Here is a 135315-nt window from a genome sequence, read left to right as displayed (position 1 = left end):
TTTTTAAAGGAATCTTTTCTTCCTCCCTACCTCCCAAAATCAATATGTGAATCTAATGCACACAAGTCCATTTTATTCCACTGTCCTTATTCAGTTATCTTGCTTGCACAATGCAAAAGACTCCTAGCTCCTTTCTTCATGCTCCAATTCATCTACCAATCTGCCACTCTAATTTTCTTTTGGAAACCCAGATCTGACTATTTTAATCTCTAGCTTTTGTGGGCTGCCCAACTACATGCAAAGTGGCACTGAAAATTGCTTATAATATTGCCCTTTCTGGACAGTTTCCCTTTCTGTTCCTCATTATATGGAATCCTCTATAATTATCACTTTTCTATGCTTCTCATTACATCTTTGCCTAAAGTGTACCTTCTTTCCCATTTGAAAACTTCATTTTTCACAGCCCCGTTTAAATTTCTTTTCCTCAGTAAAGCCTTTCCCGACCTCATGCACATATATTTATCACACTAAATATGTAGGACTGAAATAGGACAAGCTGAATCAGAAGATCTCACTTTTTAAAAATCTCATTAGTTATTGTGTGGTCCAATACAAGTCACAAAACCTATCTTAGCCTTAGTTATTTCATTGTAGAATTATTATAAAAACAATTATAATTACAATATTGGTGGATTTTGAGTACCTTGAGTGCAAAGCCACTGTCTGGTTGTCTTTCCTTTCTCCCTAGCATAGTGCTTATGCCTGCCTGTTCCATAGATTGGCTTATAACAAAAGTTACCATTTTGGGAAAAATTTATTTTCCTATTTTTTTCAGTTAAGCCTCTTAATCAATTTTCTGCAATGTTTCTTTAAAAGCCATCCATGAATCTTCATTTCTATTTGTAATTGTTTATTGTCTATGATTGGTCACATAAAAGTCTCTGAAGAAAATTTTGCTGGGCACTGGTGGCTCATGCCTGTGATCCTAGCTACTCAGGAGGCTGAGAAATACGGATCACAATTCAAAGCCAGCCAGGGCAGGAAAGTCAATGAGACACCTTATCTTCAATTAGCCACCAAAAAGCTAGAAGTGGTGCTGTGGTTCAAGTGGTAGAACACTAGACTGGAGGGGTCCAGACCCTGAGTTCAAGCCCTAAGGACTCACACACACACACAAAACTGTAAAGCAATAAGTGTTCAAGGTATGGCTCAAGTTGTGGAAGCACCTCAGTTCAAACCTCAGTATTGTCCAAGAAACAAACTATAGAGCCATTATATGCCCACCTGTCTTCTAGGCACTTGGCCATACAATGCTGAATAAAAATCTTAAGACTTGTATTACGGTGGAGACAATAATCACAAATCAAGATCATAATATACATAGTTACAGAGTATTGTAAATAGCAGAATGGTGATAGGAAACTGGAGTGGTAAGGGTAAGCTTCTCAGAAGCAGCAGCATATGAGCATCACAGATACAAGAGGTTGCACCCAAAAATCAGGTGGAAGAACATTCCAGGCAAAGGGATCGTCACTGACAAAGTCCCTGAGGCAAGAGCAGGAACTCTGGAATAAGGCCTTTATTGGAGGAAGCCTGAGTGATAATAAAAGAAATAGATGGGGCCATGTAGGGTTTTGAAGGTCAGTGAAGAGTTTGAATTTTATTCTGGTTGTAATAGGAAGGCTTTGAAGAGCAGGGATATGGTATGATTTGATTTTTCTAACCATGTAGGAAGAATGCATTCTGGGGGCAATGGAACAGGATTAGAAGGCAGACCAAAGGCTTTGGTCCATCCTACTAATATGGGTGTTCAGGAATGGGTGGTGGAGCTAAAAATGATTTCAAGATCTGTTTTCCAAGGAAAACTGAGACATCTTACTAACTGGTTTAATGAGGGTGAAGGAAAGTTATTAAAGATGAGTAATTAGATGGTTGAAAGCTCAGTGTATAGAGTACCAGTTCCATGCTAGGCACTGTGCTAGACTCAGAATAAAACTCACTGAGTAAAACACTGTTCATGCACTCAAAAGCTCACAACTATAGTCCCAGTACTCAGGAGGCTGAGACAGAAGGACCACAAGTTAAAAACCTGAGCCCCAAAATTAAACAAAATTTCAAATGCAGACTAGTAGGAAAGATTGCATCGTCACTAATTTCCATGGAATGCTTCAAGTATGATGATAAAACTGAGAGCATCAAGAAGGAAGCACTATGGGCACTTGTGGCTCACGCCTGTAATCTGAGCTATTCAGGAGGCTGAGATCTGAGGGTTAAGGTTCAAAGTCAGTCAAGGCAGGAAAATCTGTGAAACTCTTACCTCCAGTTAAGCACCAGAAAACTGGAAGTGGTGCTGTGGCTCAAAGTAGTAGAGTGCTAGAGCAAAAGAGCTCTGAGACCATTCCCAGGTTTCAAATTCAAGACCCAAGACTGGAGGAGGGGGGAAAAAAAGGAAGCACTAGTTCATTCCAGTGAAGTGGCCAGGAGCCCAGCTTGTTGGGAAGATAACAAATGAAGTTTCTTGATAGCCACTTTAGGTAAAGCTTTAACTTTAAAGGAATAAATGAAGTATGACCATTGGCGGCAGCATCTTCAGGCTCTCTGTCTTATTTATTTTAGAGAAGAGAAGAAGATGGAAAAATAGCCAGGGCATTCAAGGGAGTGGACAGAGTCAAAGTGTTCAGCTAAAGAGAACAAGAGTCAATAAGATGTGGTGGACATGTCCCACAAGTGCCTACTTGAACACTATGAATAGGATCCCTTTAGTTGAGCATTGACTTAGGCTTTTGGTTTTTGTTTTTGTTGGTCATGGGGTTTGAACTCTGGGACTGGGCACTGTCCTTGTGCTCTTCAGCTCAAGGCTAGCACTCTACCACTTGAACTACAATGCTACTTCCAGTTTTCTAGTGGTTAATTGGAGATAAGAGTTTCACGGACCTTTCTGCCCAGGCTTGCTTTGAATTGAGATCCTCAGATCTCAGCCTTCTGAATAGCTAGGATTACAGGCGTGAGCCACCACTTCCTGACTTGACTTGGTTTAAAAAAAAAAATTAATAGTACAACTTTTTTGAAATGACCATATGACTCTTGAATGACTTCTCTCAAGATGTTGTATTTTTTAGTATGCATTTACATATGATCAACTGATAAACGCTCCTGCTTTACAAATCAAAACAAAATTAAAAGCTGCAGAGTGAAGTCTCTTCCAACCTGCCCACAGCTCTCACTCAGTTCTTACTACCTTCTTAGATGGACAACTGTTTAAACTGGTTTCTCTCTCTGTATATATACTTTCCAGCATGACTTCAAGCAAATACAAACAATTCTTATATATTTTCTCTTCCCTCCTTACATAAGAGGTAGAATACTGAGGCCTCTGATCTGCATTTTGCTGCTTGCTGCTAATGCTGTTGTCACTGCTGCTGCTTCTTCCTTTTAAGCTTCTTCTTCCTCTTCCTCCTCCATCTTCCTTTTCTTCTCCCCTGTTTCCTCCTTATCCTCTTCCTCCTCCTCCTTCTTCTCTTTCTTTATCCTCCTGTACTAACAGAGCTTCCTCATTCTTCTAAACAGCTGTAGAGTGTTACACTTTGCAGGATATGCTACATTTTATTTAACCATTCCATCAGTGACCTCTTGGGTCGTGTCCAGTCTTTGCTGTTTATTCCAAATAATGCTGTAATGAATAAACAGGCATGTATGTAAGCAAAAATATCCTTAGAATAAATTCCCAGAAGTCTCTCACACTTTAATAAACTTTAATAAAAACCTTTCAGAGACTCCTTTGGAATGTTCTAAGATGGTGTGATCAGGTTTCCAAATTAGAACCTCAGCTTTCCAAGGATTAACTTTCACATTCCGTCAAGAATAGTTCCTCATTCTTGGCCTGCAAGTGACTTCTTTTTATTTCCAATAATTTTTTTCTTATATTTTATCTGCCTCTCCAGCAACCAACAAAAGTTGGAACAGTGCTTTTAAAAAAAGAAAAAATAAAATTGTATCTCAGTTAATAAATTGCAAGTTCTAGAAAATACTGAAATTTTCTTAATTCATCATGGAGAAACATCTCTAGAATTAAGCGTAAGTGATGATGGGTTACAATTGAGAACTTGTGAGAGGAACCCTGATCCAAACAGCACTAATTCTGCCCTTCCTCTGGGGTCACTTACACGTTGGACATTCTTTTATTGTCACACTTTTTCATTTCCACTAGTTCTTTATTTTTTCATAGCTGCTTTTGGAAAATAGGCAAAGGGATTTGGTAAGATGGGTAGACTATTGTACAATTTTTGTATCTGAACTATGTAGAGTAGGTATTCTGTCTTTATACTCTTTATGCCCCCCACTTCAAATGACCTTTTCTTATTTATTAGATTCTGGATTTTTTGAACACAATGGAAGACTCAGAGGGCAGTAAATTAACATGAGATCTTTGGGAAGGAGGAAGAGGTTAAATGAAGATGTGTAAATCCAAACTAGTGATGTGGCAGTGAGAACTGCTACTTAAAAAATAAATACAGGGGCTGGGAAGGTGGCTCAGTGGTAGAGTGCTTGCCTAGCATGCATGAAGCCTGTGTTCCATTCCTTAGCACCACATAAACAGAAAAAGCCAGAAGTGGTGCTGTGGCTCAAGTTGCTAGCCTTGAACACAGGGAGGTTCTAGGACAGTGCCCAGGCCCTGAGTTCAAGCTCCAGGACAGAGAGAGAGAGAGAGAAAGACAGAGAGAGAGAGAGAGAGAGAGAGAGAGAGAGAGAGAGAGAGAGAGAGAGAGAGAGAGAGAGAGAGAGAGAGAGAGAGAGAGAGAGAGAGAGAGAATAAATAAATACAGGGACAGCATCCAGGCCCTGGGTTCAAGCCCCAAGACTGGCAAAAATAAATACATCTTAAAAAAGCTACCTCAGGGGCTGGGAAGGTGGCCCAGTGGTAGAGTGCTTGCCTTGCATGCATGAGGCCCTGGGTTCGATTCCTCAGCACCACATAAGCAAAAAGCCGGAAGTGGCACTGTGGCTCAAGTGGTAGAGCGCTAGCCTTGAGCTGAAGAGCTGAGGGACAGCGCCCAGGCCCAGAGTTCAGGCCCCACAACCGGACCCAAAAAAAAAAAAAAAAAAAAAAAAAAAAAAAAGCTACCTCAGCCACAGTCCTATTATTTAAAAAAAAAAAATCTTTGCATTAAATTTCCCTTTGGTTCCATTCTTTGTCTGTAGGGTTTCTGTTTTGTTTTATTTTTCTTGTTTAATTATAGAATAAGTGTGTTCATTTTTTTCATGCCTGGAAGAAAAAGATTTGTTTTGGCTCATGGTTTCATGTATTTCTGTTCATGATCAGCTTGCTTTGGGCTTGTGGCAAGCCAGAAACGTCATGGTGGAAGGGGATGGTAGAGGAAAGCTGCTTATCTCATGGTAGCAAAGGAGCACTGACAGACACGAAAAGTTCTTCAGAGGCATAACTACTTCCTCCAATCAAGCCCTGCCTCCTAATAGCCTATTCAGATATAAACCATCAATGACAGAATCTGTTTAGGAAAGTAGCACCCTCATGAGACAATTACCTCTCAAGAACACCATTAGCTGAATATTGAGCCTTCAGTACAAGTCTTTTGGGAGAACACTTCAACCTATAGCAGTAAGTGAAAATACTTAAAAATAGAACATGAAATTAACAAGGTACATCAAATAGCCTCAGAAACACCACTAGAAGAGACACCTTTGTAAGTATAATTGTTTTTATTATAATTCTATATTCTCACAAAATTGATCATTTGTAGAACTATCCAAACTCTGAAGAATATCTAGTCCTAGCTGCAGTACTTCTTCCATTTTAAAAGTGTCTTCTTTGAAGATGCTAGTCTCACTTTTGGACTCCAACCTTAAGATATGTCCAGAATTCTTTCTTAGGTGGAAAATTATATTTGATAAATATTATTTGTGCTCCTAGTCCCTCAGTGCCTGTAGCAAACAGCTGTCTTCTGACTATACTTTTATTTTCTTCTGGGAACTATGATCTCTTTATTTTCAGCCCATGAACTTGAGGAAGTCAGTGGTATCCCAGTCCAAGCCCCCATCTCCCTTCTTTAGTGGGTAAAGCGTGTGATCTTAGTTAGACTGTCTAGAATATTCTATTCCCTGGGCATAGTAATTGATTCTAGGATTGTTAGAAAAAGTCAGCTTTGGATTTGGACCTATATATTAAGAGCCCTTAAATCAGCTTGCATCTTATTGGACACAGAGGGAGCTTGCCTAAGAAAGGAACTAATATAGAAGATGCTTAATTGAGAAATGTTTAAAAATAGGACTAATACTAAAGATGCTGAATTGAAATATTCAGAGAGTGAATTAAAGTCCTGGGTTGTTTAACACTAGATCAAGGTTTACCTGAGGCAGATAATCTAAATTATTCAGTTCTGTGGGCCAATAAATTTATCTTACTGATTAAACTAGTCTGGATTATACTTTTTCTCTTTGGCAATTAAAAGACTTTAGTTGATACAGTATTATTAATCAAAATTAGAGAAACCCCACTTATGTTTTTCCCATGGTTTAACTAATGATTTTCTCCATTAATTGCCTGAATTCTCTGTTCTTGGTATGGGTGATATTACCATTGTACTATACCTGTGGACTGATCATCAACCCAGAGTTTTTCTCCTTATCCCTGAAGACTCACCTAGTCTAGTCTATGCTTAAGTCTTAGCCCACTGGTGAAGTTAAGAAGGAAGAGAACAGATAACAATTTGAACTAATCAAGCCCATTTATATTGAGGGTAACAATTTACTTAAAATGAAGTTGTTGGAATCCATTTACTCCCTCTCCTTTTTCTTCTTTTTGTGCCACTATTAGGGCTTGAAGAGCTTGGGCACTGTCCCTTAGTTTCTTCTCCTAAGGCTGGTGCTCTATCACTTGAGCAACAGCTCCACTTCTGGCTATTTAGAGAGTTCATAGACTTTCTGTTCAGGCTTGCTTCAAACTGAAATATTTTCGATCTTGGCCTCATGAGTAGCTAGGATTATAGGCATGAGCCACTGGTGCCTGGCTTGAATTAATTTCTGGTTCAAGTCTGTAATCATCTGAATTGATTCAAAGTTCACATGGGAAATGTATTTGGAGGGTTACAGTTCCATTGAAAGAACTATGCAATGTGGAATCAATACACCTGTCTTATTAGGCCTTTTGTACTATAAAAGGTAGCATATGGGATGGAAGTAAGGGGAGGTTGTTTAATAATATTCTTGACACTAAAAAGTTGTTCTAGGCAGCATCCAAAATGAGCAGTATCATAAAGCTTCATCTTGGATTTGCTTTTAATGTTTTTAGTTCATGTTAGCACATTGAAACACATAGTGTCTACCAAGTTACTAAGATATAGGTTAATATGATGTAATTTTTACCTCTTTTAAAACAAGTCCTTTTGTAGGCAAAACCTTTATGACCTCTATTTGAAAATTATTTCCCATTAGAGTGGTATTCCAGTAATATCTTAAGGCCTTAAGACTAAAGTGATGCTCTTAGAACCAAATTATCCTCTGGAAAATGACAAGCTCCCGATGGGCACTCATGGCTCATGCCTGTAATCCTAGCTACTCAGGAGGCTGAGATCTGAGAATTACAGTTCAAAACCAGCCCAGGCAGGAAAGCCCTTGAGACTCTTACTCCAATTCACCACCAAAAGAAGCTGGAAGTGGAGCTGTGGCTCAAGTTTTACAGCACTAGCTTTTAACACAAAAGCTCATGGGAAGGCCCTACATTCAAACCCCAGGACCTCCTCCCCCAATACACACACACGCACACACACACACACACACACACACACACACAGGTATATATACATATAAATATATACATACATGTGTGTATGTATATATGTATATAATATGCTCAAAATAAGAATAGCAACTGGACCATTTTAAAAATTCTTTTGAGTGAACTAATGGATATGCTCTGATATGAATATTATTTGTACCATGCTTGTACAATTTTTTCATTTCAAGACAAAATGCTCAGCTTGTTCTAGGATTTTTTTGTGTGTAGGTTGTATGCAAACAAAGATAGAGTGACAGATGTCATCTGTGTTGTATAACAACACCTCTTGCTTAGGCATGTTTAAGCAGAGTCGGATGCATATGGCAGGATGAAAAGAGAAGTCTTATACAGGTGGCACGTGTGAACAGGACAAATCTTCCAAATTGATTGAGTCATAAAAGCATTGTCATGAACATCATATATACCCATTGTATCTTTTCTTCTGCAAAGAAATTCCTACTTGTTAATGTGTCCAGATCTTCAGAATCAGATCCTGAGGTTCAATAAGCTCATTTCAATTTTCCATTTCCATTTAAGAGAGACTAGATTTAGTTTTAAGAGAAACTAGAGCCACCTGTGCTTCTTCAGAGACTTTTTTTGAGTGTTTGTGTCTGTGTTGTGCTGAGGCTTGAACTCAGGATCTTGTGCTTTTGTTCAGCTTTTTACTCATGACTGGTGCTCTATCACAATGAGCCACACCTCCAGCCTGGAGAACTTTTCTGCCTGGTCTCAGCCTCCTGAGTAGCCAGAATTATAGAGTGAGTCACCAGCATTCTGCCTGAGACTTTAATATTTCTCTGACTCTGCTATTCAAAGCTAACATTTAAGATATAAATCCTTTACTTGCTCTCTGCAAAAAAAAAAAAAATTAATCTTAATAGGATCAAAATCATTGGCAATATGCTTTGGAGGAAATAAATTCATGTTCTGCAAAAGAGCTTGGATATACGGAATTTCAATGCTCAAAATGATGTAATTTTCTATAATATTTAGCCTGCCATTTTTAGTTTAGTATTTGGATAATAGGAAACTTCGAAGAAAAAGCTAAAGAGAGGCTAATCTGCCTGGTAGTGCTTCTGTTCTTTTGTTCTTTTAAAATCTAAAATTAACCAACATCTGCAATGTCAACAAGGACTCCATATGGCATTCAAGCTTGTACTTTTCCAAAATAATGCATTTGAGACAATCGGAGAGGAATTACAAGATAATAATGAATAGAATGTCTTATATAGCACTTTATAGTTTCACAATGATTTAGCAATGAGTACCTTAACTTGAGCCTCACAACCTTGTTAAGAGGCAAAGAGATTAGGTATTTTTCTATTCCTCCTTGACCAGATAACAGAGGTCTAAAGTGTTAGAAATTTAACCATTACCACGAACCTGGTATCAGTGTCACAATAAAACCTAGGCCATCTGGTTGCTACACACCACCTTTCTTTTTACCAGGAACAAATAATTTATAGCACATATTAAAATAATATGTTTTTAAAAGAATAGATTCCACATACAGTTCTGTAAAAAAAAACCATAAAATCTCAATATTAGAAAACATAATAACCCTACGTTTGAATTTCAAAAGTTTAATGGATCTTATTTGTTCCACTAGTTTAAATAACTTATCTAATAACATCTACAGAAGTTCATCTATTTACTCTTTCGTTCTTTATGATACCTCCAAATCAAAAGGTTTTTTTCAAAATACTTATTTTTTTCTTGTGAAATTATACTTAACAAACCTTTATTAGTCATATCTAGAATATCAGAAGTCTTTCCTGTAAGAAATGTTGCAACCAAGAGTGGTTTCCTCAGAGTAATAAATATAATTTATGGCTACCTGAGTTTTGAAATATTTTGTTTCAGTTTGAACTTCTGTAAATTTCTTCATCATAGCAATCATTCCAAAATTCTGGGACAAAACCCACAGTGGTTTGAAGTTAGAGAATGTATTAGAAACATAGTTTGAGATTACTACACAGGCATAAATTTGGAACCCAATCTTAAAAGCATAGTGTTATTCACAGTCTTTATAGAAATTTCTAGCTATATAATATTTCTTCTTTAAAAAGCAGTGAAATCCAATTGTTTCCATTTCTTGAAAATTTGAGGTTTAAAAATTTATGAATGCTGACATTCTTGAAGTGGGACATTGTGAATTTGTAATATCAGAAAGGTGCTGGCGTTCTCCAAATTAACAAACTGTTGTATTTCCAACAAGTAGAAGCACAGGACTGTACTGGCAAAGAGAGCCACCGGCAAGAATTTTAATCCTGATTTGGCCCAGTTTATGCTGGTTCTGTGGAGGCTTCACAAAAGTACATCTTAAGGAAGTATCTTCTACCAAATGGAAAGCTGGCAAGAGGCAGCATTCAATGTTTGCTGACAGCAGAGCAACCAGAGCTCACTTAAAAATATTTTCCATTAGTTGTTTGGATAAGTCTCAAAGAATCACAAACAAAAAAGCAATATTTAAATTTGATGCTGTCCAAACATTCTTGTGACTTTAATAGTCATCCTACCCTGTGTTGGGAATTTGTGGAAATATACTAAAATATTCTTAAAAAGTTCATCTAGAATGTTCTCTCTCTACACAGGTGCATACCTAGACAAAGGAAGTTATTTTAAAAAAAGGCAGCAGAGAGAAAAAGACAAAGAGAATAATGTAGAGTGTACAGGTAAAGGGGGCAGTGGCCATTGGAGACTTGGAATAAGAATGCCTTGAAGAAAGAGATTGAAATCACTTATAAAGGCAGTGGAATCTGCGAGCAGCCATGATGACAGAAGAGAGTGGCAACTTGCAGCGGTAGTGTGACCACATAGAGATAGTGATTGCAGAGTCAGGAGCAGCAGCACAAGGAAGAACAGCACCCATGGCACTGTGAGGACTTGCACTGGGCGACTTCACTTCTTTCACCTCCTCCATCTTTGTCAGACCTCTGTGCTTCACTGTACGAGAAGTCTGTGTATAGAAGCCTGAATTTAACTTAGGCCTTATTTATCCACTGAATCATTTGTGGATTTGAGGACTAGTGGTCATTAATTAGCTAGCAATGACTTCAGCATTAATCCATCAGTGTTGGAATGATAGGACTTTGTGCACATTCACAACCACAGATCTCTTTGTGCTACAGTGAAGCAACATGGGTCCATTGGCTATTCTGCTGTTAGTGGAATGGATGGAAAAATGTTGGAAAAGTTGCTCAAGTTGCTCATGCAACTTCTACAATAGTCCAACACTTTGCTGCCAGGTTGGCTAGTGACCAAAAAAAGAAAAAAGCAGCTAATTATGTCAAATCAAATTAGATAATTCTTGTGTTATCATTTTGGATTGAATTATAAAACAGTGGTACATCCTGTTCTCTTGTGGCTCCTTACTAGAAGAATGAGTATGAGAAAATACTAGGTCATGCTTATATTGTACAAAAAAAATTAGACAGCCCAGCATTCTCTGAATTAGACATTTGAACATGTCATTAATTATTTTCAAAGTTAGATGCAAGCCGGGCTCCAGTGGCTTACACCTGTAATCCTAGCTACTCAGGAGGCTGAGATCTGAGCGTTGTGGTTCAAAGCTAGCCAGGGCAGGAAAGTTTGTGAGATTCTTATCTCCAATAAACCATCAGAAAACCAGCAGTGACACTGTGGCTCAAATGGTAGAGTGCTAGCCTTGAGCTGAAGAGCTGAGGGACAGTGCCCAGGCCCAGAGTTCAAGCCCTACAACCGACACACACAAAAAAGTTAGATGCAATAGTACTCCCTCTTCCCCTCCTGGAGATCTTAGAAGGACATGGCCTTGTCAGCTGATGCTGAAAAAGAACAGAGACTCAAATACACTCAAATAGTTCATTTAACCTTCTTTGCCCCAAATGCCATAGTCCATGTGTATCATCACCACAGGAAGAGTCAGTTTCCCAAAGGCCATCATGGGGATTTCTGTGGAGAGCAGCTAGACTCCTAGAACTTTGCTTTGGACCCTCATGGCCTTTTGGAGCCTGTGCATCCCCAGAAATCTGATTTCTCCTGTGTCAAAGTATTATGATTAAGAATGAAACAGGCACTGGGCGTCGGTGGCACTCCTGTAATCCTAGCTACTCAGGAAGCTGAGAGCTGAGGGTCATTCAAAGCCAGCCCAGGCAGGAAAGTCCATGAGACTCTTCAATAAACCACTCAGAAAACCAGAATTGGCGCTGTGGCTCAAGTGGTAGAGCGCTCGCCTTGAGCTGAAGAACTGAGGGATAGTGTCCAGGCCCAGAGTTCAAGCCCTATGACCAACAAAAAAAAAAAAAAAGGAAACAGGCTGGGCACTGGTAGATCATACTTTTAATCCTGACTACTAAGGAGGCTGAGAGCTGAGGATCACTGTTGAAATCCAACTGGCAGAAAAGTCCCTGAGACACTTTCTTCTAATTAACCACCAAAAAGTTGGAAGTAGAGCTGTGACTCAAGTGATAAGAGTGCTAGCCTTTAGCAAAAGAGCTCAAGTCCGGAGTTCAAGCCTCAGGACCTCCCCTCCCCTCAAAAAAAAAAGAAAGATAAAACACGGTATGAGTTATTCTTGAATTCTTGTCATGCTGGACATGTTCCAGGGTAGAGTAATCCTTTTTTATCAACGTGTTTAAAATGTATTTCCAAATATAATCCAAAACTCAAGGTGCAGAGAGTTAAGTCTTAATTAACTATAACAGGTTGGAAACTTAAAAAGAAAAAAGTAGAAAGAGCCAGCCTATGTAACTAGTTGTGTGCTTTTGAGTGACCACATTTTAGTTGTGTCAACTCTAAAATGGGACTACAATGAAAGGAATTTCATTTTAGAAAAGGCATAGTAGAAAACCGTTTGAAAGGGCTGGGAAGGTGGCTCAGTGGTAGATTGCTTGCTTTGCATGCATGAGGCCCTGGGTTCAATTCCTCAGCACCACATAAGCAGAAAAAGCCAAAAGTGGCATTGTGACTCAAGCAAGTGGTAGAATGCTAGCCTTGAGCTGAAGAGCTGAGAGACAGTGCCCAGACCCAGAGTGCAGGCCCCACGACTGATAACAAAAACAAAATAAACAAAAAACCTGAGATAGGGACTTATGTTCTCTCTCCCCTTTTCCTTTTCCATTCTAGCTGACTTAAGTGCTGCAGGAAAGGCTTGTAGCTCAACTTCACAAATCTCTCTCTCTGTTTTCTTTTTGGTCCAGTCGTGGAGCCTGAACTCTGGGCTTGGGCACTGTCCCTCAGCTCTTTTACTTAAGGCTAGCGCTCTACCACTTGAGCCACAGCGCCACTTCCTGTTTTTTTCTTTTTGCTTATGTGGTGCTGAGGAATAGAACCCAGAGCCTCATGCATGCAAGGCAAGTGCTCAACCACTGAGCCACCTTCCCAGCCCCTCTCTCTCCGTTTTTTTAGGACAAAAAAAAATGTATAGTTTGTTCTGTTATTCCTTTTTATTTATTTATTTATTTATTTTTGCTAGTCCTATGGTTTGAACTCAGGGCCTGGGCACTGTCCTTAAACTTTTTTGCTCAAGATAGCAGCTCCATTTCTGTCTTGGTTAACCAGAGACACGAATTCTCAGACTTTGCTGCCCAGGCTGGCTTTGAACCACCATCCTCAGCTCTCGGCCTCCTGAGTAGCTAGGATTATAGACATGAGCCATGGGCCTCTAGCTCCTAATTCTTTTTATAAAAAATTTATTTTAGGGGGGGTATAATTGTGTGGGGGGAGGGGGGAGTCTGGGAAGGGATGTGAAGGGTAAACAAAGGAGGAGGCTGCAATGCTTGGTAAGAAATGTATGCATTATCCTGCCCATGTAATTGTAGCCCCTCTGTACAGTATGTTCTCAAATAAAATAAAATAATATTAAAAAAATTTATTTTAGGGCTAGGAAGGTGGACTCAGTGGTAGAGTGCTTGCCTTGCATTCATGAAGTTCGATTCCTCAGCACCAAATAAGTAGAAAAAGCCAGAAGTGGCATTGTGGCTCAAAGTGGTAGAGCACTAGCACTAGCTTGGGACAGCACCCAGGACAAGAGTTCAGGCCCTATAACCAATCAAAAAAATAAAAGATTTATTTTACTAGCATATGTTAATTGTTCAAGGTAGGTTTCACTGTGACATTTTTATACATGTACATAAACCACTTCAAATTCAGACTTTTGGTCTTGCTAGCACAATATTCTAGTATCTTCTGTATACAAAACAAGTTTCCTGTTCATGTTATAGAAGCTGGGATTTTTTTGATCATCAGCTACTATGTTACTCATTTTCCCTCTTACCCTCCCTCCTCCTTTTCTTTCCTCCTTCTCTTCCTCCCTCCCTCTTGCTCTTAAAAATTTTAAATTAGAATGCATTAGTTGTATAAGGGGGATTTCACTGTAACTTTTCTATATATATCCCCATCCTATCATTTTCCCCATCCCTGTCATTTTCCCATCCCTTTCCCCTTCTTAAAACAAATTCAATTCAGTTTCATGTTATGCATCTGCAGATGCATTTCAAGTATCATATTCACCCTCATTTACCTCTCTATTTACCTTCCTCCCATCCCCCCAACAGAGTGTTTTACTCTCCTGTTCTTTTTTTTAAGTACCAATGGGCTTCACTATGGTATTACACACACACACACACACACACACACACACACACACACACACACACACACACACACACACACACACACACACACACACACACACACACACACACACACACACACACACAAAATATCAGAATAATCCTCTCAATTGCTCTCTTAACCTATCCCATACACCTCTTTATTGTGAAAGACTGTATTCTTGATTCAGTCAAAATCTTTGGGTCACTTTGTATTTCATGCCGAACAGGCTTCCTGAAAACTTGCAAACAATGTAAAAGGGTATCCTCAATCTTACCCTTTTTTTGAAAATGTGAAAAACTCATTGCCAAAATTAATATATATATATATATATATATATATATATATATATTTAAGAATCTACTCAGAACTATGAGCCTTCTGCATCAAGGTCTACACTTTGTGGAAGAAATTGAGAAAAGCAAAGTGACACAGATGAGTAATCTACTCCATTGCAGATATGCTCCCAAAGTACATAGCTTGCTTTGTATGGTCTACTTCCAAAGGAGAATGATGGCTCAGTTTACCCGTATTACAGTTACTTATAACTGCTGTGTAACAAAACCCAGAATTCAGTGCTTCATACAACAGCTTTCATTGTTCTTTCTGCCAGGTGCCGCTTGGCTGGCCCCTCCCACTGAGTATTGAGCTCTTTTGTAGGGTTATAAATCAGTAAGTTGCCTTAAGGGTCAGTTGAATCCATTACCCAGCTCCCATAAGGTTTTCAGTCCCCCTTAGCCTGTGAGCTTAATTTCTCAATTCTCATTGGCTATTGGCCAGAGGCTGCCACAGTTCTGTCTACTGCCATGAAGGCCACACCCCAGCTTCCAGGTATATTGCAACTGGCTTCTCTCCAAGCAAGCCTGAGAGAGAAAACCAAGAGAGAGTAGAAGGCTGGTAGAAGTCTTAGTCTTTTTGTAACCTTATCTCCAAATTGTCATGCCATCACTTTCACTGTTTTATTAGAATTAAATTACTAAGACAAGTTCACACTCAAGGAGAGGGGAGTTTATAGGGAAATAAATACCAGGAAGTGGTCATTGGGAACAATTGGCAAGACATCCTGTCATATCAACTGTAGTTTTATAGCTCAGAAATAATAAACTTCTGTCACAAGATCAAAATTATCTTTGAAGGCTGGAGGCCTAGCTCAAGTGATAGAGCACTTGCCTAGCAAGCACAGGGCCCTAAGTTCAAACTCCAGTACCATAAAGCAAAACAAAATATATCTCCTATTTTCATTATCAAGTGGCTTTGTTTACTTATATGATTCAGACATCAGTGAAAAGTTCAGAGCATCGTAACTCTGAACAAAATATTTGAAAACAAATATTTGAAAAGGTTATTCTCACCTGCTGTATGAGGACAGGAGCTTTATTTTTGTCATTTTGTGTTCTCTTCAGTACTTGACAAAAGGTTTCATATATAGTAGATATTCAACCAGTTTATTTTAAATTAAATGAAGTGCTTCAACTATAATTATTGTAGATCTACTATATGCTGTGTATTTGACTACATGCCCTTAAAAATAGAGCATCAGAAATAGCTGGGGAAGAAAGACATGTTTGGGACTTGAGGGTTCCAAAAGCAAACCCAGCCAGTTACGAATTTTGTAACAACTCAGGGCTTCTAATAAAAGAAGTGCTAACTCCATTTTCTCATAATGGGATAATGGCCTGTTGTCCTTGCAGATCTTACTTCCTGTGGCCTATCATTCATTGACTAAAATGCCTGCAAAGGGCCATAAATTAAAAATAAAATTTAAACCTGTATTTAAGAAATTATAAAAATAAAAATATACTTTAAAAAAGTATAAAATCAGACAATTCTCACCCTTTGCCTTCATCCCAAGTACTATTTTACTCCAAAGGTAGTTTAACACTTTTTTTTTTTGGTCAGTCGTAGGGCTTGAACTCGGCCTGAGTACTATCCCTCAGCTCTTCAGCTCAAGGCTAGCGCTCTACCACTTGAGCCACAGTGCCACTTCCTGTTTTCGGGTAGTTTATTGGAGATAACAGTTTCACGGACTTTCCTGTCCAGGCTGGCTTTTGACCACGATCCTCAGATCTCAGCCTCCTCAGTAGGATTACAGAGCCACCAGTGCCCGGCCTAGTTGAACACTTTCTTAGGTAGCTTTTAAGATATTTTCTATACAAATACAAAATATAGTTTTTCTTTACACATTTGGTATTATAACAGTATATACCTTGTTCTTTTTATAATTATCATTTAGTAATATGTAGACCTATTCTAATTTTCAGTGGTTGCATTATTTTTTATTCTGCAGGTATACCATGATCTACATAGTTGTCATCTTCTAATAGACACTTTTTCCATCCCTTGCCAATTCCTTAGCTATTAAAAACATTGCTACAATGGGCATGCCTATTTTGAGTATTTTAATGAATCTGTCTAATAGACAAATCCCAGTTGTGAAATTGGCGGGTCAAAGAATATACACATTATTTCTTTTAAAGACTCTTTGTATTATAAAATAAAACACAAATGCAGAAAACAAAACACCATTTTAATCATCAGCCAGATCAAGACAGAACTCTTGAAACTAGATCAGAAGCCTTCCATGAGCTCTGTGGAGATCACAACTGTTCCCTTCTGCCAGGAAGTAACCACTATACAGACTTAAGAAAGAACTTCTATATCCTTGTGGCTTTGCTCCAATTAGGGTTCCTAAAATAATAGTGCTGGTGGCTCATGCTTGTAATCCTATCCAGGAGGCTGAGATCTGAAGTTCAAGGTTCAAAGCCAGCTTGGGCAGGAAAATCCATGAGAATCTTATTTCCAGAAAACTGGAAGTGGAGCCATGGCTTAAAGTGTAGAGTGCTAGCCTTGAGCAAAAAAGCTCAGAGACAATGTCCAGGTCCTAAGTTCAGACCTCAGGACTGGCATCAAAACCAACAACAACAAAACACCATTAATATGACTTTTAAGTCTCTTTAAATTTACATTTTCCTTCCAAACTTTTCTATACATCTGGTCTGTTGAAGTCAGAGTGTTTGACCTATAGTTTTCTTCAGTCTGGATTTGGCAGATTGCTTATTCCTGACTCACTCAACATGTTCTACTGTCCTCCATATTTCCTGCATACTGGCAGCTGTATTTGGAGCTTTGGTGAAACTAAGCTTTGATCCTTTCGGCACAACCATGATGGATAGTACATAAGAGGTTCAACATATGTGGTTGTCTCTTCTTTTTGATGAGGCATAGAGGTCTCTGTTTTAAGATTTTTGTGAAGTGTTTAAAGATGTGGTGGCTAGCTTCGTGACATTTCCTAGCTCTGCTCTCTACCTTTATTTGAAATTCCTCTTTCTGTTGCTCTAGTCTAGCTCAGTTTTGAGCCTACTGCCAAAAATTTTTCCTTAGCACCAGCTTGGGTCCTGTCCTTAAAAAAGTGCCTAGCTTCTCAGCTTCCTGAATTCAAAGGGATTAGACTGTCTGAACCTCTCAGTCCTTACCGTAGGCTGCATGTACTGGCCTACTATTGAAAAGGCCAAAATTCTTCCAGATTAAACTACTCTTATCACATTGGCCAGTGTGCTAAATATCTTGGCTTATCTGGGGGCTTTCCTGTTCCCAGATCAACTAAATACATTCTTCCTTCCCTTTGCTTTTTCCTGTATGGGCATCAGTGACACTTATGTCTTGTGCCTTTCTCCTCCTAGTGTTTGGAAGATCCTCGATGTACATTGTTACCTATTTTTATCATAAGTATTTCCCAGAAAGTCTGGCTTTCTTATATTCAGTTATTCTTTTGTGAAGAATTCTCAGCACATTTCAAACAATGCTTCTTCTGCCACGTTCAAAATCTTCTTTTCAGTTTAAAATTTGATAGGTATGCATTTCCACATACTCCAGAGACCATGGTTAACCCTTGTATGAGGCATATCAAGATCAAGAGTGAAGCAATTATAGTAGTGCCTCCAGTGTGTGAACGTGAACAATGTAGAGTGAATATTACCTAATTCTGCCTTCATGCAAGTACAGATTTAGCAGATTGGTCAAAGAAAAGTCATGTATGAAAAAGAGGCAAAAAGAGCAAGAAGATTGAAAAGATGAAAGCTGAACATGGTGAGAATTATGCCATTAAGAAGCAGGCAGAGCCTGGGCATTGGTGGCTTGTAATCCTAGAGGCTAAGATTTGAGGATCTCAGTTTGAAGCTAGCTTGGATAGAAAAATCCACGTAATTTTGATCTCATCAAGCAAAAAGACAAGTGGGTCAGGCGTGGGTGGCTCACGCCTATAATCCTAGCTATTCAGGAGGCTGAGATCTGAAGGATTGTGTTTCAGAGCCATCTGCAGGAAAGGCCATGAGACTCTTATCTCAATAAATTACCAAAAAAAACAAAAAACAAAAAACCTGGCAGTGGCACCATGGCTCAAATGGTAAGAGCACTAGCCTTAACCAAAAGAAGCTCAGGGACAGCTCCCTGGCCCAGAGTTCAAGCCCCAGGACTGGTCAGCAAAACAAAACAAAAAGTGGAGCCTTGAGAAAAAAAACTGAGGGTCAGCACCCAAGTCCCAAATTCAAGCCCCAGGACTAGTGTGCACACATGAGCACATACACAAATCCTGCAAGAGTCCCACATGAAGATTTCACATTTCCAGTTCAGGTTAGAAACTACATATACCGATCTTCAGCAGATATTAGAAGGTGAGAATGACTTGGAAGAAGCTGAGGAACATAAAAGAGCATGTTTGGTACTGGATTCAGTGAAGGTAGGAGACTGAAAGTTATCTGTAGAGTTTTTGTGTAAAATCCTGGGGTCCATTTTACAATTCATTCTTTTTAACCACCACTGTGTCTTTAAGTAATATGAAAATGATTCTATGACTTATGCAAATATGCAAATGTTAGATAACTAAATTAATCTAATTTTGTATTTTACAAAAATTTTAATTAACCTTTTATCATTTAATACATTTTTGACAAGTAAAAGAAATTGAAAAGCATTACCAAATTTCTTTGAGGCTGATATGCCTCTCAAAGGCCTTTAAATGGATAGACTTCCTATTTCTAAACAGCAAAAGGACAACAGAAGAGGTTGCATATCTTATGCATTCTTGGTCTGAATCAAAAGTCAATTAGCAGGTATCAAAGTGTTTTGTAAATGAAAATTGGTGAGATCTAAAATTCTGTAGAATCTTTACAGGCTGCTCTGAAATGGTTAATGCAGTTGGAGAACAGCAAAACACCGTGACTTTGCATATCCAATTAGAATACAGATTCATCTGAATCTGCAGGCCTCTGTTGGGCCCAGTTTGGATCCAAATATTCTGGGAGAGTTTATTTGAGCATTTCTCAAACCACAGGTCACATGTCTGTGTTTCTTCAGATTTCCTCAAAAATCAAGTCATCTAGGAAGGACAGTTGGTTTTTATTTACTTCTCTCTTTCAACAGGCTTCTTGTTAACAAGCAGCTTCTAATAGGGACTTCTACATGTGTTCTAAAAACATTTGCTTTTTTTTCATATCTCATGTTTAGTTTATGCTTATATAATAAAAATGAATTCAAGGCCTCTAAAATTAGTAACTGACATAGTACTATATCCAGTCAGTTGTTGATACCTAAGGTAGAAAAAGGAAAAATTACGTATTTGACTTGTCTTTCCATACTGGGATATAGACCAAGCCCTAATCATTGTCTAATTGTGTGTTTTAGAGTATTAGCTTTCAGCAGTCTTCTTCTTTGAGTCAATATTTATCCTTGAGAATTTCGTGTTCACTGAAAAGTGATCCCACCTACTCAATGGCCAAATCACATAAAGGCAAGGTTCCCATCTACCTCTCCATTTATCCCTTTCTGACATTGAATCTGTCAGAAAACTCAGGACAAAAGAAATCCCAGAGACTTTTTCTGGGAAGTTCTAGGTCAGTGATGATTCTCTAGATTAGATTGACAGAATGTAGAGTGGACCAATTTAGTAAAAGATTGAAGACCCTCTGGAGTTTTGTACCCACCGCTATCAGTTTTCATCTTTTTGTTGTTGTAGTTGTTAGCTTCTTCTGAGTGAATTAGTGTGATGGCGCTTATTTTGAAGATACACCAATGAAACCCTAAAAAGCATCATTTTATTATTGTTATAAAAGTGATGCACAGAGGGATTATAGTTACATAAATTAGGAAACGAGTACATTTCTTTTTGAACAATGTTACCCCTTCTCTTGCTGTCTTCCAGTTTTTCCCTTCCATCCCTACTCACAAGTTACATAGTTAATTTTCAACATAGTTTCTATTGAGTACCACAAAAGCATCATTTTTTTTAGAGAACTCAAATATATATTGCTGTTAGATTCAAATGAATTCAGCATAATACTAGCATATAATCTAAGTGGCTCTAAAAGGACTATTACCTCATAAAAATTTAAAGTGTATACCCTCTGTCACATTTCTCTAAACTCATTCATCCATTGAAAACATCTGTAGAGCTAAGCAAACTCCTGCAAGACATCTGTACTAAGCCCAACCTAAAGGACGGTGAAACATAGTAAAGTTTAAAACATCTTTACTATATATCAAGCATTTACCTCCACACAAGATAGCATGATAAATCACGCCCAACATTGTGGAGTATAGTTTAAAGTAATTATTGCTAAATACACTACCATTTGTAGAGTATGAAATGTCAATAAAAAACAAAAACCAACATGTTAAAGTTCCCTAAAAGAGATACTGTTATTGTTGAAGTTTATTTTGTGTAAGAGATCTATTTACTCCACATTGCATTAGCTACATATTAGTTGGACAATGGGACGTGTATTCTTATTGTCATATTTTAACATATACCAGAGAGAGGGAGCAGGGAGGAAAGGGACAGAGAGTGAGAGCCCAAAGAGGTTAGAAAATTAAATGAGGTTTAGTAGAAATAGGGTAAAGAGAAAATACAGAAATATAGAGTATAAGGAGAAGATTTGTTGTTTTCAGCCTTGCGGGATGAAATAATATATTGTACTTTGCTTTCTGTGTTTTGCTGTTGTTTGTTTTTGTTTTTGTTTTTGTCACCAATATGATTAAGAATAGAGAGAGGCAAACTTAAGAAAGTGCAACAGTAGACTGGGGGTTTATTTTTTATTTTATTAAATAAAAAATAAATGTCACGTGAGCCAGTCTCCTACCTTTTTAACTTTAAACATCTCTTAGATTTTTTTCTATTCAGGCTGACTTCTCAGCCTCCTGAGTAGCTAGAATTGCAGGCATGAGTCACTGGTGCCCAGAGAGAAGAAGTTTTAAAGGAATGTTCTAGCTAGACATTTGCTGTAAGAGGGCTGTTTTGTTTTTCCAATAAAGAGCATCATCAGAAAGAGTAAAAGAAACATAGATGAAAGAAATCCTGACTTATGATTTCTTAGAAGATTACATAGGCATCAACCTAGATGCTATAGATCATAGTATTCTATGTCTTGAATTTTTATTGTCCACTCTTCTGATAACTAAATATATCAATGAAAACAGAACTAGAAAAGTCCCATACCAGCCTTAGACATGACTCATAGACTTAGACTTACTGTAGCAGATAAAGCACTGTAGATGGAAGATTGAGCAGGAACACCATTAAGTTTGCTAAGACAATGTTGAAACTAAAGAGAAGAAGGAGTCCTTGAACTTTGAAAGAAGTAATTTTAAAACATAAAAATATATTTTACTTTACTCTTGAGTTATAAGTACATCACCAAAAGCCATGATCAAAATAAATGCTTCAGGAATTTTGATAATTGCATGGATAAACTACTCACAATGAGTTGTTAAAGGGAATTAGAGCTATTTACGATACTCCCATACTTCATCAGGCTGATGTACTGAATATTAATTTTACTCTGCCACCAGACATTTCAGAGTAGTCTTCTAAAAGAAACATACAAATCTCATATTGTGACACCCTAGCATAGTATGTGGTGGGCAGTAGGCTTTTAGGCTTTACTTGATTTATTGAGTTCCTTTTGTTAAGAAGTATTGCCTTCCAAAAATTTGATATTATTGACCCAATATCTAATACTTAATTTGGATGAGGAAGTTATTTGAACAACATGTATAATTCTCATTATTAAACAAACACATGGAATGAATGCTATTAGCAATGGGATATTAATGTATAGTATAAGAAATTGGGTTAAAAATCTTGGGTTCTGTTACAGCTTCTGCTACCAACCAGTGAATGGTTCATTCCCTTTGGTAGGTAAATGGACACAGATGGACAAAGTTGGACAAAGACAGCTGTCTTAATAGGCCAGTTTGGTATTACTTCAAACCTATATTATTTAAATATGTGCCTATTATTTACTTAAAGACATCCTGAATAGCCTGAGGGAAGAAAGATAGGATCAGTCCCTTCTCTGCTAGCTTGAACAGGCTGGCTCTGATACAAACTTGGACCCTCTGTCATCAGAACAAGACCTCTGTAGTTAACCATACCTAACCCTCTTTAAAAGGTAGGTGAGTGAAAGGCCTTTGTTGCTTGAAACCCCTGGGGACCCTCAGCCTCCCCCCTGCTTCCTAAGATGTTCCTAGGAAGCCTGTTTGTCTCTTTCATCACATTTCATTATATTGACTGAGTCAGTAACTACAGCTTCAGTGTATACATTTACAGAATAAAACTTGGAGTTCTACCCTTAACTTAGTTCTTTAGCTAAAACAAAAAGTGGGAAATTTTTTTTCTCTAAATTTGAGTTTTTTTCTTAAATTGTTCTTTTGGCAGGAATGGTCTCTAGGTTGGCACTGCAAGGGTAGAGATTTTGTGTTACTTCCATATAGCTCAGTGTGGACAGACAGTGCTTATGGGAATGATTAGAAAAATGGTTGAAAGAAGATAACACACTATGTATGGTTGGAAGGGGATTGCTCATTTCAGGGTAGCCAACAACATGGACAGAAATTTAGTTTTTCAAGTCCAACCATTGAAACTGTTCTTTTTTTTCTGAAGGCTCAGTCTGCATTGGGTTAAATTTATTTTTATTTTATTTATTTATTTTTTTTGGGTCCGGGCATGGGGCTTGAACTCTGGGCCTGGGCGCTGTCCCTCAGCTCTTCAGCTCAAGGCTAGCACTCTACCACTTGAGCCACAGTGCCACTTCCGGCTTTTTTCTTTTTGCTTATGTGGTGCTGAGGAATCAAACCCAGGGCCTCATGCATGCAAGGCAAGTACTCTACCACTGAGCCACCTTCCCAGCCCTGGGTTAAATTTAAATAGCCTGCATTCATCCACGTTGAGCCTCCAGAGAACCTCATCATATGGAAGCTGCGTTGCTCTTGGCACAGCCTTGTGGAAGAACATGGAGGTCAGAATCTGGAATTCTGAATTCAAGTCTCAATAGCATGCAACTTTGAAGAAACTACTTACCTTCTCCATGTTTCATTTACCGATTCAATAACATTATATTTATAACAAATGCAAGGCTCTGGAGAACTCTAAAACACCCAAAACACAATTATTTCCCTCTTCATCTATGAAACACTATTATCCAAGACCAAGCACAATGGCGATGGCATCATAGTTACTTTTTTTTTTCTCCTTTAACAGCCTCTGAGCAAGATAAATTACTTCCTGCTACAATAATCAGGAAGACCATGTAGAAGAGAAGACAGTTGAGTTTAGGATTAAAGGATGATTAAATTTCTTGGATAAGCTTGGCTCAAGTAAGTAATAGTGCAGGAGCAAAGTGTGTAGCTGGACAACACAGTGTTATCATGGAATGGCTAGACAGATGGCTTGTTGTAGGAGGCTGTAGGAGATAAGATTAGAAGCCTGCCTCTTCTATGGAGACTGTAGTAAGGACCTTAAACTTTACTTTCTGCATTGGATAAATGGAAAATCAGGAAGATTGATAGCAAGTACTCAGAAATGCTGAAAAAGGAGCCCAGATGTCACCTTTGTCACCAATTCTTTTTTAGACATGTTGCTAGGAGTTTGAATTGTCTTCCATTGCCACATGAAGGGAATTTGATGTCATAAGAATTGTAGTCCTCACGTAGAAGCCTCCTGGTGTCGTTCCAGTTTGACACAGTCCCCTAGCTCCACCAGCTTATGAGCAGCACAGGTTGCCCATGTAGATCAGGGAGAAGCCCTGTCAAGACTTATCTAAGCCAGTCTTGGCATCTGGCCACCATGGCAGGAAGGGTGTGCTTCCCCCATGACTTCTTGGATAAATCTTGCTATTTTCAGTTAACTTTCCCTCATGTCTTAGATTCCAGGGTGGATTCTTCCAGAACAGCTCTTCATTTTCCTAGCAAAAATTGGTTTCACAGAATCTCCTTTGCTGACATAATCAGGTCAGATGACTGCTGAAACATCCCTGTGCAGGTTCTAGAGACTGACTTCTTTTGGTTTTCATCAGTCAATGGGTATGAATAGGCTACCAGGTAGACAGATCTGTCCATGAGGCACAACCATCAAACCCGCAGGGAAGCATAGCAGTTTTCTAGGATTTTGCTTTAACACTCCTGATCAGAGTCACTGTCACCTGTCAAGTCAGTGACCACATAAACTTGTTCAATGAGTTTTCCTAGAAAATTAGGGCCTAACCCTGGGAGGCAAAGCCTCCAAAACTCTTGATTCTGTCACAGAGTAGTTCCCCTGGCTTCTGTTTTCTTTTTTTCTTTGGTTTTCTGGCATCTGTTTTCTAAGCAAACACTAGAGTCTCCATTTTAGGTAGAGTTCATGGACAGTTGTAGAAAAGGAAGTGAAGATGTGGTGGCCATGGAATTTGGGGCTAGGCAGAGATGCATCTTCCTACACTATATGTCACAACAGGCTCTGTTCTAATTAGGCAAGGTATTAGGGGGCAGTCTCAGGTGTCTCCTGGAGATCCCGTGATTCCACAACTGAGCTAGGCCATTTTTTAGGAAAGCAAGAGTCAGAGGAAATATCCATCCATAGTGGGGAAGTAACTAGTATCATGTAGAGGAACAGTGCTGCTGTTCCCCAGGTATAGACAAGATAAGGACAGCAAGAATTGCTCCACTGGAAAAACAACAACAACTATTGTCCCACATATGGTAGCACATGCCTGTAATTCTTGAGGTTGCATCGTAAGAACCTTTGTCAAAGTAGAGAGAGAGGCAGAGACAGAGTGGAGACTACAGCAGAGCAACACTTATCTAGATCCTTTTACTGGCTCCCTAAAAATTCAGATGAGAAAGAAACATCAAGTTAAGGAAAATTCTCTACCATACAAGTCTCCAGGATTGGAAAGCACTATTAAAACACCTTCATTTTAATCTGTAGGTCAAAAATACTTGTCATGATGGGAGGGAAGGGATGGTAGGGGGGAAAAAAAGGAGAAGGCAACAATGTTTGATAAGAAATGTACTCATTACCTTGCTCATGTGGTTGTAACCCCTCTGTACAGTATTTTCATAATAAAAAACTTATTTAAAAACATACCTGCCATTTCCTTGAGTGCCTGTGACTTAAACAATATTATTTCAGAAGGATTGGTGGGTGTTCAAGACATGTTTCTGCTACCACAAGGTGGATGAGTTTCAGAAGAGCATTGTTCATAGTTTCTGAAAGTCGGTTCATGATCTATTATAGTAAATGATAGTAGAGGTTAGTTGAGAAGAAAACCCAAGGGTTGAACTATGAACATGACTGATACTTCACAATCAAGATCAACATAGATCAATACTACCCTGGTTTACAGCCGGGAGTTAAAGGAGTTGTTTGGAAGTGAAGACAAGCCTTTATCAAGAGGGGTGAGGATCTGAGCCTTGAACTTACAGATAGCATGGTGAGATATACAGGAAGACCTGGGCTAATTTAGGTCTCTGGGTAATGAGGATAACCATGTAATCTTATGAGTCTAAAGACATTAAGTAGTTAGGACAGGGTAAACAGATATGCTGCATAGGAATATGTTACTATTGTTTGCAGTCTGCTGATGTATACTTTTTATATTCATGGATTGTTTCTGAATAATGATATTTACACCAGACATTTATTTTTTATTTTTAAGTAAGTTTTTTATTGTGAAAATACTGTACAGAGGAGGGGTTACAGTTACATGAGCAAGGTAATGAGTACATTTCTTATCAAGCATTGTTGCCTCCTCCTTTGTTTTTCTACCATCCCTTCCCTCCCATCTCCACAACTCCACAACTCCACTCCCCCTCCACCTAAATTGTAAAGTTCGTTTTTTGACATAGTGTCTTGTGCATCTCAACCTGTATCCCTATTTAAACAATTTGTTTTTTTCCCTTCCCCTCCCCAAATTACACCAATATCAGATACAACACACCAGACATTTATATACTAAATGTCACTACTTCCTCTTAGTATGGACCAGTATAACAATCTCAGGAAATATATTTTATACTATGGCTGGTAGTTCATGAAGTTGGAATATGCTCAGTCATCCACACTTATCTTCAGGATATATATATATGTGTGTTAATATTTCATATTCATATATATATATATATTCATGGATGTACTGGGGACAGCAGAGCTTTATATCCTGGAATGGATGGCACTATATTTCATTGCAGAATCGGGAGTTGTTTCTGGATTTTGTCATTTTTAGACCTTAGTTGACAATGGAGAAGAAGGGACTACGACATATGTAAGATAACTTTAGCTTCGGGAGAATAATAGGATACATAAGATTTTAGTGTTCCGATACTTGCTCTCGTACCTTTCAGTGGCTCTAATATGCCATTTTTAGATGTGTGTCCAATAACATTTCATTAAAGTATAGTTCAAAAGCAGCAGAGTTGAAATTGGGATAGATTTGGATAGACCTGGATTTCCTTTGTATTTGACTTTTGGGAAGGAAAGCATCTTCTCATTTAGGAACTTTTTTTTCCCCTCCAAATGACCCCAACCTGATACATTCACTCCTTCACTGTGTGCCTTCCATATTTATGGACTCTTCTACCTTGAAATTGCTTAGCACCTGCTGTGTTGTGATTATGCCTTTCCGGGTGAGCCAGATGCTCCCAGCACTGGGACCTGCTGCCTCATCAGCCACAATTTATTTGTTAAAGAGCAGGGAAGATTTCTTTCCCATTCAAACATGGAAACTGATGGGGGAGAGGCTCCTCCTGCATCTCCCAACATACGTGCTTTGGAGAAGAGGCCACTGTGAGCTGACTGAACTCAGGTTGTCATCTAGCCAACTGGTTGTGAAAGGGACTTTGGGCAAGTAGGCCCACTGTTCACTGTTTTTTGTTTGTTCATTTGTTGTTTTTAAATCATGACAAGAGGAGATTCACACAAGTGTCTACCGGGGATTTCCAAGTGGCTCAGGAATCTGTTTCTTCTCTCTTCTTTCTCACATATTCTTGTCCCTTTTTTGATACATGCTAATTTTTTTTTATAACCTAGTCTGCCAGCCTTGAACATGGAAGAAAATCTTCCACATCTGCCTTGTATATTTTGCACAGGCTAAAATAAAACCAAACAGCAAAAATATATTGCAAAGTCCTGGCATTGCCCTGGAGTCTCTGTTCTTAGTGGTGTCATTGCTAGCACGTGAAGCTGGGGAGTAGGGGAAATGACTGGATTCCTATTAGGTGGTTTTAAAGCTCCTTTTCTGAGCTTTTACCATATCATATAGCCCCAAATGATTTTGGATCCATTTGGGGGCAACTGCTTGGCCTGGAATTGTCCCCCAAGTGCTTCTTTGTTTTGTTTTTTAAATGAATTGGCTCTATTTAGCAGAGTAGAGTTAATGTTTTTAATAGCTTGAAAAATGATATCCAGATGCTCAACACAAAGAAGGAGGCCCTTCCCTCTAACTGTAAAGCCTGCCACTGAGATCCTTAGCCTAGTCCCTCCCATCTGGATAGCTGCCTTGAGCCCCCTGGGGGGCTACCTTGGGAGACTGCCTGGGAGCTCCAACTGGCCTCAAACCCAACTCAGGCAGCAAACCATCTGGAATGTATTGTCCAAACTGGCTCTGCACTGCCCAGGCACCCTGACAGCTTCTTGGGTCCATGTGAGGCTTGGATTCAATCCATTAGGCCACTCCAGACAGAGGCCTCCAGACTTCTCTTTGACTCTTTCCAGAATTTGGATTCCACAGAGGCACAATTAGATCTGCTAGTCACTTCCAAACTTTGCTTTCTCAGGAAAAAGACCAAGGTGTACTTCGAGAGACACTTGTGCGTAGCTCTTGGCCTAGGAACAAATGAAGAAGAGAATGGTTTCGGCAGGAGCCTCTCCTCACCTCCCTTTATTTCCACTGCAACATCCCAACTGACTGCTACTCCAGCCACCATGATTGACACCTCCTTGGAAAAGAGACAGAAAACATATCCCAGTCCAGGATGCTTTGGGGAGTCTGAGAAATGGCAACCTGGCCTTCCATTTTCTTTCCACATTATGTGAGTCTGCTTGGGAGAAATAAGGGAATAAAATCTAGGAGGAAGAAGAGATTGGGAAGAGATTTTAGAGCTATTCTAAAATCAAATTGTAAAAAGAGAAGGATTGAAAGCTTAAATTTTTCCCCTTTAAAACTATAAGCCCTAAAAAATGGTCAGTAGGTTTACTGTAAATTAGTTTCTCTATGGTGATAAACACTTCATTAGTATGCAAAAAGTCCTAAATTGTTTCCTTAGAAAGTTTAAACCTTAGAAAGTTTAAACATTTTTTCTACCTTCTTGTTGCTACTCTATATTTTGTTAATAGGCAAGAAAAAAAAAAAGATAATTCCCCTTGCCCCAATTCCTAACCAGGGGAACAGATTCCAAGTTAATGGTATCTAAGTTAATGAGAACCTACTGTTTCTCCTGTCAGACTAGTTCTTTCTAGAATGGTGGTAAGTCTCAGAAACACCCAATACTATCATCTCTGAGTTGCCTTTGAAGCCTCCAGTATTCATGGCACATGGGTATGTTCCATATCCTCACCCAAGTCAGCTTAGCAGGCAGTTGTATCAAGTGCTCCACTCCGAATTTTCCCACAGCACTTTGAACCACTGGTCACTATGCTGATGTTTACCACCTGGAACTAGCACACTAGTTAGCTAGCAGGCTAGCTAGCTGGCCTAGAACAGAGATACAACACTAGTAGCTACACACAAGTCTCAGCAGAGGTAAGCGGAGCAGGTCACATTTTTGTATGCTACCTTGTTCTCTTACCCACTGCCACCTTCACAAAAACTGTTTGGGTATATCCAGATGTGGAGAAGGAAGAGTCTATCTAGTCCCCCAGCAGACAATTTAACAGGGATAGTCTTCTAGCCACTCCTTATAATCTCCTATTGTCTCCCTTCCTCACCTCTGTGTCCCTCCACACTACTATGAACTTCTCTAACTTCTCTAGGATCCACTCTGTTATCTCTAGTATCCATGAGTTTTGGATACAAAATGATTTAGGTGGTTCTGTCTTCTTTCAGACCACTACTTTCCATTTATGTTAGGTTTTTAAAAAAGAGGTAGCCGAGTAAGAACTGCACCACATACGTGGTATTCAGGTAAGGGGTAGGTTTATTCATTGTTCAGGCTGGCACCAGGCCATCTTGGTCCTCCACACGGTGGGGAAAGGCCTGGGAAAGAGAGAGAGAGAGAGAGAGAGAGAGAGAGAGAGAGAGAGAGAGAGAGAGAGAGAGAGAGAGAGAGAGAGAGAGAGAGAGAGAGAGAGAGAGAGAGAGAGAGCTGGGGAAAAGAGCTAAGAGAACTAGAAAAGAGAGAAAATAGCTAGAAAAGAGAAGAGCTAGAAAAGAGCAGAGAGAGAGCTAGAAAAGAGAAGGGAGCTGGGAAAGAGAAGAGAAGGAGAGAGCTGAGAAAGCTGTAGGTGGGTCCAGCTTATCTCTTTCTTCCTCTAGGGAAAATCACTTGAAGCAACTTATCCTCTGTAGGACATCTTAAGCCAGATGTCCCTGGAAAAATAAAAGAGTGTGGCTCGGATGAGATGGGGCTGGGGACAGATCCAGTGCAGAAACTGACCCTGGAAGTGTCTGTGCCAGGTAAACAAGAAGCTTAATACCAAGTTGAGCCTGAGGTTTCCTATATGGTAGGCAGAACATAACTCCAGAGAATTCAAGAGGCAGCCCAGGGTTCAGAAGATCCCCCTGAGGAAAGACATTATGTGGGAGATTGTCTGTGGGTTGTAGGACCTAGCACCAGGTTTGAATCTAGGTGAACACTCCAGTTAGAAATAAGAACCATAGAAGTATAGTCTGCACCATGGGTGCTCCTTCAAAGTGGAGTCTTGTCTTCATAAGAGGCAGCACATTGAAATGAAATGCCAAACAAGTCCAAAGTCTCCAGTGAACATGGAGGATATAGAAATAATTATAACTCGGGGCCAGTATGCATGCCCAGTGGTCTCAGCAGAAGCCTCAGATCTAGCCCCCGATCTAGCCCTCAGATCAGAAACCCCAGTATCTAGCAAAGATACTAGGGCAGTAAAGTAGACACAAGGCTCTTTGGAATGAGTACCCAGCTGTGCAAACATGATCTGATTCTAAGCCCCACTGAGTGGTGGGTTAATGGATTGGGTTGGGCTATTTAAGTATTAAGGGAGCCAGACCAGTTATGTTGGACTAGGGAAGGCAGAGGAAGAGGAAACAGCGTGGTGACAGGTCCTCCTCAGTTACAAGAAGAGCATGTTTATTATTAGAATAGCACCTCCCTGGCATCCTGGTCTTGTGCCAGACTGAAGTATGAGTGAAAACACCAGAACTTGAGTCTAGGAGTCTCTGGTCTAGTCTGGCTGTAGCCAGTAACCAGATGTGGCTATTTGGATATGTATTTTCATCAACTATTAGGTTTCAGGTCAGTTATTTGTGAAATCAAGAGGTGGGGCTAAATTCATAATTTCAAAATGTGGTCCTGAGACTGGCAGCATCAGTATCATCAATGGCTTACAAGAAATACAAATTCTTAGGCCCTACCCTGGCTCTACTGAATCAGACTCACTGGGAGTAGAGCCCAGAAGTGTGTGCTCTCACAAGCTTCCAGTGTTTCTGATGGAAAATAAGTCCGAGAAGCAAAGGCTAAATCATTTCTAAGTCTTTGAATGCTTACATGCCTTTTGATTTACTAGAAGAAAAGACTGTGTGTGTGTACACATGTGCATGTGTGTGCACACGTGCGTGCATGTGTGTCTGTGTCTGCTGTGTCTATCTTTTGTCTGTGTCTCTCTGTGTCTGTCTCCCTCTTTCTCCTCCCCCCCCCCCACACATTCTGTATGCTGGTAAAAAACAACCCACTTCTCTTTCATAGTTCAAAGCTTCCTTGAGCAAGTCAGTAATATTCCAGAGCCGTAAGACACAGCTTCTTTCTCCCCAGCTTGTCACTAAAACCACAGTTGCCTCTGCAAGGGATACATTAATGTTCTACTCAGCAGGTGGCAAATTGTACAATAAATTCATGTCTCCTTTGCCTCCTGCCCAATTAGCCAGAGGTAAGATAGGAAGATTTACTTTCTCTCCACAAGTGAGGTCACAACCTGAAGTCGTCATAGAAGCCAGTTACACCCCAGTCTCCTGAGGCTGTGGCAGTGGATTGGTTAGTAGGCAGATGGCTCTGCCTGGTAGCAGGGATTTAATAGGCAAGGCGATGCAGGGAGGAGAACCAAAGGAGAAGAATAGCTGTGCTAAGCCTGTTGCCTTCTGCTTTAAAAAAAAATTTATAGATCTATTTATAACCTTGCTCCACAAAGGATTTCAGCGGCCGCTTTCCTTGTTGGAAAATCGTTGATGCTAATACTTGGCATATGAGACCATGTACTTCCTAGCCCAGAGCAAGGGGCCAAGTCTTGGTTCACAAGGCCTCTGCAGTACTCTAGGCTGTTCTGTTTCAGAATATCCATCTTCCTGTATCTCTCTTCCCCCTGTCTCCATGGGGAAAATGTAGTCACCACGATTCTAATCCTCTGTGCATTTGTTTTTAAATGGCACAAACAACTGGGCTCCTGGCTTTATATTTTTTTATTTGGGTCAAATAAACAAGTCAAAAGGAAAGTGCCTCAATATACAGTTTGAGGAGTGGTTGTCAAAGGTCTATATGAAAGGAATTCATTAAGCTCTGCTCAGTGAATTCCTCAGTGAATAAGTTGGATACATAACTAGAGGTGATTGCAGTTGGAATAGTATTTACGTTAGATAATATGTTTCGGGCATAAAAGAGAGCCAGGCTTAAGTAAATTCTTGATAATCATTACCTTAAATAAATACAATACACCCCAGTAAAAGACATATATTTGAACTAGAAACACTTATATATACTCTTTGGGAGAAAAGGGGTTGGTATTGTGACCTACCTAGGCCTTTCTCCTTATGGTGCTGAGTCTTAAGTCCATTTTCATATCTCCTTAACTTAGTGCAGTATTTGACAAATCATTCCTGCTTTTTGTTTTGTTTTGCTTCTTTCAGAACAAATAATTTCAGTTTCTTAATAAACATCCCCAAAGGAAGCTTCGTACTTTTGTGATATCCTTGGACCCCTGGGCTCCACTGCAAGTAGAGACAGCGACAAACCATTCTTTGACATTGGCTCTGCTTTCCTGTAGAGGATGGCCATGTTATGGCTCCTGGAGACATTGGTTACTGGGCCTCAAAAATGCCTGGTTGTAGCAAGTGCTTAAAAACTGCATTTTCTGAGAAACACGGACTCCTTATTTGTTTGTGCTCACAAATTAACTAAAAGCAGGAAGGAAGCTACGTTTCTTTGCTGCTTCCATTTTGTCTCAGAGTTCTGAGCCTTTTTAATTGTTTTGTTTTTGTAATCTTATAGCCATCCTGGAACCAAGGAAGGACCAGACTACCTGCCAGTTGTCCATGACTTATTTATCCTCTCCAGGCTGCTACCCACAAATGATGAAGTGACAACTCTTTTTGCAACCCCTCCCAATTCAAGGCTTAAGAAAATGACCACCAGAACACATCTGTGCCTGGGACTGTTTATGCATGCCTCTCACCTCCTGCCCCCCAATCTCTCTATTTAACCTAAGGAAAGTGTCTGTGCAGAGAAGAATGTAGAAGATGAGCTCAAGCATTTACTTCCCATGAGTGCCCAGTATCTTTAATAGACCTTATTTCTCCACCCTTCACCATCTTTTATTTGGCAAGTTGGGGTGAGTGGCTGGACTTGACCTTTGAAACATAGGAATTTGGGCCTGGGCCCTAAAATCTCCTGAAAAGTGGTCTCTGACAGCAGTTGTTGTGGTTTAGAACCCATTCTTCACCAGTGTCATTGTTCTGCATTTGGTGTTCATCGCCAGCCTTCCGTTTCCCTGTGACACATGTTTTTGGAATCTAAGAACTGAGAACATTTCATAGGAAAGGGCTAAGAACAAAAAATACACAGATACTGATAAAAGATCTCTTCCGATAACAATACGGCATATGTAGTGATAGAAATTAGAACTGTTAATAGGGAAGGGATATATTAATATATATAAATATACACAGTGATAGAAGAGTCGACACAGGAACAAACTATAGTACTCAGAGAAGACACTGAGAATAGCCAATGAGAACAACAGTCCATTCAGTAAGTGGCCCGAGAACCTTGGTTTCCATGAAGATGGAAAACTAGAATGAATTCCTATCATAAGCTAATAAAGCAAAATTTGAAATGCATAATTTTAAATGAATTTCTAAAAAAAACCCTGCGGAGTAACTTCATAAACTCCTAAGAATGAATGTCTTGGATAATTACATGAGCCATACACCAAATGATTCATGTACTTTTCTGTACTAAAATTTTAAACATACTCATCAGAATTTATCATGAAGTTAGTGAAAAGATCTGCCACAATCTGGGAAAAATATTTACAACATATGTAACCGACTAAAGACTAGTATTCAAAATATATGAAAAATATATTAAAATATATTCAAAATATCTAGAGACCAATGAATCAATAAGAAAACAGAAGCAGCCTAGTAAGAAAGTGGACAAAAGATATAAACAGAGCTGGACACCAGTGGTTCATGCCTATAATCTAAACTACTCCGGAGGCTGAGATCTGAGGATTGCAGTTCAATGCCAGTCCAGGCAGGGAAGTCTGTGAGAGTCTTGTCCAATTAATTACCAAAAAAGAAATGGAGCAGTGGCTCAAGTGGTAGAGTAATTGCCTTGAGCAAAACAGTCGGGGATAGTGCTTAGGCTCTGAGTTCAAGTTCTAGCACCAGCTCTTTAAAAAAAAAGGTATTCACACATAATCAATAAGTAACTAAAATAGTGCTTGTCAGTAATAAGCAAAATGAGAGTCTACAATGAGATGCTTTTTTCATACCTTCCAGATTGGCAAAAATTATGTCTGACAACAAATGCTGGGAAAAACATGAAGCAACTGTATTTCTTGAACACTATTGATGTGAGTATTAATTGGTATCAGTACAGGAAAACAACCAGGCATTTCCTGATACAAAGAAGAGAAGGCATGACCTTTAACCTGGTAGCAATTCTGCTACCAGCTCTATCTTGAGTGCTGCTGCACTGGTATCCTTTCACAGGTTTGATCCTGATTGAAAATCAAGATAATTATACTCTCCTCAGATGGTTGTTATGGTTAACAGAAATTATATACAGGATATAGAATCATGTGGTACACTAGCTAAAGCAAAGACAAAGTTCCTTTCTTCTTTTCTATTCTATCTATTTAGTACTATGTCTTCTTGTTTATTCCTTTGCCAATTTCTATGTTCTGACAGCCTTACCTTGCTTGGTCCTTCATCCAGACAGGAGCCCAGGCCTGGTCCTTCCAAATAACCGGCCTGGCCTAAGCTCCACCACTGTAGGATGCTCAGCACAATGTCTGAGTAGGTCCTTGAAATTTTTTAATTTTAAAAATATATTATTTTAAGTAATTGTACAAAGATGCTAGTAAAAATAGGAATTAAAGCCTTAATCCTGGTTACTCAAGAGGCTGAGATCTGAGGATTTCAGTTCAGAGCCAGCCTGGGCTGGAAATTATGTGAGAATCTTATCTCTAATTAACCACCAGAAAACTAGAAGTAGAACTGTGGCTCAAAGTAGTAGAGCACTAGCCTTGAGCAAAAGAGCTCAGCTACAGTGTCCAGGCCCCAAGTTCAAGCCCATGACCAATAAAAATAAAATGCTATCACAGAATTTCTCACTAAATGTAATTGCAACTATAGTAGTTCCTTATCCTAGTGGATAAGATCACGTATAATACACCTTGTAAATAAGAATGTTCTTTTCCTATGTATACATACCTGTAATATCATTTAATTTGTAGACACAGAAAAAAATTAACATCTACAAACAATAAAATAACACAGTTAGGATAATACTTATAGATTGTTTATTTCTGGAATTTTCCCTTTAATATTTTTAGATGCAGTTGACATCTGGCAATTAAAACAGAGAAAAGCTAAACTACAGCTAAAAGGGATTACTGTATTTTTAATTGAAAAAGTAGTGCAGATTATAGTAATTACTAATAGCCCACCCCCTGCTTAGAAAAAGAAAAAAATGGAAGGGAAGGGAAGGGAAGGGGAAGAAATGAGAGAGGAAAGAAAGGAGAGGAGAAGGGAAGAGTGGGGAAAGGGGGAGGGAGGAAAAAGGAAGGGAGGAGAAGAGAAGGAAAGGAAGGAAGAAAGGAGGGAAGGAAGGAAAAATGGGGGGGGGAAGGGAAGAACAAAGGGAATGGAAAGGAAAGATACCTGCCTTCAGCATATTACTTACAACAGCGGAGTGTGGTGGGACAGGCCTATAATCCTAGCATTCAAGAGACTGAGGTAGGAACATCAAGAATTCAAGGCCAATTTAGGCTACAGTACTGAGATCTTATCTCAAAAATTCAAAACAAACAAGTGGAACAAACAAACTTAAAATACACAGGTGTGCATTTCTTTGCCAGTCTTTGGATGAAAGCCCAAGCCACCATCTTTCTCGAAGTGCTCTAGTTTCTGTCAGGTGGAGCAGGAACATGATCACTGAAGAAGCCCAAGGTCACAGAGCTTGCAACCGACCTGATACCAGAATGACTGTATTCCTAACACAGTGCCAAGCAATGTAGTACTCTATAAATTTAGTTGAATTGCACAAAGCTGCTTGGCTGAGTCCCCAAGGAGAGTTGGGATAGAAACTAGAGGGTAAGATGCTGAGAGCCAAAGAACTTGACCTGAGCTCTAATACTGCCCCTAGTGGCCATCCCTAGAGCAAGGCTGAGGCTCAGGCACACAACGTTTCAGGTGTGACTGATTCTCTTGTGTTCTTGCTCATCCTGGGACAAGATCCTTTTTTTTTTGTTTTTAAGGAGTGGGGTAGGGTTGCTGGGAAGGGAAGAAAATGACAGATGGTGAGAAGGACAGGCTTTAGCTTCCTTCCTAACCCAGTTTTCCTGGCTGCTTCTTATTCTGTGTTCTGAGGTCAGAAGATAGTCCATAGCTATTTAACATCTCAACTTGACCTTGGAATGCTGGCAAGCTCCAGTGGAATTAGAAGAGTTTGTAAGTGAAGTTTTAGGCTGATGAAGTTTCATGTATGAAGCTTAGTAGATCCCAAGGAGATAGTATACATATATGCATATGCGTATACGTGTACAAAGTGCATGGGGAGTAAGGACATAGCCTCTCCTTTTATGGCCTCTGAATGAGCTCCTATAGGTTTTGTTGTTTCCTATTAATATTACCTTCTTTTCTCCATATGGGCAAAGCTTTCTCAGGTTGCAGACGAAGACATTGCAAGTCTAGCCTGCTTGTCTTAGTGGGACTTGCTCAGGGACAACACATGGTAAGAATGTCAGCCCTCCCCGGTGGTGGCAGCTTGCTGCAGAGGAGTGAGTGGATTAACCAGGGTGAGTGCCAGGGTGCATACATGGCTACAGTGCCTGGGACTGGGGTGGTGGTGATACAGTAACCCAGGTCTCCTTAGCATATCTTCTTGTCATCCTGCCTAACCCCCAGGTCCTGGTGTGGGAGAGTTGCAGCTTGACAAGGAAAAGCAGGGTCATTGCTGAGCTACTGAGTACCTATTATTTATATCCAGTACCAATCATTTATATCCAGGTAGTATGTTTTGTGTTCTTCAGCAATTTGGACTGGAAACGTTTTTTGTTCAAAACTGGGCCAATTTAGAACTGTCTTTTTTCTTCACCCTGGGTCAAAAGCTCATAGAACTCTCTAGAACACCTTCCAGAGCATATGTTCAGACTGTATCCCAGAGAGATTCAATGACATGCTCCAGGGAATTCTGCTCATTTGGCCTGCATCATGAAACTGATGTTTCCTTTTGTTAAGGACTAAAGCAATTCAAAATTTTTTCATTAATTTTTCACATTGACTTGAAGGAAAAGAACATTAGCAATTAGCTTCTCTGAAATTTTGTTTAAGCTATTTAACTTCCCTTTCCTCCTCTGTCAACTAGAGGTAGTTAACATCCTCTCCAACAAGGCTGTGAGGACGAGTAGGTGTATGTGTGAGGCGTATATCTCAAGAACTCTGGGTTCAATAAATGCTTACTTCTTCCTTCACACAATATTTTTTTCCTTCCTGCCTTTAAAAATCACATTAAACAAGCCCGGTGTCGATGGCATCTGCAATCCTAACTACTCAGCAGACTGAGATCTGAGGATCACCATTTGAATCCAACCTGGGCAGGAAAGTTCACCAAAACAAACTCTCATCTCCAATTAACTATCAAAAAAGCCAGAACTGAAGCTGTAGCTCAAGTGATAGAGCACTAGCCTTGAAAAAGAAAAGCTCAGGAACAGTGCCCAGGCCCTGCGTTCAAGCCCTAGGATCCCCTCCCCACCAATAACACTAAACAAAACTAAAATTAGTTCCCACCTTGCTCCATAGACATGATGAACTCCAACTGCATTGTGGTGCAGTGTAAATAGAAATGTCCCAGGCAGCCAAAGTGTGTGAATGGTGGTCTAGCAGAGCCAGGGGAGCCAGGTATGAGGTTGACTGAAGAGAAAGGGTCTTTAAATTGAAGGTCAGGAGAGACCCTCCTCAACTTTAAAAGCAACAGTAACAACAGCAACAAAAAGCTAAAGGGGAGAGGCCTCTAGAGGAGGGAGGCAATGATGACTAAAGAGAAAGGTAGCTCCTCCAAAAGCATTGATAAGAGTTGAATTAAGGAGGTTGGTGGTGACAGCTGAGCCACCCACAGATCCCAGGAAGAGACAAGCAGAGCATTCAGCTTCAGTCCTCTTCAGGAGCATGTGGCATGAGGAGGGTGTGGGGGTGGCCTGTGATGAAGTCCTGAGAGGCTCTTCCACCTCTGCAGCCACAGATGTTAAGGGAAGGATGTGCAGAGCTTCTGCACTCCAAGAGATGAGAGTCTGGCTGGGGGGTAGATCAGCTACCAAAGTAAAAAAAAATTGTTCCGTGTTCATTATTGCTTCTTGTCCAGGCCCCTGGGCCAGTGGTGCTTGATGATGCAACACAGACTGTGATTTGTGTAATAGGCATTTTCACATATAGCACAATGGGAAACAAAAACAAGTATTACAGAATGTTCAGTCTGGTATTTTTGTAGTGGTAACAGGCAGCATGGAGATTGCATGACCATGACTGCTCCTGTCACAGGTGTGGTGAAGGTTGCAAGGAGATCTCTAAAGCAAGAAAATAAGGCTCCTTGACCCTTTCAGTTCTCCAAATGTAGAACATGAATTTCCAGGCAGAGGCCCAGGGCAAGTGATAGAGGCTTATTTAGCAAGTAAAGCAAAAAGAACAGACATGTCTCATGGGCAAAGCATGGGTGTTGTAAGAGAGAACAGTACATTCCTAGACAAGGGTGTGGGTACATGAAAAAGATGCGCTGAAGCTGGGCTCAGGTGGTTCACACCTGTAATCCTAGCTACTTGGGAGGCTAACATGGAAAGGATTGTGATCCCAGACCAGCCCAGACAGAAAAGTTCGCAAGATGCCATCTTAACAAAAAGAAGGAGCTGGGCATGGTGGCACATGCCTGTCATCCCAGCTCCGACAGGAAGCCTAAAAAAATAAGTAGATTGGCATCCAAGTGCCTGCCCAGGCAGGAAGTGAGACCCTGGAGCTGTGACCTGCCCAGGCTTTCTGCAACAAGAGGCAAGAATGAGCTTGAGTTTCTTCACCTTACACAGCCCTGAGCTTATGTGTGTGGCTTTCTAGGTACCTCAGCTGAAGACTGTCCCTGAGGGGGAAGCTTGGGGGAACCAATGATCACTCCTTAAAGACCTCTTCACCATTTTTTCTCAAGGGTCCACACAGTCTCTCATATAAATGGTTTTTTTTGTCTTTGAAGGAGACAGAATCTAGGGCAGACGGCCCCCATACTTGTGATCCTCCCCTATCAGCCTCCCAAGTTCTGGGATTACAAACATGTACCTCCATGCCAGGCTTTAAACTGCCAGTTAGTTTTTGATAGTTAGGAAATACATTTCATATAACTCCAACTGAGCAACAAATTATTTTTCAGTATAAGTGCTTAGTATGTTTTAGACCCTTTCCTAAGTATTTTATAGAGATTGTCTCATCCAATGCCCTTAACAACTGTATGAGATAGATGCTGTAACATACTATCCCAACTTTGTTAAGAGGGGCAAATGTCAACAAATTTGCCCCAAGTTCTGTCTCTTTGTGTCAGCTGAGCAAGTAAATAATTGCTCTGGACTCAGTTTGCTCATCTTCAAGATGGGGTGAATGATGCACTTGTTTCAGAGGAGTAATGTGAGAGTTAAATGAGCTGAAATGACTAATAGGTTCAGAATGGTGCTTGAATGAAGGAAAGAAGGCACAAACATTTAACATCCAACACTGGATGTAATTTTGATTCCAAGGCACAAGTTCCCAACTCCTGTTCTCTTCTTTCCTGTTGATCACGTTCTGTTCTTTTTTTCCCCTGAAATCTGTAGCAGGGATTTTAATTGGCACTTTATGCATGGGAAATTAGAGCTTTGGAGGATGTGATCCAGCAGGGCCACATACTAATCTCTTTTCCTGAGAACACCACAGTAACACTTCCTATATTCTTATGGGCCAGGAACTATTCTGAGCCCTTTGCCCATATAATATAGTTCACATATTAGGTTAGGTATAGGGGCTGTCATCCACCCATTTTATTGATGAGGAAGCCAAGGTGCTAACTTTGTTACCATATATATTCTCCATCTGAGGCCTTCCTGAGGCCTGGAGCAACTAATTATACCCACAAACCCCAGAGGAGTTGCTCTGTCTATATTCCGATTCTGGTCATGAACATTCTCTTATCAAGGATCCTATCCTACTTTTGTCCTACATGTTCTGTCATGGTCTGTGACAAGCCCCCTATAAAACTCCAGGTACCAAAACCTGCTTTGGCCTAACTTCCAATGGCCCATCATATTGTCTTCATCAGGTCCATTGTGCTAAGGTGACAGCTATCATAGTTTGTCTAGGAATGTTTTGTCTGTTGTGGAGCTTGAACTCAGGATCTAGGGACTGTCCTTGAGCTGTTTTGCTCAAGGCTAGCTCTCTACCACTTTGAGCCACAGAGTCACTTCCAGTTTTCTGGACTAAGAGTTTCATAGACTTTCCTGTCTGGGCTGGCTTTGAACTGTGATACTCAGCTCTCAGCCTCCCTGAGGATCTAGGACTACAAACAGGAGCCACTGGTGCCTGGCTGGAATGTCCTACTTTTAAAGTTGAAAGTTCCATGCAACTAGAACCTGTCAGTCCTGTAGGAATTTTCTGGCCCAGTGATGGTTTGGTACTTGATGTTTAGAAATTCTTGCACTTTGCTGTAGATTTCCAGAGAATAACCTTCCTTCTCCACATGATCCCTACTACACATCATTTCAATTTAAGAGCAGCTGCCACACAATTTAAATCACAGGAGAATAAGGAGCATCTTTAGGGGTATTTTCCTTCCTGGTAGGGCAGATCTCTCAGGCTTGATTTGTGTGTGTGTGTGTGTGTGTGTGTGTGTGTGTGTGTGTGTGTGTGTGTGTGTGTGTGTTTCTGGGGTTTGAACTCAGAGCCTCATGCTTACAAGGCTGGGGTTTGAACTCAGGGCCTCATGCTTACAAGGCAGAAGGCCTCTAACCACTGAGCCAGTCTTCTGCCTTCTCAAACTTGCTTCTCAGGCTTGCTTTTTAAACATCTTACTAGAGGAGTGTAACTAGCAATGTCAGCAGTTACCCACTGCTCTTCACACATGATCTACCCAACTAGTATTTTATATCTCCTTCCCTTCACATTTTCAATCCCCCTGTAAATGATTTTTTTTTTGTCAGTCATGGGACTTGAACTCTGGGCCTGGGCACTATCCCTCAGCTCTCCAGCTCAAGGCTAGCACTCTACCACTTGAGTCACAGTACCACTTCCGGTTTTCTGAGTGGTTTATTGGAGATAAGAGTCTCAGTCTTTCCTGCCTGGGCTGGCTTTGAACCTTGATCCTCAGATCTCAGCCACCTGAGTAGTTAGGATTATAGGCATGAGCCACCAGCGCATAAGAAAACAAACTAGGCTTAGCATCAAGGAAACGGCATGAGCAGAGGGAAGAGGAGGAACTTCACAGGCCAAAAGATCTGGTGTGAATCTCATCTCTGAAGTATCCTTTTGTCTTGGAAGATCTGGTGTGAATCTCATCTCTGAAGTATCCTTTTGTCTTTGTCCGAGTTTGTCAGCAACAAGATAATACTTTGAGAAAATCACTGATATATGGAGGGACTTGCATAGGGTGAGATGTGATAAGTACTAAGTGACTAGTGATAGAGGAATAGCTCAATACTACAGCCTCTATGACTGGCAGCATCTTGACTATGAGGAGGTTGACATGTCTGAAGAGATGTGGCTGTCCATGCCTAATGTGGCCTCTTAGCCAGATTCTATTCTTCTCTCTCTTAGTGTCACTTCCCCAAGCAAAATTCTCTCTCCCTCCTTCCCTTTCTCTCTCTTTCTCTCTCTGTCTCTCACATATCACACATAGAGTACTCTATAGTAGTTCATATTACTTTTCACAAGATGCATGCAAATTTTATTTGGGTAATTATTTAATTTCTATCTTCTCCCACTGAGTACAAACCTCCGAAAGGCAGGCACAAGGTTGTCTTGATCACTGCTGTAGTATCACTCATTTCATCAGCCAAATGGGTCTGGCACACAGTAAGTGTTCAGAAATGCTATTGAATGAAATGAATGAATGAACCAAATGACCATTCATAGGAACTAAAAGACTCTGCTGTAAGGAAGCCTGTGCAGTGCTGAACCACTAGGTGGTGCTATTACTTTGTGTATAACCATTCCTCAGGCTTTCCTAGTCTTGGGTGGCAAAGACTGAATTTTCAATTCTGCCTGGAAGCCAGCCATTCTGCTGAGATGATAACATCTGTTTTTATGGAACAGATAATTTATGCAACAGGTAATTTTTTTTATTATTTATTTATTTTTTATTGTGAAAATACTGTACAGAGGGGTTACAATTACATGGGCAAGATAATGAGTACATTTCTTATCAAGCATTGTAGCCTCCGCCTTTGTTTCCCCTTCCCATCCCTTCCCATCCTCCCCCTGCCCCCCCACCCAATCCCTCCCCCCCACACCAAAGTTGTAAAGTTCGTTTTCGACATAACGACTTGTACGTCTCATTGTTGGACTGGGTCCACCTGTATCCCTATTTAAACGATTTGTTTTTTCCCTTCCCCTCCACAAATTATACCAACATCAAATACAGTGAAAGCAGCGGTTATACCGTGGGGGAGGGACATACAAAACAACAAAGAAATAATCTTATAAATGTGTTAGAAACAATAGCATGAAAGAGAAAAAACATTTGAATACTTATCTTAGGGATCATTTCCCTAACATCAACTTATCTGACCTTTTCTGCTTGACTCAGACATATACTAGATATTGCAAATAAGGGAAATCATGGGACCTATGTTTCTTTGGGCGTGGCTTACTTCACTTAATATAATTTTTTCCAAGCCTTTCCATTTCCTAACAAATGGGGCAATGTCATTCTTTCTGATGGAGGCATAGAATTCCATTGTGTATATATACCACATTTTCTTGATCCATTCATCTACTGAGGGGTATCTGGGTTGGTTCCATATCTTAGCTATGGTAAATAATGCTGCACTAAACATAGTCGTGCTGGTAGCTTTGGTGTGGTCTTGTTTGTGAACACTTGGGTAAATGCCCAAGAGTGGGATTGCTGGGTCATGGGGAGCTCTATGTGGAGTCTTTTGAGGAACTTCCATACTGCTTTCCAAAGTGGTTGAATAAGTTTACACTCCCACCAACAATGCAGTAAGGTTCCTTTCTGTCCACATTCCCTCCAGCGTCTGTTATTAGAGTTCTTGATTATAGCCATTCTAACTGGGGTGAGGTGGTATCTCAATGTTGTTTTGATTTGCATTTCTTTTATGGCTAGGGAGGTTAAGCATTTCTTCATGTGTCTATTGGCCATCCTTCTTTCCTCTTCAGAGAAGTTTCTCTTTAAGTCTTTAGCCCACTTATTTATTGGGCAGTTGTTTCTTTGAGGATTTGTTGTTGGGGGATTTAATTTTTTGAATTCCAGGTATATTTTAGATATGAGACCCTTGTCCGTTGTATGGCTAGTGAAGATCTTCTCCCAATCCGTGGGCTTTCTATTGATCTTGCTAGCTATGTCCTTTGCCATGCAGAAGCTCTGCAATTTCATGGATCCCATTTGTCCAACCTTTCTTTGATTTGTTGTGTTTCTGGGTCTCTATTAAGAAAATTTCTGCCTGTGGCAAGGAGACCTAGGGTTTCTCCTATTCCATCCTGTAATGTTTTCAGTGTCTGCTTTGACTCCGAGGTCTTTGATCCATTTGGAGTTGATTCTGGTGTAGGTGATATATAAGGATCTAACTTTAGTTTTCTACAAGTAGTTAACCAATTTTGCCAGCACCATTTACTGAAGAGGCTGTCTTTCTTGAATTCTATTTTTTTAGCTCCCTTATCGAAGATTAGATGGCTATAGGTCTGTAGTTCATTTCTGGGTTTTCAATTCTATTCCATTGGTCCTGAGGTATGGAACAGGTAATTTATTTTTTTTTTTTTAATTTTTTTTATTGTAGAGATACTATACAGAGGGTTACAGTTACATGAGTGAGGTAATGAGTACACTTCCACTTCCTCTTGAACATTGTTACCCCCTCCATTGTTTTCCCCCTACCATCCCCTCCCTCCCTCCCTTCCCCAAGGTTCTTTTTTTTTTTTTTTTTTTTTTGATCGTGATTAAGTGATTACTTAATTTCCGGAAATTCACAGTATTGTGGAATAATGATGCTCATTTAAAGTCACAAGTTCATTCTAACTTTCCTGGAGCAAATTGTCTATCACAGTCTGTAATATATAACGGTGCTCATATGTTATATACCATATATGTGATCAGCAGCATGGGGATATTTAGTAGTGGTTCAACCAGATGAGTGGGAGTTCTTTGTTTCTTAAGTCCTGTTAGTTTTGTCATATCACCTAACATTTTGGATTCATCATCCACTTATCAGGGAGACCATGTACTGTTTGTCTCTTCGTTCTTGGCTTACCTCGCTCAACATGATTCCTTCTAGCTCCATCCATTTCCCTGCAAATGCCATTATTTTGTCATTTCTAATGGCTGCATAATATTCCATTGTGTATAGATACCACAATTTTTGGATCCATTCATCTGTGGTGGGGCATCTAGGTTGTTTCCATATCCTAGCTATTGCGAACAGTGCTGCAATAAACATGGAGGTGCACGTGTCCTTGTATATTGGTTCCTGTTGTTCAGGGTAGATGCCTAGAAGTGGTATGACTGGGTCGTAAGGGAGGTCAATCTTTAGCTTTCTAAGGACCCTCCAGACTGCTTTCCAAAGTGGTTGTATGAGTGTACATTCCCACCAGCAGTGTAATAGCGTTCCTCGTTCTCCACATCCCCTCCAGCATTTGTCGTTGGCTGATTTGTGGATGTGGGACATTCTGACTGGGGTAAGGTGGTATCTCAGGGTTGTCTTTATTTGCATTTCCTTCACCACCAGGGATGATGAACATTTCCTCATGTGTTTCTTTGCCATTTTTATTTCTTCATTTGAGAAGTCCCTCTTTAGTTCCCTTGCCCATTTAGTAATTGGTGTGTTGGGTTTGGGAGGGATTAGTTTCTTGAGTTCCCTGTATATACAGGATGTTAACCCCTTGTCTGATATATTGCTGGTAAATATTTTTTCCCAATTAGTTGGTTGTCTTTCTAGCTTGGTTGCGATAGCTTTATCTGTGCAGAAGCTTTTTATTTTAAGGTAGTCCCATTTGTCGAGTCTCTCTCCAATTTGTTGTGACCCTGGGACTCTGTTCAGGAAGTTCCTTCCTGTGCCTATTAGTTCAAGTGTCTCTCCTACTCTGTCCTGCAGTAGTTTCAGAGATTCAGGTTTAATGTTAAGGTCTTTAATCCATTTTGAGTTGATGTTGGTGCATGGTGATAGGCTGGGGTCCACTTTTAGTTTTCTGCATGTGGCTGCCCAGTTTTCCCAGCACCAGCGGTTGAAGAGGCTGTGTTTCTTCCATTGTATGTCTTTGGCTCCTTTGTCGAATATCAGCTGGCTGTAGGCCTGTGGATTTATTTCTGGATCTTCTATTCTGTTCCATTGGTCTTCGGGTCTGTTTTTGTGCCAGTACCATGCTGTCTTTGTTATTATAGCTCTGTAGTAGAGTTTGAAGTTCGGCATGGATAGCCCTCCCATATTGTCTTTATCCCCTAGAATTGTTTTGGCTATTCTAGGTCTTTTGTGGAACAGGTAATTTATAATGCCTTACCATATAGCTCTTCCATAAACACAGGAGAAGGCATCCTATTTTGCAGACAAGGAAATGACTTTCCAGCCACTTTAATTTTCCTTAAAATCTACAACTGTTAGCAATAAAATAAGGCTCTTAACCCAGGACTTTTGGCCTCAGAGCTTGTGCTGTTCCAAGTATATCCGTGTGAATCAGCTTTCTGCTGAGTCAGGTTTGTTTTTCCCATCCTCACAGCAGGTTGCTATTTTATTCCAGCCTCAATGAAAATTCCTACCACTGACTTCTAAACAGTTAAGTTACAGGAGAGAGGAAATAAGCCAGAGTAGATTCATTGTCTCTTGAGCCAGATATTACAGTCTTGATCTCATGGATGAGCTAAGTGCAGCATTCTGGGAAAGGAGAAACTAATTGTCAGTGGATCATTATTAGTTCTTCATTCAGCAAGTATGTTACATACATGGAGTGAGCAAATGAAGATGTATTTCCAATCTGGTTTGGGGTATAAGACATGCTTATGTGGGACTTGTCGATCCCCTAAGTACATAAATACATACATACATTTGTATTTGTATACATTCTACATTATATACATAATATATATAAAATCTTTGTGGCATAATATTTAAGTGCCACAAAGATTACACACACACACACACACACACACACACACACACACACACACACACACACACACACACACACACACACACACACACACACACACACACACACACACACACACACACACGAGAGCATGAAGAATAGGGGGAGGCCAGAAAGACTTCTGTGACTGGCGTGGTCACATTTAAAAACTTTTGAGGACCCAGTATTTGTGTTCTTGAACTAACACTTCAATTTCAGTTTTTAGTTATAATTGTGAATTTTGTTTTGCTTTGAAAAGAATGGAACTAAGACCTGTGGTGTAGGTAGGTCAGTGGTAGAGCACATACCTAGCATGGGCAATGCCCTGCGTTTAATCTTAGCAACACAAATCGCAAACAGACAAACAAAAAATGGTGCTAAATATTGTCATTCTTCATGTGGATCTATGGAAACTCCTAAAAACTAAATTTTATGTGGTCTGGTGAATTCTTACCTGGAAGGAAAGCTCTTCTCCAAAGTATTGTATAATGAGAAATGTTTAAGAAATAGACCTTCAAAACATCCAAAGGATAAGTTTTTAATCACCACTGGCAGTGTTCTTTATGTTCACTGTTATGGATGTGCATTCTGATTCTTTGTTTATCTATATATATTTTATGTTCCCTTAATCACCACTTTCTACCTCCATACAGTGTCCTCTTAGCCACCATTCTGAACATAGAAGATTGTTGGAATGTGGAATCTGTTTCCTCTGATGAAAAAGGTCCATGGTATCCTGTCTACCTGTGGTCCCATTTCTTTTTGTCCGTGGATGTAAGGTAGGTGAGTCCATTCAGAAAGGCAGAGTGGCATAAAGAAAATGCTAGAAGGGGCTGGAAAGGTGGCTCAGTGGTAGAGTGCTTGCCCTGCATGCATGAGGCCCTACGTTCAATTCCTCAGCACCACATAAGCAGAAAAAGCCAGAAGTGGTGCTATGGCTCAAGTGGTAGAGTGCTAGCCTTGAGCTGAAGAGCTGGGGGACAGTGCCCAGGCCCAGAATTCAGGCCCCTCGACTGACCAAAAAAAAAAAAAGAAAGAAAGAAAGAAAAGAAAATGCCAGAAAACTAAGTTAACGTGCCTAGCAGGGCTGACACATTAGCAGTACAAGATTACTTCTAAGTCTGTTTTCTATCTAATAAATCCAAGAGGTGGAAGTAGAGGGTTGCTAAGGTTCTTTTGTGATCTAGCATTGCATAAGCCTTGTTACCTAGGAGTTGGAGTATGGGTAGTTATTCATTAAACTCAGAATATTATAGACTCAAATAGAAATGTCCCACACCATCCTTACTTTCAGATATAAAAGAAGACTGGTTACCATAGCAACTCACCTTCATGGAGTCATTTAGAAATTTAGTTCTATAAAGTGACAATATTATGTACTGACACCTGCAAAACTCCATAATGTTTCCTTTGCTTCCATTCCTGCCCCCAGGCTATGGTGCCTTGAATTGTCATAATCTGGAAAAGCAATCATAGTTCTCAAGCTGCCTTTTGGGCTGCTGGAACAGAAGGTGTTGACAGGGGTGGGAGGGAAGGAAGGCTTCTTTTCAGTTTACTAATCCACAGCCACCCTTCACAAACTCCAACAAATATTTTGTGATGTTGCAAGGTGTTATGAGAAGTGAAAAGCAAGCTGTGATATTCAGTTGGTATGAAGACTTTGCAAGCAAAAAAAAAAAAGGTGATCTGTTGCAAGGTAGACCGTTATTTCTGCAGAGTCCACATACTAGAATCCTAACAGAGATTTCTTAGATAGTTCCATCGTACACACATTTTCTTAAACAGGACCAAAATTAAATCATTTGGCCTATGTCATCTCAACTTGTGGACCTCAAACCACTGGAAGCTGAGGAATTACTGAGAGGGGCATGTTCTCTGTGGACTGAATGAGAAATAGCTTTTTATAAGATGGTAGCTCCCCTTAAAAAGGTGGTGCTTATGTCAAACAACCAACTCGTACACAAGAATGTGTCCCACAAACGTCTGGAGCTGTTACATTTTCCCAGCAGATCCCACAACACCTCTGTCCCCTCTGTTTGCTCATAAATTTACTTCCCTCTATTTTTCTTCTTTTCTACTCTGTTCTGTAATTCTTTTTTTTTTATTGTGAAAATACTGTACAGAGGGGTTACAATTACATGGGCAAGATAATGAGTACATTTCTTATCAAGCATTGTAGCCTCCTCCTTTGTTTCCCCTTCCCATCCCATCATCCCCCTGCCTCCCCACCCAATTCTCCCCCCACTCCCCCACTCCCCGCACCAAAGTTGCCAAATAATTCTTGTATACCACTAAAATTTTGATTTTCTTCTTCCCTAAAGACAGCTTCTGAAATCAAAGGTAAGAAGGTTCTTGGGCGTCTCTGCCTCTTACCATCCTGTCTCCTATGAAGAGCACAAACTAGGCTGGCTGCCTGGATGAGGAGAGAGAATAAGAAAGGCAAACATGGGGTGAGGGATGGGCTCAGATAGTCCAATCAGCAAGATAGATTAATTGGTTGAGATGGCATGGACTCACGACTTGAAGGAGAGAAGAAAAGCCCCAAATGAAATTAGATGCTGAGCAAAATAGAAAATTTCATAATAATAAATACACTATTTGAAACTGGTGTAGTTTTGCTACAGGTTTCTGACAATTTCTGCAAGGCTAAGCGCCTGGACTTTTGACACAGTGCTGACACAAAGGGATCTTACTAAGGACTAGTGAATGATGAAAGAAAGCTCCATCAATTGAAAATGGCTGTGCTTCAGCCTCTCAGCCTTGGCTTGGAAGGGAGGAAGGGAAGGCAGCTTCTCTCTGCCATGGTCACTCATTGGAGGCTTGCTTTCCCAGTCACACTCTGAAAATTCCTGCCCTAGGGCTGCTGGAAATGCCACGGCCTCCAACGGCTCTAAAGGCTGTGATTTATCTCCAATCCAGATCTAAAGTATCTTCATTCATTCAAAAACCTTGGATTATAAACTAGGAGCACAGAACTATTTTAATCTACTAGGAGCACAGAACTATTTTAATCTAGCAGATTTTATCTTGTTGAACAACAACAAAAAATTACAGTCTTTGGATTTGTATATCTTGACTCAGCCCCATTGTTCCAATAGCAGTGCTGGCTGTGTTTCAGATTTAGTGGTCTTGAACACAGTTTTGTCACTCAAAAGAGCCACCCAGAGCCAAAGATGCCTGCCTAGGCCAGGTGATTGCAATTTCTTGTTGTTTTTCACTTCTGCTGTAGGAATCAGGAGTTTGTGGGAGGAACACAGGGGTGGAGTTTCTGTCACAATGCAAAAGCAACAAACTCTTCCCTCTAGAAGATAGAGTGACAACTGCCTTAAAGATTCTATATTTCAGGCAAAGAAGAATTTGTTGGCAAAACCATGTCGGAGGCATCAGAGTGCTAAATTAGTGCTTTTTGCAAGCAATGTATTTTTGTCATTAAATTCTTGACTAAAGCTCACTTGCTACAAAAGTGCTGCCATAGCTGAGCTTGCTCACCAAAGTATAGGGTAAGCTCTTAAAAATACACAGGCATGGGCCAACCACCAATGGCTTATACTTTTATTCTTAGATACTCAGGAGGCTGAGAGCTGAGAATTACAGTTTGAAGCCAGCCCAGGCAGGAAAGTCCATGGGACTCTGTCTCCAATTAAGCACCTGAAAAAGCTCAAAGTGGAGGGAGTGGTTTGTGAGAGCACTAGCCTTGAGGAAAAAAAGCTCAGGGACAGTGCCAGGCTCTGAGTTCAAGGTGCGTGCGCATACATGCAACACACACACACACACACACAATCACACCTGTAAAGGATTTGCTCCTTTGTTGCAAATGATCCATACAGAAACCAAGTTGTCATAAAACTAATGAATTTTATAAAACAAGGACCTGTAGGTGGCTCTATGGCCTACTAAATTATTAGATGGAGTTTCTTCAGCTGCAACAGTGAAAATTAACACCCTGTTTAGGGAACCTTAACAAACCCCACATCACCTAAAGGCCTAGGGTCATGTCAGGGAAACAAATCAGAGCACTGCATTTGGAGAAAGTCCCCTCATCTAGATTACACAGGAAATGAATACATACTACCACCCTGGAGTAAATGTGGCAATGAAACATAACCCTTGAGTAAATAACTAGTACAGACTAAGTACATTTGGGTTAAACTGTAAACAATTACATAGACTGAGCTAATATTATAATCTGTGAAGTGTAATAAATATGTACTTTAGTTTATGCCAGTAAGATCATCTTGAAGGAGGTCTGAGTGACTTCTGGACCTAAATTTAATGAGCAAAATAATTAATTAAAAATAAGAATAGTCTGGGAAAACACTGAACCACTGCTGGGCAGCAATTAACCTTTTATGCCAATTCATTTCTAGAAGTTTCTAAAGCCAGGGGGTCTGCAAACTTTTCTTAAAGGGCCAAGCAGTAAATATTTTAGAGTTTGCAATTCTGCCATGTTACACAAAAGCATCCATTAACATGTGTTAAACTATGCGCTGTGGCTCTGTTTCAGTGCATCTTTACTCATAGGAATAGGCACCATATTGTGAGCTGTAGGGTACAATTATTTGATCTTGAACAATGACATAAATATGAAATTTACAAATTCTTTGGAAGATTATGAGCTCATTAATGCTCCACAGCAGACTGACTTTGGTGGGACTGTGCATCCAGGGTGTATTAATCCACTGACCTGGTTCTTTAGCATTTATAAACTATGGAAAGAAACCAGGATGAGGACAGCCTTATGTCATTAGAGACCAGATGCCTCAGCAGGCAGTATCTTGATGGCTGGAACTGAGGAATTGTTATTCTGAGGTGTAAACCACTCAGATAAAAGGAATCCCTACACTTAGCCAACCCCACACTCTTCACACTTTCACCCCAGTTGTTTTGGAAGGTAACCTAAGGATTCTGTACCTGATATCAACTTCAGAAGATTGGACACTCAAAAGTTCCACTTTCGGGGCTGGGAAGTTGGCTCAGCGCTTGCCTTGCATGCCTGAGGCCTTGGGTTCCATTCCTCAGCACCACATAAGCAAAAAGAAAAAACCCGGAAGTGGCGCTGTGACTCAAGTGGTAGAGCACTAGCCTTGAGCTGAAGAGCTAAGGGACAGTGCCCAGGCCCAGAGTTCAGGCCCCACGACTGGACCCCCCGCCCCCCAAAAATGTTCCACTTTCTTTTCTAATTCAAATTTGTTAAATGTTTCATTTGAGGTTGGCCAGGTCAATTTTTATTTATTTGACCATTTGTGATTTCTGCTAAAAGGACATTCTATGGTAATCCCTGCTTTCCCCAACCCACCCCCTGCCATAGCTGGCACCCTGGTTATAGTAATATGTTGTATTGAAACATGAAACTAAGTAGAAACTCAGCAACTGAAACTGAAAGACAGGAGGGAAAATGTGGTTCTACCTACTTTAAAATTTTTCTAACTTAAGTTTTATTCTTAGCTCATTATCAGCCCTTTTGCTTTCCCTAAACATCCAAAGCTGTACCTCTTCTTCTAAATTTTACTTTAGCTGTATCCTGTAACACAGAACTTCATGGTCTTGTTTCAGCTTTGCCTGCTTAGACATGTTGATCTACCATTTGAGCTGTGCCTCCATTTAAAGCTTTTTGCTAGTTAACTGAAGAATCTCTCAGATTTCTCTGCTTGGGTTGGTCTTGAACCTAGATCCTCAGATCTAAGTCTCCTGAGTAGCTAGAATTATAGGCATAAACCACTGGCACACAAATTTTGATAAAACTTTATCATTTGATCCTAAGTATGGCTTAGAAGGATCTTAATTTGCAAATATTTAACAAGTATCTTTCTAACCTAAACGTTTGTGGCTAGCAATGGGTAGTTAGCATATCTTATGGCTTAGTATATGATATATACTCCCTTCATGTGCTTATTCATTATCAAAGCCTAGGCAACATAGCAAGACTGTGTCTCAATTGGTTGTACACAGAGAGGGAATATGGTCAAAATACTTGATGACATGTATGAAAATGGAACACTGAATCTTAGTTTTGGAAGACAAAGGAGGGATAAAGGAGAGTGATGGAGGGAATCTGCATATGCATGTATGGACATACCAAGATACACTTCCTTGTATAAACAATTGATACTAGTTTTAAAAAAAGTGTTAGCCCCTTAAGGAATGGCGATATTCCTCTGCAAGAACTTGCCCTGGTGCTGCTACGTCCTTTATGTTTTGGCTTCTGAGGGTCATTACTTCTTAGCTATTTAATCATATTTATATTTTAACTACACACACATATTCCTACATGTATATGCACTTATATAAATAATGCTGAATTTTAAATGTAAGTTTCTCAAGCTATCTCCTTCACAATATTATTGGGAACTTGAGTCCAACTATCTGATTTTTTTATTAGTTTTTTTATTGTGAAAATACGGTACAGAGGGGTTGCAATTACATGAGCAAGGTAATGAGTTCATTTCTTATCAAGCATTGTTGCCTCCTTTGTTTTTCCTTTACCTTCCTGCCCTCCCATCTCCAAGACTATATCCTTCCCCGCCCCCCCCACCAAAGTTGTAAAACAAATTGCTTAAATAGGGATACAGGTGGACCCACTGCAACAATGAAATGTACAAGATGCTATGTGGAAAACCAAACTATCTGATTTTTAAAACTGCTGTTAACTACAAATCTTTTTGGCATGAGGCTAATTTAAAAATTAAGAAAGAACATTGTTGCCATCTGGTGGAGAGACCTACTATTACACATTAAATGAGGCCCCCTGAGTTTCACAGCTTTCTTATTCTTCCCCTGGTTAGTCAGTCCTGCCAGAACTTTAACAGTTCTTTAAATATGTCTATTTCCATTCTTGTAGTACTACCTTAATCTAGTCTCTTCTTCCTCCTCCTCTTTCTCATTCTTTTTGCACATTGTTCTGGGACAAGGTATTGCTACATGGCCTAGGTTCACTTGGTTCTCACTGTGTGATCTAGGCTGGCCTCACACTCTTGATCCTCCTGCCTCATTCTTCTCCATTCCTGAATGCTGGGATTACAGGTGTATACTATAGACATCTAGTTGGCTCAGCTTAATTCCCCTCCCCCCTAAAATCATTGCTTTTAAACCGATTCAAGTTATAACTTATAAGTAAAAAAGAATTGGAATCACTTGATTAACAGCAGTTTGACAGGAACAAAGCAGAACTCTAATAAATGTTGGCCGCATTTAAGAAAGTACTATCTCATTTGCTAACTTTATTCGGAAGGCAGCATATGCACACAAGTTCCCAAGGATTTTTTTCATAATAACAGACTGACAAATGACATTCATATGTGTAACTCTTCTGTGAGCTTAATTTTTTATAACAATTTTTTAAACTTAGAATTTTTTTTTTTTGGTCTTTTGTAGGTCCCTATGCACTGTCCTTGAGCTTTTTTTTGGGGGGGGGAGGAGGGGGGTCTGGTCATGGGGCCTGAACTCTGGGCCTGGGTGCTGTCCCTCAGCTCTTCAGCTCAAGGCTAGCACTCTACCACTTGAGTCACAGCCCCACTTGTGGCTTTTTTTTTCTTCTGTTTATGTGGTGCTGAGGAATTGAACCCAGGGCCTCAAGCATGCAAGGCAAGCACTCTACCACTGAGCCACCTTCCCAGCCCCCTCAAGCTTTTTCATTCAAGGCTAATGCTCTATCATTTTGAACCACAGTGCCACTTCCAGTTTCCTGGTGGTTAACTGGAGATAAGTCTCGACTTTCAGGACTGGGCTGGCTTAGAGTAGCAATCCTCAGATCTCAGCCTCCCGAGAATAAACTTAGAATCTTAATAATATATAACTCAGAAGGCCCATGATATCCTTTATTAAAGGAAACTTAGCTAATTTGGAGAAATAATTGATTCCAGGATTGGGGTGAATGAAAAAAAGCAAACAAAGGCCAAGATAAACTGGAAAGTAAGGAATTACTCTAAGGGTAAGAATATGTCAAGCCTGGTGTGGTTGTGAATGCTTATAATCCTCAAACTCAGGAAGCTGAATCAGGAGGATTGTGTTGAGGCAAGCCAAGGTTATATAGCAAGATCATTTTAAGAAACGAAAACCACCAGGCTTGGGTGGCTCATGCCTGTAACCCTAGCTATTCAGGAGATCTGAGAATCATAGTTCAAAGCCATCCCGAGCAGGAAACTCTGAGGCTCTTATCTCTAGATAACCACCAAAAAGTTGGAAGTGGAAAATGCAGTTCTAGTGGTAGAGCACAGCCTCAAATGAAAAAGCTAAGGGATAGCACTCAGGCCCTGAGTTCAAGGCCTAGTACTGATACTCCCCTCTCCCCCAAATCCTAAACTATCCAGGCCACAGTGCTTCACACCTATCATCCTACCTACACAGGAGGCTGAGATTGTGAAAACTTCAGATCTAGGCTAACCTGGAACCCATATCCACAGAAGAAGCTGGGCATGTTGGTCCATGCCTGTTATCCCTGGAAGTATTAATAGGAGGTGATGGTCCAGACCCACTCAAGCAAAAAGTGATATGCAAAAAGTATGGGAGGTGTGGGATTTCAATCAGTAGAGTGCCTGCCTGGCAAGTGTGAAGCACTGGTTTAAACCCAGGACTGGCCCTGGGGTGAGGGTGGGGTGTGTAGAGCCAGCTCCAAAGGCTTCCCACCAGCCATATCTAGGACAATTTGAGATCAAAACAAGTAATAGTAACATTATATATATATGTTATAGGAACTGTGGCTATGCTAATAATGAGAAAGATTTTCCTTACTGGAGAATGTCATTTAATAAGTGTAGGAGGAATGATAGAATTGGAAAATCACCATCTGGCAACCACCAGAGCAAAAAAATAATTCTCTTAGAATGTAAAAGTTTCCTGAGGAACAGAATACTTAGAAAGTATCCCACTATGAGATACTTGTTAATACAAGAAAAAAACATAAACTTTCTAATAGAGAAGTATAATTAGATGTTGCCTAAAACAAGTGATTAAAATTAGTTATTGTTATGATGAGACAAATGATACCATAATAAGATGCACTTAAGAAGAGTTTCCTGTCTATTGGGTTCCTGCCCAAAATGCATAAGCTCAGCTCAATTATGAAGAAACATTAGAAAAATACAAAGTAACATTTTATAAAATGTTGCATGTCTTTTACATATTAGGAAGATTTGCTAAGAATTATTCCATGTTGAATTGGAACCCCTTTTTCAGATTTTCATGCTTTCCTTTTAAAAAATAGTTCATGTCCTGTTTTGAGACTTGCCTTCTCTCATCTTGCACCTCTTAATGTCATTTAGAATAGTAGTATTTGGTTCTGTTGTGAGGTATAACACTAACTAAAGTCTCCATAGGAGAACCTTTATCTGGCCACTGGACCCAGTCCTGGAAAGAGGACACTCAGGTGTGCATATAAAAGGTGAGTTGTGGGAGTCCAGATCCCAAACTGACTCATGAGAAATGTACTTTTTCCCCCCCAATTTATGAATTTCTTCTGTTATGAGTTAAAAATCTCAAACTGATTAAAGCACAGGACACTTTTTGCTTTAAGATACTATTTTTGGATTATCTGTGTAAATCTTTCTGGAAACGCATAAATAACACCATGTTTGAAAAACCTTGTAGATAAAATGAAATTAAAACTTTAAACTTTTCACAATAAAGATAATAAAAATGCATCAGTATAAAAATATCATCAGTGTAGTAGCCCACATACTATACTGTGATATACATTCTGCAGTTGGAAATAGGGAATTTTTTTTTCCCACTCCTGTACCTGGCTGCAGTTTTTTGTTGTTTTTTGTTTTGAGGGGGTGATACTGGAGTTTGAACTCAGGGCCTCATGCTTGCTAAGTAGGCACTCTACCTCTAAGCCATGACTCTAGCCTCCCCAACCCCTTTTTAGCATTATTTTGGGATAGGGTCTTGATTTTTGCCTAGGCCCAGGCATGGACCACAATCTGCCTACTTTTACATTTCCTGTCATAGTTGGAATCATATGTGTATGCCTTGAACCCACTTGTTAGTTGAAAAGGGGTCTCATTGCGTTAGGCTGGCCTGGAATTGTAACCACCCAATGTCAGCCTCCCAAGTAGCTAGGATTACTGTCACTCACCTAGGCTGCAAGTTTCAAGCCAATAAAGCTAGTATGAGAAAAATCTCTTTGGAAACCTCATAGTTCTCTAACAGTATATATTATCTTAAAAAAACAAGATGGTTCTTTGTTTTATTTATTTATTGGGGTTTGGAGAGTGTGGGCAAGAAATGGTTAAAAAGAAAAAAAAGAGCTTCCTGCTTTAAAGAATTTTCCCAGAGGGAGGATTCATTTTTATTATGATGAACATGGATGGACACTTTTCTCTGGTTTTCATAACAAATTGAATTAAAGGTAATAGGCATAATATATATGTTACTGAAATCTAGTGTATTCATTGGCCAAATCAGTGCTCTTTTTTGTCATGGGGCCTGAACGCTGGGCCTGGGCACTGTCCCTCAGCTCTTCAGCTCAAGGCTAGCACTCTACCACTTGAGCCACAGCGCCACTTCCAGCTTTTTTTTTTTTCCTTCTGCTTATGTGGTGCTGAGGAATCGAACCTAGGGGCTCATGCATGCAAGGCAGGCACTCTACCACTGAGCCACCTTCCCAGCTCTTCTTATGTTCTTATTAATATGTGAAAGGAACTGGCACTTTGGCTTCAAGAATAAATGAAAAGGAATCAAATTCAACTTGTCTTTGATTGGTATCTGGACTAATTACTAAAGAATTATTCAGCAACACTGGCTTTCAATATTTAAGTATCCAGTGAAAGTATGATTAATTAAGACTGTTGATTCTAAGAATTATGACACCAGAGAGTTAGGGAAGAATTCTGTAGAGTTAGGGAAGAATTTTGTCTAAACGTCAAGTTCAGAGCAAAACATCAATAATCTCTACCTCATCTTGCAATATCCATAAATAAAATAGGTGTAGGATACAAATTATATAAACTTTAAATAAAAAGTGCACTCAGAACTCGTAAGTATTTTTCATTCACTTATTCTAGTTCAATAAAATGCTCATAAGGAAAATAATCACTTAATAACTGTCTTAAGACAGAGAGTTACATTGCTGCTTTTAGAACCTTTTCAGAACAAAACAATAACTACTGATAAACTTCCCTGGTTTAAACTTAGCCATTTGTCTTGAAATATGTTACTTTTTAACTTGAACATCTATATGATGCCTTGAAAAGCCAAAGCAGAAAGTAAAATCACAGACAGCCAGAAACTTCATCAATACATCTAGACAGACGTTTGCTTGTAGTTTTTGGTATCCAAAACCTTTTTGCCACACATGGCACAGATACCTGAAACAAAAGAAACCGTGTAAACAGTCAGGTCATAATATTAATGATGTGGTTTATTCATATTAATACTGAAGCCTAAGACATTATTTAACAACATTGTAAACGAGAAAAAGAAACATTCTTTTCATTATGAACATATTTTGTTTTGTCTTAGAAAAAAATTGTTACCCAAATTAGAAAAAAGAAATAGTTTTGATATGAATAGAAAACTGAAATTAAAAGAAACTTACCCTTTTTGTAGGCACAGCCCTGGCAATAATGAGAACCTGGTTGGTGTACAGAACTTTTACAAATTCTGCAAGTGGAGAATTTGTTCTTTCCATATGGATCAAATCTAGATATTTTTTTAAAGAAAGAAAAATGTATACAAAGAATCACTCACAGGATTAATCCACAATTGCCATTCATTCTATCAAATTCTACAACTCCAGGAAACCCTCTTCTGGCTTGTTACTATCTAATATTCATGTACTCCTTTACCACTTCCATATAAGCTGTATGCTTATGAAAAGCATTCCTAAACCTCTTCCTGTCACCTTTATTTATCATTCTGTGTGATGTAAATATTATGAAAACTGATGAAAGGTTAGTGCAAAGAAGTGACTGATTCCATAAAAAACAGGTGACTGGATGTGAGTCATTAAAGCTACTGTTGAATGAAGTATGTGTAAGACAACTGTTCTAAGGGGGGAAATCACAAGTGGAAGACCTCACACTTGTCAAGTGTTAGTTTTTGCCTCTAAAGATGATGAAACTCTATATTCTGATTATGATTGAGGAAAATGATATCAAACGACTAGTCAATAGAATAAGATTCAAAAGACCTTGTCTCATTTTCATGATGGATGAATGTGTCTACACATTCAAGCCAAGAGCTGACTTCAATTTGGAATAAACTAAGGCATGCTTTTTAAGAAATTTTGCTGAGATGGCATATTCACAGCAAAAATGGGTGAAGTCACAGAGGGAGAAGTGGGAGGGGATGTGGTGGGGACAGGGTCCACGGAAGCTAATACATGGTGCACTAAGTCACACTATGGACACTGGGGGTGGGTTGGTATGTGGGAGGGGCTTAGGGTGGACATGGCCCAGGCATAGCAATGGTGGGGAAGAACATGGTGGCCCCAGCTAAGGGCTTTTGGAGGTGGCAGGAAGGAGGTAGGTGATGGTGCCATTCTCACAAGATAGAAGGAATTGGTTGGGGATGGAGGTGGGGAACGGAGGCAGTAGAATCATGGTCACAATCTAATGGGAGGAAGAGGCACACTAGAGGTCTCAGGAAGGATTTAGTGGTCCAAAGACAGCCCTAAATCCTTCTTGCCTCTTTTCTTGTCCAGTTTCCAGCACAGGGAAGGAAGAAACATATTTAAGCTCTTCTGAGGTTGGAGGGTGACCCCATCTTATACATGAGGACCATGGAGTGATGCTGTCTTCTGTACCTACCCATATTTACCTCTCTCTAAGCTCCTTGTTCACTACTTCCCCCTACCCCCCAACCCTCCAGGAGTAATACTGATGTCTGAAATTCATAGCTGCTGGGTGCAAGTAAAGGGAGCACACCTTGCACAGGCCAAAGGCATGGATATCTTTTTTTTTTAGTCAGTGGTGGGTCTTCAACTCAGGGCCTGGGCATAGTCCCTGAGCTCTTTTGCTCAAGGCTAGCGCTCTACCTCTTTGAGCCACAGCACTACTTCTAGTTTTCTGGTGTTTAATTAGAGATAAATGTCTCATAAACTTTCCTGCCTGGGCTGGCTTTGAACTGTAATCTTCAGATCTGAGTCTCCTGAGTAGTTAGGATTACAGACATGAACCATCAGTGCCAGGCAGCATGCCTATCTTTTAATGACTGCCTACCTTACCTGACATTTTCAATTAACCGGTCCAATCCCTGTGAAGATAAAGGAGCTTCTGCTATATAAAAATGTCATCCAATAACATAGAAAGTATTTTAGAAGAATTACTCTCTTCTAAATCAATGGTAATACTGATTTAAACCTCTTCCTGTAGCTAAAAAATGAATTTTTATATTTATTCTTTTCTTAAGGTACAGCACAACAACTCAGTTTCTATTTTCTCTTTCTTTGCTTTCACTGGGATTGAACTCAGGGCCTTTTTTCTTACTTGGCTGATGCTCTACCATATGAGCTTCTAACCATGCTTTTTTTGTGCCGATTCTGGGGTTTGAACTCAGGGCATGGGCACTATCTATCCCTGAGCATTTCGCTCAGGGCTAGTGCTCTTTCACTTGAGCCACAGGCTCCAGTTTTGGCTTTTTGGGTAATTACTTGGAGATAGAAACTGTGACTCTCAGATTTCAGCCTCCTGAATGGCTAGGATTACAGGCATCAAGTACCAGCACCTAACCAGCCCTGCTTTTTGCTATTTTGGAGTGTAATCTCATTATGGACTGTTTTGAATGGGCTAGCCTCTAAATCAGCTTTCTGAATAGCTAGACTAGCTTAAGTCACTGGTACCCAGATCAGTTTCTATTTTATTTATTTGAGACAGGATCTAACTATGTAGCATTTGTTGTTCTAAAACTCACGACCATCTTACCTCAGCCTCCCAATTCTGTGCTGGGATTATAAGCTTGGTTATAATGCTTGGTTAACAACTCTCACTTTCAAAGGTTAACTGTTTTAGACTCAAGAGAATATCAGTTCATTCCCTAAAAGAGAAGATGGATACTTCTTTTCAGTAATCCCAACTGTTTGGACATGTATGGGGAATACTTTTTCTGAAAACTATATTTTATTATTATAGGATGACATTTTAATTACTGAAGGTTACATTTTTCAACATTTTATAATTTTGCTGACATATTTCTATTACACTAATATACACAGAATAAACATGTCTGATGTGTGCAATGGAAAAATAACTAAATTCAGTTCTGTTCCCACAGAATTAATCATTTAGCACAAACAGTTCCAGATTTCTTCAAAACACAAAACCTGTCCCAAGTCAGTGAGTGTATATGTGCATGTGTGAGTGGTGGCGGGTAAATTATCAAGTGGAAGTATCATATGGAAATAGTTATTTCTACATGAAAAACATGCAAGCCCTTTTTGGAAAGGGCTGAATTCACTAAGGGTGGGAAATGGCTTTGTATAATCATGCTTTCCAACATATTCCCATAGATTTTCATCTCTCTGTGATGGCACTGTAAATGAAGACTTCTGGTTTTGGCACTTTTTTTTTTTTTTTTTTGGTCAGTCATGGGTTAGAACTCTGGGCCTGGGTGCTGTCCCTGTGCTCTCAGCTCAAGGTGAGTGCTCTACCACTTGAGCCACAGAACCACTTCCAATTTTCTAGTGTTTATTGGAGATAGGAGTCTCACGGAGTTTTCTGCCTGAGCTGGCTTTGAACCTTGATCCTCAGATCTCAGCCTCCTGAGTAGCTAGAATTACAGGTATGAGCCACCAGCACCTGGCAATTTTTTTTTTATATCTCTTTGGACTTAAAAGTTACAGAAATGTTTTGGTAATAATGATTCTTTTTCAATACTAATATCCTAGTCCAGTCAAATTATGTATTTCTTCTCATCTCCAAATACAGTTTTTTCCCTTACCTATTTCTACCTCAATCTTGAAAAATATTAAGGAAATCCAATGTGTATGTAATCTCTGAAAGTTTACAATTAATTGGCAGAGGTTTTTCTTTTTTAATGATTCTTCTTATAAATAATGGTATCACAGATCCAATACAAATATAGTAGCACATATTCTAAAATGAGATATTTAGAGTACTAAAAAGCCACTTTTTTAATGATATCAGAGTAAGTTTTGGAGCAAAAAGGAAGTAAAAGTATATAGAACAGTACAATCTTTACAAGTGACAACTTTAGTAGGCTCTTCTAATAGCCTTAGAAGAGATTAATAACCTAGTCAACAGTAAACAATATAATGTATTAGAAGATCAAGTCTATTGTGCTGTTTTATATTATTTAATAGGTATCTACTATGTGCCATTGAACTGTACATAGTAAACGTTTTATGATTGCTATTATTTCTAATACTTGGGATAATGTCATAAAAGAGGTATTCATGCCAGGAGCCAATGGCTCACGCCTATAATCCCAGCTACTCAGGAGCCTAAGATCTGAGGATCACAGTTCAAAGCCAGCCTGGACGAATAAGACCATGAGGCTCTTATCTCCAATAAACCACCAGAAAACCAGAAGTGGCACTGTGGCTTAAGTGGTAGAGCACTAGCCTTGAGCTGAAGAGCTGAGGGGCAGCGCCCAGGCCCAAAGTTCAAGCCCCACAACCACCCCCCCTGCAAAAAAAGAAGCATTTAGAATATCTACTGAGTACCCATTGTTCTATTAGTCTTACAAATATCAAACATGAATATTACAAGTTCCATGCCCTCATCAAGCTCATATTCTAGTGGGAAGAGACATTAAGTAAGGAAACTAGCAAGCTATTCAGATAGCTAATAAATATTACAGAGAAAAATCCAAACAGTACAGTGGCAGAGATGATGGGGGAGAGAAAAGATTAAATGCTGTCTAGAATTGACTCTTTGTTAAATGTTAGGTTCTGAGAAAGAAGCTAAAAAGTGAGTGGAAAACATCTATTTCTTTAACTGTGAGTACACTTGGCATATCTAGAGCATGTTGTGTGAACAGTGAGGAGTGTGGTACCACAATGAGTTAGAGAGGAGGAAAATAACATGTCATAGAAGACCTTGTAAGAACAGAGCAGGGGGCTTAAAAAAGAAAATCACTCGAGGATGTTAAGCAAAGGAATTCTGGTTTACTACAAGACAATGATAGGAAATGAGAAAAAAACAAGGAGATAAACTGCAGTACTCTTTTAGTAAACAAGAAACAATAGAGGTTTGGAAGAGGGTAACAGCAATGGAAAAAATAACAGAAGATGGATTCAAATTACATTTTAAAGGTTGATCCATAGAACTTGCTGGTGGGTATTAAAGGAGGGGAAGGGGACATATCAGATGCTATTAGGCTTGACTAACTGGATTGAACACTAGTATCATTTACTATGACAAGAAGACGGAAGGAGAAAGAAAACGTCTGTTAGATATAAGCTAGGTAATTCAGGAAAGCAGACACATTTGGAGCTTAGAGCAGTCAGTACTAGAGATATAATTAATACTATGAATTTAGGAGTCATTTGTAGCTTGAATTTAAAGCCAATGAACTAAAGTTGCTTTAGTATATTTTATACAGTTATAAATTAAAATCTGACAATTGAGAAGGAACAGCCAGAGCTGACAGGGGAGTGGTGTGTCTTAGAAATCAAAAGAATAGAGTTATTGAAAATAGTTATTAAGAGGTAAAGGAAGGTGCTGGGAAGGTGGCTCAGTGGTAGAGCGCTTGCCTTGCATGCATGAAGCCCTGGGTTCGATTCCTCAGCACCACATAAGCAAAAAGAAAAAAGCTGGAAGTGGCGCTGTGGCTCAAGTGGTAGAGCACTAGCCTTGAGCTGAAGAGCTGAGGGACAGCGCCCAGGCCCAGAGTTCAGGCCCCACCAAAAAAAAAAAAAAGACAACAAAACTAGGGTGGGGTCTTGGTGGCTTATGCCTATAATCCTAGCTACTCTGGAAACTGAGATCTTAAGATTTAAGCTTGAAACCAGCCTGGGCAGGAAACTCTGGGAGACTCTTATCTCCAATTAAACACAAGAAAACCACAAGTTCAGCTATGGCATAAAGTGGTAAAGTACTAGCCTTAAGCTTAGAAAGTTTAGGGATAGTGCCTAGGTCCTGAGTTCAAACTCTTGAATGGGGGTGGAGGGGGGAGGGCAGGCCTAAAAGTGGCCATCAGTTTTAAAGGTCTCCTATGTTTTTTATTTTCCTGGTCCTGGGGCTTGAACTTAGGACCTGAGCACTGTTCCTGAGTCTCTTTCTGCTCAGGACTAGTGCTCTACCACTTGAGCCATAGCACCACTTCGGGCTTTTTGTGAGTAGTTTATTGGAGGTAAGTGTCTCTTGGACTTTCCTCCTTGGGCTAGATTCAAATCACAATCCTCAGATCTCAGCCTCAGCTAGGATTATAGGTCTGGGCCACCAGTGCCTGGCTCCTATAAACTTGACAAGAGCAGTTTCAAGGATTTGGTGCTGGGAATGAAAGTATGACCAGAGTAGCTGAAGGAGAGAATACAACTTAAGGACACTTAAAAAGTGTCTAGATAAGGCTCTTGACAACTTTAGCTGTGAAAACAAGCAAGGAAATAGATGGCAGCTGGAAAGATTCATTACATTTTTAAGATTGGGTAAAGCACTGTATCAAAATTTAAGATGAGAGACATTTTTATGTCCATTCACAGATGAAAATAGTTTAGAAAGATAACGAAACTGGCATAGCTTGCTTAGTATCACAGGCTTGACAGTGACAGAATTTATGTTTAAATATAGGTCTGACTCTAAAGCTTATGATTTTCCTACATTTCCCTGTTGTCTGTGATTTGTAAGATAAAAATAAAAGATAAAATAAGTCATGTTTTCTAGTAAAATTATATTTAAAAATTGCACTAATATCTTCACATATTGATAGTGTCAAAGAGCAGAGTAAAAACCAGCTGCTTGTAACACACGGTTTTCCTTTGTCCCAGGAACTATGGAACTGTTTGTCACAATAAGATGATGCATAATAACTCACCCTGTAGTCCAGAATGGAATTATGACTGCTCTATGAATGCGTTTACCTACCTTGCTTTCTTTGAAGTCAAAGCTTTATTTTCATTCAGTTTTCTTCCGCCACTTTCTGTATCAAAATATATACATTTTAGTGAGCAATTTCTACTTATTTAACATATAAGCCCTACTATCTAGCAATTAGTTGCCAAGTTTACTCTTTGACTTCCCCCAAACAATAATCTGTATCTAAAAGTTTTTAATTCTCCTTTAACAGTCATATTGTTAAGACACTTAAAAAAGGAAGTAATTATTAGAGAAACAATAATTCTTTTAATAAAATATAACCACGGTGTCTCAGATTCAAAGCAGTATTTTAGCTGTGGGCTTAAATTTTTCCTATCTACTATAAAAGTTACTACTATGGTGTCATAGTCCTTGAATACACTAACAGTATTTCTTGTTTATGTTTTGGGTTGGTTTCTAACTCCCCCTCCCCCCCCAAACTTTCCCCTCCATCACAGGGTTTGAAATCAGGGCCTTGTACTTGCTAGGCATCAATCTACCACTAGAGCCATACTCCCAGCCCAAATGACAATACTTTTTTTAAAATCCTCCCCGCCCCCCCCTGCTTTTTTCTCCCTTTAGGCAGGGTCTCAGGCTGGTCTTGTACTTGCCTTCATTTCAGGCATGTGCCACTGTGCCTTGCTTTTCCTTCCTTTGGAAAACCATACATCACTGTATATATTTAGTGATAATGCAGGAGGAAATAGTTTAAATTTGTCAAGAATACAAAACTCAGATGAAGAGAGAGTAAACCAAATACAGACTTCCCTAAGCTCAATAAAATCAAATACTGAGATACAGTCTTCCCTTGAAAATCATTGAACAATTCTGCTATTTCCTGACTATTACACTGGGATACTATACATCTACTTCAGAACATTAAGTAGAATACATTAAATCATTGGGAATCCAGGACTCTTTAAAAGAGTTTACAGGATGAAGTACATTTCACACATAATGAAATTTCATTATACAAATAATACTAAAGCTAAAATACATTCATAAGAAGCATTTCATTCAATTTCTATTTTCTAAAAAAAGAAAGTACCTGTGGTATTTCTTGCACCATCCTTCCATGTATCAGGAGTGATAACAGTACCAAGTTTCTTTTCACCTGTTATAATAAGATAAAGGGATGTAGAATTCACTGTCTAGTAAACATACAACATGGCTGTGGTTCACAATGGCATCTCCAGTCATATTATGGTAGGAGACTGCTAATGCTGCAGCAGATGCCAACAAACTGAGACTCAAGATATTAACAATGGATATTAGCAAAGAATAACTGATCCTAAGTAAAACTTGTAGGATAAAAAGATGGTTTATAATAGGTTCTCATTGTTTATGAATTAAATCTGAAGTCTATTCATTCCATAAGTACTAATCATCTAGTATATATAAACCACTATACTAAGTGCTGAGAAAATAAGATCACCAGCATCTTAATGCTCTAGTTCCTGAGCTCATACCTAAATATACTTGTTTTGCTAAATGCAGCCCTTAAAAGATATGAACAAAGTAGACTTGTCCACAAACCTTATGTGTACTTTTCTAGTACAAGTTTCATTAGCTTTCATTAGATTCCCAAAAAACTTAACTCTTCAGCCAAAATATAAGCTAGAAAATGAAAAGCACAATAGTTGTGGGAAATTCCCTGCAGAAAGAAATAACCCTTGATAGAGGAACCTAGAAAGTTCTTTGGAGAAGATTTAAATATGTGGCAATGGTTCTGAAAAGAAAGAGGACGAAGAAAGAAGATGAAGTCAAATAAGATAAAGGACACATCCTGAGGAAAGGCACAACAAGTTTAGGGTACACATAGGCATACAAAACAGTTTGGCTCAGGTATGAAGAGGGTTAGGCTCAGGGAAGATGAGATTGGAAAGGTAAGATGGGCTTATTGTGCAAAGTCCAGAGTGACAGCCTCCAAAATAGCCAGGATTCTTTCTTTCTAAGTAGTAAAAACATCAGGCTGTAGATGTAGATTAGACACTCACTGGAGTTAGATGTGTTACTTAAAGCCAAACTCTAATTCTTAGAGTCAACTGGAATTGGGAATAAAGACCAGAAGAAAGGTCTGAGGGGGGCGGGGAAGAACATAAACCAAATGAGTCATATTCATTATACAGTAACTAGGATGATAACAGAAATGGATCCTTTATCACAGAAGAGCCAGATATATTTAGCCTGAGGAAAAGAGACTAGGGGATGAAAACTATTTATAAACATGAATAGCTTGTGAGTTAAAAAAATCAATTATTTTCTAGTAATCTCAAGAGCTTGTGAGAGAAATACTTTTCTAAAACCACGGATTCCTTAAAATAGACTTCTTTAAAGCTAGTGACTTTCCTGTCCCTTTGACCCAATGCTGTTGGTATTCATGAAAAGGGATAGGATGGGATGATGACTTAAGAGTTACCAGATAAAATGCAGGACACCCAGCTCAATTTAAATTTCAGATAACCAATGCATTTTTAGTAAAACGATAAGTACAGCATGAGAAAAGCCATTTACCATAGCAATGAACTGTAAACAATGCCACGACTCAAATATGGCATGGGATAGAGTTATGGTATTAAAAAATAAATATTCGTTGATTGGAATAAAATTCAACTGAGAGTCCTGGATGTTTACTGGCTGCATATGGAAACTCTAGATGCTGCCGAAGTGATTTGAAAATTTACGTTATGCCTGAGGGAGCCTGTCAAGAGGCTCCCTCTTAGCCGAGTGCTGGTGGTTCACGCCTGCAATCCTAACTACTCAAGAGAGCTGAGATCTGGGGATCCTGGTTCGAGGCTAGACCAGGCAGGAAAGCCTAGGAGACTTTTACCTACAATTTCCCACTAAAAAGCTGGAAGCGGTGGTAGAGTGCTAGCCCGGGCCCGGAGTTCAGGCTCCAGCACCAGCACCCAAATAAAAGCTGGAATTGGCGAGACCCTGGTAGATCGAGACAGTGGAAATACGGAGGTGTAGAACTGAAACTGTTCTGACTAGAAAACCCAGGACTACAGGGTCCAGGGGAAGGGCAAGGACAGTCACAGGGCTGCGGTGGGCGAGGGTGGGACTCGGAAACCTGTGACAGCAAGAACCACGACGGCGGCGCAGGTTTCCAGGAGAGTCCTAGCGACTCTCCTCCCAGCCCAGTCCTCCCACAGAAACGCCCCCTTCACTCACATTTTTCGCACACCATGCTTCCGCCCACAGTTTCCCCCTCAGAAACAGAAGCAGCAGCAGCTCGAAAACATCAACACTACAGCCAGAGAACAGTTCCTCTTCCGGCTACGTCAATCCACTTCCGGCCTCAGCCAGCCGCTCCCGCCAATCCTATACCTAGAAAGTCGCGGGAGGACTAGAGCTGGTGGGCGGGTCTCTGCCCCGGAGGTTTGCGCCGGCGCAAGTCTACGGCAGCCGGTCGCACCTGACGCCGTAGGTTTTCTTCTCTCCCGCCTTCCGTAGGTGATAGCTGCTCCACTCTCCGCGCATGATCACCACCGCGGGTGCACTCCACGCCGGTGGCTGTGGCAGACGCCGCGGTCCTTCGCGCCCCGCTCTAGTGTCCCCCTTCTGGTTGAGCGCGAGCTGCCAGGCAGAACGAGCCCTTTTCCGATCCGAGTATTTGTCTGAGCCTCTCAGTCCCCGCGTCCCCGCACCTGTGCCCTTTGATGACGTCCCTCATCCGGCTCCTCGCGGACCGCACTCGGCTGGCTGGGACAGGATCCGGGTCCCGCGCGGCCGGGGGGCGGGGCTGAGCCGCGGTCGCTGGCCGGCGCCCACAGGTGGACAGCTTGGAGGACCCCAAAGGCCTTGCCTGTCACAGCGCCTGCCCTGGCCAGGTTAGAACGCGACGCCCCGTCGGCGGCCTCGCGATGACGTGCGCGCTCCGGGAAGCTCGGGGACCGCCGTGGGCGGGGGTCCGCGGAAGGGCGTGCCCCTCACCTGCTTCATTCTGGAGGAATCAGGGTCTGGGTACCGCTCGCTGAGGGAGGTTCGTGTACGCCAATGGCAGCTGGGCTTCTGAGAGTGGCCCAAGTAGGGGGTTTCTCCTGAAAGGGTGGATTCCCGATCGCCCTGCCTGACCCACAGTGGTGGGGGGTAAAACCTACGAAGCTTCCTTCCTCACCTCTTTCTCTCGATTCTTTTCCCAACCCTTTGGGTGTTATCTTCGTATTAAAGAGACAAGGCTTGGAAGTAATTTCCAGTGTGCTACCTTGTGCTAACCTGTTCATCCTGTTTCCTAGTCAGTAAAATACTTGCCTTTGACAAATAATTATTTAGTGAGTTTAATGAGGGCTATTAGGACCTTGCCCAGATTTGCCCATAGTAGCACGTGCGTGAGCTACTATGCGAAATCTGCCATGTTTCCATTTTAGGGGATTTTCACCACAGTGTGACATATTGATTAAGCTCCTCAGTTAATACTCAATACTAGATCAACTAAATGTGTGTGTTTAGAGGTAGTAAACCCCCTCCCCCTCCACTCATTCTGCTTTTGATTACAGTTCAGCACCTGCTAGATTGTAAGACTGCCAGAAAACCACACAGACATCTAGGTACAGAGAACAAAGAAAGGTTTATTGTGGGAAAGGGACCGACCAAGACCCCTTCTCACAAGGGAGAAGTGAGAAGAAGCACTGGCTATTGTCTGAAATGACCCATATAACCTAGAAGGTTTAGGAGGGCCTAGAAGGGGCTAGAAGGCCGAGACTCTGGTGTGGACCTGCGGACATGAGAGCCAGGGCTTCATCAGGATTTATGGCTGCTGTCCAAATAATAGATAAGGGGTCCTGCAACTGCCCAGACCTGAAGGTCACTCTTGAGGGGCTCTTGTTGCCTTATATGGTGGTAGCTGCCCCAGAGAAGTGCCATCCCAAGTTAAAGAGGGTTGGAAGTTGATTGTTTATTACCTTTACTACATGGGCCTAGTGTTGCTTAGGAAGGGCGCATGCTAAGCTGTGGAGAAGAGAAGGAGTATACTAAGCTATGGGAAGGGAGCTAATTTCGCTAACAGCACCTGTTACTGCGGCGTTTTGATATGTCTGGAACATTGTGAACACAATTTAGCATAATGCTTATCTAACTATTGCCCGAGCCAACATTTGAGTAGTTAAGTGTGTACTTGGTGATACTTGGTGTTTGCTAGAGGAGGTGAAGAACTGTGATGTGGGACCAGAGTTAAAAATCAGAATTTTAACTTAGCCAAGATATATCCATGGGTTATATTAACAACTGGGAAGATCACTCAGTCCATGCAATTGATTTTATCTTCATGATTTTTGGAAAAGAAGTGAAATGAATTTCTTAATCCTAAAACATGATCCTTTGCAGAAACCGTTACAAATACTTAAGAATCCAGTAAAATTGCCCTTTTTAGTCTCTGAGATATATTTGCACCATTTTAGATCTAAAATAACACAGAATGTTGTTTCCATGTGCATTTACACAGATGCATCTTCCTCTAACAGATAACATTGCTTTGAAAATGATCTGTTGACTGTAGAAACTGACTTCATGGCTTAGTTTTAGAAGCATTTAAGACAATGGGAAAATTATTGTTACATGTTTTTCTTAATTTTTTTTTTCATTAGATAACTATCCAACAAAGCATCATGAAAGATAGTGATATCAAGAAGCTATTTTATATGCATCTTTTGTGCATATTTTCCATTATCCTAAGCACCTTCATTCCATCATTCTTCTTGGAGAACTTTTCAGTATTAGAAACTCACTTGTTGTGGTTGTGCATATGCTCCGTTTCTGTAACTGCCATCAATCTCCTATTATACTTCGTTGTGAAACCAAATGTATCCTCTAAAAGAAGTTCACTGTCATATAAGGTAAGATTTACTACTTGATAACCAATTTTTGGATTTTTTTTCTTTTCTTTTCTTTTTTTTTTTTTTTTTTGTCTGTCATGGGGCTTGAACTCTGAGACTGCTGTCCCTCAGCTCTTCAACTCAAGGCTAGTGCTCTACCACTTGAGCCACAGTGCCACTTCCATTTTTTGTAATGTAAGGATATTAGTCTTCATTGAGTTATATATAGTGGGTGAAGGAGCCTGGTGTGTGTGTGTGTGTGTGTGTGTGTGTGTGTGTGTGTGTGTGTGTGTGTGTGTGTGTGTGTGTGTGTGTGTGTGTGTGTGTGTGTGTGTGTGTGTGTGTGTGTGTGTTTTGTTGCTGGGGCTTGAACTCTGTGTGTGTGTGTGTGTGTGTGTGTGTGTGTGTGTGTGTTTTGTTGCTGGGGCTTGAACTGTGTGTGTGTGTGTGTGTGTGTGTGTGTGTGTGTGTGTGTGTGTGTGTGTTTTGTTGCTGGGGCTTGAACTCAGGGCCTATATGATGTTTTGTGTGTGTGTTTGTGTGTGTGTGTTTTGTTGCTGGGGCTTGAACTCAGGGCCTATATGATGTTTTCTCCCATGGCTGCATGCTACCACTTGAGCCACACTTCCACTTCCAACTTTTGGGTGGTTAATTGGAGGTAAGAGTGAATATCATTGATTTTCATACCCTGGTTGGCTTTGTACCTCGATCCTCAGATCTCAGCCTCCCCAGTAGTTAGGATTATGCGAATAAGCAAATATGGCACCTACTACTTGTTGCCCACAGTGTTTGATAGATCCTTAACATGCATTGATTGTGGAATTATGACTTCTTCAATGGTCATAATACATACATTCTGAGTCTGTATAATATTGTTTTATTTATAGATGATAAATACATGTTACTATCTTTCAATCTTACTTTGTAAGATACTGCAGTTTTCACTTATTTTTATACTTTTTAAAGACAGTGGGTTTTTCTTTTCCTTTTTTTTTTTTTTCCAAGATAAGAAATTCCAAAATAAGTCATTGTAGTAACTTATTTCCAACTTGCCTTTCATGACTAAATGGTTGAGCTTTTCAGATATTAGAATTAATTTTCTGGAATATTCACTGCACCATAACAATTTACTATTATTTTGATAAAAGCCTCACCTAACCTTGATTATTATATATCAGTTCGCTATTACACAATTTAAAACACCTTTACTCCCTTATTTTAAAAGCTTATTGTGTGTTTCTTTCATTAATTTTCTTATGTTTCAAACCAAGCATTTCCCCCCACCTGGAGGACTTGTAGAAGTCATACTGTAATATGAATATGATGTGGGAAATTTTGTAATTTTCCCAGGCATTCTAAAATGAAAACAATTTTTATATTGTAATTAGTATTTTCTACAGATATTTCTCTATCTTTTGTGTGTGTGTGGGGGGGGGGGCATGCATGTGTGGCCTAGCTCTAGTTATCGATCACTAGTTATCAGTTTCATGAGTTTTGGTTAGCACGTAACTCAATACATAGCATAGAAATGGAAACGCTTTTTGACTCACATTGGCTGAATGGTAAAATATGGATGTATGTGTGATACTTGCCTTGTAAGCATTTTTACAGTCTATGTTAAGGGCTGTGTGTGAACCTGAGCACAGACTTGCGATCTGACTTGAGAATGCCCAGCAAAGAGCATTGAAGTGTTTCACATGTTATGGGAACAGGTTGTATTTGTAGATAAAATCTAAGGATTTATGGTCATATCAGCATGTTCTCAAGTTTTCATGTTATTGATTTCTCTTTTAGGTAGCCAGATTTTTGAAATGCTGTATCTACTTTTTAATATCTTGTCTCTTCCTTCATGTGATTTTTGTTCTATATGGAGCGCCACTCTTAGAGTAAGTTTGCAATTTTTACTTTAGATTCATATTTTAAAACATTCATTTACTAAATAAAATGTGTGCAAACCCTGTTGACAATTAGAGAAAAACCATAGTGTGTTCAATTAATGTATCAAGGTAGGATAACATCAGTATCCCCTTTTTAGCACAGTGATTGTTTTTTGAAAACAGTAGGATAACTTCAAATTCATTAACTGCATATTTATTAGTGTAGTTTTATATGTTTATGCCTTTAGAAACCTCTAAGGGAACTCACTATTATCTGTATGAGTTCCTTTTAACTAGCATACTAAGGCCTACTAAATTTGATTCTAAAGTACTTGAAAGAATTTGTTTTCCTAAGGAAAGTCAATAGCAATATTCAAATAGTTAACAAACTCATGTTTGTAAATAAAATTTAATACAGTACTTTTTCAAAATTGGCCAATTTCAAATTAGTGGGAACAAAAATCCTCAAATAATTCTTCTATAATATTTACTGTAATTTGGAAAGCTTCTGTTTAGCATTATAGAATGATCATGATGAAATGAACGTGTAGTGTGCACACACACACACACACACACACAAACATGCGCACAGCTATGTGTACAGTTAGATATATTTGTGTGTAATTGTATCTACACAACATTAAACAGGTTATTCTTTTTCTATTTTTATTTTATTTTATTGGTGTTAATACTGGGGCTTGAATTAAGAGCCTTCCATTGTTCCTTATCTTTTTTGCTCAGAGTCAGAGCTCCATTACTGACTTCTTGCCCCACATGGCTTTGAACTGTGATTCTCAGATCTTAACATCCTGAATAGTAAGGATTACAGGCATGAGCCATGGGCAACCTGCTCCAGGTTAGTCTTTTGTAGACAGGGGAAGGCAAGAACTTTGCCATGGAAAATGATAGATTTTGTCTAATCCATCTTAGAATGAGTGAGTGGAACAATAATTCCCCAAATAATGGTCTTTGAGCTAGCAACACGAACATTTTATCAAAATGCAAATTCTTGGGCATCAAGCAGAAACTCTAGAAAAGAGCTCCCCAACTTTTTAGTTTAAGCTGTCCAGGTAATTCTCAAATAAAGTCGAACCATTGATTGCAGAGAAAGTTCTAGGGACTATTAGACAAGATGGTTAATTATCTAGAATCGAGATTTCTTGAAACAGGCAACTCAGTTTGCATCTTAGAGATTTTTGTGTTTTTGAGATCTATTATTAAAACTAGATATTTGCTAGCTAGCTTTTTTGGGGGGTGAGGGAGGAGGTTGTTCCCTGAGCCTCTCTGTACTCCAGGCTAGCACTCTACCACTTGCTTTTTCTATTTATGTGGTACTGAGGGATCAAACCCATGGCTTCATGCTTGGTAGGCAAGCACTTTACCACTAAGCTACATTCCCATCCCTGCTAGCTAGTTTTTTAAAGTTGTATTTTGGTAATAAGAATTTATAGTCATCATTTTGGTGGGATTCATATAACCTTTTAAAGTATAAGAATATTTTTATGTTATATGTATTTGGGTAACAAAGATTATGTATGTGTGTATATTTATGTACATTTAACACTTGTGTTTTCCCCCCTAGGCTGGTGTTGGAAACATTTTCATTTGCAGTTATTTTGTCTACTTTTACTATTGTACCTTGTTTATGTTTACTAGGACCAAACCTCAAAGCATGGCTAAGAGTCTTCAGTAAAAATGGGTAAGTTTCAGTATTATATTAGTAATGTTCATAATTAAAAAGCAGTAATTTTTAGCATTGTATAGTTTTCAGAGATGCCAGTACAGTTGGAGAATAGAGACTGGAACAAATGATTTGTTTTCTGCAGGCAGAACTGCAGCTCTTCTCTTTATGTTAAAACACATTGAAAATAGTAGGATAGCATATTACTTAATTAATTAAATAAATAATTAAATTAAATATTACTAACTTCTTTGAAACATACTGGGTACTTTGACACTATGATAAAATACTACAAATAAAATTATTTTACATACATTTTCCAATAGGTAGAAATGGGAAACAATCTTAAAATGTTTCATGTAACAGTAACATTTTCTTTAGCCTTTGGTAAGATACCAGAGTACCAATTTACAGGATATATATTTTCAGCATGGCTAAGTTAAAATTTTAACTTCTTCAAAAGCATTGAAATGATACATACTAGAAATGGTTGAATCCTAACTAAGAAAGCTAGAAGATTATTTGGTTCCCATAATTTTGTCCTTCTAATCAGCCAGAAGCAAAAACTTTTTGGGCATATACTGTGTGTTCTATATTGTGCTAAGCTCTATGTGGCTTCTAAAGTACTAGGAAAAATCCCTCCTTCAGCCACCAGGTACTTGCCTGCTCTAGGAATAAGAATGGACCAAGCCAGTGGTGCATAATAGAACAGTTACTGGCATAGGAACAGAGGAGAAAGGAAACCAGTGGCTGGGAAGGGGAATGAACTCTTGACCTTGAATCACGATGTGGTGAGACCAAGAAGAAAGGGAAACATACCAAGTGCTACTATGTTGAAAATGAATTATTACAACTTGTGGTTGGGAATGGGAAGGAAAAACAGAGAGACAGTAAGGGAAGGAAACATTGTCCAAAAGAAATGTACTCATTACTTGATTTATGAGACTGTATCCCCTCTTTACAGCACCTTTATAATGACAATAAAATTTATTTAAAAAGCATAGAAATGGAAATTAACTTGGTATTTTTATCTAATTTGAAAGTTTAAATCCAAGGAGAGCAGAAGATATATGCTGCATAACTTGACTCCATGAATGACTGACTGTTCCCCTGGCAATTAGTACTGTTCATTCTTTTTAGAACCATTCATAACGTCTTCAGGAAACAAAACTGTAACAACTAAAATTTAATTTTTTTTTGCCAGTACTGGTGCTGTGAACTCAGCCTGAGTCCTGTCCCGTAGTCAGTATCAGTACTCTTACCTTTTGAGCTATTGCTTGCCAGTGCTCTACCTTTTAAGCTACAGCTTCACTTTCAGCTTTTTTTTTTTAATTTTTTTTTTTTTTTTTTATCATCATCAACTGGAGGTAAGAGTCTCATGGACTTTCTTGTTCAGGCTGGATTAGAACTGAGATCCTCATCTCTCAGCCTCCTGAGTAGCTTGGATTATAGATTTGAGCCACTAGTGCCCAGCCATTAAAATCTTTTCCCACATTGAATGATTGAATAGTGTTGGCACTCTTGTCCAAAATCAACTAATCATAAACACATGGTATTTGTTTGTTATTTTGTTATTTTTTATTTTTCCTATGGGTCATGGGGCTTGAACTCTGTGGCTGGGTGCTATTCCTCAGCTCTTCAGCTCAAGGCTAGCGCTCTACCACTTGAGCCACAGCGCCACTTCCAGTTTTCTAGTGGTTTATTGGAGATAAGAGTCTCATGGACTTTCTTGCCCGGGCTGGCTTTGAACCACGATCTTCAGATCTCAGCCACCTGAGTAGCTAGGATTACATGCCTGAGCCACTGGTGCTCAACTTTATTATTTTGAGACAAGGTCTCACTATGTAGGCTGCCCTAGAGTTCTCAATCTTCCTCCTACTTCAGCTTCCTGAATTCTGGAATTACAGGCATGTACCTTTATTACAAAAGAATTTGGCTAGTGGTGGCTCACATCTGTAATCCTAGCTACTCAGGAAGCTGACATCATCTGGAGGATCACAGTTTGAATCTAGCTCAGGCAGAAAAATTAACTAGCAAAAAAGCTGAGCTAGAAGCATGGCTCAAATGGTAGAGCACCAGCCAAGCAAGCTCTAGGCCATGAGTTCAAACTCTAGTATGGGCAAAACAAAATAAAACTAGGTACTATAAAGTAACTCAATGACAAAAAAGTCATTTGGTTTCTTAAAATATTCTGCTAAATTCTTATTGATACACATTAATATTGTGTATCAATATTAATAATAATCGACTTACTGTATTTATTATATTTATGTAATTCATAATGTAGTCAGCTAACACAATTGAATTGAATATTAGTGAATATTTATAATTTAAGTCAGTTTATTGTCTAACATTGTAATTGTTATGTTTTGTTTTCATTTGTAGGCTTTTTTGTTTTTTTGTTTATTTCTGCCAGTCCTGGTGCTTGAACTCAGGGCCTGGGCACTGTCCCTGAGCTTCTTTTGCTCAGGGCTAGCAACTCTACCATGTGAGCTACAGCACAACTTCTGGCTTTTTCTGTGTGTGTGGTAGTGAGGAATCAAATCCAGAGCTTCATGCATGATAGGCGGGCACTCTACCACTATGCCACGTTTCCAGTGGTTTTTTGTAAAGGAGAGTAGTAATCATTTGTAAACCTGTTTTTCATTGTTCTTTGTGCTGTTATTTGTGTTCTTTGTGCTGTTATTTGAAGGCATAAGTTAGAATCTGATGACTTTTGCTTAGCTAAATAGGTTCTTGAATAGGATGAAACGTATCTGAGGTGATCTTGCCAAGATGAAAATACTCAATGCAAATTAATCTAATATACAAAACCATAGAGCTTTTTGTCATTTTTGTATTAAAATACATTTTATATTGAGAGAACCATTGTGGACATTAAGAATAAAAAGTTAGGCTTGGCACCAGTGACACACACCTGTAATCCTAGCTACTCATAGGACAAGTTTGGAGGATGGTGATTAACCTAGGTTGAAAAGTGTGTTAGACTCCATCTCTGGAATAACAAGCAAAAAGCAGGGCTGCAGACCTGGCTAAAATGGTAAAGTGTCAACTAGGCAAGAAGAGAGACAATTATTTATATAAAGAATAGATTATTAGCCGGGTGCTGGTGGCTCACACCTGTAATCCTATCTACCCAGGAGGCTGAGATCTGAGGATCACAGTTCAAAGCCAGCCCAGGCAGGAAAGTCTGTGAGACTCTTATCTCCAATAAACCACTAGAAAACCAGAAGTGGCGCTGTGGCTCAAGTGGTAGAGCGCTAGCCTTGAGCTGAAGAGCGCAGGGACAGCGCCCAAGCCCAGAGTTCAAGCCCCATGACTGACAAAAAAAAAAAGAAAAGAATAGATTATTTAGCCTGAATGTGGGCTCAAAAATCTAGTGACAGAGAAGAAATGATTTTAATAATCATTGATGGAGAAGGAAAAAATTTATATTGGTATGTTGTAAAATATTTTTAGCCACTAGGAGGAGTGGTACAGAGTCTCTTTTAGATGAAGAGATGCATAGTTTCAAAGCTTAAATCCATTTGAACATTGTTTTGTGGGATCCTATCCAAGCAATAGGTGTTTCTAGAATATAGGAGGCAAATATTTGGTATAATGAATTCCAGTTGTGATAAATAATTTGAACACGTATTTGAACTTTATTGTCACAAAGAGTGGTCTATAATATTAATTTAGTCACTTTTCAAGTTTATTTGCATTAGAACAGCAAACCATTCTGTTCTCAACCATATTGATTATGTGTGTCTGTTCAATAATTATGACAAAGTTATCCAACAAGATCAAGTTTAGATGTCTTTGGAAACATAAAATGAGAATAAACCAGTGTCCATGCTACAAGGAATTAGTTGAAAGTAATTTACCTGACTCATTTCTTTTTATATTGATTTTTTTGTTTCAAAAGAATGTATGAATGCAAATACTAATATTTTTAATATTTTAATATATTATATTTAATATACATACAGTAAACATATGAATTATGTATTTATTGCAGTACTGAGAATTGAAGTTAGGGCCACTTGAAATAAGCCTCACATCAAAATATATACATTTTTAGGCAGACACCAGTGACTTATACCTATAATCCTAACTATTTGAAGACTGAAGGCAGGAAGATTGTGGTTAGAGGACAGCCTAGGCAAAAAAAATCCACAAACACCTCTTCTCAACTGGTAGTTGAGAGTGATGGTGCCTACCTATCTTCCCAGCTACAGTGGGGAGCTTAAAATAGTTCTATTGGTTATAAGTGCCTACCTGGGCAGGAAGTGAGATGTGACCTTTCACAAAAATAACTAGTGTAGCCCGGTGCTGGTGGCTCACACCTATAATTCTAGCAACTCAGGAGGCTGAGATTGGAGGATCATGGTTTGACGCCTACCAGGGCAGGAAGTCCGTGAAACTTATTTCCAACTAATTACAGAAAAAGTTAGAAGTGGTACTGTGGCTCAAGTTGTAGAGTGCTATCCTTGAGCAAAAAGGAGCTCAGAGACAGTGTCCAGATCCAGAATTGAAGTTCCAGGACCTGCAAAAAATAAAATAACCAATGCAAAAAAGGTGGATGCACCTGGGCATTGGCGGCTTCTGTCTGTAATCCTAGCTACTTAGGAGGCTGAGATACAAGGATCGAAACCCACCATGGGTAGGAAAGTCTGAGACTTATTGCCAACTGGTGGTTAATTGGCAGTAACCTTCCAGAAGTAGAAGTGTGGCTCAGGTGATAGAGCCTTAGGCAAAAGAGCTAAAGAACAGTGACCAGGCCCTGAGTTCAAGCTCCAATACTAGCACATTAAAAATAAAAGGTGGTGCTTCTGGGGATGGAAGCATGGCTCGGTGGTAGATCCTGTCTGGCAACTGTAAGGCCCTGTGTTGAGCCCCAGTACCACCAAACAATACAAATAGATAGATAAAAATTTACATATGAATTTTAATAGTAAACATACATTTCAGATTCAATTACAGTAAAATATAGGAAGTTAAAGATCTAATAATGCATTTATTAGTCATGTTCTGTATTTAAGTAATTTAGTTTTATATTCTAATTTGTCTACTTCTAATTGTCTATAATTATTGTAATTTTGCATATAATATATAAGTGATTTTAAAACAAAAGGGTTAAATGAATCCTGATGCGTAACTTGCTTTCTTCCACTGATATGTTTCAAGCATCTCTCTGTGTATGTGTGTGTAATCTAGCTCTTCTTACATAGTATCAGTAGTATTATGTGTGTTTTAATTGTACAAATTGTGATTCAAGTTTTATAACTGTAATTGTTCTTTCATAATGTTTGACTCTCAGTACATTGTTATAGTACTTTTCCATTGGAAATAATTTATGCCTTGACAGTTATTAAGGATTCACAATGAATCTCTAAATGTTAAATTTAGTTGTTGTTTTGTTTTTTGTTTTTTGTTTTTTTTGGTCGGTCGTGGGGCTTGAACTCTGGGCCTGGGTGCTGTCCCTCAGCTCTTCAGCTCAAGCAAGACAAGTGCTCTACCACTTGAGCCACAGCGCCACTTCCAGTTTTCTGGTGGTTTATTGGAGATAAGAGTTTCAGGGGCTTTCCTGTCCTGGCTGGCTTTGAACTGCGATCCTCAGATTTCAGCCTCCTGAGTAGCTAGGATTACAGGCATTTGCCACCAGTGCCTGGCTAGTTGTTCATTTTTAATGAACAGAAAGTGTATGTATAGTGTTAATTTGTGCTACTGTTTATTTGCTTCTCTAGCTAAATACAGAACCCCAGTGACTTTCATGTTTGTGTTTTACAGCGTTAATTCCATTTGGGAGAACAGTCTCCAGATCACTACTATTTCTAGTTTTGTAGGAGCATGGCTCGGAGCATTTCCTATTCCACTGGATTGGGAAAGACCATGGCAGGTTGGTTTCAGTTACTTTCAACAACAAAATCCATCTTGCATAGTGATAAGTTGATGAAACAAACTAGTACATATATGAAAACTGTTTTGTTGTTCAGTTAAGGGAAGATACTAGTTTCTCTGTCAGTGCTTCTTGGGACCTACATCAGTGCCATAGGTATCTTGGCAGCACTTGGCTCTATCTTGCAGCACTATTTTGTCTACATGTATGCATGAATAATAATGTTTACATATATGAATGCATATAGGCATCTTTGGTTGTTTTTAAACAATTAGGGTAGCAGTTGCAGAAATTCCCTCTTTACAACTTTTATACTTCTTTCCGGTCTCAGGTCATATTTTCTTTTCTTTTAAATTTATTGTAAAGGTGATGGACGGGGGTTACAGTTACATAAGTAAGGTAATGAGTACATTTCTTTTTAAACACTGTTACCCTCTTTCTCATTTTCTCCTCCTTCTCCCTTTATACTCCCCTCTCCCCCAAGTTGTAAAGTCCATTTCCAACTTAGTATGTAGTTAGTATCATTGTTGCATTAGTTCAACTTTTGTCCTGCTGTTTCTGTGATTCCCTTTCCCTTCCGCAGATCAGATAAGCTTCTAGCTAAGACAAAGGGTACAGAAAACTAAAACAAAAACTGCATACAAGGCATGATAAGAAACTTTTGTTTCCAATTCTTGGAGTTCATTTTGATATACTTCATTATGTATATTTTCTTAACTCAGTGGCCAAATGTTGATCTTGAATATTCTTTAAAAATCATTTGACAAGATAATTTTTTAAATAGAGATGTAGTATCAGAGGAAGCTTACAAACACCAGATTTTTCATTTTCAATCACAGTTAGGTATGAAGCCAGTGTGCTGGACAGAGTATTATCAGGAAAGTGCTCTTTTCATTTTCATGTGACAGATGATTTCCAAGGTCACTGAGCTAGTAGGAAGGAGATACATTTTTATCTTAATTTATAATGGCTTTGTTATTTGCTATTATTTAGTTACTTTAGGAGGTATAGTCATTTGGTTAACTGACAGTATTTTACCAAAAAAGGCACTGCTGTTATAAAAAACCTTTGTACCTACAGCATCATTAGTTTTTCTAACTATTTTCTTAGGATAATTTCTCCCAAATACAATTTTTGACTTTAAAAACTAAATGTACTCCTTTTCCAACAGGAAGATAATTTTTTCTGATCACAAAATTTAGGCAGTATAAAGAAGAAAGTTAAAAAAAATCTATTTAAAAAAATGTACCTAGGGCTGAAAAGGTGGTTCAGTGGTAAAGCGCTTGCCTTGCATGCATGAGGCCCTGGGTTTGATTCCTCAGCACCACATAAGCAAAAAAGAAAGCCGGAAGTGGTGCTGTGGCTCAAGTGGTAGAGTCCTAGCCTTGAGCTGAAGAGCTGAGGGACAGCACCCAGGCCCAGTTCAGGCCCCATGACCGGACCCAAAAAAAAAAAAAAAAAAAAAAAAGTAAAAAAAATAAAAATAAAAAAATGTACATAGATAAAACCACCACTTGTATTTTGGTGGTAATATTAAAAAAGAAAGCACCATAGAGCATCAGCTTTTAATGAGCTGGTAAAATAATATATAACTAATGTATCAGTTTATAAATACATAGAACATTTTAGTTTGTAAAGGTTTGATGTTATACATATTTAAGTCTACAGAAATTTTTTTTTTTTTTTTTCGGTCGTGGGGCTTGAACTCTGGGCCTGGGCGCTGTCCCTCAGCTCTTCAGCTCAAAGCGAGCGCTCTACCACTTGAGCTACAGCGCCACTTCCGGTTTTCTGGTGGTTTATTGGAGATAGGAGTCTCACGTTCTCTCCTGCCCGGGCTGGCTTTGAACCGCGATCCTCAGATCTCAGCCTCCTGAGTAGCTAGGATTACAGGCGTGAGCCACCAGCACCCGGCGTCTACAGACATTTAAAAAAAATTTACATAGATAGATGTGAGTTTAGGTTTGCTTAGAAAATACATGCTAATTGGGACTTGAGGTGTGGCTCAGGTCATAAAGTGCTTGCCTAGTAAGTGCTAGGCCCCAGGTTCAAATTCAGGCATTGCCAAAATAAAAAGCATGTGTGATGATTGTGTGTATATTAGTTATGTACAATTCAATTACCGTTTTAAGATTGTTCAAGTTTTTAGTTATTAACTCATTTTTGTACTTGGTAAAGAGTAAGCTGGATCCAGATGGACAGTATCACATTACTTTTAAATTATTAAAAATTTTCTACTTGACTTTATAAGAAAATTTTCTAGCTTATCTAATTTAAATAGGTGACATGTTGTTAGTCTTCATCATTAAGAATGTTTCATCCAGCAGGACTATTACGAGCAGTTTAATTCTTTTTTACTGTTGGTTGTCTCTACAATAGTCCAAGTTAATGACTCATATATTAACTGGGATCCTTTTAAATTGTGATACATACTGGTGGGGAATTATAATCTGGATATGTAACTAAAATCTCCTATTCATATAATACTCACTTGACCCTTACCTCATAGTTAATTTACTAATATCCTAGAGAAATGGTGAGGCATTCTTTTTTATTTTCAACCAACAGAGGTTTTCATGTGTTAATTATTTTAATAATTATGACCACAGAGGACAAAAACTCAGCATGTCTCATGATGCTGACAGAATCTGTCTGACATACAGTAAATCAGATAAGGGGATAGGACATTTCTTAAAAGTAGAGACTTTTGCTCAAGGAGCATTTTATGACATGACATGATAGTAGTGTGTACACTTCATTATCTAAAATATAGCATTATGAAGAGATTTTGGTTCCTTTGTAGCTCAGTATGGACATTATATATTTAGGGCAAAACATGCTTTTCTGGATTGTGATATCTTGTTTATATTCTAGCCAGAAATCAGAATAGAGCAGTTATAGCTTCTTTTAAAACATACATCTACACAAAGAACCCCACAAAGACAGTTCTATTTTCTCTCCTTTGAACTCGAATCTATTTTTTTTTTGCCAGTCCTGGGACTTGAACTCAGGGCCTAGGCACTGTCCATAAGCCTCTTTTACTCTCTACCACTTGAGCCACAGCGCCACTTCTGGCTTTTTCTGTATATGTGGTACTGAGGAATCGAACCCAGGGCTTCATGCAGGCTGGGCAAGCACTCTACCACTAAGCCACATTCTTAGCCCTCAAATCTAATTTTGTAGTATTTCTGAGGCCAAGCTTAATTGCCTAATTATTTGAATTGCATAATGAAAGGTTTAAAGGATATATGTGTGTGTGTGACTAAAAAGAACCATTAAACATATTAATCTCAGTGAAAAACTTATTAAGTGATTTTAAGTAATGACAAATGGTGGGGCTACTGGAGGAATCCTTTACTTTGCAGAAGGAAACAAGAGCATTTGGTTAGAGATAATGGTAGGTTAACTGCTCACTATACAGCATTGGTCATCCTTGTTTTGTTGTTTAATGTGTAACTGCCTTCTTCACTCTTAGAGAAAACATAATTACTGATCAAATAAATATTTGGACTGCAGAAAACCTTTGTACATTATGATTCTTTAGCTGTTACAATTAGCTATTCATGAAGTAGCTGCTATTACTATACAAAGTGTATAGTCTGTACAACAGACTTAAATAACAGGACTATTTGGTAACAGTTTAGATTCTGATTCAGGTTCAGATTTAATTATTGTGTGTGTGCTGGTACTGGGGCTTGAACTCAGGGCCTGGGCACTATCCCTTAGCTTTTTCTACTCAAGACTGGTGTTCTACCACTTGAGCCATCTTTACTCGCAATATGCTTTTACGTATTTTATAAAATATGTAGCTATGAGCTTTTCATGCAGAAAATGACTTAATTATTTATTAAAATACAAACTGGTATTTCATGTTATAAAAAATTAAGAAATGATGGTGGTTATTACTACTTTTTGGTGCTACTAGGGTTTGAGCTCATGTTTCACTGCTTGAGGCACACACCAGTCATTTATTTATGTTGTCCAGTTAGGGTCTTGTGCTTTTGCCTGGACTGGCCTCAGACTATAATCTTCTTACTTCTGCCTCTCACATAGTTGGGATTACATGGTATACTACCATGTCCTACTTGTTTTTGAGATAGTGTCTAACTTTCTTTTGTCCAGGCTTCCCTAGAACTTTTACTTTCCCATCTCTACATCCCACATAACTGGGATTACAGGTGTGAGCTTTGGTGTTGATTATTCTGAACAAAGGAAATTAATCACATGTTTCATTCATAATAGGTTAAGAGCTCTGGCATCAGATTACTGGGTTCAAATTCTGGCTCTGCTACTAGTTAGTGAGAATTAAGTAATGCGTCCTTCTAAAATACTTAGCTCAACACTTGGCACATAGTACTGCTTAATTCACGTGATGAGCATTATGACCTATAAAAGGATTGGCTAACGCCCGGCACTTGTGACTCACGCCTTTATTCCTAGCCACTCAGGAGGCTGAGATCTGAGGTTCTAAGCCAGCCTGAGCAGGAAAGCCTGTGAGACTCGTATCTCCAATAAACCACTCAGAAAACCAGAAGTGGCACTGTGGTTCAAGTGGTAGAGTGCTAGAGCAATAGCCTTGAGCTGAAGAGCTGAGGGACAGTGCCCAGGCCCAGAGTTCAAGCCCCACAATGACAAAAAAAAAGGGGGGGGGTGGGGATTGGCTTAATGACTATACTTAAAATTTTAAAAAGCCCTTCACATTCCATTATTTATTGAGTTCTTGTGTGTTAAGACTATAATTGTCTTTGTTATCTTACTCTTTCTTGGCCCAACAGTCCTTCAGTTAGAGTTGACTATTATGTCTTTATATTTTTGTTATTTTAAGCCAATTTATTGTGGTATTTGGATTTCACTTAGTTTTCAATCTTGTTTTACATTTCAGGTAATAGAAAAGAACATGGTAAAATTTGGATCTCTGTGTACTAGCCCTGGGGCTTGGCAACATCACAAAGTGATTTAATCCCAATAACTGGAGTGCAAAGTACATTTCATTCTCATTTTTATTCATCAGAGTCAAAGTGTGGGAAAGGAGGAGTATACATCTTGCTTAACAATACTGAGAAGGTTAGAGGAAAACTTGGGAGCCAGACAAGATCCCTGCTGTATCATGCTCTTCTTTTTTATTTTAAAAGGGTCATAGCTTATATATATCTGGAATTGCTCAAGTAGCTATTTTTTCTTCTTCCCAACATTGTTTCCTCCAAATGCTATGACCACTCGGATGTGTGTCTTAGACCATAATTTAATACATTTATAGAAAAGTATTTAAAGCTATTAGGCAATGTTTTTGTGCCTGAAAAACCCACAAATGACCTTAAACTCTGGGCTTCAGTGGTACTGTCTCTAAAAAGAAATTGAATCAGATAATCAAATCTGTTCTTGGATACTTATTTTGTTGTTGTTACTTTTTAAAAAGCTATGTAGCTCAGACTCTTTGAACTCTATATGTAGTCTTGAACATTCTGGAATTGTGAGCATGCAATGCCAGCCCAACTCTCTTGTTTTTTTGTTGTTTTTGTGCTAGTACTTTGCCTTTTGATATAATGGTGGAGCTCTACAACTTGGACCTCACCTTCACTTCTGGCTTTTTGCAGGTTAATTGGAGATACAAAATATCTCAGATTTTGTCTTTTGGGACTGGCTTCAAAATATGATTCCCAGATCTCAGTCTTCTGAGTAGCTAGGGTTATAGGCATGAGCCACTGGCACCTGGCTTTCTTATTTCTTATAAAGTTAATGGGTAAAATATAAACAATTGAATTTGACACTTGGATCTGAGATACTTTAGATTATTTTTTAAACACTTTTAAGCTATTTAGAAACTTTTGTATTTATTCTCACCAAATGCCAACTAAATGAAACAGTTATATATAAAAATCCTTTCTTCTTCCAGCTTACAATTAAAAATTTAATATTGGTGAAAAAGATATTCATTTTTAAAGTCACATGCCACAAATAATTCTTTCATAAAATTAGGGATTATAGGATTGTAGGTAAATGAATTTCTATAAAATAGTGAATTCAGGAGGGATAAAACTAAGATTATAGATTCATTTGAAGAGTTGTGATTTAAAGTTAATTGGTATTTTTCTTACCAAGAGGATTATGCTTTATTTTAGGTCAAAATAAAAGATTAATGTAGAATTTATATGTTTCAACATGGAAAAGTGTATATTTAATCGACAGAAGATGGTTTGGGATTTATAAGATATGTTCATGGTCAGCTAATTATATTCACATGCTCTGCAAGCAGGACTTTCATTGAAGGTTAATGCTAGCCATGTTAACTTCTTTACATGCATGTGTCCAGAACCATTTTGTGTTGGCTTGATGGGAATTCTATTTCAGAGACTACATGCCTCTTCATAACTTCGTAAGTCTTTATTCTCAGTCTCAGGAGCATAGCTGCACACTGATGATCAGTGCAAAGTTTCAAGTAGAGAAATGTAGCCAGATGCACAGCTTCACCTTCATGTGTATTCCTGAATCAGACAGCAGAATTTACTGTGGGAACTTCTGGAAAAACTCTGTTGCTTTAAAACCACATTCAAAGGAAGCTGTGCCGGGTGCTGGTGGCTCACGCCTGTGATCCTAGCTACTTAGGAGGCTGAGATGTGAGGATCACGGTTCAAAGCCAGCCCAGGCAGAAAAGACCGTGGTGCTGTGGCTCAAGTGGTAGAGCGCTCGTCTTGAGCTGAAGAGCTGAGGGACAGCGCCCAGGCCCAGAGTTCAAGCCCCACGACCGACAAAGAAAAAAAAAGGAAGCTGTAAAGGACCATTTAGACAGTAGAAGGTTCAATGGGCTTTGAAAGATGGTTTTTATCATCTGTCAGGCAAAAGCTTTTGTGGCCCGCATAACACACACACATACACACATACACACACACACACACACACACACACACACATGCACGCACGCACACATGCACACATTAAAAAGTAGCCTGTGATGCTGGGCGCCAGTGACTCAACGCCTGTAATCCTAGCTATTCAGGAGGCTGAGATCTGAGGATCCCAGTTCAAAGCCAGCCTGGACAGGAAAGTCTGTGAAACTCTTATCTCCCAACTAATCACAGAAAATTCAGAAGTGGCATTGTGACTCAAGTGGTAGAGTGTTAGCCTTGAGCAAAAGGAGCTCAGAGATAGCTCCTAGACCCAGAATTCAAGCCCCATGATTGGTTAAAAAAAATTATACTTGTACTTATTTGGAATTTAGTTTGTTTATTCCTTGAGAGCTTGGCTTATAGTAGAGGCTCAATAAATAGTTTTAAATAAAAGGACTGAGCTAGGGGCTGGGAAAGTAGCTCAGTGGTAGAGCCACTTTCGAGTCCTCAGCACCACATAAGCAAAAAGAAAAAAGCCGGAAGTGGCGCCGTGGCTCAAGTGGTAGAGCGCTAGCTTTGAGCTGAAGAGCTGAGGGACAGCGCCCAGGCCCAGAGTTCAGGCCCCACGACCGGACCCCCAAAAAAAAAAAAGAAAAAAAAGAAAGGACTGAGCTATATATATGACTTGTAAAAAATAAGCCATGTAGTAGCAAATGCCTGACTCCAGCCACTGAGAAGGCCAAGACACAAGGACTACTGGAGCCAGCAGATCAGGGACAGCCCGAGTAACAACGAAACTCTTGACTCCAAAAAATTAAAAATGAGTATGTTCCAGTACCTTGTTTCCATGTATAAAAATACAATGATAAGCTGTTGAAGTTGTTTTAAGGGGTAAGGGAGAGTGAGAGAGGGGCGAGGTTGATTAGTTTACATTGAATATGTGAGTGGAGATGTCTTAACTTCTGTAAAACTAACACAGTAATAATAAACAAAAAATAAATTTACAATAAATGAACTAAAATGATACAAAAACCTATCAGTGGTTTAAACAGATTCTATAGAATCTATACTTAATTTTGCTTCCTAAAATCTATCAAATGGCAGCCAAGAGCAGGGAAGCACTCTTCTATTTCTGAAGTGGGCTAGCTGGGTTGGTTAATGTAATAGTATGTGTGTAAATCTGAGAATTTCCTTTTGTAAGCTTTGCCTCTCCAGATATTTCATGTGAAGAACATATATTAGACATTACAGAATTACCAAGGTGAAAGGAATAAGTCCTATTAACCAGTACATCATTATACATGAACTAGTTTATTTCTTCTAAACTGTGAGCTCTATTTATCCTAGCGCTGTCAGTTACCTAACAAATACATTAGTGTTCTTGTTAAGCTCAAATTTTTTTAAGTTAAAAGATGTACTATACAGAATAATACTGGAACATGACATTTTACAGGTTTCACAACAAATTTCAAAACATTACTTCATTTAATATAGTGGCCCATATTTTAAGACAATAAGTACTATTTCTCTGTTTTGCAGATTGAGAAACTGAGGCTCAGTTAATAAGAGATCTGGAAAAGTCATATGGCTAATGAGGTCCTAAAACTCAGATTATCTTCAGTCCAATACCCTCAGTTGCTTTAAGAAACAAGTCATTGTATTTCAGTACAATTACTTTTCAACTTTTTGTTGAACATTTTAAACTAACTTCAAAAATTATTCTTACTATCTAATTTCTAATAAGTGATCACCATTAGAGGAAATCATAGCAGTTTATAACTGCCAGACAGTAATAACATACTAATGCAGCTGTTTTACAGAGTATCAAAACTTGCAGACATAATAGTAATGACAAGTGTTCAGATTTCTTTTCACTTTATATATATATATATATATATATATTAAAGGGACCTAAAGATGCTATGTGTATCACTGAAATTTATCCTTAAAATTTTGAAACCAAAAAGCAAATGGTTATGGTTAACAAAAAAATTCTTATTAAGGAAGGTTATCCAGAGCACAAGGATTCCTAACCACAGATTCTAGTCCACAGGTGGGCATCAGAAGTCTGAAATTATATGAGTTTATACCTGTGAGAAGTATGAATTGTTAGATATAATTCTTTTTTTTTTTTTTTTGGTCAGTCATGGGGCTTGAACTCTGGGCCTGGATGCTGTCCCTCAGCTCTTCAGCTCAAGGCTAGCGTTCTACCACTTGAGCCACAGAACCACTTCTGGTTTTCTTGGTTAATTGAAGATAAGAGTCTCACAGTCTTTCCTGCCTGGGCCGGCTTTGAACCACAATCCTCAGATCTCAGCCTCCTGAGTAGCTAGGATTATAGACGTGAGCCACCAGCGCCTGGCTTGTTAGATATAATTTTAAATGATGTTTTAAAAGCAGTTATAGGAACACTTCTAGAGTACACTGGGGACTGATAATGCTTAGGACCATAATGGTAACTTACAGCATGAGATGCCTGTTTGGGTTATGATTGATTAGGGTTCAGATGTACCTGACCATGTGTGATGTACCCCAGCACAAGCACTATAGGATGGTTACAGAACACAGTGCATTATCTCATCACTACAGCAACCCTAAGAGGCAGGAGAGGAAACCAACACACAGAAGGTGTAGATGGCTTACCCAGAGCCAAGACTCAAATCCAGTCAATATAGCATCAAAATTCATGTTTCCAATCACTAGTCTATACCACTTAGAGCATGATTGAAAAATACTAAACACTATTTGGGTATGTCAGCACATTTTCTTTCCTAAAATTTAAGCAATTCTACAGCAGTGCTGGTCAAAAGACAGCAGTGTGGCTTTGAGGTGTAAATTATACCTTTGTAACTTTACAGTATTTTTAGCAGCAATAATATTGACTTGCCTAGCAGAGAAAACACACACATTTGTATCTATATTATGAGCCATGCATTTGCTTTTTAGCTTACGAAGAAAAATTGTTTTATTTCTGAAAAAAGACTTATTATGGCACTATGTCCCCAACTCTATGCTATGTAATGTAAATCCTTTATTAATGATGATTATTTTATTGGTTTAAGTGAGGAAAAATCTATAATTTCAGTTGATTTAGAGAATGGACAATAATGGTGCCTGAAGTGGCTTACTCTTCACATGATGTAGCCACTTATTATAACAGTTTATAAATTATTGTTAATTCTAATAATTTTATATTTTGTTACATACATGTGTTGTTTCTTCTACTAGCAATTAAAAAATTTGAATTTATAAGAAACTGGCTTAAAAGATTGGCATTTTGGTTGCGAACACTTGTGGATGATTTCCTTTACACAAATGTTTGTGGTCTCAGGTTGTTTTTCTTAAAAAGCCATGTCAGATTATCATAATTTGGAAATACATTTCTAGCTATATAGCTGAGCTATCTGTTTAATAGATACTGTATCCCTTTTTTTTAATCAGCCATATTGATGATATGGAGAATGTTATACAAACATCTCTATATGTGAAACAGGAAGTAGTTTAAGATAGAAAATGTTGAGATCTAATTTTTAAAAACTTGATTAATATAAGATGAATGACACATAAATATGAATTCTTTTGCCATGGGATAGTTTTTTTCAATTTTCAAACAATTATAGTAAAGTTAGTAGGAAATTACACTACTGGACTGCAAATGTTTTAAGCCTAAATCCTTACTAGATAAAACTTCTTAGCCAACATTTATTCCATTTCTGGCATTTTGTTGGAGGTAAAGTATGACAGCTGTTTAAGGAATGTGTGTGGATGTATATGTGTAAGTTTAAGAACAAACAGCAAGCTGAAATGACAAAGTGATTAAAAATAGAATTTAGCAACCCCAAAGTGGCATTTGGAACTTGGCTGGGATGTCTGAGAGATTGGTTATTCTCACACTTGGACAGTGAGGTTTTGAGTGCAGGTGCTCACATTTTGCCATTGGTGAACAGTTTCATAGCAAAGTAAAGAATATTCTCCCAAATTTGTCATAGAATGTTAAAATAACAGCTACTATTGGAAGAAGTTGAGTGCTTTTCATAGATAGTAAACTATGCATATCATTTTATTTGTAACCCCAGGAATTAAGAAGGGACACTGTTAAAATAACAATCATTTAAAAAGCAATATCCAACAAACCAGTACTTAATATAGTATTTAAATTAATAATTAAAAACCAAATGGAAGCAGTATCTAAGATAATTCATCACAAATACCATTAATTCAGGTTGTACTTATTAGAAATGATAATTCAACATGGGTAACCTAAAAATGTACCTGTATGGATAGAATGTTTGTTTTTTTTTTCATATACAACCTTACTGGAAGCAGTGTATCTGCATTTACTAACAAAGCTCATGTTAATAAAATATTTCTAAAGTATATTATTTCCTAGATAACTCACTAGTTTGAAAGTCATTCCAGAGATTTGTCTGAATTTCTATTGAAACCTAAGCCTTTAATGAAGACATGCTTCTAAAAATAAGGCATTTTTCTACAACCTGCTTATGAATAGAAAACAAATCTTTGGTTTTTAGTTTAAGTGGCAAGAAATACTTTGCAAAAAGAAAGGCTAAATAAACAACACAAAGAGCTCTTAATAAGCAATGGGAAACTCCAAACCCCATCAAGGTCAATAGAGTACCTAAGGCACCTCAGGTTCAGATGATACAATCATCTTTGCTTAGAGTTTTAATAATCTATATACATGATTCTTACTGTCTGGAAAACATGAAAGGTCAGGTCCCACAATGATTTCTGTGAATGGGAAAGAAGAGAATGGTAAAAGCTGACAATTGGGTGAGACACTACACAGTATCTCTTTCACCTCCTCTAATTGTAGTAAGATGAGGAAATTGAGGCCCAGTCCAGAAACAAGAAGTAATAACACTTTGTATGTCCAGGTTCCTAATCCATTTATCTTAGATTCCAGATTTCAATGCCTAGTAAACCAACTGTGAAAGGTTTCTGAGATGTAAGTTAGAAAAAAAAAATCCCCATCAAATCTCCAAAGGCAAATTGGAAATGCATAATACTTTACTGTCTTAATTCCTTTATACCATGTGTTGGACAACTTAACTAATATGTTAATTGAGTTATACAATTCCTTTCAATTCTATCTAAAAATAGACAAAAATTAAATGAGAAATTACAGAAGATTCCATTTGAGCATACATAAGGCCATGAGACTTAATATGAATCACTGTTTCTTGGGAAGAAATAAGACATCCAATGTCCAGTTCTGAGAGAAAGCTCCTGGCTAGTTCTCCAGTAGGCTCTCCACTCTTCCATGGGGAAGCTCACATACAAGACAGTACATCATAGATTTGTGACTGATAGGAGCATTTAAGGCTGTCGTTTTCAAGTATCAGTGTTTAGTGTTCCATTACCCAATTTGTGCAGCAGACAAAGCTATAAGCGCAAGTCACAGAAATGAACAACAGTCCACCAAAGATAAAGAAATCACCATTTAGGCTACAGCAGGTTCAAGTGTAAGAAAGTCTGGAAAAACTGGGTTAGATCATGCTTCTCTAAACTGCATTAGCTAGTTCCCACTAAAGCTCTGTTGCATGGCATTTGGTATAAGGCAGATCCACAGCAGATGAAGGAAAGAAGCTGAATTAGGTAACAGAACCCATTATTAAGATAGTTCACCTCTTAACACAATTCTATGACCTCTTTTCCCAGGTACAGATTAAAAACAACTCCAGCATACCAAACACACAGATGAACATGAAAGTTTGCTTCCAATTTTTTTTTTTTTTTTAAAGCAGAGCCTTTCACCTAGGGACTAACAGATACTGCCTCTGATTAAACCACATTATTTACTTCTGGTTTAATGTAATATTGGGAAAGGTAATACAACTGGAGAAAATAGGTGTTTGGAAGCTAGGAGTATCCACTTCACTTATACTCTAGGTGTACATCTGAGTTGCGGTTCTGTAACTTCTGTGGTTCCAACAGCTAGCTGAAGGGTGACATCTTTATTGTGGAAGCAGCTGTTGTCAAAGATTCCACGTAACATGCTTTGAGTCTAGGTTTTTCCTCTTTCGTGAACTTACAGAGACTCTCCTGTGGTTTGGTCAGCATACACACTTGTTTCATTTAATGTGCACAGTCAATGTGAAATTAAAAGAAAAAAATTATCACCTATTTCAGAAAGGTATGTTGAGTAGAATGATGGCAGAGTCTGGCCCAGAATTTTAATTTGTAATTTTAGCATGTATCTCATGCAGTTTGGGAAGCATCAAACTAAATCTATTGCCAGAAGCCTTGTTACAGTTTAATGTACTTTAACTAAAATGTGTAAATTTTTTTTAGTGTTCATGATGAATGCATTTATGACCTTAGTACACTTTTGGCATTCTTAAAGGAAGCATGATAAGCTTTAATAGAGAAATATTTAGGTTACACTTAACTTGTGCTCAGGTAATAATAAAACATTTGTCCTTTTTGATTTCAATACATTCTGTCCTCAGGTATGGCCCATCTCCTGTACACTTGGAGCGACCTTTGGCTACGTGGCTGGCCTTATCATTTCACCACTCTGGATATACTGGAATAGAAAGCAACTGACATATAAGAACAATTAAGAGGAGCAAAGGGAGAAGATAATTCTTTGTGCAGATTCTGCAAGAGATGTGCAGAAATGTAGATGGTCAAAGCCAAGCAGGTTCCATTTACAGCACTGATTTTTATGTAGTTTCAACGTGATGTGATTGTAGCTTTTTAAACTATGAAACCCCTGAGAGATTGTACTTTCTAGTGGAAATAAAGTATTTATAATAGATTGTGGCTTCAGTTGCTGTTTGCTGCTTCTTAGACCTTTAAGAAACATTCTTAATCAACTTCATAGAATTTTGAGGACCCATTTCCCCTCCCCCCAAGTTTTAAACTGCTTCATTATGACAAATCTGGGCATAGCCATAGCATTTCCAATGCTTCTGAAAGAAATAGTTGCCTTGGCCACTGAAGATGTTTCTCACGTAATCAGACAACAGTTTATACATCTTGATCCTATTCTTTTTTTAACTGTGTGTTTCTTTGGAGTTAAAATGGCTATGATAGCCTCATCAAAAACAGTCTTCAGTCCTTTCTGGGTTAAAGCTGAACATTCCACATAGCAGCATGCTCCTATCTGGGAGGGAGAAAAACCACAAAAGACAAAAATCTGTTTTACACAACTGGTATGATACAGCACATTATAAGAAAAAGTATCAAATATAGCCATGCACAAAGAATGTACTTGCTATCCACATTAATAACACCCAGAAGCAATCAATTGTTAAATACCCAGAGGTAATCAATTGCTACAGTACTAGCGTGTCCTTTTAGATTTTCTCTATGAAGAATTCTCTCATCAAATATTTATTGGGTGTCTACCTCACATCAAACACTGTTCAGTTCCTAGAGATATTTCAATGAACTGAGTCAGAGCTAAGGAGTCCTGCTGTTTAGTACTTACATTGACTTAGGTTGGGGAGAGAGGAACACAAAGGGAATTCAGAGCAGATGGTAAATACTGGGGAGGAAAAAGCAGAGAAGGGCTTTGAGGTAGGGAAGTCTCAGTGGGTCCAGGGCTCCAGACAAATGGTACAGACAGAAGGGTGCAGATGCAAAGACCCTGATGTGGGTGGTGCTGGGAGCCTCCCCACAAACAAAAAAGGCTGGGGCAAAAGAGGGTGAGCGTCACTGTATGAGTGACAACATCAGCAAGACTGATTGTAATCGCCACCTTCTACCCTCAGATGGAACTGTTCACTCACTGAAAAGCTGCTATACACACTTCCTGAAATGTAAGAACCAGCAGAGAATAAAATTAAGTCCCTACCCTGTTCTCCTGCAGCTTATTGCATTTTAGAAGGACGAGACCAATCCTGAACTAGCAAGTATAGAAGTGGAATGTGAGAAACTAATATGGTCTCAAAACAAATGGGAAGGTAGGGCATGGGGAATAAGTAGGGACACATGGAGAAATTGACACTTGAGCTGAAATGTGAAAAGAGTAAAATAATGAAGTCCACATAGTAAAAAACCCTCGGCAGAAAGCACAGCAAAAGGACAAAGGCTTTAAGGGAGAATGACAGAGGGGCCTGTTGGCCTTGGAATGGGGGGAGGGGTTGGACTTTACTCTCATGTGTGGAACCTACTGGAGGATTCTGGGCTGAGTGAGCTGACAGCTTGTGTTTTAAAACTCACTCTGAGGCTGGGAAGTTGGCTCAGCAGTAAAATGCTTGCCTCGCATGCATGAGGCCCTAGGTTCGATTCCTCAGCACCACATAAGCAGAAAAAAGCCAGAAGTGGCGCTGCGGCTCAAGTGGTAGGGCGCTAGCCTTGAGCTAAAAGAGCTGAGGGACAGTGTCCAGGCCCAGAGTTCAGCCCCCATGACCGACCAAAAAATGAAACTAAAAACCTCACTCTGGCCAGGAGCCAGTGGCGTACACTTGTAATCCTACCTACTCAGGAGGCTGAGATCTGAGATCAAAATTAAAAGCCAGCCTAGGCACTAAAATCCATAAGACTTTTATTTCCAATTAACCATTAAAGAGCCAAAAGTGAAGCTGTGGCTCAAGTGCTAGAGGACCAGTCTTGAATGAAAAAGCTGGACAAAGCTGGACATTACTTAGGCCCTCAGTTCAAGGCTCAGGACTGATATGTAAGATACACACACACACACACACACACACACACACGTAAGACACACACACACACACACACACACACACACACTCTGGCTGCTAATATGCTGTGTTGAGTGCTGTGTTGAGAGTGGACTATGATATGTAAGATACACACACACACACACACACACACACACTCCAGCTGCTAATATGCTGTGTTGAGTGCTGTGTTGAGAGTGGACTATGCTGGCTATGATGGGCAGAGACAGAAGCAGAGGTGAGTTAGACGCTGATCCGATAATCCAGGCCAGAGCTAAGAAGCATTTGGATCCTGGATCTGTTCCAAAGGTAGAACAGTATGTTTTGTCGGGAGATCTGGAAGTATATGGTAAAAGAGAAACAGCAAGGTCAAGTTATGATTTCAAAGTTTTGAACTTGAGTAATTGGGAGGGGAGGTTTGGAGGGTAAAATTAGGAATTCTTGTTAGGACATGTTGACTTTGGGATCCTTGGCCATACAGATGGACTTGTTGAGTAAAGAACTAAATCATCACATCTAGAGTTCAGGGAGGAAATCAAGGCTAGATGGAGATATTTGAGAATCTTCAGTAGAAGACAGTTGAAGTCATGCGACTGATAGCAGTTCCCTAGGCCCTGTGGGAGATGCAAAGATAGCTGAGAGGCCTAGAGGGGAGAAGAAGCTAGAGAGTGCTCAAGGAAGCAAGTGAAGAAAGTGTTTCCAGAAGGGAGCTCCGTGGCAAGTCCTTACCTAGCCTGTGGGAGCCCAAGTTTGATTTCCTACACTGAGTCAAATGCTGCTGCCAGCTTTTATCTAGGATTGTATTGTGTTGGAACAACTTTCTTCCCTGAAGCTGCGTGATATATATGAACATCTCTAGATATTTTACTATGAATGTTTAATAGACACAGGGAGTTTTTTGTAAACAATGCAGCATCTTTGTATTTCTTTAAGTACATTCCTGATCACTGTTTCATTGTAAAGTGACAAGGTATAACTATGTATTTATAGGTACATAGTGAAGTGCTCTCTATACTGTGTGAGGTGGTTAAATCAAGCTAATGGGCATGTTTATTACCTCAAATACTCATGTTTTTGGTAACAAATTTACTTTCAGCAGTTTTAACACATAGACTACACTGTAACTACATTCACACGCTATGAAATAGATCTCAAACACTTCTTTCTTCTGTTACTGAAACTTTGTATTCAAAGCAATGTCAGAATAATTTTCTTAGGCTAAATTCCAATGCAGGAGTTGTATGATTGATCAACATTATGTCTGTGATTTTAAGGCTTTAGCATCTTGTCGAGAGTGCTTTTGTTTTACTACCACCAACATAGCACAGTGCCTATTTGCCTGTGCCCATGCAAAATGGAAATAATTCATTTTTCCATTCCTTTGGCAACTCTATGAATGGAAATTGAATTTATATTTGACACCAAATGAGTTTCAACATTTCTATTTTCATTCTGTGTATTCTAGGCATATTTCATATTGACTTCCTCAGGTAATTTTATTTCCAGGGGTCAATGTCTTTTTTCTGATTCATTCATTTGAGCCAGTATTCCTGTGTACTAAGGATGTCAAGTCTTTTATGTGACCTAATTTTATTTCTGGCTTTGGACATGATATGAAAGTCTTATGTAGCTAAGTTATTAAGATGTTCATTTATGACTTTTACCCTTATGTGTGACACTCAGAAATTCCTTCTTCCCTCAAGATGACAGAATTAAGCTGAGGAAACCCTAAACAGATTTGTTAGTGTATCTTTTAACTTTGGAAAAACTATTTCCTCATAATCGTACATTTAGATTCTGCTTCCACAAGAGGCACAGTAAAGTCACTTAAAAAACAGAACCCAATAATGTTAGGGGCAAATAAAGGACAAAAGGTAGATGTAGCTTTGAGGAGGAATTATACAAACAAGCACACATTGTCTGCATCTAGACCTAGCCCCCATTTTCTGTTTTGAGCCACAAATGTCAATGGTAATTCTGTGTCACCCCATGCTCAACTCCATGAGTTTTAGCTGAAAACAACATGTATTTGACAGAGCACAAATGTGTAAGTAATTGAGAAGGGCTTGAAGTTTCAGTATCTACTTCTCTCTTGTACTTGTGGCACTTACTAAGCAAATGACTACTACTTGACCCATGCCACCCTTCTTTTTTGCTTTAGTTATCTTTTAGATGGGTGCTTTTGTTTGTTCCCAGGACCAATCTCAGACCTCAGTCTTCCTTCTCATGCCACCTATAGCTGAGGTTATAGACATACACTACCAGGCCTGGCTTGTTAAGATATGGGTTTTGCTAATTTTGTCTTGGGCTGGACTTGAACCATGATCCTCTTGATCTCTGCCAGCCAACTAGCTAGCATTTGTAACCACGGTGCTCAACCACCATTTAGTGCCTACTTTCTTATATCTCTTCCTACAGATGACTTTTAATTAGCACACAGTTGCATCGTAGGATAGGTGGAAGAGACTGGGACCTGGAGTCTGGCTCTATGCTCCACCACTTTTACTGCAGGGCCTTGGGCTAGTTCCTGGTATCTCCAAGCCATCATTTTTTTCTCAAACCTGCCTCAATGGATCAATGCAAAGATTGAGTGAGATAATACATAGAAACCACTTAGCACAGTGCCAGGCATACATAACTACACAGTGTTAACTGCTACTGTTACTTTACCTTTATTTTTAAATTCTGAAAATGTTCCATTACCTCTTTTGCTAGTTTTTGTCCTTGTTCCACACATATAGGTTTTTCTTTCATATCATTCAGTCTTGCTAATGTTTTGGGGTCATCTCGGAGATCAATCTAATTAAGAAAGGTCAATAATGTCCCATAATAGTACAATTCTTTAAAGAGAAATAAAAACATTTAGCCCCCACATACAAAAAAAAAGATTAAACAAAAAAACTTAATTTGTAAAGTTAATAATTGTTTTTGGTACTGTTTTCTCCAAAATCATGGTAGAATTAATTAACTGGAAACTGATTAAACACTTACCATTTGGTAACTACAGAATCATTTATAACAACCTCTCCCCCCCAATAAAGACTGTACAGTATTTTTTCAATGGGCAAAAGCAAAGCAGACATACCTGAGTTCCTATTAATAAAAAGGGTACATTTGGTGCATACTCCTTAAGTTCGGGTACCCATTCCTCTTTCACATTTTGAAATGAGGCTGGATTTACCACAGAGAAGCATATGAGGAAGACATCAGTCATTGGGTAAGATAAAGGCCTCAGACGATCATAGTCTTCCTATAGAACAAAAGGGAATCTCATTATTTACATGTACATGTCTACAGCCAATAATAATATACACGTGAGGTCACATGTTCACCAGGCTAGTTCAGAAGCACCCTGAGTTCTACAAATGGAATGTTGGCCCTCCTCATACAACTAGGAAGAGCTATCAGAAATTCCATTTATTTTTTGCTGTTCTTTTTCAAAATCCTAAACACCACTGGGTAAAAATTTGAAAACTAAGAAAATAGGATGTGGTGTAATCTTAACACTCAGGAGGCTGAAGTAGAAAGATCCAAAGTTCAAGGCCAGCTTGGGCTATAGAACAAGACTGTTTTAAAACAACAACAATAAATCAGAAAATACATGGTGATTACTAAAAGCTATTGCTGGAAACCTTTGGAACTGAAAGCACTGAAAAGAACTGAGTTGAACTAAATCTAAATACTAGACTTTGTATTAAGATAATGAACATTTACTATATGTCAAGCACGGACAATGTTTATATGAATTACTAAATCCTTACAGTCCTAAGGAGTGTACTTGTCTTTGTTTTCCTTTTGTGTAATCACAGGCACCGAGACAGATAACTTACATAAAGACAGGCAGCCATAAATAAGGAGCTGGGATTCAAATCTAGAGCTGTTAGGGCTATAGCTTTACTAAGACCTGTGAGTTTTGCTTTGTATTTCTACAATTTTCTTCATTATGTGTGTGTGTGTGTGTGTGTGTGTGTGTGTGTGTGTGTGTGTGTGTGTGTGTGTGTGTGTGTGTGTGTGTGTGTGTGTGTGTAAAGACAGAAATCTAAGTGTGAATCCATCAAACTCCCTTTTTTCCCCAACTTGTATTTTCTTTCCCAAATATTTCCCTGAGTGTTCTTCCAGTTCTTTTGTCTGGGTATACACACCCACAACTGTCCATGTGAATTCATCTGGACGCAAAGGAGACCACACAGAGCGAGTGTGCTCTTCTATATCTTCCTCGTGCAGTCTGTCTTGGGGATGCCTCTACATCAGAATATATTAGGTTACCAAAGATTTAAACTGTAGCTTCACAGCTGTCCTGATGAGTGTAGTTAGTCTTGTTTTGCATGGAATATTTATGGGATACCAAATTCTGCTTTTTAAAATTCCACTGAAGGAAGCAAGTCAGTATTCCATTTTTGTTGTGGCTAGACAATCAGCCCATTTCAAGGAAACTGATTTTGATGTTGGCCACCTCCCCTCTTAAATGACTCATTTCACTGTGAGAACAGCACACATGTGGAGCTAAGAGAATATTAAAAGCAGCTTCCACTCAGTTACTACAGTACCATTTCCCTTGTGGACCAATTTTTCCTTCATGTCATCTTCTGACATTTTTCTTAATATATGTTCAACTCAAGCATGCAAATGTCTCTTGATATTTGTGGAGGATGGGTTCTGAATCCCCAGTAATACCTGAATCTTTACGTACTCAAGTCTTATATACATATAATCACCAGAAAACTCCTCTGCAGACTTACAGGAAGAGCTCTGTACATGCTCAATACACACCCTAAAAATATTTTAATGTACAGTAGGTTGAATCTGCATGCATGGAGCCTACATATACAAATGTTCATTATATTAATGCCTCAAACTCAGGCTGGAAATGAAGCTTAATGGTAGAGTAGTTGCCTAGTATGGATAAAGCCCTAGGTTTGATTCCTCAGTACCACATAAACAGATAAATCAGGAAGTGGTGCTGTGGCTCACATAGTAGAGTGCTAGCCTTGACTTAAAGAAGCTTAGGGACAGTGTCCAGGCCCTGAGTTCAAGCCCGAGGACTACCAAGAAGAAAAAAAAGTCTCTGACTCAACTCTGCAGGCTAACCCTTCTGTTGTTTTACAATGATTTTTTTTTTTTATTTTTTTAGAAATGGAGGCTTGTAGCCGGGCGCTGGTGGCTCACGCCTGTAATCCTAGCTACTCAGGAGGCTGGGATCTGAGGATCATGGTTCAAAGCCAGCTCGGGCAGGAGAGACCATGAGACTCCTATCTCCAATAAACCACCAGAAAACCGGAAGTGGCGCTGTAGCTCAAGTGGTACAGCACTCGCCTTGAGCTGAAGAGCTGAGGGACAGCGCCCAGGCCCAGAGTTCAAGCCCCACAACCGACAAAAAAAAAACAAAACAGAACAGAAATGGAGGCTTGTAACTAGTTTCCATCAAAGCTGTGCCCTGGTTTAGAAATTAGTAGGGAGAAAATCAACTGGAATGCATGTGCATCATCTTATACCCTGCCTAGTTACTACAAGAGGGCTAAAATATAAGTAATATAGTTAATAAATGGACAAATAATATGAGCAGACACTTCTCAAAAGAAGTACAAATAAGTAAGTCGTATTTTTTAAATGCTCAACATTTTTTCACCGGGAGGGAAATGCAATCAACACTAAGAGTACATCTCATTCCAGTCAGAATGACCATCATCAAGAATACAAGCCATAAATACAGGCCAGATTGTGGTGGGGGCCAGGGAGGAACCCTTATATTCTACTGGTAGAAAGACAAATTAGTGTAGACATTATGGCAATCAGTATGGAGGTTCCTTTAAAAACTAAACATAAAATTACCATAGGAGCCAACTATACCATGCTACTCCTGGGTATACAACTAAGGAACCAATGCAAACATATACTAGAGATCCAGGTACCCCATGCTTTCTGCTGCACTACTCACAATAGCAAAGGAAGGGAATCAGAGTAGGTGCCCTTTGATGAGTGAATGGATGAAAATATACCAGATATGTGCACAGGGGAAGCATATTCAGCCAAAGAAAGAAGGAAAAATGAATGGAATTGAGGTCATCATGTTAAGTGAAATAAACGAGAGAAACAAATATAACATTTTCTCTCATATAATGGAAGCTGGAATTTAAAAAAAAGAACAAAGAAATAGAGGAATTACTAGGGAAGGAGTGTACAGGAGAGTAGTTAAACAGTATGTATAACCAAAGCACAACAAATGCATGTATGGACAGTCATGGTGAAATCCATTAATATATACAATCAAAATGAATTAGTAATTACAATGTTAAAACCAGGTTGATCTGGTGGTAGTGTGAGTAGGTATTTTGCCTATGCTTTCTGCACTGCCTCATTCAAACTGCAAGTACACAGACAACTAAGAAACTGGACTCACTCTCACCATCCTAAGGAGCTGCTCTAGGCTTCAGAGCAAACCTGCACATGCACAGTGGAAGTGTTCTCATTAGAATCAGTCCTCATCCATATTTAGATTTCCAATTTTCACAGAAACAGAAATGGGGATACTATCCCATAGGAGTCCAAGCAATAAATGAAATCATGTAATTGAAGCACTCAGCATTGCACTTGGCACATCAAAGAACTTGCTCTGTGCTTTCACATAAACTCCTTGTCCCATGGGAAGCTGAGTCGGCTTCCTCTGCAATCCATGCAAGGTCCCAGGAGCGCTGTGCATTCCTGGCTTTGGCACTTCCTCCAAAGACAAAAAGGAAAAGAAACTCTTACTGGGAAATAACATTGTCTAAATCCACCAACTGAGGTCTCTTGAGGGCAGTATAATTTTCAGATTAACAAAAAGAGGATGAAATATTATTACTGCACTAATTAGTCATTTTGAAACTCAACAACCTTAGATTCCTTTAAACATCAAAGAAAGATTTAGATTATTCAAGAACACCAAGTTAGATACTTTAATGACTATTTTACCTCAAGTTTATCTCATTAGGGAAATAGAATTCTACACACTTTTTCCAGAGGGCTATAAAAAGAAATCTAAAGGTGTTAAATCCAAAGTTCTCTAGAAATGCTTACTAATATTAACCCAACTATTCCATAGCACTTAAGTCTGTTACAAAGGTTCCTTTCTTAAACACAGTGAACCAGGTGTGACTTCCCTCAGTGGCAGAGATGTGGACACCGTGGAAGGCAATTAGATCGACCATTTCTAGGCATTTGTTAAATTGCAGATTTTGATAGGATAATTACATGTGAAGAATGATTTGTTTTTTGTTTGTTTTTTGCCGGTCCTGGAGATTGAACTCAGAGCCTGGGTGCTGTCCTTGAGCCTCTTTGAGCTCAAGGCTAGTACTTTCCCACTTGAGCCACAGCACCATTTCCTGCTTTTTCTGAGTTGTTTACTGGACTTGAGTTTCACGAACTTTTCAGCCCAAGCTGGCTTCAAACCATGATTCTCATATGTCAGCCTCCTGAGTAGCTAGGATTACAGGCATGAACCATCGCTGCCTGGAAGAACTAGGTTTAAAAAAAAATTTTTTTTTAAAGCAAGTATGTTTAGAACTCTTTGGAAAACTACCTAAAACGAATGCCTTCTGGTTATCACCTCTGGCTAAATACCTGACAGTTATTATAAGAAGGAGACCTTTCTGTTTCATCCAGCCTGAGTAATTAGAAGGCTAATAATAGATAGCAAATTAAAAGAAAATAAATTATCCCCTGTGCATACTTTAGCCAACATCATATAAAATTGTTAATACCCACAGCACACCATATCTTGAGAGTGAATTTATGTGAAACATTGGAACAGGTGGAAATAACTAGAACCTTTCAGCTCATTTTATATTTTAAATCTGACAACACAAGGAAGTTAAATGTTTTTAAATGCCCTACGGTTAAATGACCACTTAGCAAAATCAGTTCTGCCAGCTAACTCTCCAGTGTCCTCCTAATTAACACACCAATTAGATATTTGAGTTCTCATTTAAAAAGTAGGTATTTAAACATTTAACTGGAACACTCTCAGGAACAGAGAAAAAATGTATTAGAAGCCCAATATCAAAACCATGAAAAAAATTGGTGAGTTTGGTTAACAGTCTTTTGAAAGTTCTTTAGCTTCTTAACTGGATAGCTAGATGTATCAGTTTTTAAAAGTATGTTCTGATTTGTGAATGGGGACAGGAGGAAAACACGGGGAGAGAGCAAGGGAAGGGGTGACATTGTCCAAAAACAAATGTACTCTTTACCTGACTTATGTAACTGTAACCCCTCTGCATATCATCTTTATAATAACAATAAAAATAAACATTTTTAAAAAGTGTGTTCTGAGAGTTTGGTGATTAGGTTCTCCACTCTTGTCCTGACTATGACAATCATAGTCCTTAAAAATATCACATACTTGCCACCTGATAAGAATCACAGACAAGAGGCCAAAGAAATCTTCCCTGAGAGGAAAAATAAAAGGTGCTCAAGAGCAACAGAGAAACAGCAATACTCATCCATAAGACACTCCTTACAACAGCCTGCCGGGCCCATGAACCTACCCACTTCTGCACTATTCTTGCCCCCTTCAAGTGGACCTGGGTGTTCCCTGCTAATGCATTTTGTCTAAATACATGTTTTGAATTGGACATCTACTTTAAATATATATCCAAAATATAAACTTTATGTAAAACCATTCGCATTGAACAAGATGCCTCTGTCAGCCTATTCTGCTATTACACTGGCTACTGAAAGTCACCAGCCAAGATTTATTGAGATCATACCATGTGGAAGATGTTCTAAGGATACAAATGTACAAAAAGAAGGCATAGTTGTATTTTTAAGAGCTTAGCTGAGTTGGATATTCAAGCCAGAAATCAAAAAGGACAATCATAAGCAACAATGGGAAAGGGAAAAGCAGAAGCTACAGCAGGTGAATAGATAAATGCTTAACATAAGAAACACTACTAAATACCTACTAGGTACCCAGAATGGTGCTATAGTCACCTGGGAAATGAAGCTAGGGCAAGATTCAGATATCTCATTTGTAAACACTTTACAATATTCACAAAGCCCTGCATGTTAAACATAAAGCAATCAGAGCTGGGGGCATGGCTTAAGTAATATAATGTGTGCCAAGCAAATACAAGGCCTTGAGGAAGTGGAGCTGTGGCTTAATGTGGTAGAGCACTAGCCTTGAGTGAAAGAGCTCAAGGATAGCATCCAGGACCTGAGTTCAAGTCCCACAACTGGCCAATGAAATAAAACTCAAGGCCTTGAGTCTAAACCAGTATGACAGAGGAGGGAAAAAAAGAAGGGGGGTACACTGAAATGTATGCTTTGTTCTTAGAAGTTCATGATAGGAGAGGCAAGATGTATACAAATACATTATTATATGTTAGAATGTGGTATACACATGGTCATTAGGGGACACTAAGAAAAGACATTTAGAAGAGGTGTTTGAGATTTGAATACACACAACCAAATGGCCTTGGTTTATGAGGCCATTGAGCCATTTGTGAGGCCATGAGGCCATTGGGCCATTTATGAGGCTATGAAAGGCTCTTGAGCCTTAGTTTCTCTGTAAAATAGGCAATGTCAGTGATAAATGCTTCCAAGACCAGAGAATCCTGTAAGCATGTATTACATTGCTAGATAACCCAGGAGATGACTTGTATTTAAAAAAGAAAAAAATAGCCATTTACCAACATCTATGAATGTCCCTCTGTAACAACCTAGAATGAGAGAAAGGTGGGCCACTGGAAAGAAGTCCCAAACCTTCCAAGTCAAAAGGTAACTGATCACTTTCATGATATAGAAAAATGTCTGACAGGGCTGGGAAGGTGGCTCAGTGGTAGAGCGCTTGCCTTGCATGCTTGAGGCCCTGGGTTCGATTCCTCAGCACCACATAAGCAAAAAGAAAAAAAGCTGGAAGTGGCGCTATAGCTCAAGTGGTAGAGTGCTAGCCTTGAGCTGAAGAGCTGAGGGATAGTGCCCAGGCCCAGAGTTCAGGCCCCACGACCGGACCCAAAAAAAAAAAAGAAAAATGTCTGACAATTCAGGGAGAATGCCCTAAAACTGGAGGTTTGGTGGATCATAAAGCAGCAACTCAGTCACTGCCAAGGCCATGGTGGTCATCTCCATCTGAAACATCTGTTTCTAGTGAGAAGCCCAAAATAGACATTGGGTATGGCTCTGGAAACACCCCAACGCTCAGAGGCCAAGAGTCCTCTTGAATTGAAATTAGGCCCTGAGGATAAGAAATATGTCATCCTGTCTAACTTACCTCTAGGCTAACTCTTAGCAGTAGCAGCTTCTGAAACTTCATTTTCTTTGTGTAGTCATTTTGCCACTTTTAGATTCATTTTTTAAAATTTAACTTTGTGATATTAAAATATCACTTTTTGCCCCCTTAAAATTGGCTCTCAGGAGGCTGGGGTATATGACTTTACAATGTTGACTTTACTGAATTTGCCTCCTACCTCCTATCACCTCCCACTATTGCTGGACTAAAGGACATTTGGAAAAGGGAATGTGTTTAAGTGCTATACATTCCTAAGAATTAATTGTTTTTCAAAAACTTTTCCCATGTTTGGCCTTTTTGTTTTATTTGTTTTAATTTTTATTTATTTATTTATTTTTGGTCAGTCATGGGGCTTAAACTCTGGGCTCGGCCATTGTCCCTGAGCTCTTCAGCTCAAGGTGAGTGCTTTACCACTTGAGCCACAGTGCCACTTCTGGTTTTCTAGTGGTTAATTGGAGATAAGAGTCTCTGTATTTGATGTTGGTATAATTTGTGGAGGGGAAGGGCAAAAACAAATCGTTTAACTAGGGATACAGGTGGACCCATTGCAACAATGAGATGTACAAGTCGTTATATAAAAAAAGTGAACTTTACAACTTTGGGGGGGGAGGATCGGGTGTGGGGAGGTGAGGGGAGTATAGTAAGGGATGGGAAGGGGAAACAAAGAGGAGGCAACAATGCTTGATAAGAAATGTACTCGTTATCTTGCCCATGTAATTGTAACTCTGTACGGTATTTTCACAATTAAAAAAAAAAAAAACAAAACTCTCACGGAGTTTCCTGCCTAGGCTGGCTTTGAACCACGGTCCTCAGATCTCAGCCTCCTGAGTATACAAAAGCATGAGCCATCAGCACCTTGCTTGCCTTTTTATTTTTTACAATGTTTGTATTTGGTTTTGTTTGTTACGGGTTTAATTGGTTCTTAACGTTTAGTTTCCAACTTTCACGAACTGTCACTTTCATATGACTTCTAATACGTTGGTTCCCCCCATTAATTTATCAATTATTAAGGAATTAGGGAGAGATCATGGGCTTTTCCCATTGCTCCTTCTTTTGGGATGCCTAACTTCTGCTTAGGTGAATCTGAGAAAAAGAGGGAATGTGATCTGGTGAGGTAGAAAGACAAGCAGCAGAGGAAAATGCCCTTACCTTGTCTCCCAGGACCAGCACTTCCTCAACCCTAAAAGCAGAGGACGGAACTGGAGTGGCAGATTGCCGTGTCTCATGCCGTGTACACTGTGAGCAGCCCTAGTAACAGATTTCATGTGGGAGGAGGCTTAAATTCCTGGATAAAACTCAAGTCTTAGGATTCTGTTTTATCTAAGCTGACCCCACAAGGCAGAGGATCAAGACTTGGCTAAAAATGGCCCTCAGGCAAGCTTCCCTTCCCCATCTGTGAAGGGAGAGTAAATATAGCATACACATGTTGAGAGAAAAGAGAGCTGGTCAAGGGCTTTGAGCTCTCCTAGCAGACAAGCCTGACTTTCCAAAAAAAGACAAGCCACGACTTCACTGCCAGTGCTGCTTCTTTTGTGCATGGTGAGGTGACTCCCCTGGTTGTGGAGTATTTAGAGCTGAAATTCTACATTGTCTGGTGCTATAATTACAGGTCTTCTTCACTAAAACAGAGGTCAGCTGGCCTCAGGCATGCAGAGAGAAGGTAAATGTCTGGTCATACTTCCACAGAGTCTCTTCTTTCCTAACTTGATGGCACAGATTTCATGTGGATGCAACAGCCATTCATTCATTCAGCAAGTATCTGGCAGTAAGGCAGTAAGTGTGGTGTGTTCACTAGGGAAAAGTAGGCCTCCAACTTCCCTGCTGGAGTTTCATAACTGAGGAGCAGACAAGCAGCTCTCAACCAGACACATACAACACTGGGAGATCTGCTGGCAATCTGAGAGGTGACGGGGGAGAGGGAAAGGGGGAGAAAAATGAGAGAGGGGGTAACAAGTTCAAAAAGAAATGTACTCACTACCTTTCTTATGAAACTGTAACCCCTCTGTACATTACCTTGACAATAAAATTAAAACAAAAACAAAACAAAGACAAAAAATGAATGGGGGTGCTGTACTCAGAGTTTGCGGGTGTGAGCCAGTTACTATACAACCTGCCCATTGAAAACCAGTCTTGGGCTAGGCATGACTGCTGTCTTGCTAGGCATTCATGAAAAATCCTTTTATAATTTCAAGCCTCTAAGAACTAACTTGGTTGAATATATGAGCATATTTCGTTTTCTTAGGATGATGCTAATGAATTTTCTGGGAACGTAATCTCCTCAAATTGGAGGAGAGAGATTGTATTTTATCCAAAACATTTCAGGAGCTACTTATCATCAGAGCATCACATGCTGCTGGAAATATTGCTCTTGGTATCTGAATCACCACTAAACCACAACTATGCTAGTCAACATTTGTGGCTGCTGCATGCACGGGTAATTCTACCTATAGGTGCAGGAATTTCTGGAATATTAAGCTCTAGGAATTTAGGAACTTAACACTAAAATATTGTCTTATTACTTGCCCTTTATTTTTCCTTCATACTACTATACTGGTTTAAAAGTATGTGTTGAATACTCTATAGGAAATGTACTCATTACCTTACTCATGTAACTGTAACCCCTCTGTACAGTATTTTTACAATAAAAACATATATATAGTATAAAATTTTTTAAAGTATATATTGAAGCCAGGTGCTGGTGGCTCACACTTGTAATCCTAACTACTCACTCAGGAGGCTAAGATCTGAGGATTATAGTTCAAAGCCAGTCCAGGCAGAAAAATCCATGAGACTCTTACCTTCAATTAACCAGCAAAAAAGCAGAAGTGAACTGGCTCAAGTGAGAATGCTAGCCTTGAACAAAAAAGGCAAGTGAGAATGCAAAGGTCCATGTTCACGCTCCAGTACCAACATAAATGAATGAATGAATGAATGAATAAATAAATAAATAAATAAATGAGCCTAGGGAGGTAGTATTATCCATAGACTTCAATTGAGGATAAGTCAAAGAGGAATATTTGTTATAAAAAGATGGGCTGAATCTGATGTAGCTGAGATGCTGAATCAGATCAAATTTGGACAAAATGAAGATTTAGGGATAGGCAATATGAAGGGAAAGAGCCAGGCATGGAGAGGAGGACTAATTGAGAAGCCCAACTTTGTTTGTTTGTTTTCTGAAGGTCTGGTCGTGGGGCCTGAACTCTGGGCCTCAGCGCTGTCCCTCAGCTCTTCAGCTCAAGGCTACCACTTGAGCCACAGCACCACTTCCAGCTTTTTTCTTTTTGCTTATGTGGTGCTAAGGAATCAAACCCAGGGCCTCAGGCATGCAAGGCAAGTGCTCTACCACTGAGCCACCTTCCCAGCCCAGAGAAGCCCAACTTTGATCAGAGCACTCAGCAAAGACCTCCAACCTGAGACCTGAGGGAGGGTTAAATGACAAGGCAGAGGACAACCTCAGAAACCTCAGGCTGAGAGACCCTGAGAGACCCTGGGAAAGTCCAGCATGGCAGGAGGCCTGGGAAGGAGGAGGCCTAGAGCATCTGAGTCTGAATGTCATAGAACATCATTAAAAGGTGAAGCAAGGGGACCACACACTTTGACTTTTTATAAAGTCCATCTTAAGCTGCTTTGAGCTAGACAAACAGGAATACATGAAAGGCCAGTACTGGAACTCAGGAGACAAAACATTTGTGGCTTGGATAAATAGGGGCAGCTGACAGCTTGAGACATGGTAGGTTCTGGACCTGTTCTGGAATAGACTCAGGCTGGGGTGATGTGTGAAATAAGGAATAATCCAGTTTCTGATCTGTGGAGCAGAGTGAAGAGTACTGTTGACAGAGCAATACTGAGCAATTCTGAGTACAGTACTCACGATGGGGAGTACATAAGGCAGAAACCTCGGGGCCAAGGCTGGGCCTATTTTAAGCTTGAGTTCTCTGTCTTGAGTTCCAGATCCAGCTCTTTATGCCTTCTTCTGATTGGGTGACAATATCTCAGACATTTCTGTACTAAACTTGTTCCGTCTCCTCAAATCTGCAACTTCTGTTTGCCATCTTAGTAAAAGGTATCACCTCCTATCAGGCTATACAAAGCAGAAACTCAGAAACCTTTCGTACTAACCTCAAATCTCACCAAAAATCAACCAGGAGCCCAACTACACGTATTTAACTAATCAAATGCCCAGAAAGCCTCATGTTCCTTTCCCTCTCCACAATTCCTTACTTAGGTGGCTCCTATTCATCTTCCAGGCTTTGGTCTAGAAATCACACTTTATCCAACCAATCCCAGATGAAACCCCAATTAAAATCAAGCACTTTACACTCTGCACTTCCATTACCTGTCAAAGTACACAAGGGCTTCTCCACCTTAGTCTATGACACCAACATTAGTGTTTCCTTTTTGTGTGTGTGTGTGGTCCTGGGGCTTGAACTCAGGACCTGGGCCCTGTCCCTAAACCTCTTTGTGCTCCAGGTTAGCACTCTACCACTTAGACCCTCAGCACCACTTTCATCTTTTTTTGAGTAATTTATTGGAGGAAAGAGTCTCACACTTTCCTGCCTGGGCTGGCTTTGCTTTGAATTGCAATCCTTAGATCTCAGCTTCCTGAGTAGCTAGGATTATGGGTGCGAACCACTGGCACCAGGCAGTGTCTCCTTTTTATCCACATCCTCAACAAATCTCTCCTAAGGCAAGAGACTAGTCTTCAAAGCCAGGTGTATAGAATCTACTTACTATACTCTTACTGAATTAAGAAAGGGAGGTAAAGTCAGAAACGTAAGCTGCAACCAGGTCATGATGGTATGCACTGTGCTGGCATTCATCCTTCAGCCAGCTACTGAGCTGAAGAAAGTGGATCAGGTGTCTGAATTCTCAGGTGACAGGCTAATTTCTCAGATCATCATCACCACTTTCAGCAAGGAATCAAATTGGCTCCTGTGATCAGGCCTATTTTTCTGGGCACACCAATGGATCCAACCCACCTGCCTGAATGATGTACACTCTCACAGATCAGTCTGACAGCCTCACACTGAGGTATTTGCAGCATTTTAGTTCCTGCTGCTATTCCTTCTCCCCTCCCAGCTTTCTTTTCATTGCCTTGACATTTATTTTACTTCAGTGTGGAGGATATTGTTGACTGTTTATCCAGCATCCTTCTTCCACTCAGCCACGTGGGCCTGGAGGCCCCTGATCACATACTTGGCTATGGAAGGTCCATGGCTGGATTAAGCTAATCAATGTGTGTCTTTTTTCATCCTTGCCCCTCCCACAGGCATTGGTTCTTGGGTGGGCAAGTGACCTAAATTGTCCAATCAGAATGAAACATGGCAGGTTTAAAGGCAGCTCCTGACTCTTGTTGCTGCTGCTCCCCTCTCTCCCTTTCCCTTGTTTTCTCTCCCACCCCCATCAGTATGTAAAGATTTCTACTACAGATCCAGTCTCTGCAGCTCATGGAGCATGCTCAGGATACCTTCTATGGGGGACAATGCTATGATCTCTGTGGTCACAGATACCACCATCCACACATACATCAGTGTATATATGGGATAGATGAGAACCTGCACCTATCTCTGGCTCGTGCCATACAAGTACCAAGCTGATATACTCTGATCCCTCTTCCCTTCCCTCCCCTCCCACCACTCCTTCACTTTCAACATTTATACTACAGAGATTAAATTCTCTCTCACGGACAAATACGCTTGCACATGTCCTTTTAATGTCTTCTTAATGCATTAAGAAGACAAGCAGACAGGCAGTAAAGGAAGACCCTAGCAACTGTAAATAGCCAACCCTCCTTATCCACCATCTCTGCATCTACACATTTAACAAAATGTGGATAGAAATAGTCATGTGCAAAAAAAAAAATTCTGAACACAACAGACTTTATTCCCTAAATAACAACTATTACCTAGCATTTACATTGTGTTAGGTTTTATAAGTAATCTACAGATGATTTGAAGTATATGGGAGGATGTGTGTAGGTTATATGCAAATACGTTGTGTTTTATATAAGAGGTTTGAGCACTCACATATCTCAGTATATGAGGAGGTTCTAAAACCACTCTCGCCCCCTTCCCCCTGAGGATACTGAGAGATGACTATACCCTGATTAAGCCTGAAATAGTGCTTCTTCTCCATGGCCAGAGAGGCAGCCAAACTGCATGGGGGAGTTAAAGTATGACTAACAAGTCCATTTGGAATCCAAAGATGTGAACCACACTCCACTGGGCAAACAAACACAAACATCTGAGGACGAGGAAGGCTCTCAGTGGGCAGGCAAAATCAGGATGACCTAACACTGCTCACAGATACGCCTGCATGGAACAGATCCCTTAAAACGCACACAATTTCTGTTAAGGTGATGAGAGTATTTTGGAGCTAGATAGAGGTGGTGGTTACATAATGCTATGAATGTACTAAATGCCACTGGATTGTATACTTTCAAGTGGGTAGATGTATGTTTTGTGAATTCGACCTCAACTTAAAGTTATATATATATATATATATATATATATATATATATATATATATATATATATATATATATATATATATATATATATAGCAAGTACCCTCCCACATATTTGCACAAACTCACCCAGACTTCTGTGAACACAAAACTACCCTGCAGGAAGTCCCTGGATCCCAATATACGCATGCACGCGCGCACGTGTGCACACACACACACACACTTCAGAAATTACACTTCCACACTGTAAAGCAAGCCCCCTCCCCTGCCAGGGCTCCCCTCCCCCTGCCTGTCCTGAATGACCTCCTTTATCTCCTCCTCTCCAGTACTGGCCTTTCCATAACATGGGTAGCTCCTGTGGAGTCCTGCATCCCTGGGTAAGAAACTTCATCACATCACTCTAGCCTATGCAGCCTCACAGCCCTGGAAGGCTACTGGATTCCCACTTCCACAAGAACTTCAACTATTCCACTGGGCCTTCATTATTCCTGGAGACAGGACAACTTCTACTTAGGATGAGGAAAGTAAGAAGCGTATCACTTGTCCAAAGTGACGTGAATAGTTTAGGCAGAAGTATAGTTTAACATAGCTCCTCTAACAACCAGTTTAACCAGGCAATGAGTGTACCATAGTTTCAGACACAGACTTTCCAAACCATTGAGTCAGATCTGTTAGTAGTGTGGCCTTGGGCATATTATTCACCTTTCCCTTTTCTCTTTTAGAGTTCTCCCCATAAGCAGGAGGGAAGATTAAATGAGCTCAGATCTGAAAGACACTTAGCATAAGGTCATGGCTAATGTATAATCATGCCAGACCAGATATATTTCTTCTCCATTTAATTTCAGATTTGGGGCAGTCAAGCAAATAGGAGAAAATGAGAGTTGCAGATAAAATTGACGTTTGGAATAACATGGAGAAACTGTATAGGTTAGGTAAGTGTATATGTTTATGTGGCTTCCTACGAAATGGCAAAACCAATATACCTTAAAAATGTGCTCAGAGCTGGTTACAGTGGCTCAAGTCTGTAATCCTAGTTACTTGGAAGGCAGAGAGACTGGAGGATCATGGTTCAAGGCCAGACCAGATATAAAAATTCACAAGACTCCATTTCAATCTATGGCTGGGTAGGCACATGCTATTCCAGCTATGAGGGAAGTGTGATGGCTGATGGCAGTGGCATGTGCCTGTCATCCCCAGTGACATGGAGAAGCACAAACAGGAGGTTCACAGCTTAGGTCAGCTGGGACACAAAGCAAGATCTCATTTCAAAAATAACCAAAAAGGACTTGAGTCACAACTTACATGGCAGAGTACATGCTTTGCAAGCTTGAGGCCCTGGATTCCAACTTGCAGTACTGCCAAAAAAACAAGTGCTTAGAAGACACCTGAGGTCCAAAACATTCACCCAGCAGCTGGATGTCCCATAATAAAGACTATGACTAGGGAGCCATATAACCTTGACCAAAACAGATCGCGGGCCAGTGAGGAAAATGGAACAACACTATAGATGACAAGCCAGGAAACCAGAAACAACCATAAAACTTGGTTAGAAAAACAGCAGACAGGCCTGACAAAATCTGCTACTCAGCAGGCTGAGATCTGAAGATCATGGTTCGAAGCCAGCCTGAGCAGCAAAGTCCTTGAAACTTACCAGCAAAAGGCCAGAGGTGAAGCTGTGGTTCAAGTGGTAAAGCAGCAGCATTGAGTGAAAAAGCTAAGGGACAACATCTAGACCCTGAATTCAAGCCCCAGTATCAATACAGAGAGAGAGAGAGAGAGAGAGAGAGAGAGAGAGAGAGAGAGAGAGAGAGAGAGAGAGAGAGAGAGAGAGAGAGAGAGAGAGCGCTATGCTTTCACATGCAGTGGCTTTAATTCTGTCCTTTCTGTGTATTCTCATGAAAACCCTTTGGGGCAGTGTTAGGACAGCCATCTCTCTCCCCAGGGCAGCAGCAAAGTCCAGGCATTTGGTGAAACTGCCTGGAACAATTGGACCTGTAGGGTGGACCAAAGTTCTAGATTATAGCCTGTGTGATAGAGGCAACAGGTCCCGGCTCTGAACCCTGCCCTGTGTTACTTTTTTGAGTCTCATTGGAGTCTGGAGTGCATCACTTAAGTCTGAGTTCTGTGCTGTCTAGAAAACGTTACACTAGGCACCTCCCTTTACAGAGCCACTGGCTTGTAAGCAAACTGGCAAGATCCAGGCAGTGGAGACAATCTGTAGATTTGGCCTGGTCTGTGACCTAGTATTACCTCCACATGTGTATCCATGAACAAGTCTTTTTCAGTGTCTCTAAGCCTGTTTTCTCATCTATTAGGAAAAAAGCAGAGGGAGCAACAGAAATATTGCTCATCTCATAAGGTCATTGTTATGATTAAATATATAAACAGGTCCAAAAAAGGCAAGAAGAAAAGACGCTATGCACCTGGGATTCACAGGACAGACAACTTGTCATTGGCAAACGTCCTGAACTGCCTCTGTTACACAGCACTAATCTTCCCAGATGTCACTGCTCTCTATGCCCTTCAGGAAGTCTGAACTATTTACCCTGGTGTTCAAGCCAGCCATGGCTGGCACTAAGTTTCTCTGACAACCTTAGCTTCAATAGCCTACCTGACACCACACACTCTTGCCAAAATAAGACAGATTGTCCCCCATGTTCTCCTTTGCCTCAACCATGCACTTCTGTACTTTTCTCTTGTCTCATCCGTGTCCCCTCCCAACCCAATCCACACCCTCATGCAATCTCTTGTCTAGGAAACTCTCCAGACCTGCTCTGCCTTCAAAGCAGTAAGGATTCATTGCTGTCTCCCAGTGTCACTGACCATTCAGTGATAGTTATGCCTAGGTGGGGAGGAAGACTATGTAACCACTGGCAATAAAATTACATTTTAAGAATTGAGCGAATGGAAATCAAACAATATAGTTATTAGTTTACTGTAATATAGATTACATTAAGGAGGCTCTACTACCTGAAAATACCTCAGCTTAATCAAAGTGACTGAAATGCAACCAAAGAAAGCTATGACCTAAGACAGTATGGGCCTATTGAAAAAGTATGTGAACTCTTAAGTAATGGTCTACACAGAGTTTAGTCGACTTGGGGGCTGTATAATTCAAATATGCCAGAAAATCCATGACCCAGAGGAAATAAAATCTTTTCCAAGATATGCAGCTACTATTTACTTTGATTGAAGCCTGAACCAAAGAGGCTTCTTACAAACTCATTTTCCTCAGCATCTTGGGGAAAAGAGAAGCCACCACTGTAGCTATGTTCTTCATATTTATACTTCTAATTATAAAGTGGGGAAGACTTCAGTTAAGTCCCAGTTGACTAAACACACACATATTCATCTTTGATCTCTCTGAAGTCCTTTAACAGTACAGTAATTTTTTAAAAGGCATAAAGCCACCAGAACAAGACAAATAAGAAAGGAGATAAGAGCAACAAAATTTTAGAAGCTAGAAGGCAAAACAAAACAAAACCAAGTGAACTGACTCTGGTAGCCAGCTACTGGGACAGCAAAGAGGTCAAGGTAGAGCTCTGTTCCCATATCAGCAGGCCCGGAGGGCCTTAAACTGCAGGGACTGGACCAACATGTTCTTCTGGCTGTGGAACAAAGGTGGAAATACAAACAAGAGGCTGACTGAAAGCTTGTTTATGAAGCAATCAATCTCAGATCCCCTTCTCTATTGTGGTAAACTCCTCAGCCTGGCAAAAGGCAGAAGAGATTTATTCTCTACAAAGGGCAGAACAAAGGCTGCTTGAATGGGAGGACATAGACAGGCCAGAGTACACACTGACAACCTGTCTTCAGGACACTGGCAGTCCAACATGAGTCTTTTAGGGAAGAGACTTTTATGGGAACCATGGCTCTGGCTCATAGTCTATTAGTCTTAAGGTGATGGAAGGGTGTAAGAGATCATGGTACAATGCCTCTCAACTGGAAGTGGAGAAGAACAAGTAGTCTTGTCTCAAGGGAACATTTGACAATGTCTGGAGACGTTTTTTGTTTTGTTTTGTTTTGTTTTTGTCGGTTGTGAGGCTTGAACTCTGGGCCTGGGCACTGCCCCTGAGCTTTTTTGCTCAAGCCAAGTGCTGTACCACTGAGTCACAGTGCTACTTCCAGTTTTCTGGTGGTTAACTGGAGGTAAGAGTTTCAGTGACTTTTCCTGCCCAGGCTGGCTTTGGACCACAATCCTCCAATCTCAGCCTCCTGAATAGCTAAGATTACAGGCGTGAGCCACCAGTACCTGTTCTAGAGACTTTTTTTTTTTTTTTTTTTTTTTGGGTCCGGTCGTGGGGCCTGAACTCTGGGTCTGGGCGCTGTCCCTCAGCTCTTCAGCTCAAGGCTAGTGCTTTACCACTTGAGCCATAGCGCCACTTCCGGCTTTTTTCTTTTTGCTTATGTGGTGCTGAGGAATCGAACCCAGGGCCTCAGGCATGCAAGGCAAGCACTCTACCACTGAGCCACCTTCCTAGCCCGACTAGAGACATTTTTGATGATCACAGCTGAGAAGAAGGGCTAGTACCATCTAGTGAGTAGAACACATTCTATAGTACGTAAGACAGCCCCTCGCCCCAATAAAGAAAAGTCCACCTCAAACTATCATCAGTGGTAAGTTGAAAGACGGAATGAACAGGAAGACCAGTGTCAACCAGCCCCATGCACATATGTCTCTAATGCCTATAAGTGTCATTCTTGTAAATCTGAGGAAATCTCAGAAAATGCCAAGCTACCCATCATGAAAGGCAGAGATATGAAGGGAGACAACTTTGAAAGAATAACAAGACAGACAAGCAAGAAAACAAGGTTCATTCCAAGGGTCAAAATATACTTACAAAAGACCATCTTTGAAGTAACATGGACATTGGACTTACTAGACTCTAATTATCTAAATTCAATTATTCCATAACATATATAGTAGCCTTCCTTTATCTCCAAGGGAATCTATATCAAGACTCTCAGGAAATACATGAAATTGTACATCGCACTGACCCTCTTTATATATTATATATACATATCTATGATAAAGTTTAATTTATACATCAGGGCACAGTAAGAGATTAATAATAATGAACATTAAAGTAGAATGATACGCTGTTTTTTTAAAAAAAAACTTTAAAGAATTACCATAAATATCCTTAGAGAAATTACAGAAGGTTCTCCATCCCAAACAAAAACAACAGGATAATGAAAAAAAAAGAAACATCTAGAGAACAAAAAAGGTTCTTGGACATTAAAATTAGAATCAATCTTTTTTTTTCCTTTATGGTACTAAGGTTTTGGATTCAGGTCCTAATACATGCTAGACAAGTATTCCACCACTTAAGCCATGCCTCCAGCCCTTTGGTTTTACTTGTTTTTCAAATAGGGTCTCTTACATTTTGTCCAGCCAGACATGGACTGCAATCTTTCTATCATTAAAGACTTGAGCTACCACCTCAGGCTTGTTTTTGAGATAGGATCTCACTAACATTTTTTCCCCCCAGGGATGGCCTGCAACCATGATCTCTGTCTGTCTCCAAAGCATCTGACATTGCAGGCAGAATTGCTTGAAAGAGACAAAGACAGAGGAAGAAAGAGAGAGAAAGGGTCTATAGATCTTTAACTCATATTTCTGGCATGGGGAGCAAGAAATACTTTTGTTTTTTTGTATCTCCCTAGTTTATATTATTATACTATAATAAGTCCTTTCTAAAATGTGTGTGTGTGTGTGTGTGTGTGAGAGAGAGAGAGAGAGAGAGAGAGAGAGAGAGAGAGAGAGGAAGCTGGAAAGAAAGAGAAAGTCAAAATTGAAGATATTTTAAAACAGAGCACAAGAACAGACACAAAGAGAATTAAAGTGTAAGAAAATGCAAGAACCATTCTAAGAACTCCAGTCTTTAAATCTAGGGTCACAGAAGTGAAGTAACAGGAAGTGAAGAAGTCAAAGACATAAACCAAGAACATTTCCCAGAACCAAACGACATTAGTTTCTATTTTGCAAGGGCTCACAGTAGCCAGTTACACTCTACTATACAGACTGCCTGCTGCGAAACAGCTAGACGATAAAAGAACATCAGATGTTCCTATTTTCTATTGGATAGAAAAAGCTAGAAGATTGTAGCACAATACCTTTGGAATTCTGAAGAAAAAAAATCCAATCAATTTTCAAACTGTCAGTCATGTATGAATAGTAATAAGAAATATTTTCAAACAGACCAAGTGTCAAAAAACTTGCCCACAATCTTTTCTCAGGAAATGAATAAAGTTTACCCTACATCAAGTGAGAAAGTAAAGGAAGAAGACAGAGGATCCTGAACACAGGGGCATAATTAAGTGACAGTGACAAAATCTGAATAAAGATGAAGATAAATCCAGGGGAAGCAGCTGTACAGCTGGTACAAGGCACCAACCTGACAGGAGCAGGTAGGAAGGCTCAGGAGGGGTCTCCTAGAAGAAAATGGCAGAATACCAGACATCTCTGATTCCATGGGAGGAAAGGCAAGTGCAAAATATCCAGATACACAGTGGAAAGTAAACAAGGAAAGAAAGAAGGTAATCATTAACCCCAAATAAACACAAAGGGATTCAAGAGGAAAAAAATAATTATTATAATACAATACCTGGCTCAGCTGTGACCACAGAATCATAAAATATAAACATTGACCCTTAGTTAGACTGAAATTATGATACAGCTCTTAGAAAGAGTGCAATAGAATTAGAGATATATGTGAAAGAGAGCAAAAGTCTCGTTTTGCGTGGTGTGAAATCAAGAGAGGGTTTCATTACTGAAATAAGCAGTTGGGAGTAGAAAGCGATGTCTCAGGAGCATGGGACCTGCCTTTTCTGTAGGGGGAAGAGAACTTTTGTTTCTTCATAAAAGGATCTTTAAACTGTCAGCACTATAACTTTCACAAACATAAAATGACTTTTAAAAAATTATATTTTCATTATCTTTAAGTAGCTGTACAAAGGAGTTACCTTTCAACAAAGCAGTTTATCAGAACATCTTGATTGATATCACCCCTTTCATCATTCTCCCCCATCTTCCCAACCCATTCTGACTTTTAAAAAACATGGAAAAAAGAGAATAAACAAGTACATTTCTAAAAACATTCAGTATCACCACCTAGAACAAATTACTGTGTGTGTGTTGGTACTGGGGCTTGAATTTAGAACCTAGGCATTCATTGTCCCTTAGTTTCTTTGATCAAGAATGGTGTTCTACCACTTGAGCCACAGCTCCACTTCCAATGTTTTGGTGGTTAATTGGAGATAAGAGTTTCACAAACTTTTCTGCCCGAGTTGGCTTTGAACCTCGATCCTCAGATTTCAACCTCCTGAGAAGCTAGGGTTACAGGCATGAACCACTAGCTCCTGGCTCACAAATCACTTTTTAACATTTTCACTATGTTGCTCTAATTCTTCTCCTCTCTATTATATATGTGAATATCTTCAGAGTTGTAATCATGATATATGTGTGTATAGCTTTAACTCATGCATTTTCAAACTTAACACATAATTAGCCTTTTATATTTCTTTATATATTTGTTGAAAGCATTTTTAATGGCTATTAGTCTAATGTATATCATTCTATGACTTAACAATTGCTTTTTCACTATACATCAATGTACTTGTGTAAGTTATCATTATAACACTGTGAAGAATATAATTTTATGTAAATATGAATGTTTTCTTGACATAAATTCATAGAAATGGATCACTATAAATTCAAGGCACTTTGCCAAATTAACCTTCAAACTGGTTGGGTCAGTTTTCACTCCCAACAACAGGCAGAACAGCAACTTTTCTGCATCCTGGCTGTCAATATTTCCTATCTTGTCCAATTTGATAGAGTGAAAGTTTTTTTTTAATGTCTTTGTACAGTGTTTTCATTGGCTATTTATTTCTCTGCTTTTGGAACTATGAGGAGTTTATCCACTTTTGTGGATTCTACACTAGGGCCTATGGACTGGTGATGCATAAATTTCTCCAGTAACACCATTTCGGAATGGGAGGCTGCTCTATAGAAACCCAGTCTATTTGGAAGAACCTGGCCAAAAAAACAGGTCATGAGCCATCTTTATGACAATGTTCATTTTCCCATTTTTACAGCATGTTGCATTTTCTACCCATTTCAGTCAGTTATACACATTTTCTCCTCTCAGTGGACTTTATAAACCACTTCTACAAGGAATGAACACTAACAGATGGATCTGGGTTCCTCAACTCACCTGTGCTTAGCAGATATGCATACATTTGATGGATAGATAGGACAAGCACATGAGAGACCATTAAGAGTCATAATGGTGGAGAGGAAGAGGGAGTCCAGCCCTACTCCTACTTGCTTAAGAAAGCAGAACTCTAATGCCTTACAGACCTGAACATGGTCCCCCTAGTGTGCGCCAGAGTGGGCATGGAGGAAAGATTGATAAAAGGAGTAAGAAAAAAAATCCACTTGGCTCAAGCAGGTACCCTAGCTAGTTTGGAGGTAAACACTAGGGGTTCATGGTTCAAAGCCAGTCTGGGCAGAAAAGTTCATGAAATTCCATCTCAACCAATGGCCAAGCATGCGGCATGTGTCTGTCATCCTGTGACACGGGGAAGCAAAAATAGAGGGATCCCATCCCATCCCTGGGCATAAAGTGAGACCCTACCCCCAAATAACCATTGTGAAAAGGGACTTAATGGAAAAGAGGTGTGGCTCATGTGACAGAACGCCTGTCTTGCAAGCTAAAGCTCCGGGTTCAATTCTCAGTATCATCAAAAAAAGAAAAAGGAAATTAAAATTCTGCCATAAAGGAATAAAATATTAATACTTTTTCCAGGGAGGGGAGCAGGTACCTAGGATTAAACTCAGGGCTTTGCACTTGCTCAGCTTGCTTGCTCAGATGGTTCTTTATCACTTGAACTACGCCTCCAGCTTGGCTTTTTGGTGGTAACTTTTGGGGATGGAGTCTAATCTTCTGGATCTCAGCCTCCTGAGTAGCTGGGATTACAGTCATGAGTTGCTAGCTAAAATAGCAATACTTGATATATCACAGATTAACCTTGAAAGCATTATGATAAATGAAAGAAACCAGACACAAAAGAGCAAATATTGTATGCTTCCATTTACATGAAGTACCCAGAAAAGGCAAACCCATGAAATAGGAAGTAGATCAGTGGTTGCCAAGGATGGGAGGAAGGGAAAAGCAGAGTTGACTGTTAAAACTCAAAGGGTTTCTTTGGGTGGTAATAAAAAAATGGCTAGTCACGTGCCAATAGCTCATATATGTAATCCTAGCTACTCAATGTGACTCTTAGCTCCAATTAACCAGCAAAATGCCTGAAGTGGAGCTGTGGCTCAAGTGGTACAGTACCAGTCTTGAGTGAAAAAGTTAAGGGATAGCACCCAGGCCCTGAGGTCAAGCCCCAGTACACACACACACACACACACACACACACACACACACACACACACACACACACACACAGACACACACACACACACACACACACACACACACACACACACACAAATGGCCTGTGAATTAGATCTTAACTTTTTTAAAGGAAGAGGAAACATGTATATCATCAATTTGATCATGACAAATGTCCCTGACCAGCTCCAATTTACTGATATTTCTATCACCTATTTGGCTACAAGGTAAGGCTAAGCAGTCATCCCTCCTACCTCCTCCCCTCCTCCCCACCTATCATAGGTGGTCATAGGCCATGCTGGAGGCATACGTGCCATAAAGCAGAATGAAAGATTCCCACAGGTCTAGACTTGCTAGAGAACAATTCATACTCACAGCCCAATATTTTATCCAAATAGACCTGGCAGACTTTCTGCTAATGAGCTCCACAGTGAGTCCCATTGTGTTCAAATGGACAATGCATTAAAACCGCCACCTATAACCTGATTTTAAAGCTTTTCAATAATGTCTAGACATGGAGAAATCTCCTTCTAAATGACAAAGCCACTATGGCAGTGATGTAGGATGATTCCTTTCCACAATCATCTTGCCAACAAGCTCTCAGATCCAAATATACCCAGTTCCTTGGGGCCTCCAAATTTTGTGCAAAGTGCTATGTGTCACATGCAGCCTCCTCTCAAGGGACTCACAATCTTCATGCTAGATTTTGGCCAAGAGTCGATTTACTTCGTTAAATAAATTAGTTTAAGAGAAAGAACAACCTCGAGAGGGGAGGAGGCCATGTGGGGCCGGGACTCAGACATTCTCACCTTTCTAAATGAAGCCTGGATGAGGACCTGAAGCTCAGCCTGCTGGGCAAAGCCCAGTCCTTAAAGAAGAGATCCTTCCTCCTCTGTCCCCTCTTCACTCCAGGCCCCTCCTCATGCCTCCAGGGCCAAGGAGGCCATTAGAAACACCTGCAGGTAATACCAGTTATCCCTGACCTGCTGGCTGAGCAGGACAGCCTTTGAAATTAAGCAGGAGTAAGTAGAATTTTAATTGAGCTGGATGGTCAGAATTAAATGCTCTCTCAGTGGTAGCTTTGAGTTGGTTCATTTATAATCCCAGCCATCACACCATTTGAAAGAGGATGGTTTCTCTAGACTAGAATAAGTTTGAAAAGAAAGAAAGAAAGAAAAGAGCGAAGAAAGAAAGCACTTGGAAGGGAAAGGAGAGAAGAGAATGGAGGCAGAAGAAGACACAGCACAGAACACTTGGGTGGGCCAAGGAAAGAACAGTAACTGCCTAGGTGGGTGATCTAACACACAGCTCCTTTTCTGCCTCCAGCTAGTCCTTGTAACCTGTCTGAGGAGTTTAACAATGGCCCATCTGACACTTTGGAACTAACTGGGCACAAATCAAAGCACCATCCTACTTAGGCACAGGGCCTGACACTACCCAGCGTGCTAACTTCAGCCGTGGTGACCAGGGTATATCTCTCTGGCTTCTTAAGATACAATGGTTTGATATTTAAGCCTCATCAAGGAATACCTACAGTGCTTACTCAATATATACCCTTCAGCCAAGACAACATACTTATAGAACTAACAGCGACTCATAAAATCCTGTCCACATTTCCTCATAACAGTACCTTAGCCCATCTTCACAGATGTTCTGATTCTTCCCAGAAAAAATATGCTAACATGTTAAAACATGGAAAGAGTTAAAAGTGCCTTGCACCCTTGAGAACCATGTGTATGTAAAACTGTACAGAGGACGGTGCAGGTGGTTTGCACCAAGCACACAAGTATCTTAGTAAGTCAGACATTTTTGCCTACATTAAAATAATCTGAAGAGCCTGGAAAAAACAGAGATCTGCTAGAACTTTTAATTTGGGACATCTGGGTTGGAGCCAAAGAATCTGGACGCCTTACAAGTTCCAGGAGATCAGTATGGGCTGGAGGACACTTTGAAAACCAGGGCAGGAATTCAGATCCTGGCTGTCCATGTGGGAATCTAAGGTAGGTACGTTCTCTTTCTGGAGAGCCCTTCCTCCACTTCACTCTTCTTAGCAGTTCAACTGCTGGAAGAACAGACTCCAGCCTCAGGAACAGGCTCTACTCTTCCCATCACTGAGTGTCTCCTCAACCCCTTACCATAACATACTCTGAGGACTTGTGCCTGATCCAACTTGCAACCTCTACCAGGCCCCAACCAAGATATGGTGCTCAGTGAATGTTTTCTAAGTGAATGGAGTAATGCTCTCATCTAGGCTTGATAGCCACCACAGGAAACAGTCCAATGATATGGAAATCCATGAACAAGTGGGTGGCAATGGGGTTGGAGGCTAATAATAAAAACAGGAGGTAGTGTAGTAGGAAGATTTGGGATATATTCAGGGAATATTCAGGTAAAAGTGCTAGGGATCAAACCCAGGGGGTCTTATACATGCTAACTAGACAAATGCTTGACACCCACTCTTTCTTTCTCTCTCTCTCTCTCCTTTTAAAATTTTTCAGTGGTAGAATGATCTCAAGGCCTCTGCATGCTAAGCAGGTGCTCTACTACTTGAGTTACACCCACAGCCCAAGACAAGACACATTTCTGAAGAGGCAGTTTTCCCCCATATAAGAAAACTCTTAACAGAAGGTAAGGAAAAGCCTGTGTAGTACCTATGGGATAGAAAAGACACCTGTCACTTGCAAGTAATTTCCAAACTGCACCAAGCCTCTTCCACACTCTCACTCCAGGCATGCCCTTTCAAGAAAGTGATGTGATTTATGGGCAAATTAACAAAACAGCATCACTTTACAAGGGGCAAGTGTTTACAAGAGCCATTATAGCAACCGCCCCAATGGAATCCTACAGAAACTACTGCACCAAACTCTTCTATGTAGAAAAGCCATATGGTCAGAATGTACTTTTTGCATGAAATGTCCAACAATGGAATCTGTGTCCGCTAAGGCATTCGTTATGGCCAAGCTGATTAGCATAAGTTAACGCCAAGAACTCAAGACTTAGAGACCAGAGCCCTGCCTTGGGATCTTGGCTTTGTTACCAGCCATGTGGCTTGGAGCAAGTCACCTAACCACTCTCAGCCAGGAAAATGAGACAAATACCACTATGACTCCAGGAGCAGGAATGAGACCCCAGGGAGGCAGCAGATCTTGTGCTCTGCACTCTCTGAAAATGTCATTTGTGACGAGTGTGTGACACGTAAGCCCCTAAGTCTATCCTTACCTAGGACAAGGGATCTGGAGACACAGCTGATTCAAATCTCCACCAGTCACTTGAAAAGAAACAATGACGACAATAGAGGTCTCCTCCCCCACTTTCTTTACTTTCTATTAAGATCAACAAACATTAATACGTCTCTAATTACTATGTTGTCAGTCACAGGGTGAAAAGCTCCCTAATTTAGTTATCGAGCCTCCTCCTTGCGTTGACACTGATAGCAGGCCCATAAAGGCACATGAGGGACACCCCCCAACTTCCCTCCCCACACTGCTTTGCCTATAGTACCTAATAAGAGCTTGTGCATGCACCCCCCTGCCTGCATGACCTCATTTAGTGTCATGCTTCTTAATTATTTCACGGAAAGGAGTTTCTGTATTCAACACACTTGGGGTAGGTGCAGGGGCCCCCCAGTGTGACTGAGAAGATTTTGCTTATGTCCCAGACCCCACCATCTACCACCCTAAGCTTAGATACAATTCCTCCTCTGGGAAGTGGGAAACTCTAATTTAGTCCCAAACTATACAAGGAGGTATTCTTGTCATTCCATTGTCTGGATAGAAACAGGTTGCAGAAGGCCAAGCCTCCTTCTGGAAGTGGGAGAGCCAGGGCTGGCCCAGCAGCTCTATGTGGGGCCTTCGCTGGCAGCCAGTGATCTCCTGCCTCCTGTCTCTCCTTGCAGCCTAGAACTTCATAGTAGTTCCTCCCACAACTTCCTTCCATCTAGGACTCTGTAGCACTCAGTATCCCATGAGTTGTTCAGTTGTGAGGAAGACCTTCCCATGGTCTGTTCACCCTCAGAAGGCTAGAACTCAGAGCCAGAGCCAAACCAACATCACTGGAACCAAAAGCTGCCCTGGGCCATTACTTTGAGCTACTTCCAGGTCATGTGGGGTCACTACCCACATAATATATAATCTTTATTTCTACCTTGCAAGGTAGAACTTGTCTTCCTATCTCACACAGAAAGAGACTCACAGGAGGAGTTGGCTGACCAATAGACCCAGCTACGAAGAAGTTACATCATGGATCCTTGAAGCCAGCTGGCTCTGTGTAGGGGCAAAAACAATAGACTCCAAATACCTATAATGGTCTTTGGCTCTTGGAGACTTTTATGGAGAAGCAAAGTTTTTCTGGAAGAGGGGTTGTGCAATATTACTTGCAATATTACTTGCAACAATACCCCCAGTCACTGTTCAGCCTTTAGTAGAAGAAGTTGACAGCTGGATATGCACGAACTCATTTTATGATATATTCATTGCAGGTACCCAGCACGTAATAGGCACTGGGCCGGGTGCTGGGGCAGAAGAAGACTCAGTCCCCTGTGGTCCTGGAATGCAGACAGCAAGTAGCAGTGGTCCCAGAGCATTCTACCACAGGAACCCTGCCACCTGCAGGCCTCCCTGCACACAGAGCAGCTGCACCAGACACTGAAAGAGGAACACTGGATAAGAAATGTATCTTGCCCATGTAATTGTAACCCCTCTGTACAGTATTTTCACAATAAAAAAAATCAAAAAAAAAAAAAAGAAAGAGGAACACTGAACTGCTGAGAATAAAAAACCCACAAACAACAGCATCAACAACAAAACCACTCCTGACCCAAGCAGGCCAAATTAGTGCAAACCCAAGCCTCTCAGAGTTTCAGGAAATTCAGCCTACCATGGGCTTGTAGGTCAGTGTTTTAAAAGTCAAGTATGATCTTTTGTTTGGTTTCTTTGCCTCTTGCTCCTTCTTACAGCACAGCTATTCTGCATCTGAGCCTCTCCGTAGGGTAGCGCCCACTGCTGCCAAGACACGTCCTTGCTAGAAACTGATACCCCTTGGAAAGCTGCCTTGTTTTTCTTTGTTTTAATACTATGAGATCTCATCTCTTGAAACTCCAATTCCACAACAAAACCACCCAAGTCCCCTTCTCAGAAGGCCTCTGACCCATGAAGTTTAAGATAATGTTTCGTACTTTTTCCTATCACAGCAGGGACTTGAGATGTAGCTCAGTGCTACAGTAATGCCACAGTGCTTGCCTAGCAAGGACAGCCTTCCTTGGAGCTAGGGCTGCTTCAGTATATCATGCACACACAAACAGCAAATGGCAACGTGTATCTTGTACCCCGAGTCTCCCCAGAAGGGATGGGCCACAGTCTTGGCACTCTGGTTAGCCCTCATGCCTGGTGTATCTGATAGGAAGCTTTGGTTTACAAAGTAGACATGTCAACCAAACTCCAGAAGAACCATGATAGAGAAAGCAGATAGAATCAAAAGGGGATGAGCAGAGCTGAGGTACAATCTAAAACCAATCAGAGTCAGTGGGCACAGCCCCCCGGTTCCTGTCCTTGTCTGTTAGCCCATCCCAAACTGACATTAAGGTCACAAAGAGGGGATGACAGCATTCTACACAGCAAAGGTTGGGTGTGGACAAAGGCTGTCCACAGTTTCAACCCAGAGGAGGAAAACCTGCATTCCTGGGTGATGCAGTACAAGATGGAGATATAAATAGCTTCTAAGAAGGTTAGCAAAATGCACAGATGAGAAATTTACTGCAGGTTACTAAGGGAAACCAGGATGCTCAGTGCCAGCATCACCTGTTGTGGCTAATATTTGGAAGGATCCCTGGGCTCGTCCTAGGCGAGGCTGCAGGAACCTAGGGTCTGGCACCCTATGTTTCTCCAAAGTTGGAAAACCACCTCCTGACTGACATTTCTGTCTGGTTCCTACAAACTCATTCATTTCTATTTTCTTCCTTTAGCCAGTGTGTCTGGAAGAAAGTGTGTACAAGCCCAGCCTGGAAAAGCATCAGTAGCCATAACTGTCTCTTTCCCCCTTCCTGGTTATATTGGGCCCTCGGGTGCTGCCCCAAGAAATGCAGAAGGAGGGGCCTGGCCCAGCTGCTTAGGGAAGAGTCCTTATGTTAGAGGAAGTGCCCCTCTGGACATCCAGAGGGCTACAGCTGCTAGGTTATGTCAAGTGTGAAACAAATCTCACTTGTCACTGAAAAAGTTTCCCCAGGGGACACTGGAGTAAAGGATATTTATAGCTCTCATGTATGCATACCTGAACTCGTGTGTTTAAGTTAACAAACATAGCAACCGCATGCTCACAGCATACATATGGACGTTCCACACTAGGACAGTGGCTAAATCTGGAATTCTAGGGATCTCATACTCACTCCAACACATATCCTCCTGAGTACAGGTATTCTGAGACCCCAGGATAAACTGGGCTTCAATGTTTCCCTCTTCAGGGTATCAAGTTCTGCTTTCCTGCCAAAGATTAAGAGATCAGACTGGAGCCTGCAGCTAGAGAGCAGCTTGCCAGGCAGCTCCCTGCCGGCTTGTCTGGGCAGAGAGTTTGTCCCACCTCTCTTTGCTCCAAACAGTGCAGAGCAGGCAGACAATCTACCTCTCCAAACCTGGCCTGAGCAGACAGCAACGGAGCTGTTGTAAAAGCTACAATGCAAAGGAGAAGCTTCACTAAGGCCTAGGAAGGAAGCCAGACCTCCCCAGAAGGCTTCCAGTAAGAAGGAAGGTGCTTCTACAACTCCCACTCCAAACTGTCACACTGCTCCTGGACCACCCAAAAGCTCATCCAAGAGAGGAGAGCATTTCCTCTGACAGCAATGCTTATTAGATGAGCTGAGACATTGAAGGATGTTCCAAAGCTTAGCACATGACAAGAACTGAGTTCCAACAAGCTCTAGTACTCTCACTCTTCCCCCTCTCCCTCCTCCTCTCTCTCCCCTCTGTTCTAATAGCAGCAGAGGTCAGCTTGCTGTAGGAGGCAAAAGGTCATCTGCAATATTCCCTTAATGTCCTTTGATTCCTAATATATAAATTGGACAAGTAATGATTGTGGTTGGATAGGGTCATCAAAAAGGCCATGCACTAGAGAGGCCAACCAGAGGAAGGGTGCTGTTATGTTATTTAATAAGTACAGCAGGTATCCATGTGTACGGGTAAACATGGGGAGAAGCAAGCATTTTCCAGTGCTCAGAGCTTTCTGCTCTTTCTCTTACCTAAACTAAGCCCCTATAAATGCCCCTTTACTTCTCAAGTCCTACATAAAACTCTTAGCTATTTCTCTGGCATTAATGAATTGTAGAATCTAAATGCTGATTTCATCCACACTTCTGCTGAAAACATTCAAGAGTATGGTCTTCCAGTGGGTTCAACAACCTCCAGGCATAATATACTGTCCTCTTCCACCCGTGACAGCCCCCCAATTCCTCACAGTGGAGTATAATTTCTAGTAACATCCCTTACATATCTACCACATGCATCAAACAGTATCAGCTGCTTTTCCATAGGCTGAAGAATTTAAGACAGCAACTCTGTAGCATAAATCCCCCCAAACCACATTATTATTACAAAGACGGTAAAGAACAGTTAGAACCACACAATTAGTACAATAAAATGGAGATTAGATTCTATAACTCATGTATGAGAAAAGGGAGGACAAGAGGTGAATTAATGCAGCAGTGATACTCACTAGATACTATGTTGAAAATGAACTATACAACTTAAAATGAACTATACAATTTGTGGGGGATGGGGGAGGGAGGGAAAAAAACTAGAAGAAAATGAGGAAAGAGGTAACACTGTTCAAAAAGAAATGTACTCATTACCTGACTTTTCTAACTGGAACCCCTCTGTACATTACCTTTACAATTAAAAAACAAAACCCATGTGTGGCTTTTCTCTGCTACCCATCTAGAGACTGACAGATTAGATGGTAGGCAGGTAGGTACATGGATAGAGTACATACATACATACGTGCATTCATGTGTTTATGTATTATTTACCATTGTTGTTACTATACAAGGAATCTGTTATCAATTCATAGAGGTTTTTGTTTGTTTTTTGTTCATTTTTGTTTGTTTGTTTGTTTTTGTCAGTCCTGGGGCTTTAACTCAGGGCGTGGGCCCAGGCCCTGAGCCTCTTCGTACTTAAGGCCAGCACTCTACCACTTGAGCCACAGCACCATTTCTGGCTTTTTCTGTGTTGTTTATTGGAGATAGGAGTCTCACAGACTTTTCTGCCCTGGCAGGCTTCGAACCATGATCCTCAGATTTCAGCTTCCTGAGTAGCTAGGATTACAGGTGTGAGCTATCGGCACCTGGCCACAGGGGTTCTTAAGTACTCAAATATAATACAGAAATCTATCTAAGACATATGAATAAGCATAACACTGTTGCCTAAGCTGACATCAGCTGTGGCAGATCCCTATTTCTTAAATTTATTCTTTTGTACTACCCAAAAGCTTAGCATAGTACTATATGCACAAAGGACATTTGTCATTCTGTCTCATTATGGGTAATTTTGCTTATTAGTAATAAGAGATGAATTATTACTAGCTGATCAAAACCCAAAAGTCATAGCAACTGGGAGAAACGTGAAGGGAACTAATTTGGGCAAGGAGAGTAGCTGTCCCATCGCTGGGTAAAAAACAGTAATATTGGAGTCTTCTATTGATCCTGCTTGTTGTATTTCTTATGCTAACTGGAAAAGTGATGATGGCTCTGTGAATGGGCTCAACTTTAGGTAGTCTTTAAGACTGAAGTTCTCCTATCTCAGAATGGCTGTGAAGATTCCAGGGTCTACATCTAAGTGCATACAAATAATGCCACCGATTTAGAGGGCTTCCCAGCACCTCCCATGACTAAAGCAGACTTAGATCCAGGTTGTAAACCCAGCAGCACTTCTTAGCAGCTGTGTGACCAAAGGCAAGCAACCTAGCTTCTCTGAGCCCATTTCCTTGTCTACAAAAATGCAAGCTACCTATCATTACAAGGCTGTTTTATGGAGTAAATAAAGTAGTATTCGCATGTGGTTGTCCCACTCCAAATATGCAGATGGGGCTTGGGAAATAGTTGGATCTGAGTTGCATAGAACAGCTCTGACACACACATGTCCAGCCGAATAGGGTGCTTGGTCAAAAACATTATTTGGATAAGTAAATACAGAAAGAAGAGGCAGTAAGAGAAGTTCAAATTAGAGACTTTAAAAATGGTTTTTTATTATAAAAATACTGTATAGAGGGGTTACAGTTACATGAGCAAGGTAATGAGTATATTTCCTATCAAGCATTGTTGCCTCCTCCTTTGTTTTTCCCCTACCATCTCTTCCCTCCCACCTCTACAAGTACCCCCCTCCCACAGGCCTAATTGTAAAGTTCATTTTTCAACATAGTGTCTTATATATTTCATTGTTACAATGCGTCAACCTGTAACCCTATTTAAGCATTTTGTTTTTTTCCCTTACCCTCCCCAAATTAGAGAAATGTATATACAAGATGCAGGGTATCGACATCAAATACAGTGAGAACGGGGGTTATATTGCGAGGGAGGAACATACAAAGAAACAAAAAAAATCACATGGTACATTATAAACACATTAGAAGAAAGAAAGCAAACATCATTTGTGTCCCTATCTTGGGGTTCATTTCACTTAACATCATCTTATCTGGACATATGTACATAGCTTTTGACCTTTTCTGCTTGTCCTAGCCATATACTAGTTATTGCAAATAAGGGAAACCATGGGACCTATGTTTCTTTGGGCCTGGCTTACTTCACTTAATATAATTTTTTTCAAGTCTTTCCATTTCCTAACAAATGGGGGTAGTGTCATTCTTTCTGATGGAGGCACAGAATTCCATTGTATATATATACACCACATTTTCTTGATCCATTCATCTACTGAGGGGCATCTGGGTTGGTTCCATACCTTAGCTATGGTGAATAATGCTGCAATAAACATGGTTGTGCTGGTAGCTTTAGTATAGTCTTGTTTGTGATCATTTGGGTAAATGCCCCCCAAATCATCCTCTTTTTAACCAATAATAACCAATAATGTCAACCTCTTATTTATCAAGTGTACTTGCTACTTAAAAGTTGTTCTGATTTGACTGGGTAAGTTCTGCCAAAACTGGCCATGGAAAGCTGAGAACTAACCACATGTACTTGAGCCAGTTTGGTGATAGGGGTGGGTGGTCTCTGGCATCGTGAACTGCCAGTAGATGTCCATCCTCAGATGTTCCTCTAACTTAACAGTTCAGAAGCCAATGCTACATCAAGGTACCCCACCCCCTGTAACAAACCATTTTTAGAATCTAACACAATCTGAGAACCACAATTCTGAAAGCCAAATCTAGACATGCTACAAAGAGCAGCACTCCCTTTACTGAGTACCAAGTATGTGCTATGCTCAGTGCTGAGAATCTAGCATACACAGTCTGTGTGTTTGTGTGTGCATGTCTGTGTGAGGAGAGGGATATTACCCCTCTCTACAGATGGGAAACTCAATTAACTGGACTTCCCCCAAAGTGACTCTCCAAGCCCTCCAACTGTTAACATGTCTTCAGGGACACAAGTCAGCATGGCACACAGAAATGTCATTCTTTCAGGTCAAATCATAGAGCTGGATTCTGTAAGACTTCATCACATGAAATCTGAGCTCAAGAGTAAAAAGTGGGTCTAGAAAGAGCGATGAACCAGGACAAGGAGATAGGAAAAAAAAAAAAAAAAGAAAAAAAAAAAGCCCTTAGTCCTACAGGAGAAGTACAACCTGGCCACTTCTGATTTGTAAACATTAGCCAGAAGCTGCAGTGGGAAGTGTTCATTTTCTTTCAATTTAATAACCTCTCCAAAGAAAACCCAAAGTCACCTGCCTTCCTGGAGGGAGGGGGGGGGAGATAAAAAGCTCTTCCTGGAGGATTCACCCTGTACCCCTAACCTTTTCCTATCCCACTCTAGGGAGTGGCTGAATGGTTGTTATTTCTTTTCTTTTTCCCTGCAGTCCTCTGGTAACACCACAAATTACGTTTTCAGGGACTGGAGTCCCAGAGTGCAATGATGTTGTAATAAACATAACCAGGACCAAATGCCTTCCCATCATGTTAGATGATGCCATTTCCTACCAATCAGGCTCCTCGGGCAGGCAGACCACTCACCAATGAGAGACCAGACTGAGGCTGTGAGGGGGAGACCTGGTCATCTGCAACTAAAAATAAGGACGCTTCACCATTGGCTACTGCCACTTTGCAACAGGAGTTGGGACCACACAGAAGGACCCACACAGGCACAAACTTTCACTTATCAGAGGTTCACAGTGCTGGGCTGCATTTGTTTTGTTTTGTTTTCATAATTTGCTGACTTGAGAAAAAGACCTAACCCAGAGGGCTCTTGTGGAAGACAGATCCTCCCACTTAGACACCTCAATTTCCCCAGACCGTTCAGAGCCACACGGAATTGAGGAAAGGGAGGAGGGTTGGCCAGAGGCCCGGGCACTCACCTGTCCGGCTGTGTCATAGAGTCCCAGGAGGTACTGCTTGCCCCCAACGGTGACGCTGACTGCAAGGACAGAAGTGGGGGCGGGGAGAGAGGCTCACAGTGACCGGGGCTCCGGGACGGTTTCACTCCTACCCAAACCCTCCTCTCCCCCACCCTGCTGGAGTCATGTGGGCACTCTCCGGAAATGTCACCCCCTTTTTCTTTGTGTCCACCTCACTGGGAAGTGGTCTGAAATCGAGGTGTGATGTAGCCCCCCCTCCCCAGCTGTCCACCCTTTTCTCCTCGCCAGTCCCCAGAGCTACGTCTGGCCTGGTACCCTGAAATCTCTCTCTCTGCCCCCCTCCCCAGCCCCCGTGTCTTGGGGCAAGAGGGGAGGAGGCTGCGGGAAGGTCAGGGGCGCGGGGCTGGGGGGAACTGGGGTGTCCCGGAGGAGCAGGGGCCCGCGGCCAGGGGAGGTCCGGGACAGCGCTTCGAGGCAGGGCTGCCAGGCGGAGGGCGCAGCGGGGGAGTGGTTGGGAGCGCGCTCCGGGGAGGCGGCGAGGGGGGCTCCACCAAAGTTGCTCCAAAGTTCCCGGCCCGGGGAGCAGCCCCTTAGTCAGCATTCCGAGCCTTACCTGCGTAGTGGTCGAAGACGGTGGGCACGTACTCCTCGGGGAAGGCGTCGTTGGCATAGCTCATGAGCAGGCACGTCTTGCCCACCGCCCCGTCGCCGACCACCACGCACTTGAGCATCAGAGCGCCGGGCCCGTGAGCCATGCTGCGGCCGGCCGGCCTCCGGGCATGGTCTCCCCGGAGCCCCCGCCCCGGCCCCGGGCTCAGCCCCAGCCCGCTTGGGGGCTCCGCCGCCGTCGCCGCTCGGCGCAGCAGGGCCGCCCCCCCGGCCCCATGCAGCGACGCCCCTCGCGGGAGGGGAGGGGGCGGCGGGCCCGGGGCGCGGCTGCCGCCTCGGTCGCTGCCCAGATCCCCGCCCTGGCCCCGGTCCCCGCGCCCGCCCGCAGCCCCCGCCACCCGGCGCCCGCGCCCTCTCCCCGGCCCGGCCTCCCCTGGAGGATCCGCTGGATCATAAGACTGTCGGGCCCCGGGGGGGAGACGGCAACTTCGGGGAGGGCAGCGGAGGGGAGGGGCCAGGCGGCTCTCCCCGCCCCGCGCTGGCCCGGGCCCCCGCCCGGCTCGGCCCGGGAGGAGGGCGGGCCCCGGCGCCTCCCCCGAGTGCGGGCCGCCTACCCGGCTCCCGCGCCCGCGCGCCCGCGCCCGCCGGTCCCCGCGACCCCGCCCCGCTGCAGCCGCGGAGCCCTGCGGCTCAGCCCAGCTCGAGTCCCAGCGAGGCGGGCGCGGAGGGGCGGGCAGGAGGAGCGCACGCAGCGCGGGGGGCGGGGGGGCGCGCGGAAGGGGGAGGGGCCTGGGGGAGGGGGTCGGCGGGGAACGCTCGCCGGGAGCCGAGGGCTCGTCGCGAAAGTGCCCGCAGCGCCCGGAAGCGTCCACAGGCCCCGATGCTGGGGGAAGATGCGGAGGCCTCGCGCGGGGCGGAGGGGGGGGGGCCAAGACGACTTCAGCGATGACGCAATAGCCAGGCGAATTTATTCACGTACATCTAAACTCCACCCGGAAGGCCAGGGCCATCCTGGGAGCCGCTAAGTGCACATCGGAACTGGAAAATCAGGAAGAAAGCAAGGCCAAGAGGGTTCAAAAAACAACAGCAGCCACAACTGGAGAGGAGCGCGGAGTGGCGTGGGAGTGGGGCGGGCCGAGCTGCCAAGCGGGGAGTCCTGGTCCTGCGCGATCGCGCATCGCCGCCCCACGCCTGGCGATCGTTTTCCTGGGAAACTGAAAAGCTAAGGGAGACAACATCGTGTTGAGCCACTGAAGCACCCTCTGAGCAGTCACAAAAAAAAAATGATCCCTGTGGGCTTGGGGCTGGACGATGTACCTGTGCTCCCCCTGGAGGCGACATTCTCCGAGGCCCCCTTTTGGTCCCAAGTGTCCAAAGTAGTCGGTTGAGATCCCTGAGAAGTGTTAGAACACCACAGCTCTAAGATTTGGCCTGTGATCCAGGCAGCAACCCCGATCCCCGCTGTCTGGCAAAGACTGGAAACATCACGGTCTGGCTAGGGCCAAGAACCCTGCATTGAACCTCGGGCATTGAGGCGAGGACGCCCTCCACACAGGCACCGCACCCCATCTCTAACTTGCTGACCGGAGGGAAATCGTTTCCTCTCATCGATTCACGCCAGCAGAAAATGCTGTGTGGAAAGACAGCAGGTGTAGAGGTCAGTAGGACCCTCCCTTAGGTTCTAGGTGAGGAAAAGGTTTCCAGCTACTGGTGGTGTTCACAGACTTGAAGCACATTGGAGGAAATGCCCATGTTAAGTCTTCA

The 135315-nt window shown here is 40.4% G+C and overlaps 3 protein-coding genes and 1 long non-coding RNA gene across 7 annotated transcripts; 2 read left to right on the top strand and 2 right to left on the bottom strand.

Annotated features, from left to right (window-relative positions):
• The first annotated feature begins 33565 nt into the window (after positions 1-33565).
• On the top strand, positions 33566-56232 carry LOC138829255 (uncharacterized). Its single transcript, XR_011372517.1, has 4 exons — positions 33566-33778; positions 34534-34607; positions 47262-47387; positions 55920-56232. It is a non-coding gene; the product is annotated as an uncharacterized lncRNA (long non-coding RNA).
• A 625-nt stretch (positions 56233-56857) lies between these two features.
• Positions 56858-67885, bottom strand: Cript (CXXC repeat containing interactor of PDZ3 domain). The gene is made up of 5 exons (XM_070025525.1): positions 67755-67885; positions 65629-65694; positions 64590-64644; positions 58142-58245; positions 56858-57911 (listed from the first exon to the last, which is right to left on the bottom strand). Exons 1-5 carry the CDS (start codon positions 67768-67770, stop codon positions 57847-57849), a joined length of 306 nt encoding a protein of 101 aa, XP_069881626.1. The 5' UTR covers positions 67771-67885; the 3' UTR covers positions 56858-57846.
• Positions 67886-67984: 99 nt separating this feature from the next.
• On the top strand, positions 67985-93247 carry Pigf (phosphatidylinositol glycan anchor biosynthesis class F). Of its 3 annotated transcripts, none has more exons than XM_070025521.1 (6): positions 67985-68413; positions 70166-70414; positions 72188-72279; positions 73853-73969; positions 79724-79832; positions 84712-87195. In XM_070025521.1, exons 2-6 carry the CDS (start codon positions 70187-70189, stop codon positions 84787-84789), a joined length of 624 nt encoding a protein of 207 aa, XP_069881622.1. In that variant the 5' UTR covers positions 67985-68413; positions 70166-70186; the 3' UTR covers positions 84790-87195. The 3 variants fall into 3 exon arrangements, with proteins under 3 accessions (XP_069881622.1, XP_069881620.1, XP_069881621.1); XM_070025519.1 differs by lacking the exon at positions 84712-87195 and adding an exon at positions 93127-93247 and having other exon boundaries at positions 67991-68413; XM_070025520.1 differs by lacking the exons at positions 67985-68413; positions 84712-87195 and adding exons at positions 68483-68565; positions 93127-93247.
• Positions 91842-133902, bottom strand: Rhoq (ras homolog family member Q). Of its 2 annotated transcripts, XM_070025522.1 has the most exons (5): positions 133556-133902; positions 132943-133001; positions 98393-98557; positions 98011-98106; positions 91842-93785 (listed from the first exon to the last, which is right to left on the bottom strand). In XM_070025522.1, the coding sequence occupies exons 1-5, from the start codon at positions 133695-133697 to the stop codon at positions 93630-93632; spliced, it is 618 nt and encodes a 205-aa protein (XP_069881623.1). In that variant the 5' UTR covers positions 133698-133902; the 3' UTR covers positions 91842-93629. The 2 variants fall into 2 exon arrangements, with proteins under 2 accessions (XP_069881623.1, XP_069881624.1); XM_070025523.1 differs by lacking the exons at positions 132943-133001; positions 133556-133902 and adding an exon at positions 118433-118513.
• Positions 133903-135315: the final 1413 nt, after the last annotated feature.

Source organism: Dipodomys merriami, unplaced genomic scaffold (assembly GCF_024711535.1).
Source record: "Dipodomys merriami isolate MVZ:Mamm:240054 unplaced genomic scaffold, mDipMer1.0.p SCAF_17, whole genome shotgun sequence".
Taxonomy (NCBI): domain Eukaryota; kingdom Metazoa; phylum Chordata; class Mammalia; order Rodentia; family Heteromyidae; genus Dipodomys; species Dipodomys merriami.
Note: the sequence above shows the minus strand (reverse complement) of the source record. Positions and strands in the feature narration are given on the sequence as shown.

Excerpts from the sequence above, each read along its gene's own strand:
- Cript (XM_070025525.1), bottom strand. Across the intron at positions 58,246-64,589 it reads TTGACTTCAAAGAAAGCAAG|ATTTGATCCATATGGAAAGA; the intron begins GTAGGTAAACGC and ends AAAAATATCTAG. Across the intron at positions 57,912-58,141 it reads GGGCTGTGCCTACAAAAAGG|GTATCTGTGCCATGTGTGGC; the intron begins GTAAGTTTCTTT and ends CTTTTGTTTCAG.
- Pigf (XM_070025519.1), top strand. The coding sequence starts at position 70,187 with ATGAAAGATAGTGATATCAAGAAGCTATTTTATATGCATCTTTTGTGC. Across the intron at positions 70,415-72,187 it reads GAAGTTCACTGTCATATAAG|GTAGCCAGATTTTTGAAATG; the intron begins GTAAGATTTACT and ends TTTCTCTTTTAG. Across the intron at positions 79,833-93,126 it reads ATTGGGAAAGACCATGGCAG|GTATGGCCCATCTCCTGTAC; the intron begins GTTGGTTTCAGT and ends TTCTGTCCTCAG.
- Rhoq (XM_070025522.1), bottom strand. The coding sequence starts at position 133,697 with ATGGCTCACGGGCCCGGCGCTCTGATGCTCAAGTGCGTGGTGGTCGGC. Across the intron at positions 98,558-132,942 it reads TCTATGACACAGCCGGACAG|GAAGACTATGATCGTCTGAG; the intron begins GTGAGTGCCCGG and ends TTTGTTCTATAG. Across the intron at positions 98,107-98,392 it reads TTTTATTAATAGGAACTCAG|ATTGATCTCCGAGATGACCC; the intron begins GTATGTCTGCTT and ends TTTCTTAATTAG.